Below are 144,179 nucleotides of genomic sequence, written 5' to 3' on the forward strand. Positions count from 1 at the left end.
GTAACAACAGTAAAAGTCAATACATCTGAAGTACACATTTTTAAATAAATATTTTCAATTTGTGAGTGATTGAATCTGCGTATGTAGAAGCCATGGATATAAAGAGCCAACTGAATGGGGTAGTGCTTATAGGAGCATATGAGGAAACCTCCTCAGGCATAAGAAAAACCCGTAAGAGAAGAGCAGGAGGAACAATTTCTGAAATTCAGACATTCTGGGAGCAGTTTATAGTGGAGAAGCCTGACCTATCTTGGGCATCAGGAAAAGTATTGAGGAAAGGATGAGCAAATCAGGTAGATGCGACAGGTTGCCTGGTCTCACCCAGCAAAGGTTAAAAGCAAGCCTTGATCCTGAACATATCTGTATCCTAGGACAAATGACAAAAACATTCAAGTGCAAAAAACTCAACACTCAAACATGGAATGCAAAATGTTTGGCATCCGGGGAAAATACAAATCAACAGAAAAATACGATCCATGAAGAAAAAAATCAATCAACGCGAACAGGCTCAAAAATGACACAGATGACAGAATTGCTGAACAAGGAAGCTAACATAACTACATCAAATAACTATATTCTCTAGGAGCTGGCAGAAATCAGGAGCACAATAAAAAGAGATATGAAGGCTTTTGTAAAAAAATACAAGCTTAACTTAAAATTCTAAAATTTATTCTTTTTGATAGAGTTACAGAGACAGTGAGACAGAGAGAGAGAAATCTTCTCTCCATTGAGTCAGTTTCAGTTACCTGCAAGGGCCAGCTATGGACCACGCCAAAGCCAGGGGCCAAACCATCAGTCAGATCTCCCACATGGGTGCAGGGGCCCAAATCCTTGGGCCATCTTCTGTTGCTTCTCCCAGACCATTTGCAAGGAGTTGCATTGAAAGTAGAACAGCCAGGACTGGAACCAACACTTCTATGGAAAGTCAGCATCACAGATGACCAGCTACACCATAATGCTGGCCTCTTAAAATTTTTTTGATTAACACTTAATAATGGTGCATATTTATGAAGTGTATTGTGAAATATCAGTAAATACATCCACTATATCTAACTCTAATATTTGGAGCCACCACATTCTTCTGTTTTCTTATATTAAATTTGGGGGAACTATAGTCACCCCACTGTAGAACACAGAATTTACTCTGTGATCTGACATCCGTTCTTCTCTAACTCTTCTCCGTTCTCCAAACTGAACTTTCAGTGACCTGAAAATGATACATTGGAAAATATTAAGAGCAGGTTAAACACTGTTGAAAATCAGGTTAGTGAAGAGCAATAAAGATACCCAAAATGAAACACAGAAAGACGAAATACGACAAAAATGAGCAAAGCGGAATGAACGATGGAATCATTTTAAGCAATTTAATCATTGTGGACTGGTGACCCTAAATAGAAGAGAAATAGAGCCGGACACAGAAAGAAAATGCAAGTCATGTTGAATAAAACTTTTCCCATATTTGATGAAAACTATGAAATATTTAGAAAGAAGTATGGAAATAAGGAATAAAACACCACAATTAAATTGTTTGAAATCCATGATATGATAAAAATATTTTTGAAGCTAGAAGGAGGAAATACCACATATAAAGGAGCAAAGATAACAATGATTTAAGACTTCTCTTGGGAGACAATGCAAAGCCTAATTGCATTTTTGCCGGCTGCACGCACACCTGTCCCTGAAGTAACATGTTCAAGCCCCAAAAAGGAAAAAGTCAACTAAGAACTCCCCCAGAGACTTGGAGTTTGAACACGCCAACAAATAAGCTACGTGTCAAAGAAGAGGTCACAGGGGAACAACACAAAGTATCTTGAATTCTCCAACAGGAAGATGCAACGCATCAATATCAAAGGTCGTAACATGCAGGGAAAACAATACTTAGAGCAAAATGCATAGCAATGAGGCACTTATGTTAGAAAAAATTAAAAATGAGAGGACAAAATTTCCATTTTAAGAAAACAGAAAAAGGCTAAATTTTTCATAAGAATAAGAGAAAAATAATGCTTAGTATGTAAATAAAATAAGGAATGCAACAAGTAAGAAAATTGATGAAATTCAAAAGCTGGTTCTTAGATAATATCCATATACAAATTTCTACACACATTAGTCAAAAACATTAAAGAAAGATATTTGGCCTGGCGGCGTTGCCTAGTGTCTAAAGTCCTCACCTTGAACGCACCGGGATCCCATGTGGGCACCAGTTCTAATCCCGGCAGCTCCACTTCCCATCCAGCTCCCTGCCTGTGGCCTTGAGGACAGCCCAAAGCTTTGGGACCCTGCACCCACATGGGAGACCTGGAAGAAGTTCCTAGTTCCCGGCTTCGGATCGGCGCAGTACCGGACATTGCTGTCACTTATGGAGTGATTCATCGGAAAGAAGATCTTCCTCTCTGTCTCTCCACCTCCTCTCTGTATATCTGACTTTGTAATAAAAATAAATAAATCTTTCAAAAAAAAAAGAAAGATATTAATGACCAACATTACAAATAAGAGAACGCTAACAGCAGATTCCAATATTAAAAGGAAAACAGAAGTTTGTCAATAACTTTACACCAATAAATGCGGTAACTTAAATCGCACAAACTCCCTCAAAAGGCATAAATTACCAAATCTGTCTCAAAAGGAAGTATAGAACCTGCCTATGGTTGTCTATCTATTAAAGAACTTGTATAACAATAAATCTTTCCAGAAAGGAAATCCCAGGCTCAGATGACTTCATCAGAAAATTCTACCAAATGTTTAAGGAAGAAATACCGTCTACCAATGATAGCGAAAGGAAAAACCGAGCAGTGTGGCAGGCAAAATAATAACTGCTCACAAACCTCTGATCATCCTAACCCCTGAAATTAGGGTGAAGGAGACGGAGACTTGTACACATGGTTAAATTCAGGATTCTGAGATGCAAGATGATTCTGCATTTTCTGAGTAGGCTCCATGTAGTTACAAGATAAGCGAAAGAGGAAGACAAGGGAGTTGAAATAAAGGACATATTGGCAGGGACTGTACTATTGCCTTTGAAGAGGAAAGAAGGGACCTTGGAGTGAAGGAACTGGGACAGCCTTAAGAGCTGACAAAAGCAAGAAAACTGACTCACTTCTAGAGCCTTCAGAAAGTGCTGAGCCCTGCCACGACCTTGATTTTAGCTCAGTAATATTCATTTAGACTTGTGATCTCATAAGCTATGAGATAATACATTTTTGGCATTGTAAGCCAAAAAAAATTGTGCTAATTTGTTACAATAGCAACATAAAGCCAGCAGAAAAGGAAACACTTCCAATTTATTCTGTGAGACTAGCACCTTCTTGATACCAAAATCAGGCAGTGACATTACAATAAAGATAGTTGCACACTGTAAACAAAAAAATTCTATTACTTTTAGCAGATTCAACCTAATAACAATATGAAGAGCATAATCCATCCTAACCAAATAGAATTTGTTTCAGGAAGCCTGTTTGTGTTCATACCTCATTGCTTTTCAACCTACCCCAAGTTTCTTTCATGGATCTGTCCTCCAACAACTTATTCTATGTCATCACTTGTCCCCGTGGTGTCCTTAGCTCAGAATTGTCTTCATAAAAAGTATATAAAGTACTCCCTAAGTATATAAAGTACTCCCATGAGCTCATACCTTCACTCATGTTATTCTGCTGTTATTCCGTCTTACACTCTCAATGGGGACCTCTTACTAAGCCTTCACATCTTGGAGCAGGTGTCATCTGAGGTTCTAAAAAGCTTGCTACTCTAGGCACCCCCTTCTCAGCCCTCCCCTCCACAGAACTGTACTAGTACTTTCATTATGAGACTTAACCTTTTGGCTCAGCTATCACTTTCTTCCTAGGATGTAGATTCCAACATGGCAAAACCGATGTTCAATTCTCCATCAGCTTTCCTGCTCTGGACACAGTGCCTGGCATGTGGTAAACCCATCACAAATCATACATCAACAGATACTGTAATAGGGAAAGGTTGACAGTCTCTTGAGTCACATTCTAATGTTCTGGGGGATATAAGAAACTTATCCAAAAGGAAGAAGTGACCCTCAAGGAGGACTGAAAATCTTCCCAAAACAAATGCCTCATTTCCATCTAAAGTTACATCACATGCTTAATATGCATTCAGAGTTAAGCCATATCAAAGCACTGATAAGTATGATGGCTTATTTAAGACAATAAGGAAGATGCACCTAAGCTTATTTTTCTGATGAGAAACCCGAAATTCAGAAAGGGTAAACAATTTGCCTAACATCATTGTGGGACATAATGACAGATCTGCAGGCTCTACTCCTCAAACAGTCTACACTCCAGTATTCCACTCCCCTCTTTTGAGCCTGTGCCACATCCTGCCCCTACCTGAGGACATAAAAATACGTGGCCTTTGTGCTGGATTCTATGTATCATATCTACATTCCTGAACTTCCTGCCACCTGAATGATGTCTACAACCAATACAGTGCTGGAAGATCTCCCAATCCTAAAGTGATCATCCCCTCAGCTCTCGACTTCTATGCATTGCTTTCACGTCCAGCCAAGCACTCCTTTCCTTCTCCCCAGATGCCAGTAACAGTGGAAACAAGACTGTCTGAAGATGCGGGTGACATGGACAAGCTACCAGTTCAATGAGCCTTTCCCAGGTCACATCTCAGAGATCACCTGACCCTCCATGCGGTGACTTCCACTTTGGGAAAGCTGGGCGTCATTACCCAACCCATGGTCTCAGAGAGGCCCCTTTCACTGTTGTCTGACATTTAGCTTATCATGCACATTTCTCCAGTCTTCCCACTGTGTCTTACCATGTTTGTCAGAAAACTTGTATCCATTTTGCTTAACTGCCTTCAGCTTCCCATGACCTTGGGTACAGTATAGGTGACGTCTTTTGCTTTTAGCTCTAGTTCTTACCTGGAGAACGTCCTTTACAGTCTTCCCATTCAGATCCCATCACTCTCTGTCATCTGAAAAAGGAGCTGAATTGCTTCCCATTGATCATCCACTTTTTCATTTGTTTAATGTCATATTTTAATTTCTTTCTTTTAAAACAGGAAATTGCTCAATCTCTCCAGTCCTCTGCCAAACTTCTCAGATTTACATTTTTTTTTCTAGCAATTGCCAAAGCATGTGCAGAGAGATGTTGTTCCATCAGCTGTTCCTTCATCTTGAACAACCAATAAGAACACACAATAACCTTTGTGCAATGCTTTCCAGATAATAACTTGGTCACAAAGTCGGGGCACACAGCAAAGGAGGCTGTAAGCCCCCTGAAACAGTGATAACAGCTGACATTGTGAAATCATGTCACCCGTATTATCCATCTGATGGCTCTTCCCAACTCAAGACGACCATATAAAGTAATCAGGACAGGCAGTTCCCAGCAATAACAAAGATAAGCCATCCCAATGCTAAGTGCTCCCAGGCATTTCTGTTCCTATGTTGCATTCATTTTCCCCATTCTGCCTGTAACCTGGGTGTGCTCTGGACTTCTATCTCCCTGAGAATTGCACGTGTTAGAATGCTCACCCTTTGCCCTCAGAAAGGCCACTCCCCATTCCAAGATATCTGTCATTCCAGGGGACTTACGTGTTCATAGTCTTTTCCCCTGACTCTGACTTCCTGGCACTTCTAAACTCCTGGTCTCCATTCTAACTTCTAGTTGTACCAGTGCTTCTGCCCTAGAATAGACCCATGGGGCAGCTCAACTACATTCTACACACACACACACACACATACACACACACACACACACACACACACACACACACACACGTGCGCATTAACACAAGACCTTTGCAAGAGTATACTGAAAGCTTAAAAGCACAGAGTGAGTTGTTCATATGAAAACCACTTTGAACTGGACACCAGATCTCCACATGTTGATGAGGGGATTGCCTTACCCTTTCTGGAAGGCCACCAACTTGTTTTTCTTTCCTTTATCTTCACTTTATTCTCTTCCTGTCCCCCAAGTTCATATCCATTTCCTGAGAGAATCAACTGGCAACATTTTAGCAATTCTCAAACTCCTTGTCATGAAATTCTCATCTTCTGTCCCAGACTTCAAGGTATTTGTAAGACAAAAACAGGAGGCAATCTGAAGACAGCCATGAAGATAATCTTCCAGAATCACAAATGCAAAGAAACTGAGGCACTTGCGACCTTGGCCAAGACCAGAGGACTACTAACCTGGCCAATCCTCTGGAACAAAGCCTCCAAGAAACCATCGAACGGGGAAGTTCCCAGTGGCAGGTTCTGGATCTATTTTCAGATACAGTCAGTTGTGATTTGGATATTTTAGGTAAACAGCATGGCCTTCCCCATCTAGCTCCATGGGGGGTTGTGAAATGGAATTGTGATATACAACCTGCTTTATGTGTGTCTCATGTTGCTACGGGATTATGGGTGTTGTCTCCTATTGCCTCAGGAAGTGTAAACACTAATGTTATTTTTGCCTCCACTGTGTGTGATACTTATTGAGCGATACAGATAAAATTAGTTTCTATTCCAGTAAGCACAATAGCCCCGTTGAAAGAGATTCTTGGGTTTTTACTTTCCTCTTGTTTTTTTTTTTTTTTCTTTCTTATTCTGCTTTCTTTATTACAATGTGATGTGGGCTTACTTTCCACTCAAAAATCAAAAGTTCCCAGCTTTAATAAAAAATAATTATTTATTCCAATGGTAAATGTTCACAAAGATTTCTGCCCTCCTGGTGCACTAATTTAGCCTGAATTGGGGCCCACACTAGATTTTCTAAGAAACACATCTCACAGTAAGGCTCCCAAGTAAGTCCCTGGGGAGCTCTTCCCCAGTTCCTCAAATCCTGTGCTTTGTATTCCCAGGCACTTGTTCCCAGCATCCCAACACATTTAAGTGGACCCATCCAAGAAGACGAGAACCAGGACTGAAGTGGAGATGCCAAAGCAGGTGCTAAGAGAAATGCATCCAGTCCCACAAGTACACTGCAGCATCAGGAGGGCCTGGCTGCAACACCAGAATCTTGGAGATGAAGTGAGGGATGTATCCACACAGGGCAAGAATAGGGACAAATGCAGGAGTAGTGAGAAGGTAGGTATCATGGAGCCAATGGGAGAGTAAGTCACAGGCTCCAGTCACTGTCACCAAGGTGGGATTTGAGAATCTTTCATCCACCTGGGGGAAGGGAAGGACTTTCAAAAGTAGAAGGGGGCACCATTTGTGCAAGGGTTGGGAAGGTGATTCTAACAAGTCCCAAACTCATCTGTGTACTCAACAAAGGCCTGGAAAATAACCACTATGTACCAGCCATTATTTTTAGGGCTTGAAAAACAGCAAAGAAAAAGACAAACATAGGAAGCAAACAAGAGACATTGTGGTTGAATAATCTCAGAAATGATTGGGGTTGGCATTGTAATATAGCAGATTAAGTCATTGCCTGCAATACTGCCATTTCCATTTGGGTTTGAATTCTGGCTGCCTCATATTGAGTCTAGCTCCCTGACAATGCACCTGAGAAAGCAGCAGGTGCTCGTCCCCTGCCATTCACATGGGAGACGAGGATGAAGCTCTCAGCTTCTGGCTTTGAACTGGTCCAGCCCTAGACATTGCAGCCATTAGGAAGTAAACCAGCACATGAAAGATTGCTTTTTCAAAAAAAAAAATTAAGTGATTAGTTAGTCATATAAAAAGTACTATGGAGAAGAGGCTGCAACAGCTTTAGGCATATCCCATGGTGAGCCCTAGCAGGCTCAAGGCACTTGAAATGAACCCAGTCACATTTACACCAAGCTCCAGCAAGAAGGCATGAACTGTAGGTCAGAAACTGGAGATCAGGGAGAGGGCAAATGAGGGAAAACATCACCAGAAGAGTGAGCATACACAAAGGCATTGAAGTAGAAAATGATCTCATTTGTTGCTATTGTTTGAAACTAACAGGAGTCCCAAACACACAGATTTTTAGATTTTGAACCTTGTGTTGGTGATGATGGGTGAGTAGAAACTTAATCCGATTTCAGGTGGGCTGAGCGGGAAGCTCTGCCCTCCACAGGTCTCTTGCATGAGAGGGTTGGTAACAAAAGCCTGAGGTGAGCTTAGCTGCTGTCTCTGCTTCTCCACTCACCGAGTAGTCCTCCCTCCACAGTATTCACTAGTATCATGCTGCAACCTCACCAGACGGTGAACCACTGGGGCTCATATGATCTTCGTTTTTATTGTTTGTTATACAGTTCCATAGGCTGAGGGATTTCCCTTCTTCACCCCTCTATCTTGAACTGTGAGCATCCAAAACCATGAGCAAAATAAAACTTGCTCCTTTGTAAGTAGCTTCTTAGATATTCCACAGTAGTAGTGGAAATCTGACTAATACACTTATTCAATGATGCAAACGAAGGAACATGTGCAAGAGAATAGATGAGAAGGAGCATAGTGCCAAATGAGTCAGGACAAGCCAACTGCAAGATCAGAGAGTGTCGCATCATTGACACGGACAGTGAATGAGGTCCAAAGAACCAGCAGAAACCACTAATACATTTTTTGAGAATAAGTAGCATGATCTTATTGAAGTTTTTAAAAAGTCACTTTGACTGTTACATTAAAAAAAAAATGGGTTAGGAAAGCAAAAGAAGCTATTTGGAGGGCTCAGGGGAATCAGAGCAAAGCCAGTTCTTAGCATCCAGTGTAGCAAGGAGATTCCAAGGAAGAGATAGACATTGGAATCAGAGGCAGACTCAAGCAGACCTTGGGTTTCAGGAATGAAGCTGTAGTTTGGAGCACATCTATGTTGCCTTGACACTGTCAAGGCTCTTACAGTGTAGGTGGGTCTCCTGAGCAGGACTTGGTATGTGAAACAGGATCACATAGGCGGGGGCAATGCTGAGCCTGCAGCTGAGGCACAGCAGGTGTGACAGATTTTCAGGGCTCCTGGAACGAGGCACCACAACCTAGAGGGCTTAAATAGGGAAGACTGATCCTATCATCCTTGTAAAGAATATAAGCCCAAAAATTAGGAGGCTGGCAAGCGCATGCCCATCTGAGATTCTGGGTAAAATCTTCCCTTGCTTCTTTCCACCTTCTGTTGGTTGCCACTAATTTTTTATCTTTTTTGGCTACATCAAAGCCTGCACTGTGACAGGGCATTCTCTCTGTCTTCTTACAATAGTGCCAGTTACACTGGTTTAAGGATATTACCCCAACCCCAAGATAATCTCATCTCAATTACATACATATGCAAAGATCTTATGTTTACCTAGGGTCACATCCTGAGATTTTCGATGTTAGGACATCAACATAACTTTGAGGCGCACAAAATTTCATACATAGTAGAGCTACTGAGGTGAGGATCACCAGAGCCTAATATGTCCTTTCATAAGCTACAGTTTCTCTGACCCTTAAAATTTACAAGCCTTCAAAAAGTTGTTGGAAGAAATGTATATTATGAAAGCATTATGCATGGATCTTTAAAAAACGTTTGCATCAAAATAATCCTTTAATTCTGTTGTCCATGAACTTTTCAAAGTACCCACACATGTTAGTATCACAACACTGATGCATGCAATCACAAAATATACATAATAATAACAATTTAATAGGAAAAGCTGAAAGTAATGAGAAAGGAAAATTCCATTACTTTCTTCCTCTGCTCCAGTGGAGATGACTTTGGAGACCAATGCTCGAGCTGATGAGGACTGTACAGAGGCAGAGAAAAGGGAGAAGCAGAGGACAAGGGGTGATTCTATTTTCCACATGGCACAAGGGCTGGAAAACAGCTGGTCCCAAGAAGTAGAAAGCCATGCATGCTTGCCTGCAACAGACTAAATTACTAGCTCACTATTGAGCTTCACCGGTCCTACTGGCATATGCCACTGGCTGAGCCATGAGGAAACATCAAGATAAAGCACATCCTGCCCAAGATTTGTAACTGTTTGGCAGGAACACCCAAGGGTCAAGAAGAGAAGCAAAGCAATAGTGGATGCCTAGCAGAAATGTGAATGTGGCTAAAGCAAATCTGATAAAATAATACTATCTTCTATTGAGGGTGTTTGCAAACCCGGCTTGACCTGCAAGTGGTAATCTCCCCTTCAGCTCAAACTGAGCAACTAATTTACAGTTTACTCCCTCCAGTCATGAAACAAACACAGAGGAATTAGAGGACTCCATAGCCAAGAGTTCCATCTACACTGACCTTTTAACCACTCTGGAAATTTCTGTAGGCGATGCTTGTTTAGTGCATCTTCAGCCCAGATTTCCCATGGCCTGTCACATTTAATGGGAATCGTGCTCACTATCACTGACTGAGCACCCCTTATCTACAGGGCATTCTGCTAGGAGATTGACATATCTCGTAACATACACACTGTGTTCTTAATTTATCAACAGGGAAACTCATGCCGAGGGGGATCAAAAATATACAGCTAGTCATTCACAAATTGAAACTAGAATTAGGTATGTTGGGTTCCAGCAGCTTGAGCTCTGCATGCCAACTCGCCCCTTGAGTGGACACTGAGATCTGAGAGCTCTGGGCCCAGCCTCCCTTTCTGGCCAAGCCTGGCAGCACCGAGACTTCCTGAGGCTCTCACACCCTCCCTCCAGCACGCTTCTCAGCCTTGAATGCCAAGGCCCGCTGCCTGTTCCCAGACCACATTGTGAGAAATAAAGTCTTAGAGACTGATCAGGAATGTGAAATCTCCCAGGTCCCTCTTCAAACCTACTGAATCAAAACCAGCATTTTAACAAGATCTCTAGGTAATTTATATGTGCATTGCAATTTGAAAGGCATTGCCTTAACCTGTAATACCCACTCTCTGGCTTCTCATCAGGCCGCTTTTTCCTCTTATTATCACTTGAGCACATTAAAAAAATATTAGGCACTAGGCTTAGAACTTGGGACCCGACATTAAGCACAAACTCATGACAATGTTGATAGTTCCATGAAGGAGATATGCATATAAAGTGTGTTTTTTAATATGTAGTGCTATGAACAAAATAAGAACAAGATGTAGCATCTTACATGCCTCCAAATCTCCAAGGAGCATCATAATACCAGGCACCCAGAAAGGCTCAATGATTCTTTCTGGATAAAAGCAAACGAGGAAATGTAAAGGAAGAGGAATACAAAATAATAGGAAAGGAAGAGGGAGAAATGGGGGTGAAAATAACTGCACTGAACTAATATTTAGAAAATGACAATTAAACCAGATGTGTCCATGAGTGACTCCCAGATAGAAAATCTTGAGAGCTTGCATACCCTAACATCAAGATCACTGTTGCCCTCAATCTCTTCTCAAATTCTTTGCATTGATAGCGTATTGTCATTCTTTAAGCAATTGGTCTAAAAATTGAGTTCATCCTTGACTCTTCCTTCTCCTTTCTATAAATCTATTGCCAAATTCTATTATTCTATTCATTCATGTATCAGTTGGTGTCTACCACACATGCTAAGCCGGGCCTCAGGGGTGGCAGAGGTCATTAAGAGCCAAATGTACAAGTTCTTATGAGAGTCAGAGGGTCATTAGCTTGGGATGAGACACAGGTGTAAACTTGACCCCACCACTTCCCAGTGCAACCTTGGGGCATTTCCTCTCCCTCTCTGCTACTGTAACCTTACCTCACACACATCGGTAACGGACACACGAGACACACACCACTGCCATCACAATCAACCCGGAACACGGTTGGACTTGAACATTTAACCAGAACACATAGTTTAATCAGAACAGAAAAGAGGAATGGAAGAAGGCCTACTGTATACATGCTGAGCCATCTGCTGGGGTGGAGGTCCAGGAGGATCAGAAACAGAGGGAAAAGACACTACAAAGGGAAAGTCCTCTCCTGGAGCACTTTAGCAACCTCTGGGTTTGTAGCAACCTTGATAGTGACCAGAAAACTGAAGTTTTCTCTAATAGGGAGAAACATGAACAAAATTTGCTCTGCCTGAAGTGGCAACTAAGAGTGGCAAAACTAGAGCAGGAGGAGTCCAAGATGGGTCAGCGTTTCAAGCTGGAATACACTGGTGCCACCAGGCAGAGTCAGAGTGGTGGGGAGGTCACACTAGCTGGCAGGAAGCTGTTGGCAACTCGCTGACATGGAGTAGGTGGTAGGGTTGAAAGCAGGAACTAGAAGCATCCAGTAGGCAGACGCACATGCTGACCTTGAGTCAAAAAATGCTGGGCTGGCAAAACCAACTTGGAAGACATCATGAGAAATGATCCTTAGAACCACTAGCCTGGGCCACTGGCCTGTAGGCGTTCAGGCTGGGGAGCAGAGCTCGGTAGCAGGCACCTTCCTTAAAGGGAAAAAAAACAGGCAGAAAATAGGAAACCTAGGACTGGCAGCAACAGAGACTAAAAGGAATAAAACAGTGTCAAATTCTTCAAATAAGGACTGAGAAACTTTGAGTGGCAAAGGGGCTCAGTGGAGGAGTCAGGCATACTTTGTAACAGTTTCCCCATAGCTTGACATAATCCAACCCTGTAAGTCATGACCTCTTGAAGCAGCCATCACATCTTGGACTGCAGAACTTCCGCAGAGCATCCCAAGTCCATGGCCCCTGTGCTACGGATTGGGCAGACCTTGCAGATGCTTGAACTGGAGCTGGCTTTAGAGTAGAGGCTTGATTTGACTGTGGTGTCTGGAAGGCAAGCATAGGAAGATGTCTTTGGATTACTGGTAGTTCTCTCGAGAGAAGGCCGATGATTTTAGTTGATGTGGGCCCAGTTTTGCTTTCTGGCTTACTGTATGATTGTTATTCCACACGCACTCACTCCATCACTGCCTACTTCCATCAGATACCAGATTACAAAGGCTATCTGACCATGAACTGTGAACCCCCAAACTACAAGCCAAACATTTTGCTTCACAGAAGCTCCTCTCTGGTAGTTAAAAGTAATGAAAGGCTGGCTAATACACATGGCCATCCCACATTGAGTCTCCTAGCCTGTCCTGATAGAGAAATTGCTTAGTTTGACTTTAACATTGTGGGTGGGAAAAGTTAACAAAAAAAAAAGAAGAAGAAGAAGAAGAAGACTTGCTTCCTTCATCCTGCATTCCCTGAACTTGAGGGTTCCTGTAACCCCATGACCATGCCCGCTGTGACATATATAAGTTAGACAGAAATGCATCTCCATTTTCAACAACTCAGAGGTGATTCCTCAACAATTTCTGGTAGTTTGTGCTACCCATTCTGCACACTCTTGCCAAGGTCAACTAGAAAACAGGCCCTTGTGACCCAAAGTTGCTAAAAAGCATGCTTGACAAATTGAGTAATGAGTCAATCAATAGGAAAAATCAAGTCAGTGGTGGCCCTGCTTCTGAAAGGACAGAGCAGGGGTCATGTGCTACTGAGGGAGTGGATTGTGAAGGAGGTGCTGGGGCCAGCGTCCTGGGGCCTCGGCTGCAGGGTTCGAGCTCAGTGAACTGAGGAGCTCTGTCATGCCCAAGAACATCAAAGCTTGAAGCACAAAGCAACATTTGTGCTGCACTCTTGGAATGAACTCCACTGAAGTAGCTCGCGAAGAGTGACATTGACAGTGCCAGGCACAAAATCCAAGGTCCCAGAACCGGTGCCTCCACTGATCACCCTGCAGATCCTGTATGGTGCTAAAAACAAGAGGCACCGCTTCAGAGAAAGCAGGTATGCTGGGAAACTAAGAGCAGGAGGACAGAGCACAGTGCAGACAGAATTAGCATTGAAAACATGCTTGTTCCGGGTCATGAGACAGAGCTTGGAGCAGAGGTATAGGAAATAACGTTCGCTCAGATGTCTAAGAACACGTGTAGTTATTCATTTATTGATTAGCTCCTAGGTGCCAGGCACCAGGTTGGGCAGCAGGGCACACTGGCAGAGTCCCTAAAGGAATGAACAGCCTATTGAGAGAGACAGATGTGAGCCAGCAACTGTGAAACAGTGGGATAGGAGCAAACACATGCAGTTGTGTGATGCTAAGAGATGGAAGGGAAGCTAAAACAGAAACCCAGAAGCACAGACAAGCTTTTGTTCTTCTGGGGACTTCAAGGGAGCTAGGTATGGTGGCGGAGGTCCTTGAGAAAGAGGAAGTTCCCCAGAGGTGGGAGGTGGGCAGTTTGCAAGAGACACAAACTTGACCTGACTGCTAGGCGACTAGGGTGAACTTCGCAGTTACTTAGCTAGTAGGGGACCACACCCAACACCTGGCCTGTGTGCCCGAGGACAGCTTTTCTCTCCTCTATTTATTGACATGAATGCAGTAATTCTCTTACTGCAATTAGTTTTTCTTGGCAGAGTCAGCAAAATAGAGTTCATCAGGAAAAGACATAAGGAAGAAAGAGTTTATCTGAATAGCAAATTTTTTAAAAATGGCTTTAGAAATTACTGTGGCCAGGCCCGGCGCCGTGGCCTGGTGGCTCAAGTCCTCACCTTGAATGCACCAGGATCCCATATAGGTGCTGGTTCTAGTCCCGGCAGATCCACTTCCCATCCAGCTCCCTGCTTGTGGCCTGGGAAAGCAGTCGAGGATGGCACAAAGCTTTGGGACCCTGCACCCACATAAGAGACCTGGAAAGACATTCCTGGCTCCTGGCTTTGGATCAGCGCAGCACTAGCCGTTGTGGCCACTTGGGGAGTGCTTTCTCTCTGTGTATATCTGCCTTTCCAATGAAAATAAATAAATCTTAAAAAAAAAAAAGAATTACTGTGGCCCCCTGTTTATGGAGCTATTAAGAGCAGGAGAGAATGCCTTACATTTTTCAGTTATGTTTTATGGTGGAAACTGTATGCCACAACACTGCTGATATTGAAGACTCACCTAGGTTCTCCAAACACCTTCAGAGGATGTTAAAGGGTCCAAGTGTGTGGCTAGTGAATTCCACTTTATTGGTGTTCAATTGGATATTACAGTGTCTTCCAATTTGAAAATGAAGTCTCATTAACATGATTTTCCTGTGATGAGGCCACCACAGTTCATGGGGGCTTCGCAGGGTCATCATCGCAGGATCTTTACGTCCTGAGCTGCAACCTGACAAGTGGCTCAAATGAACAAAGGTAATAACCACATCTCTTGTTGAAATGATTCTATTTTGGTCTATTCCTTGCAACCTGACATCTATTAAAGCACAAACTTGGGCCGTTTTCCCAAAATATCTTCGAGGCACTTCCAGCCTAACTTGACTGCAGCCACAGCCTCAACCTCATTTTCCCTCTGCCTCCTAAGGGCGCCTGTACTTGATTACTGAAGCCAGAGTTTCTCTAGATCTTCCCCTGCCAGCCACCCTGTTAGCAAAGTAAATCAATTTTGTCTCCTAAAGGTTCTCCCCGACACAGCCAGGCCTCTGAGCACCACAGCACTGCCCTGGCTCACAGCCACAGCATCAGTCAGCACAGTATCCTGAGACTCCGCCTCCTCTATCCTACACACACACACACACACAGAGGATTCTTTTGGAAAAGGCAAATCTACTGAAGATCCAGCAAGCAGCCCACTGCCATCTGACTGCTGGACAGTACCGCTGAAGCCCACGTCCACACACACAACACCCTGAGAAACACCTTGACTGTGAGCTTTCTCCCTCTAAACACACCACGTCCCCTGAGACCTCGATGTAGGCGTCCACCCTTCAGCCATCTTCACCCCTGTCTCCCTGAAGAGTCTCAATTAGTCCTTCAGATTCCAGTCCAAGAGTTACTATCACAGAAGATAACCCCGGATGTATACCTCTCCTCCGGGCATCCGCGGCCCTGGATGTATGCCTCCTGAAAGCGTTGCTCAACTTGCTAACAGATTTTTTTTCTCCACACTACAATGCTTGGCTCATGCTAGGCAGTGTTTGGTGAGTGAAAAAAAAAAAAAAAAACAGGTGACAGAGGGCTGTAGGACACGAGGAGACACACACACCATCCAAAGGGAAAACCACCCCCTGGTTAACTTTATATAAAGTGAATCAAGGTGTCAGAAAAGTTAAAACAAGGATGAAGAGCGCTTTTAGATCTGCACCAATTTTTAAATTACTTGTCACATCTGTCTGAGCTAAAGACTAACCCCGGCCGCCTCCTGGGGCCTACTAGTCCGAATTTCATGCACCTGGGCACTGGATTCCGCAGCCATCCTTACAGGATCACAGAGTGCTTTAAAAGAAGTCACCGCCTTTGAACATACAAGTGTAAAGAGATGCCCGGGAGAAGCAGCTGCTCAATTATTTTTCCCTGTTTGGCACATCAGATCACAGTCACCGACACTACAGTGGCCCCATCACACACAAAGGTCTGTATTTGCAGCCGCAGCTTCCATGGCACCACTGAAGCGAGGCGGGCCTTTGTTCATTCATTCATTCTCAGGCAAGGTTGGGCTGCCACTCCGGGCCACTCCCTGTGCGGAACCAAAGCCAACCCAGATCCCTGCGTGTTGGGCTTTCTCTAGAGAAGATGGATTAGCACACATGACTTGGATTATGAAGCAGATGCCACTTAATCCTGCCTGGCTCTGTCAGTGACCTCAGGCTCGCCCTGTGCCCTGCAGGCCTTGGAGAATCTCAGAAAAATCACCAAAGCTTTTTAATGACAGCTGGGCGATGGTGTTTGGGCACCAGCCGCCTTGGGGCGCAGGGATACTCAGGGCACAGCCCCCACAAGCCCATCCTGCTCCCAGTTCTCTCCCGTGTAGTGCTTTGTTCCAAAGCCCGTTTCCTAGGGACGAAAGGGTGCGGGTGTGTGAGCAGGTGGGGAGCAAAAGCTGAACTTGTCCTAGAACCAATACGTCGGCATTCTACAGACTTGGATTCTGGGAGCGCCCTCGCTAAACACAGCGCTGGGACGCCAAGAAGTCAAAGTCTGCGGAGGCGCCCACACTTCAGTCCTCCTCCTGTCACTTAGTGGCACTAGCTGTGTTCTTGGATGAGGACCACTCCCACGTCAACCCGAGCCACTCCACCGCCCCCAAGCGTGCCCGAGCCCCTGTCCGGATGCCGGCTTCTCAGCTCACTGTGGACAGCGCCGCGCCCCGCGGGGCTGCCCTGGCCGGTCCCCGGCCCCAGGCCCGGGTGCGCACCCCGTGCCCCGCCCCGGCCCCACGTGCCGGCATCACCCGGGCGCTGGCGGCCCTTTAAACACCCCCTTCCTCCTCACACACGGCCCCCCACCCCCGACCCGGACGGCAACCGGAGAGGGACAAAACTCATGGCGTACGGCCAGCTTCCTCCGCGGAGCGCGTCCGGGACAGCCCCAGCCGGCGGGGTCCTCCGGCCCCAGGTCACCGCCCCCTGGCGCCCCGCGGTTCGGGCTGCGGGCCTCGGGGAGCCCGGGCGCGGTCCGGCTGCGGGGCGGGGCCGGCGGGAGCGCGGAGCCGGCCGCCGCCGCTGCTGCCTCCGCCTGCCGCGCGGGCCGCCCGCTCGCCCGCCGCTGGGTGCGCTGCACGCGGGGGGCAGCCGCGGTGCAGAGGTTCATGCAGCGGCGGCGGCGGCGGCTGCTGCTGCTGCTGCTGCTGCGGCCGCCGCGGAGGCAGACAGACCAGGCGCTGCCGCTGCCGCTGCCGCCGCCGCCCTCCCCCGGCTCCATGCCGCCGCCGCCGCCCCCACCTCCTCCTCTTCCTCCTCCTCCTCCTCCTCCTCCTCTCCGGCGAGGGGCGGGGGGCTCCGGCCCCGGGTGGGCAGCACTCTTCGCAGCGCCGCTCCCCTCCCTGCCCTCCGCCTGGGCGCGGGAGCCGGCGAGAGCGCCCGCCGCCTCCTAGGGGCGCACGCTCCACGCGCCCTGCCCGAGCGAGGGGGCGGGCGTGGGCGGGCGGGCGTCGGGGCAGCGGCGACCCGGCGCGGCGGCCGGAGGAGGGGGCTTCCCCGGAGAATGCCCGGCGGCCACTGCTCCCTGCTCCCCGGTACGAGCTGAGCCGGACCGCGAGCGAACGAGCAAGCGGCGCGGCACGGCGCCATGCCGGCCTGACGGGCGCCCCCCGGCTGCCCGCGCGGGCCCCCGCGCTGCCCCGCGCCGCGTCGCTCCGCGCCGGCGCCGGGCGGCAGGATGGGCTGTATCCAGAGCATCACCTGCAAAGCGCGGATCCGGCGCGAGAACATCGTGGTGTATGATGTGTGCGCCACCATCGACCAGTGCCCCACGCGCATCGAGGAGACCTCGCCCATCGTCCTGCGCTACAAGACCCCCTACTTCAAAGCCTCGGCCCGCGTGGTCATGCCCCCCATCCCCCGCCACGAGACCTGGGTGGTGGGCTGGATCCAGGCGTGCAACCAGATGGAGTTCTTCAACACCTACAGCGACCTGGGCATGTAAGCTACCGGCCGCGCGGCGCCCAGTGGGGTCCCGGCCCCCCAACCCTTCTCATTCCCCTCCTCGGTCCCAGTCCTCTTTCTAAATCTCCCTCCTGACTCCCCACCCACCGCCCCCTCCCTGCGCTTTTGTTTCGGTGACAGGGCGGGTGTAGGGAGGCTCCTCGCGGAGGCATTTTTTTTTCCCACTGGTTTGCTTCTGACTTCCCAGACACGAGGGGAGAATGCTGGGGAGGAACCCGACGCCAGAGGGCTGGAGAGGTGGGGGGTCGGCGTGGCTGGGAGTTTGGGGGCGTCGTTTGATCTTTGTAGGGCTCCCCGGGAAGAGTTTGGAGGGAACCGTAACGAGGGGAGTGGCCCGCCGTGCCGGGGACACATGGGCTGTGCCGCGTGTGTCCTCTGGGGAAACCAAGAGCGATCTTGCAAGGGAAGGTTCCCGGCGTCCGAGTACGAGTTGGTGGTTCTGTCCTTGCCCCATCTCGGTTGTTGGATTCGAGCTAGCCCTGGTCCCCGGGGAGCCTGCAGGCGCTGATGTTTAGAACCGCAAGCCTGGCAGAGCCGCCTGTGCTGCGCGTCCTCGGGCCGAGGTCTGGAGCGGTGGGCGGCTGGAAGTCACCGGGCGCGTCCCTGTGGAGCAGGGATTGTTGCCCGCGTTCGCGTAGCTTCTGTCTGGCCCCGCGCGGGTTGCTACTGGCACGCTTGGAAAGGACGGATGTCTTGTCTGTCTAGGGTCTTTACTTTTCAAAACTTTCGTAATTGCGCCGCTGGAAGGGATTCCCTGTCGCCCACCGCCGAGTCCTGTCGGAGAACTAGCTGGGAGCTCTCCAACTTCCTTCAGCAGTGCCGGTTGGTGCGCGCCGCCGGGCAGCTGCGATGGAGACCTGGGTTCCTTTGCAGCTTCCTCGGCCGCCAGGGGCCGATAGCCGGCCCCGGGATCCGCAGGCTGTGGACCATCTCGGCCCAGACTTTATTTACCAAATTTTCATAACTCCCTGCCCGGTTCATTTCGGAACTAGAAGTGGCGGGCAAACTGGACTGGCTCTTGGGCCTGGGGCTTGCTCTGCCGGCTGTTACAATGTAGATCTAGAACACCTGAATTAGCCTACGGCCTATAGGGAAACCCTTTTTGTGGAAATTCAACCTCCTTTCACTTTATTAATCGAAAACTAGAGCTCCCCAGGTTCACCTATTTAATATGGATATGGGATGGGGGGAGTGCTCGTTTGAAAAGGTCAGACCATCTTTTCAGCGGGTGCTGGCAGGCTTTTTATTGGGCTCTGGGAGACATAAGTTAACACTAGTCAGAAGTGCTAAAAGGAATTTTAACAGGTCGTTTTGCTTCCTTTTCCTTCCCAAGGAATTTGCACTTTTCTCTTTAAAGCATAAAAAGCTCAGTGCTGGAGAAAGCTCCCTCCTGGTGAACCAATGGGAATCTGAGTTTCCAGTGTGCCTTTGCACACTGTGTTCTTGCCTGTCCTCGAGACAGGGAGATGTAAACCACGGGGGACATATTAGTGTGGGTGAATCACGCCGTGGGAAAGAGGACACACCCTCCCAAGAAGGGTTGTAAGCTGTTGCCGGTGCGCATGTGTGTGTAAGACCACCCTGTCTTCCCAGCCCAGGGCAGGGAAAGCCTCAGTCAGGGCACCAGCCTTGCCTCTCTTCCCGCTGACCTCTCCTTGGTGGAAGATCTCAGCTGCCTGGATGGCTGCTGGAGGCTCCTGGACAGGTGAAACTATGGCAGTGACAGTGTCACCTTTCCAAGACTGCACTGCGGGATTCTGATGCCTCTGCTCTTTGGTGACTTCGTAAATAGGAAGCAAACAAGTCTTTCTTTCTAGAAGACATGTATTACTTCTGGAGCAGTCCATCTCAGAGGCAGACAGACATGGGAGCTAAACTTCCTTGACATCTGTAAGAGAGCGTGCTCACAATGGAGCTAGCTTAAGACGGCCTGAATCGGTGCGCGTATTTGCCTGGATCATCTCCCAGCAAATTCTTACGTTTAAACTTGTGCAGTGTTTGCTTTTTTTAAAAACTCACTTTCAGGGCATAAAGGAGCTTGACTTTGGTGTTGATGCAGAGGAGGAAACATCCCACCTCAGATGTTATAAAACCTGTTCTTAGAGTTCCATGTCCAGAGTCGGCTTCCCTCTTCATGGTTGCAATAATTGCTGCGTGTTTAAGACCACTAGGAGCCCAGGTTTTATTGAGCCAATTTCCACAAGACGTTTCTGCCCTGAAAACTTGGCCAATGTCAACTTTCTAATGGAAGCTCATGTTGCATGAGCACTCGGGCCAGCTTGCATTTCTTGTGCCCGATTTTGCTAGTTCCTGGAGTGGAGGAGACATACTACAAGCTGAATTTTCACTTTGGTGTAGAATTCCATCACATGCATCATGATGTGGCAAAGGTTAAAAAGCACCTTCTCAATTTTTTTCTTTCTTTTTTTTTTTAAGACTGCATCAGAGGAAATCCACAACTTGAAAAGGGAAGAGTATCTACAAGGTTGAAAGAAAACCCAAGCTTTTGTGGTTTTGGTTTCATACATTTCCAAGAAGAGGTAGGGGGTTCTAAAAGAGCATTGAAATATTTGGTGGTTAGAGCTGCGTGTGGACTTGAGCTCAAGTGATTCAGTACCTTCCTCAGCTGACTCTGTACAAAGCAGGCTGGCAAGTACTTGAACCCACCTATATGCATTTCTCATGCGGCCCTGGCGAGTCCTGCTGGCATTAAACAGACAGTTCTCCATCTTCTTCCTTTGGCAGGGAGGGCTTCTTGGCTTGTCTCAGTCAATTTCAGCAGTAAACAGATATTTACCATGTTCCCTGGATAGTACAGGCGTCAGCAAAGTAAACAAAGAAATATGCAGGAAGCCTTACAGACCTCCATCTAGGGGATGTGGACTCAAACAGAAAACCAGGGTTCCTAGGAATGTGGGAGAAGGTTCTGAGAGAGGTAGGGGACTGGGCAGGGCTTTCTTTTCTTTCTTTTCTTTTTTTAAGATTCATTTGCTTTTATTGGAAAGTCAGATTTACAGAGAGAAGTAGAGATAGAAAAATCTTCCATCTGCTGGTTCACTCCCCAAGTAGCTGCAGTGGCTGGAGCTGAGCTGATCCAAAGCCAGAAACCAGCAACTTCCTCCAGGACTCCCACGCGGGTGCAGGGGCCCAAGGCTTTGGGCCGTCCTCGACTGCTTTCCCAAGCCACAAGTAGGGAGTTGGATGGGAAGCAGGGCCTCCAAGATTAGAACCAGCACCCATATGGGATCCCAGTGGGTGCAAGGCAAAGACTTTAGCTGCTAGGCTACTATACCAGGCCCCAGGATTTTCTTTTTTTAGAAAGATTTTTTTTTTTTATTTATTTTGAAGACAGAGTTAAAGAGAGAGGAAGAGGTGTGTATATAAAGTGGTGTGTATATAAAGAATCTGCTGGTTCGCTCTCCAAGTGACTACAATGGCTTGGGCTGGGCCAACCAAAGCCTAGAACTCTTCCCAAGTCTCCCACATGTGTGGCAGGGGCCCAGGCAGTGGGCTCATCCTCCCAGTGCCTTCCTAGGCACATTAGTGGAGAACTAGACCAGACGTGAAGCAGCCAGGACTTGAACCTACACCCATAGGGAATGCAGGTCTTGCAGGTGACAGTGGCTTAACCCTCTGAACCACAAAGCTGGGGCCGTGGGCAGGTTTTCTACAAGTGAAAGGACTCGAGCTGGACTCCACAGGGCAGACAGCATTCAGCTAGGTCGCACAAGGGGCTTATTGCCCATGGGAGAAATCATACCTGGAAGAGCTGTTTTCAAGGGGACAACGGTGGTTTGGAGGGGAGCATCCACGGAAGAGATGGGACTGAGATGTGTGGGCAGTTGGTAAAGGGTCACTTGCTCTGAGCCCACGTCTGTGGCATTCTGGAGTTGTGAGGCTGGTCAGTTCAGGAGTGATGGTGGCAGCTCTCAGCTGTGGACACTAGGGACTGCAGGGGGCTGCCCACTCCTCCCCTTCAGAAGCCAACTCCTGCCTGGCTTTCCTCCTGAGCCAAACTCATCAAGGGATTTGACTCCACCTCTTGACCTGTTCCATCCCCTCCAAGTGGCTTGCTGTTCCAGAACCACTCTTGCTAAGTTCTGTGATTTGCATGTTGCCAAGTCCAGCGGCACTTTGGGGAACTACCTCTTCTGTGGTTTTCCATGTAAGTGATCCTCTCTGTCTTGCATCGTACGCACATTTTCACGTTCATGTTCTTTTTCCAGCTCTTTCTCCATCACTATGTTACTTCAAAACATAGTGTAGCAGGACCTTTTTCTTTATTGTGTCCCCTCCCTTGCTCGTTTAGCCAGCTGCGGTGGCCGGGTGTGTCTGTGGGGTTTCTATTTGACTCACTGGCAGGCGTCTCAAAGCTGACCTCAGGCTCTCCACAATGCCACCTCCCCCCCATTCCTTGAGATAACACCTCCTCTGCCTGGGTTCCTCAAACTCTGAATAGCTGTGTGTCACCCGCGGCAGGTCCACACATGCGCAGTTCACCCCCAGACCCTGCTGATCCCACCTCCAAGGTGGGAACAGGTCAGCCAGCCACCACTTTCTTACTTCTGCTGCCACCATCTTTGGACATGACCCCATCAGCTATCCCCCTGCTGCTGTGCGGGTGTTCCTACTGGACTTGCTACCTCCATTCTTGACCTTCCTCTCTGTGTCTCAGTGACGTTAGCAAAAAAAGCAGATGCTGTTACATTTTGTTTAAAACGCTCCAAACTTTTTTCTAAGATAGATTTATTTTTATTGCAAAGTCAGATATGTATATGGAGAGGAGGAGAGACAGAGAGGAAGACTTTCCATCCGCTCCGGAGCTGCGCAGATCCAAAGTCAGGAGCCAGGAGCCTCTTCCGGGTCTCACACGCAGGTGCAGGGTCCCAAGGCATTGGGCCGTCCTCAACTGCTTTCCCAGGCCACAAGCAGGGAGCTGGAAGGGAAGTTGGGCTGCTGGGATTAGAACCAGCGCCCGTATGGGATTCTGGCGTGTTCAAGGTGAGGACTTTAGCCATTAGGCTTTCACACTGCACCCCAGCATGGTTTTTAATTGTATCCCAGCTGAAGACATCCTTGAATTGAATATCATAGATTTGATCCCTTTGCCTGTTAATTCCAAGAAAGTAGACATTGTAGCCATTTTGTTCTCTGAATAGTACCTGGCCCATAGCAGATATTCAATAAACATTTGCTACAAAGCAGGTGATTCATTTTCTCTCTCTCTCTTTTAAGATTTATTTTTATTAGAAAGATACAGAGGCAAGGAGAAACAGAGAGGAAGATCTTCCGTCCACTGATTCACTCCCCAAGTGAGCGCAACGGGCCGATACTATGCCGATCCGAAGCCAGGAGACTGGAGCCTCCTCCAGGTCCCCACACAGATGCAGGGTCCCAAAGCTTTGGGTCGTCCTCAACTGCTTTCCCAGGCCACAAGGAGGAAGCTGGATGGGAAGCAGGGCCATTGGGATTAGAACTGGGTCCATTTGGGATTTTGGCATTTGCAAGGCAAAGACTTTAGCCACTAGACTACTGCGCTCTGTGCTTGGCTCAATCCATTTTTCTAACCTCAGGTAGATCTAGCCCTCCTTAACAAATCATATCTCTTCAAAAGGGCTCCTCACATTAAACCGAAGTGGAAGCCACAGAGCTGGTGGACCATGAGCCTCTCAGTGCAATTGTGTAGAGGACCTGTGCAGTAGGTTGTGTTCTTTTGTTCTGCATTGCCCCACCTGGCAGTCTACTGGCCCAGCCTGCTGTTTGCATCTGTCATTTCCTTTGTCTCCTGGCGGTGGTCTGCATACGGGGGGTGGCATTTAACACAGCAAAGCCTCCCTCTCACTGACCTACCTGCTCTAAAGTGGTACAAGTGGAATAGAAGCCTCCTAGCACCGTTTCGTGTGCAGCACTCATGCACCCAGGATCCATGCAGGAGCTGGCTTAAAGACCTTACCAAAAGGAGCTCCTTCTCCCTAAACTGGAACTTCCCTTCTCCTGGTGAGATATATGCTGCTGCATGTGCAGTGTGGCTTTGTTGGTGGCCCTCACTGAGATGCCGCCTTTGGGTCTTCGGCTCTTAAGATCAGCCCATCTGTGCAGGGAACCTGGTAAGAGTCCAGGCCACTTGCCCGGGACCCATCTCCACTTCCCCTTATATCCCTGGCACATCAGATGGGAAAGTAGGATCCAATTCCTTTATGAGAATCCCAAGTGCCCTTGAAAGGAGATGTCCTAACCCCTTTTGCCTCTAATCTCCCCCATCTCTGCCGAGAGGAGTGGCAGAGGATTAACTGTTTTATCAGTAAAGCATTAAGCTCCCTGGAGATAAAGCACAACCCCGGAGTTGAAGGGGGCTTGGAGGGATTAGGGTAAGAGGTAGAAAGGGAGAAACAATTGGGAACTAACAAAATGCAACTCCCTGGGCACAGCCTAGGATGCTGATCTGCAGCTGTAGAGGCCTTGGGTAGATTCGGGACAGACCGCAGGAGCGTAGGACCACAGGGTGTCAGCAACGTTTCTGGAGGCAGCCAGCTCTGCAGAAGCAGGCATCATATAACAGGGCAAGAATGAAGATTGGCAGTTGATTAAAGAGATGCAAAAGCTGCTGTACTGTGGCCAAAGCCCTCTTAGCCTCGTTGATATCCTTGCTGTTAAGTCTCCCAACCATTCTGGGAGCTGGGGACTGTTATCATACCCTTTGTACCGATGAGAATGCTGAGGCCTAGGCAAGGGAGATGACTTTGCCTCCGACTACATATCTAATCAGCAGCCACCATGGGACTGTAAGCTCTGCCTTTTCACCCTGTATCCAGCCTTTCTGGACACAACCACTGCTTGACCTGCCATGAGGACAGATGAACCCTCTGTTCGGCGCTATAAGACCTGATGCCGGTGGGCTTGACTGGACACCAGGAGTGTTTCAGATTCACATTTGAAATACTTGCATAAATCTGATGAGATAGCTTGATGGCGTGACCCAAACCTGAGGGTAATTGTATCCAACGTTTTTAGTGCACCTGTGTTTTGACTGCAACTCATCACATGAGGTCAAGTCTAGAATTTTCCTCTTGTCATATCAAAAAGTTTCAGCTCTGAGAGCATTTCAGGTATTAGAGTATCTGATTGGGGGGTGCTCAGTCTGTATTTGTGACCTTGCTCTTTTCCTCAGTTTCTGGGGAAGTCAGGGGTATCCTGAGGCCCCAGATGGGTGCTTAGCCTCCTCTCCTTAGCCCCCGTGGTCCCCAGGAGGACCCAGATTCCTGATGTGTTAGCACTGCACGGGTCGCAGAAAGGGCACGCCAAGGGTGGTGGTGCTCACAGTGAGATGCAGTCCCCATGTAGGTGGGGGCCCTGTGGCCAGTTGCCTTTCATTCTCACCAGTTCAAACTGTGTGGTCTCCAAGGAAGTTACTAGAATTAGAATTGTCAGAGGCTTTGGTAGAAAGGGAGAAGCTTATGCCTGTGCTGAGTGAGATATTTATCCAGATCTCAGAATGACTGATGAGTCTGGGAGATGCTGCTTGGAATGGAAAAGCTGGGGGACATCAGCTAGTACCTGTTAGAGACTTGGTAGAGGGTCCTGTGTGTGCCACTGTGTCCTTCACTGTCCATGCATGTCCTCCTTGAAGTTGCACCTGGTGAGGCCAGTTCTCATATTGCAAGGTGCAGGGCAGCTCTGGCACTACCCCCTAGGCCTCAGAGCCAGCACTTAGCCTTGCCAGGAGTCCAGCCCATGTCCTGCGGCTACCCTAATGGGACTGCCTCACTTCCTGAGAAGGAGGCATGCTGAACTCACCCCCACAAAGTCATAGTAACAGATCTGGCTGTGCTGTTTATCTCAATTCTTTGAGTAAGTTCTCTGAGTTCTGTTATGTGAACCTCATGGGATCTCCCATGGTGAAGGCACCAGCAATTAGCTGTGAGAGGACAGGCTGACTCAAGACAGCGGGGGAGCAGGTGACAGGCGCTTGGAGAGTCCCCATCCTCACCTCTTGCCCTGGCTGGCTGATCTGGACAGCTGGTGTCAGCCCTGTGCCTCCATCCGTGGCCCGCACAACTATCAGATCCTGCACCTTGAGCTCTGGGGGTCCTCGGCTTGCCTATGAGCTCTCCAGATGTGTCTCTGGATGCCTGTTCCTTTTCTCAAGGCCCCCTCAGGCTGCCATGAGAGCTCTGTGGACACTGCTTCCTCATTAAGTTCTGGGCTACAAGCCAGATGGAAGTGCTCAGCGTGCCAGCGGAAGATCTCCCTGCAGGCTCCACCACATGGGGGCTCGAGTTGGAAGACCTGGCTTCCAGTACCAGCTGTGTGACTTTCGGCAGGTCCCTGCCCAGTGCAATATCTACTTTCCCTGTGAGTCAACAGATAATGGGACGATCCTCCCTGGGTCTTCCATGAGGAGTTGGGAACCCAGTGAGCGGAAGCAAGGGAAAGGGCCATCCACACCGCAGTGTGCTGGTGGCCAACGGCTGTGTCTGTTCCTGTGATTAGAGGGCAACTCCAGGTCCTCCTGAGAGGGACAGGGAGGTTGTGGCTGCGGTCCTGAGACTTCCCTAAGCAGAGACATGTTCAGACACCTGAGATTGTCACTGACTGGGCAGCCACATCATGTCCCACCCACCCCACCCCGCCAGCTCATTCAGGCAGAGGAGGGGGGGTGACCAGGCTCTTTCCCACTCATACTCAGAGAAGGGCCATGGAGACCCCTCCCACCCAGAAGTCTCCCTCCAGTTCTCCAAAAGGAGCCCAGTGTGAGCTCCTGATCCCGACTGTAACACCACCATTTTAGCCCCACATCCTCATGGGGACCACCTGCCCTGTCCAGAGCCCTCTCTTGGAGACTCCACTAGTTAAGCTCAGGAAAGAAGCCACCATGTGTCCAAGGCAGAGGTGCCAGGGCAGGAGGGTTGTGAGGCATCCAGCTAGGGTGGATGCTTGAAATCATTTGTGCTCCAAATCCCTTTCACTCTTTTGTTGCTTTGTAAGGGAACCTCACACAATTAATCTCACAATAATCACAAAGCATATTTAGGGCAGCAGCCATTCCAGTTGTAGATCAGCAAGCTGAGGCCCAGAATGATGAATTTATATGCTGAAGTTCATCCTGCCTGGCCATGGGAGATTCAGGCCTTGGGTCCAGGACTACCACTTCCTTCCCCAGTGTCCTGCCTTGGCCAGCACACGGCCAGTCAGCCAGGGACGAGTTGGGCACGAGAGGACATATCCTCAGAGGCATGTGTGTTAGCCATCTCTGAGTCCCTTTTGGGGGCTTTGAAGGATAGCAATTACAGCCCCAGAAAACAAGAAAAGGGAGGCAGGGGCCTCTGCATCCAACAGATGCAAAGACTCATTTAGGCTGTCAGACTAAAACAAAATACCTCAGGCCACACGCCATCCAGTACTCCCTCCGTGGGATTCCTCTGCCAGGCCAGCCTCACGAAGCCTCATCTGACTGCTACTCCTGCAGCCTGACCTTTCCCAGCTGGCCTGTGGTGGCCTGCTTAGGTCTGAGACACTCTCAGATGGCTGGCTGATGGAAAGACGTAGCTCAGAACCCTCGGGGGCATGAGTGGTGCTGGCAGGGACAGGCTTGGGCAAGGCTGGGGAAGATTAGATGCTGCTTTGCCCCTGGCAGGGTGGGACCACAGGCAAGGCTCAGAGGGGAAGGAGGAGCTTGTTAAGGAATCAGGCATGCTTGTCAGAGGCCAGGATCTTCCCCATGTGTTTCTCTGCTTAAGAACAGCCCTGCTGACCTGCCATCCAAAATGGGTATTATTATTATTAATTATTGTTTTAAGGATGTATCTATCTGAGAGGCAAAGTTACAGAGAGAAAGAGATCTTCCATCCACTGCTTTACTGCCTCTAATGGCTGCAGTGGTAAGGGTGGGCCAGGTCTCCCATGTGGGTGGCAGGAATCCAAACACTGTGCCGTTTTCTGCTCTTTTCCCGAGTGTATTAGCAGGGAGCTGGATGGAAAGTGGAGCAGCCAAGAGACAAACTGGCGCTTATGCGGTGCTGTGCTAAAATACCAGCCCCCGTGTATACATACACACATACACATATGTATCTATGCATGTGTGTGTGTGTTTAATGATTTAATTATTTGAGAATCTCCTTCGAACTTCATGAACCATCATCACATTTTTAAGGGAAGGTGAAAAAGTTGGTGCCCCACACTGAGCCTCAAATTCCTGTTAGAGAAGATCGTTTTTCAGCCTGCCTTTTGCTGGGATGCCTGCCCACCTTGGGAGATGGGGCAGGGATCTGGTTGTCATCTGACTCCCTCCAAAACCTCGAGCAACCTACTCAGCTTAAGGAGAATGACAACTCGTTGCTGAACACTTCACCAGCGCCGAGTGCATTATATGCATCGTGCCATGGCCTTCCTCGTGTGGGAGGATAAAGCTGAGTGCTGGAGAGAGGATCTCTGTGCCTATGTTTAGCCAGCTAGCCAGTCACAGAGCCACATCCAGAAACCAGATGAAGCCAATGTCAGTCACTCTTGAAGCTGTCATACTGCCACAAATGGGTTGAATGAAAAAGACCAATGAATATACAAATGAATGACTGCAGATACAGGGAGTGCCCAGGCGCTCAGGAAATTGCCTGCACATGTACGTTTGTCTTGGCTAAGGAGATATTTGGCAAGTGAAGGGTTTAGGTCAAGTGGAAAAGACCGGTATCTTCACAGACCAACTGCTGCATTCACTTAGCTGCTTAGGACCTAGTACTAATGAGACCAGGATCTTGGTGTCAGACCCTGCGCATGAGTTAGTGTGCCTGGCCCTTCCAGTTGCCTTGCAAGCGAGTGCTCATAGCAGTCTTGAGTAGGCAAGCAGCCAGAACAGTGCAAGGGGTTGGTCAGCAGAACTTTGCTGGACTGTGGGGCCCTGGGGCAGAGCTGGCAAACATCCAGCCCACCTGTCACCCATAGAAGGGGATGCCGAAGCCCAAAGGGGTGCATTGACAGAGTGATGAGAGGGACAAGCACCACTGAGATCCAGGGCCACCTGCCCCCTAGCCAGTGCCCCTCACCTCTGGGCCTCGACCCCCCTGGTTCAGTCTGTGCATTGTTGCTCCCAGCACCCCTAGCCTGTCAGCGAGAGTCCCGGTCACCAGCTCTTTCCTCATCTCAGCCACTTCACCCCTGCGTGCTGAGGGTCCACGCCTTCGGACACAGATGGCTGCCTGCCCAGGAGAGGAAGCAGCACAGAATGCAGGAAGAAACAGCAGCAGAGAGGGACTCAGAGGAGCTGAAAGGAAGTCACACAGTTGCCAGAAGCAGACACCAACCCAGTCCCTGTATCCAAACACAGCGATTAGCAAGCAAGAAAGGAAAAGGTCTCCCCAGAGACACCCATGGCAGATGTCAGGAAATGGGAGGGCTTGGCAGCCAGAGAGAGAGGAGGACAATCCCTGTCCTCCATCCTCCATGCCTCCCATCAGTCCCTGCCCCCTGGTGGGGCCCAGGTGCTAAGGGCATCCATGGGCCTTCAGGCCTCCTGCCCACTGACAGGCAAACTATCTTCATGGCTCCTGGCTGTTCCACAAGAAACAAGATCCAAGTGGTGTCAAAGATGACAGATTGTGAGGGGGCCGAGGTTCCTCCCCCCGACAGCAGGGCTCAGCTGGGAGGCCCCAGGGAGCACAGCAGATGGGGGAAGTCTGAGAGGATATCCTAGCAGCCGGAGGCCTGTGTCTCTGCTGTGGCTTTCCGTTGGGTTTTATCTGCTTTATCATCATCAATGAGGCGTCTGAGCACAGGGGTACAATCTCCTTGTGCTGTGTGGGCTTGCTGTATAAGGACTGGGGCTGGGACTGGGGGGACGGGGGGAAAGAACAGGCCCTGGCCACCCCCACAGCCTGCTGGCCTTGGTGGGCTCGAAGCTGGACTGTAGAGCAAGGACCACAGAGGGAGATGAGTCTGCACTTCCGAGCAGCTGGCATTACCACCTGTGTGGGTGACTCCTAGACTGCTGTTTTTTGCGTTTTTTTTTTTTTTTAACCACTCCTAATAGTCTCTCATGAGGAAAGCTCTGAAAATTCAGGGAAAAAATCAAGTGGCCCACTTACACAATCCTGACCCAGCCCCGGAAGAGGTCTTCTGGTCTGTATGGGCCTGTCTCTGCCTTGTCCTGTTTGCCTGTTGTGGCTCTGTGAAGTGCGACTCCTGCCTGCCATCCTCTCAGCCCGCTACCTGAACCTATGGTGTTCGTGGCCAGGCCCCCACGTGCCTTTGCTGAGATCTCCTATTTGTACCGTGTGTACGTGTCCGTCCAGTCGTCCACCTGCGTGGCTGCTGAAACTGACTCTGTCAGGGAGGTCACTCCTTGATGCTGCTGACGCCGTCCCACATGATCCGGCATAGAACTGGGATGCATCATCACACAGCCTGCGGCTCCCAGGCGGAAGTCAGCTTCCAAAGCACATCCCAAGCCCAGATCTGGACCAGAGCATCCAGCTCCTAAACATTCCTGAGCTGCTTCCCTGTATGCCTGGAAGGAATGTACTTTCCTTCTGTGCGTAAGCTCAGCTGTGATCAACGTCTGTATTCCTGGTCATTTTTATCTGCTTGATCTAGCGGGTCTTGAGAAAGTCTGTTGAAATGTCTCTCTGTGCTCTTGTGTCCGTGAATACTTCTGGAGTTCTTTCCCTTTTGGCTTTGTGCGTTGAGTGTTCCTGTTCCTCCTTCCTGACCCCAGGGGGATATTCCATCACACTCAACCCCGCATTCAAGGAGGAATTTGTAATGGAGGGTTTTTCAAAGGCATTTAGTCTATTGCAGAGTGCTTATGGCACTCTTCTGTTCCTCAATTATAGACAAAAGGAAGTTTCCGTGGTTACTTTTTCTAGTTTGAATCAGTGTCTTTCAGAATACATTATCTGGGCAGAGCTCTTTGATAAAAACAGACAGAGGTCTCCTAGCACTATAGTTAGGGCTGGGGAAGGTCTGGGGTCTAAAGCCAAGGTCAGGAAAGTTCTGCAAGTTACCCTGCAATGCACTGGGAGCGACTGACCAGGCCGTACTGTACCCACAGCAGACTCTTTCTCTGAGGTGCTGTGAGGGACTCTGTAGAGGGACTGTAGAGTGACACCCAGAGCCGAGGTCTGCCTTGACAGGCCCGAATATACTGCTGGAGAATAAAACTGCTTTTCTCAGAAGCCTCAAGGCCCCTTTAAGGCACAGCCATTGCATCTCCATGAAGCATCGGAGAGTCAGAAGTAGCTGGCTCCCGGTCTCCCCACACCTGTTTTCCGGCCTTATCCTTGAGGTCCATTTGCCCTAGCATCTGGCTTCCGGAAAGCAGGAAGCCTGTCTGCTCCCTTCTCTTCCAGATGGCTCCAAGAAGGACCAGAGGAGGGGCAGAGGGAGGGTACCAGACGGTGAAGCAGCTGCCATTTGGGAAGTACAACCAGAGGCTCTTTGGAGCACGCATGCCAGTTACCATCCTGGCGCTCAGCAGCACAACAGGGGAAGGGGTGCAGCATGGGTTTTCCCTGCACGGAGCTGCTCTGGGATGCAGAATCTTCAGGGAGATGGGGACTCCGTATACCTGGAAGCCACAGGGAAAAAAAATATGGCTGCAACTGTTTACAATAGTGCTTTTATGCATGTGACTTCTTTTGGGCCTCGCACGTGCTTCTAGAAGTGATACTGTTGTTCTCCATGTAACAGGTGAGAAAACCAAGGCTCAGTAAGCTAAGCAGTTTGTACAGGAAGGGGCCTCACATGCCATTTGATCCCAGATTGATTGCTGCATTTAGATGGCTGATGCTAGACTCAGAGAACTTAGAAACTGCGGAGAGCTTGGCAATCCTAGTCTAGCTCTTCTCTTTGAAAGATGAAAAACCAGACACAAAACAGGAGGAAGGGGGACCACCCAGGCTCTACTAAAAGTGAAGAATCCCCAAATGATGGAATCTATTTTAAAATGTACCTGCACTTCATTCAGCAGCTCAATTCAGCAAGTTTCATTTTGATGACTGCTTTTCATTTTCCTGAGAAACCCACCGTGAGAAAGGATGATGATCTGCAGGAGTGACCCAACAGCCCGTGGCCCTGGGAGAAGAGGGTCATAGTCCCCGTTGTCCACATGGCAGCTCCCTTCTTGTTTCCATTTAGTTCACTTGAGCTGCATCCCACTCATGCACCTGCCGGCCAGGTGAATCCTTTCTGAACACAGATCATTGGTTCGTCATCTAGATTACGTTTTTGGTGCTGTGTGTATTAGTTAACCACAGATCAGGGGAAAATACACAATATTTGTCTTTGGGAAGTGGCTTATTTTACTAAACGTAATGGCTTCCAGTTGCATCCATTTTGTTGCAGAAGACAAGCTTCTAACAGGCACAAGATGAGCATGAGTGTTTACACAAATTATATCTCATTTAAAGCTCATTCAAATTCATACTACAACTCTATTTTTTTTTCACATAAAGAGACCGAGGTTCTTGAGAGACCATGCAATTTACCCAAACTCACAGTACTAAAATCAAAACTCCACAGCAACATCAAAGAATTCTGCACCTGTACCATGGACCATGATCAGAGGGGCAGATGCTTTACCTGAAGGGGTATGAGAAAGCTGGGAACAACAAATACCTGGAACGTGTCAAACACAGCTATGACAGACACTCTTCCCAAACTGCAGCTGTGTCGAAGGTATTTCAGGACTTGTCTACAAACAGGAAAACACTCTGTAAAATGTATTATCATAGAATTGAGCTCTTTAAGTTACCAGCTGTCTAGGATCCTCGCAGCTCACTTCACATTCCTCTGAGGTTTCCAGAAGTGCGGGCTCTGGCCTTAGGAACTGGATGGTGGCGTTGCTAGAGCGTGGTGGTGAAGAGCATCAGAAACCACCTACCATCAAACACTCATTGCCCTTAACTTCTCTTTGAGAGGAGACAACACATTAAAAAAAGAAATGCCTCTTCAGCTTTGGTACCCAGATTCACATCCTTCCTCCCCCACTTACTTGCCATAGGACTCCCTAATTGCACCTACTTCCTAAAACTGCTGTGGTGATTAAAATGAGCTAACATTTTGAACAGGCATTTAGCTGTGGATCGCTCGAAACTAACCAGAAGACAAAGCTGGCCTAAGTCCTGCCAGGCAGGAAGCAGTGAATGCTGGTGCTCCAGGGCTGTCTTCAGTACACTGTTCCCTAACAGCCATTATCCACGTGTCTCACTTTCCCGTCCTTCCTGACTTCTCTAGGCTTGGAGTTGGAAGCTCAGCTTAATGTGTACCTGATTTGTACTCTCAGCCTCCCTCTTCTAAGTCATCTGGGTCCTTTTAAAGCCATCCCAGGTCCTCCGGATAACTTTGTATCTTTGCTCTTGACTTAGCAGAGCTCTGACCTTGGACCACCTGTGGCTCAGTTACAGGTTTTAGAACTCTCCTGAGGCTGGTAAAGAAGTCCCCGTTCCCAGAGGAGGTAGTCATTCTTAACAACTGCTTAGTCATTCTTTTGTCAAGCCTCTTATAAGCACTAGCGCTGTGATAGGCACTTGGGGGATCATGAAAGTCAATGTTGACTTGAGAAGTAAACATTTAGGAAAAAATGGCTCACACTAACCTACTGTAAACAGAAAGCTTTGTGATCTCAGATACAATAAAACCCTGAATGGAGAAGATAGAAATTGGCCCTTGGAGTCAAGAGCCTGTGCAGCAGAGCAAAGGTGGCAGTAACTGGTGGGCATCAATCTATCGAACCAATGGCCTAAACCATCCCCTGAATTGTCCTCAGGGAAAATTCTGGGCTTTCTGAGCCATGCTAATAACAAGCATCCTTCATGCAGGTAGTAGAAACAGAGCACTTAGATTCACAACAGCTTCTTTGCTTCCCTCAATAGCCTGGGGAAGAAGGCACAGAAGGTGGCATCTCTGTTTTGCAAAACAGCAGCTGAGACTCTGAGAAATCATGGATCTAGTTTAAGGCAAAAAAAAAAAAAAAAGCTCATTAAATGAGAAAAGGAACTTAGTCATTACCCACTCTTTGTCCGCTTCGCCATACTACCAGTCTTCGGTTCTGAGTGTGACCGTAGCTTTGTGTTCAGCCAACCAACCAAAAGTGTTAAGTCCCCTTCATTTGGAGAGCAGAGATGGATGGGCTCCATTGGTGCCAAAAATGTGTCCAGCTTCAGCATGTCTTTGATAATGTACAGATCCAAGACAGAATGTTCTGCTGACAAAGTGTTGTGGCCCATCCTGGAATCATAAAGCAGCTGGAAGGGAATTTGAGAAAACATCTGACTCATTGCATCCACTCCAGGCTGCTGAAGGTCCTCCACCCTCTGTTCCATGTGCCCAGTCTTTATGCCCTCTGAAAGTCCAGGCAGAGCATTGATGCCGTGATGACATCGGTACCAACTTCCGGGATTCCCTGCCAATAAAGCTGTCAGGTGCAGCCTGGAGAGGTTGACTTCAGATAGCAGAGGTTGACAGGTAGAAGTACACCCCAAATATAAAGCCATGCCTGAGTAACATATGGGAAAAGCGCCTGTGACTTACAGAGATGAACCTGGCAGAAGCCATTCTGAGGCAGGGGTAGTGGCTTCTTGGCTCCTGTCTCTTTCACGTGGCATGACCAGATGGATCTGACCCAGCCTGAGAGCACGTGTCCTCTCCCTTGTGGCATAGTTTGAGATCCAGGGAAATGGGCGACTACTGTGTGCCTTTAAAGTGAGAGCTGGTGGGTGTCATTGACTGCCCCCCTACTCCTGTCCTGCGCGTGTTTCAGAGAAGCCTTTGGCCATGGAGTGATCAGAGGGGAGGGTCCCTTAGGATATCACAGAGAAATTTCTGGGCAATGATGAGGTGCTGCAATGGAGAGAGGGGGCTGTTCCAGGTCTCTCCTTCCCTCCTGGGCTCTATACCTTTGATGTATGTGCCCCTCACAGCTGAAGATTTTGCCCTAGGAAAAGTTAGTTTATACCTTGCTCCTTAAGAAGATAGCTGAGGCTGGGAGATAAATGACCACTCACTCCAAGTCTGTCAAGAGCCAGCAGAAGATGAATGGGGATCTTTCTCTGCTCCCCTTCCCACCCATACCATTAGTCTCTCATTCTTCCAGATCCTTCATGGGAACAGCCAGCCTCCTCCACCCCATCCCTACCACCGCCTTCAGAGGGAGGCAGGTTGCAGAAGAGCTAAGCCTTTAAACCATACTTAATGTTCATGAACCTTCCTTGTATAAAGCATTTTAAGGGATCCTGTGATTCTGAATTTAAATCTGTCTCATTTCCCAAAAATGTGTTGCCATCTGTTGATTTTCCTTCCTATGACACCCGCATCAAGACCATTCATAAGGGGGATGAGACCCGTTCTGAGCCCCCTCCCTTATTCACATCTCTTTCCCATCCAAATTCCTGAACATCGTCTGTGAAAATGCAGCGTGCACATACATACACGCACACCCTTCCTCACACGGTCAAGCAATTTCAGGTGTCAATACTTGATTCCTGAATAACCAGAAGTGGGCATCCGTTTAATCCCGTTAACCCTCAGGAAGCCTGATTGTGGAGCCATTTCTGGGGGCACAAGATTTCTTTGGTACCTTTCACCTTCTGTACTGGCTGCCTTGGTATTCTCAATATAATTGCCCTTCTTTACTTCTATCAGAGTTAGTTGGCAAGTTGTCTCTTGAGTCTTTCAAGCATGCTTGCTCTCGTTCTCTCTCTCTCGCTCGCACGCGTGTGTGCACGCACACACACACTCACGCTCTGAGGGCTCTAGCGTTGGAGACAGACTAAACAAGATGTGTGCAGAGTGGTCAATACATGGCCTGATGTGGTCAGGGCTCAGTACTTATAACTTTTTAAAGATTTATCTGTTCATTTGAAAGGGATAGTGCCTGGGGATGGTGTGGAAAGACAGGCAAATCTTCTGTCTGCTGGTTCATACCCTAAATGGTCTCAACAATTAGGACTGGGCCAGGCTGAAGCTAGGAACAGGACGCCCCATCTGGGTCTCCTAGTTGATTGTCAGGGGCCCAAGCACTACTGCTTTTTCAGGCAGTTAGCAGGGAGCTGGATCAGGAGTGGAGCAGCCAGGACTCAGACATGGGATGTCAGTGTTGCAAGCAGCAACCTGACACACTATAACACACCAGCCCAGGGTAGCTTTTATGCTCTTGCACTATCAACCAAACACTGCCAGACCCACCAGGGCTCATGTATTATGTGTATTGGAATCCTGCAGCTTGTCTTACCAGCTGGCACAGGGCAAGAGCATGGTTCCTTCCTGGTGAACCCTTGAGGCCATCCATCTTTCTAGACCTCAGTGGAACTTAATCCACTTCTTTCTTTCTTTTTTTTTTTTTTAAGGTTTATTTATTTATTGGAAAGTCAGATATACAGAGAGGGGGAGAGACAGAGAGAAAGATCTTCCGTCCGATGATTCACTCCCCAAGTGAGCGCAACGGCCGATGCTATGCCGAGCCGAAGCCAGGATCCAGGAACTTCTTCCAGGTATCCCACATGGGTGCAGGGTCCCAAGGCTTTGGGCCGTCCTCAGCTGCTTTCCCAGGCCACAAGCAGGGAGCTGGCTGGGAAGCAGAGCTGCTGAGATTAGAACCGGCGCCCATATGGGATCCCGGTGTGTTCAAGGCGAGGACTTTAGCCGCTAGGCCATACCGCCGGGCCCAATCCACTCCTTTCCATAAGAAGTGGATCTAGTGGCCACTACAGTGAAATACCGGGCTAATCCTCCACCAGCCCATGTCAGCTTCCCTTTTGGGTGCCAGTGCGTGTCCCAGCTACTATACTTCTTGATCCAGCTCTCTGCTTATGACCTGGGAAAGCAGCAGAGAAGAGACTAAGTCCTTGAGCCCCTATACCACCCATGTGGGAGACATGGAAGAGGCTCCTGGCTCCCATCTTTGGACTTACCTCACCTTTCCATGGCAGCCATTTGGGGAGTGAACCACCACATAAAAGATCTCTCTCTCTCTCTCTTCCTCTCTCCTCTTTTTGTCTGTGTGTGTGTGTGTGTGTGTGTGTGTGTGTGTGTATGTGTGTGCAACTCTTTCCAAGTAAAATAAATCTTAAAGAAAAAAAAAAAAAAAGGAAATGGGTCTAGAGTGCTTTTATTTGCTACAGTTGTGGGATCAGAGAGTTCGAAGACCTGGTTCTGACTTTGGGGAGCTTACATTGTGGTTGAAATAAAAATTCTGTACACAAATCTCAGGTAATTATCAGGATTCCTCAAATTACTATCCATTTCAATCCTCACATAAAAATCATCTCCCTCTTTCCCAGCTAGACTCCGGATCACATGGGGGTAGCGGGTGGGAGGAGGGACAAGGTGCCAAACACCTAAATAGGTGCTGGCTTCTCCGGGGACTTTAGGACTTGGCTGCTACTCCACATCCCAGCCTCACTGATGCAGTCTTCCCAGGCCTGGGCAGTAGAGGTCACACAGGAGGCCCAGCCATTTGGGGGAGTCCAGACTGGGAACTGATTTTGGAGGCAGAGGCCCAGGCTACCACAGATGCAGCCGGGACCCTAGGACCTCCGTTAAGTGCATGCTAATCTCCCCCTGCCCCTACCAATTCTGTGTCATGCTGCCATGTCCCCTAGTAACTTACCTGGGTATATATCTCCCATGTATATACCCTTCTGTGCAGGCATGCCTGGGGTCAGAGCAGGGCTAGCTGGCACTGTGCTAGCTTGATGGTTGAACTGGACTCAGGGTGGGGAAACCCAGGACCTCACATCTCAAAATGGCCAGCTCTGCCAGGATATGCAGAGAGCACCACAGGTTTACAGGGCCAGCCCCGGGCCTGGTATGCCCAGCTTTGCCTGTCAGTGCACATAGGAAAACACCCAAAATGTCTTACACTGTGCATTAGGCACAAACCAGCACTTCAGCACTTTGCTGTGCTGTAACATGGGGGACAAGCCTGCTTGCCCTGCAGAGTTTTTATGCACATCCTGCATCGATTAGTTCAACAAACATTTGTTGGGGGGCTTGTCACAGGCCCAGCTCTCAGCACGTAGTCAACACTGAATTATGAAGCTTTGAGGAAAAATCTGTCTCAAACACAACTGTGAAAAATATACAGGGAGAAATATCCCACCCTTTTCTTGGAGCTGTTTGATAGACTATGCTGTTTGGAGACTATGAAGAATCTTGTGCATTAACTGGAGTAAAAGCCACAGAAATGCCTGTGTCTCCAGACTCCTGGCATGCTTACCCCACCCGTGCCTCATCCCCTTGTGATGTAATTGTATCTCCCCCATTGGAGACCAAGCAGGCAGAGAACAGATGTCTGTGTCTTACATGTGTTATCTCCAGAACCCAACACAGCCTCCTGGCCCTAGGAGGCCATAGGTTCATCTACATTGGCCCACAGTTGGCAAGAACCTTTTGTGAGCACCCCACATGCTCACTTACCTGATGGTGTCAGTGGAGCATTGCAGGTGCGCCAAATGGATACCATACACTGTCTGAGTATGCCATGCTACTCCAGCTCCATTGCCCTTGCTTACAGAGGCCTTGGTGTCCAGAGACCAACTTGCAGTCACAACTCTGCCACTGGCCGGTCCAGCAGAGGGCTGGATTTCTCCAAACTAAAGCGCTCCTTCTGGAAAATGGATACGTTCATGGTTGTGACACCCACCCACCTCCCAGGGCATCTCAGAGTAACAGGATTATAAGAAACTTTTTCGTGAACGTCTAGTCACTTCTCCATAGTACAGACGAGTGGTAGCCCAGAGACCAGAGCACATATCCATCCTCTTAATTAATAGATTTCTTTGTTGAGTTTTACCACCAGGTATTTTCTTAAAGTACCTTAACAAGCCATCCTAGTGACCCACTGCTTTACCACCTGTTACACAAAGGGAAACTGAAGCATGACGTATTAACAATTCATCATCAGCAACCTAACATGACACTGAGGCTTCCTGTAGGTGCAGTTTTCCTTGAACAGAGATGGTGGTGTCTCTCTCCCTCTGGCTCAGCTTAGAAGTTGAGTTTCAGATTTCTTGGTTCCCCTTTATAACCTTTGCTGAAGGTCCAAAGCTTCATAATGCTACTGTTTCACTTCCCAGAGTCATGTTCTAGCCCCAGCTGTGTCCAATTTGCATATTCACTGTTGCCATCCAGTCCACATCCTCTGGACAGCAATCAAGCTGGGCTGGCATTCTCCTCTGATTGTGGTCCCATTGTTTCCAGCAACTCAAACCCTTTTCTCCCGATTGTGCTGTGAGAAAGTCTACAAATATGACCTACACATTTAAAGGTTTGCAGGGATGGGAAGGCATCACTGCTGCTCCTAGAATGTCCAGATCACTGTTACAAACACTGTCTTCTGCCTTGGAGCTTACTTCTGCCAAAGGGTGTTGGAAGCACAGGTGCTCTCAACTCTTCCCTGCTCAATTGCAGCCGTCTTTCAAGGGGTCTACACTCCCTCCTCATTCTGCATCCTGTATCCTTCCTCTGGCTTCTGCCTAGTCTCGTTGGCTAGTATCATTAGTATCTCTAGTATCGTTGGCTGCTGCCTAGTCTCCCTTCCAGAGGAGTCCAGTCTTCTTTCTCCACCCTTAGAGCAGCACGCCCCAATTTGGCCTTTCATAAGAAAGTGACACCAACAGTGGGACCTCATGAAGCTCTTGAGCTCTGGTCGCTGGATCATATCGTGCTGTGTGGTTCTGGTGGTTCACAGACCTGGCTGAGAGTGTCTGCAGGAAGAGCCACCTTTGGGATTTGCTAGTCTAGTTCAGGTCAGCTCTGCAGTCTTCTCTGCCAGCTGCATACCAGACAATCTGCCAGAGTTCAAGCTCAAGACCGTAGAAAAGCCAGGCATATATCATCTTGTTGGTCTTCAAATGCTGCCTCCTCCAGGAAGCCTTCTTCATCTCCCAGAAGCTGTTTCCTTAAATGTTCTTATCTCCAAGACCAGAATGCAGAAAGGAATTTTAGGGTGCCTGGTTTCTGCTTTGTGATTGTGAAACCCGTTCAGGGAGCGCCACTGTAAACAAGTGCAATTACTAATTCATTCCACAAGTATCTACTTGAGGGATTGCATTGTTCCAGCGAGTAGTGGTGCAGTAGTGGGCAAAGCAGAACAAAGTCCTTATCCTCATGGAGTTTCCATTCTAGTGGACAGACACAATCAAAAGATTAAATGAAACCAATGAATAAATTCTCAAGTGGGTTTTCAGTGAGTTCACTGTGTTCAGTAATACTTTGTATTCAATAGTACTTTTAGTCTAGCTGGAATCTGTTGCTAGTGGCTTGTTAGACAAAATGGATTTGTTATTCATTTTAGCTCTGCAATCTGTGCACCTTAGCCTAATTGACGTCAGTGATGTCTTCTGATACCTCAAATGCAAAACTTGGCCCCAGACTGTGGTAGCTCTCATTCTGCAAAGAAAGCGATGTAGATGCAGTGGGCTGTTTCTATGAAAGGCACCCACAACAGTAACTTACAGTGCGTTTGGGGGTCGGGGAGAGGGTGCCTTTTCTTGCAATCACTGTATTATTGAAACTAAAGAAGGAAGACCACAGGATAGGCAGCTTCTTGAAAGCCCAAAGACAGTGAGCCAGAGGGAAGAGAAGAGGAAGATGAGGGGCACCAAGGTGGTGAAGATGAAGCCTTTAGTGACGAGGGGACAGAGAAGGAAACTGACCAATGGGGAAACTCTCACCCTGGGACCCAGGAAACCTCGTCTGTCTACCCACCACATCCAGCTGCTGCTAACCCCTTTTCTGAGGAGAGAGGAGTTTTGGTTGCAATATCCCAGGTTCCAGTCCCAAGGCCACACTCATTGACTAGGTCTGAAATGTCCTTGAGAGCAGAAAGGAGGAAGATGAAAGAGCTAAGAGAATACAAGCCTTGACTCATCAAGAGAGTCCACCTACATGCGCGTGTGCACACACACACACACACACACACACACACACACGCGTGTTGTGGGAAGCACGCTTGGGGCCAGCTGCTCCAGGGGGTAGGGTCTGCTGCTGCCTTGTTAGCCTTGATTTCCTCTCAAGCTCTTGCACATGGGCTGTAGAGAAGATATCTGTAGGTATGGGACAGGTGGAAATAAATCAGAGTCTCGAGTCTTAGACTTCTGTAATAGGACTGCTTATTCTTGTCACATTGATAATATTATGGAGCAATCACAAGAATATGAACTTGGAAGCTCTAGGTTCTGGCATTCTTTCCTTTTTAAAAAAATACTTAATTGAAAGAGGTAGAGATCCTTCATCCTCCAGTTCACTCAGTGCAGGGGCCTAAGCACGTGGGCCGCCTTCTGTCACTTTCTCCAGATGCATTAGCAGGGAGCAGGATTGGAAGTGAAGCAGCCATGGGACTTGAACCAGTGCCCATAGGAGATGCCAGCATTGCAAGCAGTGACTTAATCCCACTGTGCCACATTGCTGGCCTGGTTCTGGAATTCTGGCATCTCATTTGAGTTGTCAGTGATTCTGTGGGATGGATAAGCAGGAATTATTCCCTCTAATGGAATAGAGGAATTGAGTCACATGGGGCTCATTTATCCATTCTCATGCAGCTGTAACTGCTGCTGGCTATCAGTAGCACAACATAGTAACAAAAGTATCGGCCTTGTTAGATAAGAGTCATGGAACCAAATTTCAACTCCTGTGCTGTTCCTCTGTGGGACCTCAAATGCATTTGTTTTCTGATACTTAATTTTACTATATATAAAATAAATAGGATGGACTAACAAAATAGGACAATAGGTGACATCTGTTTCCCCATTAAGCCATCTTGTGCTTGTGGAAGACATAGCTAATGGATCATAGCACACTGTCCTGCTGAGCTTGATGCAGCCAGGGAATCAGTCAAGTGCTCCCAGGAGCCAGCAGCCACTGCTGGAAATCAGAACACAGGAAACACAATTACTGTGTGCCCCTCAACTAATCTCCAAGTTCATTGTAGACATCAGAAACTCCCTTCCAGCCTCTTGCTCTTTCCACTGGGTCATCTTGTGAGATTACTGTTCTGTAGAATGAGGAGACAGGAGAAAGGAGGTCTAGGTGCTGGCCCTTTTCATGTCCACTGTGAGCTCAGTTCCTTGTGTGTGGATAGAGTGCAAACACCTGCCTCTGGTGGGAGCTCAGACCCGGAATGGAGGAGAGCAGGCACTTTGCTAAAGTGTAAGGTGTCGTCCAGTGCAATCCCGCAGAAGATGTCGGTGTGTGCTCACTCTGGGCTGCACACTGTACTCTCCCCAAGAACCTGAGCATCCACTCCCTTTGCTCCACACATCTCAGTCCTCTTCCCTGTGAGGAACTGAGCAGGAAAGCTGAGTACCTACGCTGCAGTCAAGCTGCTTCGCGGCCTCTGTGCTTCATCAGAGCCAGATAGCCGAGGGTTTCTGTATTATCTACATGTTACCTGCCATAAGCTCTTTGCTTTTCCTCCCAAGGCATCTTCCTGTTCCTCTTTTACCTACTTATATCCTCTTTGGCTCCTTTGTTGTTTGCTCTTGCTTACCCATCAAGTTAGGATGCTGCAGAGAGAAAGCAAGGGTCCGCAGAGTACAGCAACACTGCACAGAGTCGGCAGGCATGCCTGGAGATGGCTATCCGATTCCCCCGTGTCATTGATCTGCTCACAGGAGCCGGCGCACAGCTAGAAGTCAGCCTCTCCAGCCCTCACACCCTGTCCCTGCAGGCTCAAGCTCTCCGATCCCAGGCTCTGTGAAGATTAACGTGTCGTCTTTAAAGCGCTTGGCACTTCTTGGGAAAGGACATGCTGTGAATCCAGGCATTGCTGAAAGACTGAACTCTTATTAAATCTCTGACACCCTACATGGACCAAAATCCTTACAGTCTTGTTCCGTTACATCCTCGGCATCCTTTGCTCATTCCCGGCTGGTCCCCTGGGCAAGCAAATTACTGGCAGGGTTTGCTTAAGCAACTCTACTTAGTCTTACTGTACTTAGAGTGCGAGTGAGTGGCAAGTCTTTCATAGGGAGGCTCAAGAAGAGGCCTGCCTCATCTCCACAATCCTCTGGCTCCATTTTGAGCATCCAGAAGCCCCCAGAGATTCCCCAGGTCCTGCAAGACTAGATCTCTTCTTTATATATTAAACACCAAACTTTCAGAAAATAGATGTGGTCTATGCTGGCTGAAATGCCTTGGATTGTTCAGTGCGTTTGAACTGCCTTTGCAGAATGCACATGGGATGTGCCTGTTCAGAGGAAAGAAAACTCCCTTAGGCCTTCATCTCCGTTCCCTATTTGACAAAGTCATGGTGTTGAGTCGGACGCCCTGTGCCCGTGGCCACGTTGGGTGCGGTGAGAGTCAGAGCTTGGACACTGTGATGCAAACTGCCTCATCAGAGGTTCTTGTCTCTGGCTGGGCTCTTCCCCATTTCTTTGCTGCTCCGCCGCATAAGGAGACCCCGGCAGTGCCATCTGTCTGTCTGCCCTTTCTTTGAATCTTCACGGAAGATATCTCTCGCTTTTGGACCGAGCAGACAAACAGCAGAAGCCTACACCTTATGGTGCATGAAGCAGACAGGGGCTGTCCGTGCTTTCATTGAAAGGTCTGATCTGGAAATATGCACATCAGGCTGTGTCAGTCCACTTCAGCATGATGGCTGCTGGCAGCACGTCTCCTTGCCCTCCATCCTGCAGTTGGGCATCCATTCTCAGGGCGGGCACCTCTTGTCCCAGGAGGAATGGCTTCCAGTTTCCAGCTTGGAAAACAAGCCTGTGTTTTCAGCCTCTCTGTGCTGTCACACTTTATAGTTGATATAATCCTATCCCTTTTTCTTGCTTTTTGTAATTCCTTTTTTTTCTGGGGTAGATATAATCTCTGTCCATAGAGGCATCTAAAAATATATTCCTACTGGAGTAGGTCCCTGCTGGAAGTCATCTTGGAAAGTCAGCTGCTGCAGGTGAACCCCACTTCTTCAAGGAACTTGTAGAAATTTAAAAGTGGCCCAATTAATGTGTTTGCATAGTACTATACCTGTTTTCATTGCAGGTTTAATTAGCTTCTTTAAAAATAATTCTTCGGGTAAAAGATGTTAATGGCTTCTCATCCCACCCTGCTGAGCAGAGTCAGAGAACTTGATAGCTTCAGGCCAAATAAAAGGAAACAGTACTTTACACTGTGGGTAGTAAATGCATGAAAATCCTCACTGAGAAACAGTATGGGCTGAAATTAAAAATAGATGCCAGGAGCGAACTTTTGGAGAAAGTCATGAATGACAGATATAAATTGGGTTGTTAAAGGGACATTAGGAGACACTTCCTAAAGGTTTAAAGTCAGCACTGTGGCTGAGTGCCCCGTATTGTTCTGTGACATGTCATGGCGCCTCCTTCAGGGACAGAGAGCAGGGTAATGACTGCTGCTCTGACCTACTGAGCTAGTTTTTAAGTTCTCATGCTCCACTCTTTAAACAGTAATCAGTTCAACCTCTTTTTTTTTTTTTTTAATTGTCTGGTCTCTTAAACGGTGACTTCTACAGAAGTGTCTGAAATGATTTGGCAAACTAGAGCGTGTTCAGCCCCGTTTGAATTCTGAGCTCTGGGGCTGCCTCTTCAGCTGCCTGATTGCTTGGCCGAAGCCATCACCGCCCCTCACTTGTGGGAGTTCTTTCTCACGGGAAAGAGTGCAAGCTGAATTCTCTACCCCACTCCCTCCAAGGAACCACTGCTGATACAATTCTGTGAATCAAATAATACATGATATATGCATATTTATTCCAGAAGTCATTAGGTGAAAACAGTTTTAGGGGCCAGCCTGTAGCATAGCAAGTAAAGCTGTTGTCTGTGGTGCCAACGTGTCATGTCAGCACTGGTTCATGTCCTGCTGCCCCACTTCCTGTCCTTCTCCTGCATATACACCTAGGAAAAGCAGTGGAGGATGACCCACATGTTTGGGCCCCTGCCACCCATGTCGGAGACCTAGATAAAGTTCCTGGCTTCGAACTGGCCCACTGCTGGCCACTGTAGTCATTTGGAGAATGAATCAGCAGATGAAAGATACCTTTCTGTGTCTCGGTCTCTCACACTCTCACTGTCTCTGTAACTCTAGCTTTCAAATAAATGAATAAGTCTTTTAAACAAGAAAATGGAATAGTAGGCTGAGGGGCCTTGCTTTGTGTTATTGTCGAGAAGGGATAAAGTAATCCATTTCCTTCTCCCTGAAGGGAGAGAATGAGCATTGTAAGGCAGCATGGGGAAACCTCGCACTTCCTTCCTCGGCCTGGACAGAAGCAGAAGAGCAAAGAGAGAGTGGCCGTGGGAATTAGGCAGTGCTGGGCTTGGGTGTGGCTTGACCCCAACTGGTTCCATGGAGAGGAGACCCTGCAGCCACTGGGCTTGCAGTGACAATGGAAGGAGACTAATGGTGGGCATAAAGTGCCTTGTCCGTTTCCTGGTCCAGGTTTCATGTGCAACAGATCCCATGCTTAGAGAAGGCAGACAGATGTCCCAAAGCAGCACAGTTTAGCACGGTGAGCTCAGACAAGGAGAAGCCAGTGGGAACAGCAGCCTGGGAAAGGTCACAGGCTGCAGCCGGAAAAGCCCACAGCTGTGTAAAGGCCTGTTCTAATTAAATAGGCATTGACTTTGCATTGGAATGCATTCCCAACCACTAGAGGATTCCACCTTATACCCGTGGTTCCTTTTATCTGTCAGATGGCTCAACTCTGCAGATGAGTATTATTTGAAATGTTGTTTAAACATTTTAACAAATCATGGGCAATCATTGCCCATGTGTAGAATGGGCGGAATGACCCCCCATGTGACGCAGACACAGAGTGTGGTTGAATTTCTGTCACTGCCATCTCCTGGCCGAGTAGGTAAATTGAAGGGGCTTTGTTTGTTTTAACAAGAGGTTGACTATATAGGTCCATCTTTGAGAAAATGTGGCTAGAAATGGAAAATGATACAAGCGCAACAAACATCCTATCTGTCCTGTGGGTTCTCCTGGCAGCTCTTGAGGAGGACCCAAGGAGGTGCTGCCAGGCAGCTGCTGGGTTAGGGCTCCCAGCTGGGAAAGGCTCAGCCCTCATTCCCCAGCCAGACAGCAAGGGGAGGAGCCCTGGGTTCCACCCTCCCACAAAAACCTGTTTCTTTTGGCTTTCTAAGAGTCAGCAGTCTCAGCTACAGTTCCCCCAACTAAATTTGTGGCATTGCTGGTGATCTTCATCCGACCCCAGAGAACATTTCTGTATCCTAGAAGACATTAAAAGCACAGAGAACAGCCCTAACAACTGCCTTTTGGCATTCATCATGATTCACAACTGGTCTTGGGAAGTTACCTTATAAAGTCATTTCATCACACGGGTGAACTAGGCTTAAAGTCCAAATCACTGTGTGTCTTACAGTCGTTTGGGACGGGAAGTAGCAAGGCTGACCTCAGTGATTCCTGTAATTGATGGAATGTACTTTTGTATTGGTTCCCCCACAGAACCTGAGTAGAGAAAAGTAGCTGATGAACTTGGTGACGTGGTCCTAACATGAGAATCTCTTTCTAATTAGGTGGAATGGTGTGGTAAGGGAGAACAACAACGAAGTGTAGATTTCCCTGTTAGAGGCCTGGAGGGAGTCTCCTGCATTGCTCCATGCAGTGGTGCAAGATCTTGATAATGTATAAACGCCATCTGAACTGTGGCTGTCATTCATCAACCACTCTGCTGTATATACACCCTGTTTTTGTCCTTAAATGTCTCGTTCGATCTTCAAGAATTACCAGTAAAACCAAAGAAGTATTATCCTGGGGTAACAGTCCTGTCTGTGACACTAGCATAATGTATGGGTGTCAGTTAGTGTTCTAGCTGCTCTGCTTTCGATCCAGCTCCCTGCTACTGACTTGGGAAGAGCAGCACAAGATAATCCAAGTGTTTGGGCCCCTGGATCAACTTGGAAGACTCAGACGAAGCTTCTGCCTCTTGCCTTTGGCTTGGCCGGACCCGGCCCTGACCATTGGAGCCATCTAGGTAGTGAAGGATGCAAGATCTCTCTCTCTCTCTGTCTTTCTGTTTTTCAAATACATAAATAATTTTTTTTAAAAAAAATAAAGTATTAAAGCATTTTACAGATAAGTAAACTGCAACATAAATGAAAATGACTTGCCGAAGGCCATGTTGTTGAGTAATAGTGCCAAATTTAGAGCTCAGCATTCAATGTGTCATATTCTTCACTCTGAATATTGGCGGAGAACAGGTTTAGAATCACCGTTTATAATGAGGAGAAAACAAAAAGCCTACAACTTCTTTCAGTTATGAGAGTTGCTTAATTCCCCTTACACAACATCAATAATGGGCAAACAGTGAATGCGTCCTATTCATTTTAGTTAAGTCTTATTTCTTAAAGATGAGCAGTATATGCCATCTTCATAGCCTGTTGTTCTTCCCATGAGGAAATCTGCTCACAAATTTTGAGTGTAGGGGTGTGCCAATAGGCAAGCTTTATGGCCTGCCTTCCTTTGGCCTCTGATGGAAGTAAGTGGCCCTCCAAGGAAATGCATGGGCCTTGCTGTCATGTAGTTACAAACCTGCATTCAGCTGAACATTTCTTGCCCTATGGGGCAGGGCTTCCCAAGTCGCCTGGGCTACTCCGCACTATGCTGCTGCTGGGGTCTCGGGCTGAGGAGCTGCAGTTAGCACGTGATGTCATGTTGCATTTTCTTCCATAAGACACAACAGGACCAATTAGGAGCTTCTTCACCAGGCTTTGGAGCTTATCCAGTCCCTAGATACCAGATAGCCCCAACACTAACCCTCTAACCCTAACCCTCATGAGACCCAACTTGGTCCAGTGTTACTCTCTCCATGAATCCCAGTTTGGCTCCTCCCAAGTCTCCCCCAAGATGAGACTTCTCACAGATCCCTGTGGCTACCCTGCAAATACAGGAGAGAGCTCTCTCATACACACACCTCTCCCCCCCTCCCCCCGAGGTCTCTTTCCATCCCACTCCTCTCCCATTGGAGTTGCACAACTTGCACAACGTGGGTCCAAATGCTCACAGAAGGTGGCCTTGGTGGTTATTAGGCACTGCCTGGCTGCTGGCATGTAACCACTTTGCTCTCTTGTGTCAAGCAACTCGGTAGCCAAGGCTTGGTGTCAGATTTCCTAGTCTGGAATTCTCATCAAGAGGATATCTACTCTCCTTGGGTGGCTTCCCAGACTCGTCACGGCTCTGTGAGCCAGAAAAGCTAGCCTTGCTGTTGTTGGTTCTCAGCAGATTCACTGTTAGAGAAGATAGCCGTCATTGCTTCTCGGCCTTTTGACTGAGATCAAATGTAGAGAAGGTAGCCATCCATTGCTGAGTACCCCTTCTTCCCACAAGCCCTTCCTGACATAAACTAGTACCATTACTTCAACTTCGGAGCGGTCCTGCCTGGGCACTGGAATGGGATTTGGCTGCCTTCTGAGCTTTTGGAATTGCCTCCCACTCTCTTAATTTGGTAGGGCTGATCAGTAGAACAAAATAGGACATCTGTGCCCACAGTTTTGGGATCACCTTGACATCTACCAAGCTTAATGAAAACAGCATATTTTGATCTCGTGCGTCCTACTTCCTACCATAATGTCTGGCTACGCAGACCTGTGAGAAAGAATGCAGGTATAGGAATCAGGAACTGGGGCTTAGACCTATTTTTGTCATTTAGTAGCTGGTATCCTCTTTATACCTCAAGTCAAGCATAAGGTTCATAACGCTTATGAACCTTTCTCATTCGGGATTCTTAAACAGCAGCGCTGATGGTGCTGAGGATAGGGTAGTGCTGTACTGTGCTCTGTAGGACATGTAGCAGCATTCCTGGTTTCTGACCACTCAGGGCCAGGAGCATCTCTCTCCCAGCTGTGACCACCAGAAATGTCCACAGCTCTGGCCAGGAGTCCCACGGGGAGTGAAAGTGCTCCCAAGTAAGAACCACTGCAATAATGCATAGGATTATCAGGATGTGTTAGATAGCTGTAGAAATATGACAGTGCTTCAACAAGTTTATGGAAAGTAAAACTGGAAGTGTTTCTTTGGGTGCAAATGTGTTTTGAAGTCAGTGGAGGAATTTCTCAGAGCTCACACCTCCTGTAATGTTTTTTGCAGACGACCCTACCTCTGGGCCACGTGGTTGTCTTTAGCGTCTTCGGTGTTGGGTTTGTCTGCACTGCAAGGAAGCAGCATGTGCTCAGCCACTTCCCTCAGGCCCCAGCAGCCCCTTGCTGTTGTCTGTGCTTTACTCTGTAATTCAAAGACCTTTTTCTTAGCATATTCAGTGTCTCCTGTGTATGAAGTGCAGAACCACAAAGGTGAGTAGGAGTTCTTGTTTCTGTTGACGTTAAATTCTCTAGGAGAAGAACACCAAAGCACGGAATGACAGAGCTGCAGAGTATGCATACCTAAGAGTAGCAAGAGGTCATTGGGGAGCAGAGAGGAAATCTTGGAGGAGATAACGTATGCCTGCAGATTGAGTGGGATCTCCATGAGCGAAGATGGGGCACCTTGCTCTGTTGGAGTGAAAACGGAAGGAGCAGAGTGGTCCCAAGTGCACGTAGGATGGGTGAGAGGGCAGCCGAAGGGGAAGCCCAGTGGGCAGCTTGTAAAGATTCATACAGTGTCCTTCATGGGCTCAGCAGCAGGGAGCCAGGGCTGGTTCCTGGGCAAGGGAGTGGCATGGTCAGTGCTGTGCTGAAGAGGGTTGTGTGGCAGCCCTGTCTGGAGTGGATGTGAGTGAGACAAGGCCGGTTTCTAATGGTGAGACATCTGAGCAAAGACTTAACTGTGGGAGAGGAGGAGAAGAAGGAGTGAAGGACTGGGCGGTGAACAGGGACCAAGACTCTGAACCCAGATCCCTGAGGAGAGTATTTCCTTTAACAGAACAGGAGACGAGAAGAGGAACATGGTGCATTGGAGAAGGGCCAGGGGAAAATAGTCAAATTGAGGGTTTCCCAAATTCTTCCACACCCATGCCTGGAATGGTCTCCCACACTTCCTGTGGGAAAAAACGAGTGAGTGTTAGCTCAGTGCTTTGTTTTTTTCCATGGAGATGTAGCTTATCCAGTCCAATTATTTTCTGGGCTATTTTGGGGAGCCCCCACCGCCTACCAAAAAAAAAAAAAAAGATATTCAGTGAAAAGGAGAAAAAAGCAAAATACATTTCAGCCTGGGGCCCTGGTTCCTGTGCAGAGCTCCTTTTGTATGAGCCCAACAACTCGAATGTAAGTTAACAGCAGGGGCAAAATTGCATGGGGAGCGTGTGCCATATGCCCTTTTTCCCTAATCACCTCACAGTGCTGCGGTTGCTTTAAGTCTATGGCTGCTTTAAGTCTATGGTTGCTTTAAGTCTATGGCTTCTCCCCCAACCACTCCACCAGCTCCACAGGGGCTGGAGCTCTGGGCCGTGACAGCTGGGCTTCTGCAGCTCATCCACCTAGACAGGCCGACAAAGCCTGGACACTGGGGTGCCCAGCAAGACCCTCGTTCGTGTCCTGGCAAAAGGCTTCTGTCCCGACCGACACCTTCGTCACATCCATGTCTTGTCCACTCTGGGGGCAATCTAACTTTGGGCTATTTTTCCTCCCACTTGCCTTGCCTCCGCTTCCCCCACCCTTTTCATTATCTCATTCCAGCACTTGATGCCACTATGATGTTGAGATTCTTAAATGCATCTAAGAAGGGACAATCAAAGCAATGGCTCCCAGGACGCCCATCCATCTTCCCCGACAGACATACTTAGCCATTAATATTTATCTGCTAACCAGGAGGAGGAATGCTCTATATGTCACGAAGAAGGCTGTCCTGCCTCAGTCCCGTTAGTCCTGGGGGAACGTGGGAGGAGGTGTCCGTGGACCAGCCCATGGATGTTGACAGTGGCTCCTGCTGTGACTCTTCTCCCCTCAATGGCTTCTGTGTGGGCAGCTTGTCACAGTTAATTGGGCTCTTTCACTCACATCAGCCCATTCAGTTGTCACAGTGGACAGGAGCACAAGTATTAAGTCCCCACTTCACACTGGATGGAGGTGCCAAGAGGGGCATGACTCAGTGTCCATTCAAGGACAGGCCCCAGTCATCTGATGGCCATGCAGACACTGTCCACCTGCTGCCTGCTGCCTAGGCCCTTTGTGCCTCTGCCCTCTCTAGTTGCCAGCTCCCCTGCTCTCTTTCACTGCTTGCTGGAGCCTGCATAGCATGAGGAATAAATCAAGGAGAAATAAAATGAATGAAATGAGCAAAACAAATGAGTGAAGAATAAATACATGAGGAACAAGTGAATGAATTAATGGAAGAATTAGTAAATTGGAAATAAAAGCAGATGAAATACAAAGAAGAAAAATGCATCTTCTGCTGTCAGGCTAATTTGGATACAAGTTTATTTTTGTTGGCTTAGCTGCTGTTTCTGTTTCTGCATTTCCTTTAGTTCCTCTGCCCTGAGCGTTTACTCCTACAATAAAGCTTATATTGTTGAGCCCAATTCCATAGGCTCCTGTTTTATCAAATAACAAAATGCCTTGTCTGATTGCATGGCTCTGTGTTTATGCTGCTTATTGCTAAAGCAATCACAGGTTCAGGCCACTGTAATTCTGTATGGATCCTTTGCCATCCGGTAGACGAGGGCTGTCGCACATGAGTTCTGCTCTGGGGGCTGTGTTCAGCCCTCTGTGGACAGCTGTATGTTCTCTGTCCTCCCTAGCCCTCCACAGTGGCAGTTGCACAAACTTGTGAACTAAATTTAGATTTCAAACTTGAAAAGGTTCTTCCTTACCAACATCCGTTCTAACTGGCAATAAAATATTTTTAAGTTAAATTGAAAATCTTGTCTTTATTTGGGAGAGAGAGAGGCAGAGAGCACTGCTGTTCACTGAATCACTCCCCAGGGCTCACAGCTGCCGGAGTAGGGTGCAGCTGAAGCTGGGAGCCAGGACACATGCAGAGAAACCCAGGTCTCCCACGTGAGGGGAATGGACCCCACGATGTGAGCGATCACCTGGTGCCTCACATTAGCAAGAGGCCAGGTTGAAGTAGCACTAGGACTAAGAGCCAGGCACGTTATAGGATGCAGGAATTCCACAGAGTACCTTAACTGCAGTGTCAAACTTCCACAGATTCTACTGATACCATCATTAATAATACTCATAGCTGTTGACTGAGCATCTAATATGTGCCTGACACTTCAAACAGAGCCGTAAGTATATACAATTGGCCCCCGCAGAGAAATAAGATGAAGAACCTCTGGAGTACCAGGTCTTGAGTACCCAGGAGAAAAGTGGACTCACCATGGAAGGGGGCTACAGAGAGGTGGGAGGAACCTCATAGTCCCAGGTTCCAGGGAGTGACTCAGGTGCCTGCTGTCCAATGTACCAACTGGTGGTGAATGGAGTGGGGTGAGGACTGTCAGTATACACCCTGACTTTGCCTGGAGCAGGAGTGAGCTTGGAAATGGATTACCAGTGCCTGGAGCTGCTAACAGCTGGGGAGGGAGATAAGCGAAGTAAGTCAGCCTGTTGAGAGCCCTTGTGTGTGTATCATTTTGTTTCATCTGTACACCCTGTAAGGGAGGATCTTTGCATGGAGATTGGCATTGAGCATTCAGAATGACTGTGTCATGTGCCATCCGACAGGAGAGAGGGCAACCTGAGCTAAATCCCCTCCAGCTTGGACATTTCTGAGCGTCAGTCCCATCTGGCCTGATTTGTTTGGTACAAGAGGTACTTCCTGGTTTGCCAAGGGTTTAGGAGGGTATAATGCATGAGGGTGCCTGAGTGAGCTCTGGACTGAGACCACAGGGGTCCATTTCCAGCTCCAGTACTTACAGATTGTGTCACCTAGATCAGCACAGGCAGCCTTTCTCTGCCTCAGTCGCCTCATCTATAAAGCGGACTGTGGATAGTACTCACATTATGACCTACGTCATGAAATAAGGCTACAGACTATGGCCATACATAATATCTCCCTTCATGCCCCCACTCTTACTCCTTCCGCCCCAGCCTCTCCCAGCCCTTAGCATTCCCTGAGCTTCCAGAATGTTCTTCCCACAAATAATCACATCACCAATTCCCCCACTGCCATCAAACATTTAGTCAAGTACCATTTCCATGCAGCCTGCCTGGACCATTCGACCATTCCCCAGTGCTCCCAGTTTCTCACCCACTCTATTGTGCCGTCTGTGGTATGTCCCCCTAACATGCTAATTTACCTTGCACCTTCTCACCTGGTTGTTGTGTTTATTGCTTCCTGTCTGTATACAAGTCAGAAAGCCTTGTGTTACTACTGGTATGTCCCATAGCCAGCAAAGAGCCTGGCGTGTACACGTGTGTGCAGGTGCTCAGTCCTGGCTGTCAAAAGCATTAGCACAGAGCTGTGAAGATGGGATGAGATGGTGTTTTTTAATAGTGTAATGCAGTGCTTGATTCTTAGGAGGAAGGACTCCGCGAACAGCTTTCATTTCTGGCTTTGATGTTTACTGTTACTTGTAGTGCAGTTTCATGTCTCACCAGCAGGGGACAGCCGTGTTGGCAGACTGGTCTGTGGTTTAAGTCTCCCTGTTGCCTTTGGACTTCCTCACGGAGACAAACAAGTGCTTTGGTTGAGCTGTGGGGTCCACTGAGGCAGATTGCTAGGTGACCCTTGATGAGCCTCTGAAGAAACTGCATCAGGAAGCATCCAGTGCCTTCCTTAAGGGAAGTGGAGCCAAATGGAAGAGTTCCACAGGTCAAGGAGAAAATTGCACTAGCAATGCCTCCTCCCACCACATTGCCCTTACCAAGGCAGTGCTGAAGCTGTGGGGTAGCAAGTAAGGCTGCCACCTGAGGTGCCAGCATTCCATATGGGCACCAGTTCATGTCCTGGCTGCTTCACTTCCAATCCAGCTTTCTGTTAATAGCCTAGACGAAGCATTAAAGGGTGACCCACATACCTGAGCCACTGAATTCACATGGAATACAGGGAAGAAGATCCTGGCTCCTGGCTTCAACCTGTCCCAGCCCTGGCCATTGTGGCCATCTGGGGAGTGAACCAGCAGATAGAAGATTTAGCTCGTTCTCTCTCCCTCCCTCTTTTCCATCTCTCCCTCATCCTCCCTCTCTATATACATAAATCTTTTTTAAAAATACAGAGCACCTGAAATTATGAGAGCTCCGTGCAGAAGCCCCCATTCCTCGCCATCAACAATGCAGAAGAAGTGTAATGTGCTTATGTGGAGAGGGGCTGGAGAGAGAACACATGATGGAATGAGAAACACACATTTCACAGAGGTGGCTTGGTGGTCTGAGTCTGGTCGGCTGTTTCAGGACCCACAGGACACAGCCAGCTTGGGACTGGGCCCCTCTGACCTCACTCCTTCCATAGCTCCCCTGAAATTAACTCTCAGGGACCCCAGGGGTCTCTCTTTCCCTGTGCCACCCAGCCACCGTTCAGTCCTGACCCTGGCTTGTGAGTGGCTCAGTCAGCATCAGGAGTGCCAGGCTGGTTGTCATGGGGTCTGAGGGCTCAAAGCCCTTAAGGTAGACTGAGGCCTTTGCGCTTATTAGAGAGCATCCTCTGAGCCTCACTTCTCAAATTTCCTCTTGGTTCTTGCGACTTCCTAGTTATGTGATCTTGTGCAGGTTACATCAATATCTGTGCCTCAGTGTCCTTGCTTCATAAGATGTGGGATAATAATAGTTCCTGCTTTACAGGGTTGTTGTAAGGAGCAAGAAAATTAAAATGTGCCAAGTGCATAGAGAAGTGTCTGGCTAATAGTGCGTGTTTTTATTATTATTGTGCCTATTGTCCTGTAGTAACTACAATAGAGACATAGGGATGTGCTGGGAGCCCCAAAAGAGACACCTGCTGTATCCTAAGAGCCTTGGACAGGATTTCTAGAAGAGGCAGCAATGAACTAGATCTCAAACAATGACTGGGTACCACCCAGGCAGAGAGGCCACAGATGTTCCAAGAAAAGCATGACGAGAGTCACCAGCGAGAGGTGGAGGCACGAGACAGGCTGGTGTGTGCTGGCAGCTGTCAGGAGACTGGCGTTGCCATGGTGTGAGGTCCACGTGGAGCACTGCGAGTGGTGAGGCTGGAGCTGGGTCAGACCCCGGGGGCCTGGAGTCTTCAACAGCTCGGCCTGTTTAGCTCAGAATCCCACTGTCCTTCCTGCTTTGGATTCCCAGGGCCTGGGGATAATCGTATTCCCCGAGCCCCACAGCCACAATGATTGCAGCTTGGCGTAGGACCCAAGCTGACCGATTATCATGTGCCTGGGATTTCTGCTGACCTAATGGGAGAATCCTTCCTGACCCTGTTGCCAGAGTGGGGAGACAGAGTGTTGAGCCTCTAAGGCCACCTCCTCACCCTGTGGTGAGTCCCCAGCCCTGGCCTCTAAGATCCCAGGAATCACCCAGATTTCTGTACTTGCTGCTGAGCTTCTCTGATATTAAGACAACAAATCCTTTTTTAAAACGTATTCTTCTTCGAGCTGGTTTCTGATGTGTTCAAAATTAAAAGACCTGATGATTAAGGAGCTTGGGCTTCGTCCTCTGAGGAGTTACTGGAGAGTGCCGAATTGCGGTTGGCTGTGCAATGGCAAGGAGGCACCCCACAGCATCACCATGGAGGATGAATTAGAGAAAAGAGGTTGGCGACAGGACACTAGTTAGGGAATGTTTTTTCTTGTCTAGGAGAGCAGTGGCAAGGGCCTGACCTGAGGAAATTGAAGTAGAGAGGAGAGAGACTGATCTGAGAAACGCAGAGGCAGTTATCCAAGGCACGGCCCACAGCAGGTGGAGCCCGGGGCTGCCTCAGTCGTGTCTGCCCATGCGGAAGCGCCCACACCAGCTGTAGGTGGTCTGGATATGGCCTTAGAGGTCAGGGTCCATCAGAGGCCACCAAAGCCTTGTCAGTGTTCCACTGCCAGCAGGCTCTGTTCCCCACCCATCTGCTTCCCTGGGATTTTTTGAGGGGTGTTGTCTGGTGCCCAACCTTCCTTTGAATGGTCCCCGGTCAGAGGTAGATCCTGCCTCAGCTGTGGCTGCACCTCCTTCCTGGAGCTGTCAACGTCCCTCCCTCCCCCCACATCACTCCCACACCTAAGGGTCTACCAATAGCTGCAAACAACCGCTTCCTCAGGAGCCCAAAGAAAACCTGAGGGTGGCCGGTCCTGTGGCATAGAGGTTAAACCACAGCCTCTAATGTTGGTATCCCATATAGGTGCCAGTTCAAGTACCGGCTGCTCCAACCCTACCTGTTGCCACCATCTAGGGAGTGAAATGGTGGATGGAAGGCTTCTCTCTCTCTAACTCTGCCTTTCAAATTAATAAAATATTTCAAAATAAAATCTGAGGACAGAGGTTACTGGGAGAAGGGAGAAGCAGCTGGAAATAGCCTAAGAAAGGACAAAACTTTAAGGGCAAATTAAAAAAAAAAAAACTCATTTGTTTATTTACTTGTTTGAAGGGCAGAGCATCTGCTGCTTCACTCAGCAGATGACGACAGCTTAGCCAGACCAGGAGTGAAGCATTCCATCCAGGTCTCCCACATGGGTGGCAGGGTCCCAAGCACCTTGGCCATTATCTGCTGCCTTTCCAGGGTACACATTAACAGGAACCTGGATCAGAAGCAGAACTGGGAATGGAACCAGCACTGCCGTATGAGATGCCAGTGTTGTAAGTGACAGCTTAAACTCGCTGCACCACAACACCAACTCCTAAAAGCACATTTTTTATATGCCAGCAACTTTGTGTATGTTATTTCATTTAATTTTCACAGTAACCTTTTCTTGAATGTCTACATTTTCATGTTATAGGTAAGAAAGCCAAGATCCAGCAGGACCAAATGATAAACCACACTACACAATTCACAACTGCTAAGGCAGGGTGAGGATTTGAACCCATGTCTCTGCTGATTCACACAACGCTTTCCCTCCCACCTGTGGACAGATTGCTCTAAACCATTTATGAGTGTGTTTCAGCAGATCTCTATTTTGACATGTAAGTGGGATTTTCTCATATTGGGTAATAAACTTGGCCAATGTATAGATATCAAGCTGGCAGTGTTTTTCTTGACATTCATTGTCTGGGTTGGGGTAGGGATGGGTTGGGTTGGGTTTTCTAGAAAATAGAGATGAGGCACAGTTGCTCTCTTATCTTTGATAACTACTTCTCTGAATTCAAGGTCAACCACCACCCCAGCTCATGTTCTGGCATGGGAGAGGGGTGTTCCATTTCTCTTACTTCAGGAACATCTGTGCCCTGGGCCAAGCAGCCTTGCCCTCACTATTAGCCATGAGGTCAAGCCAGCAGTGCCCCCGCGAATGATCCCATCTATCCTAGCGGAAGCAATATGGAAAGGCGGGGGAGGGAATCCAGCTCCTGACTCATCCACTTTCTGAAATGCTGCTTCAGCAACACACAGATGTGGGAATTAGCCTGTGATTCAGCAAAGCAGTGAGTGAGATGGGGATATGACCAACAGTTTTTCCAAACACTTGTGAATATAGGCCAGGAGTATACAGAGGGCACTGAAACAGCAGATGACTGGTTATAATCTTCAAGGCTGGGCTCTGCAAGGCTGCAGCAAAGCCATTATGTATCCCAAAGTGTGCCCTACCATGAGTGGAGGGAACATGATATAGTCCATAGGAGTGAGGACCCATAGTCAGACACACTAGTTCCATCACCATGACCTTGGTCAGTCACTTACCTGCTATGCTCTATGTCCCAAGCGTCTCACCTAGAAAGTGATCTATCTTCTAAGTTGTCATGGAAATGGCATAGGTGAGCACATGCAAGATGTTAAGGACAGCTGAGCATTTGTGCAGGCTCTAATTCTAGCATTGTTGTTGTTGGGGTGCTCAGTGCATGTTAGCAAAGATAATTTTTCTTGGACCATTGTCCTGAGCTCTAGCTCACAGGGCTTTTCTCTGGCCCTTTCTAGTGTCTTTCCCCACAGGGTTTGGGTTTTGAAGGGCCAAAAATATCCCCATATCTCCTTGATCACTCGGAAGTGGAAGCTGTTCCCTGCTTCAACAGCTCCCAGCTTTCAGGGCCCCTGGGAACCTTTTCTCTGGGTTTGCCTACCTGGAGTGAATCCCAATACCTTGTGTGACCCCTCAAGGTGAGGATGTGCACAGAGGCTGGTCCTGTGACCCTTAGTCCTTCACACTGTGTGACCCAGAGTGTGCAGCCCTTTGTGGTCCCTCCTGACACAGAGCCCTGTGGAGTCTGAGAATTTGAAATTTGATTCTGTTCTTCTGGATTTGAAGTTGTTGAGGTAGAAGAATCTCACATATTTGATTTGATCACAGATGCCTTAATCTGTTACTTTTAAATATTTATTCATACCGTAGGTTAGCTTTTATTTTAAGATTTTTAACTAGGAAAGCAGATTTTATGGAAAGAAAGATCTTCCATCTGCTGGTTCACTCCCCAAATGGCCACAGTGGTGGCAACAGCCAGAGCTGAGCCAGTCAGAAACCAGGAACCAAGAGCCTCCTCTAGGTCTCCCATATAAGTATAGGGTTGCAAGGACTTGGGCCATCCTGCTTTCCCAAGCCATAAACAGGGAGCTGGATTGGAAGTGGACCAGCTGGGATATGAACCAGGGGCCATGTGGGATGCTGGCACTACAGGGTGGAAGATTAGCTTGTCAAACCAAGGCATCAGCCTCTGCTTGGCTTTTTAACATTCTTTCCTCAGATGTGTGAAGTTTAAACATGGGTCTTGTAATAATATCGGGGGTGAAATGTGAGATCACGAAAGCCTGTTCTGGGGATGTGCCTTTGGTGAAGATACTACTTAGGGTGCCGCATCTCCTATCACAGTGTCTGGGCTTGGGTACCACCTCTGCTTCCGACTCCAGCTTGCCTACGTTGTGCACCCTGAGAGACAGCAGAGAGTAGTTCAAGTAGTTGGGTCCCTCGCCACCCACATGGTAGACTCAGATTGATCTGTGGACTACTCCTTGCTTCATCCTGGTCCAACCCTTGCTGTTATAGTCAGCGGGAAATATATACCAACAGAGGGCAAGTCTACTGTGTCTGACTCTCGGATAAAATGAATATGATGCTTTAAAAAGGAGGTCCTGGGTCCAGCACCCGACACTGACTGCGTGATGCTGTGCTGATTTGCACACTCGCCTCCTCCTTGCGCTCACCACGGCCAAGCAGCTGGAAAGAGAAAGTGCTGGACACTGGTGTCAAGGGCAAGGCCAGTGGCATCTGCAGACAGGGCCAAGGTTCTGGAGTCAAGTGGACCCTCCTGCCTTGAGCAACTGCTTATCCATGCTTGTGTTCCTGAAAAAGCTCCAAGTTTTGATCCTCCTACCTCACTCCACCTTCTGTTGGGTTCCTGCAGTCTATAGCCTCCCTAGCAGCAGCCCTCAGGGTGCCTTCCTTAGGACTCAAGTGAGCACGGTTGCCTTACCAACCATGATCAGCCTCAACAATTCCCATTACCATCAACAGTGGTATTTTCTCACAAATGAGGCCTGTTCTTCTCTCAGTTCTCTCTCCTGCCTACCCACATGTTCCCAAATAACCTTCAGTTTGATCATGCTCTTATGACTGGCATGTAATGTGATGGACACCACACAGATGAATGAATATGCATTTAATGCCTTTTTGCATCACTAGCTTGCTGTATGCCTTTAGACCAGTTACTTTACTTCTCTGAGTTGTGGGTGCTATATGTGCAAAAAGAGAATAATTCTGACTTTATGGCTGTGTGTTGATGTAAAGTAGAGGTGAGGAATGCTCAGTAAATCTGTAGCAGGCTATAAAAATGAATTAAAAGATAGAGTTACAGAGAATGAGAGAGACAGAGAGATGGGTCTTCTTTCCTCTGGTTCACTCCCTAAATGACGACAGCCTTTGTTTGGTCACACCAAAGCTAGGAGCCAGGAGCTTCTTCCCAGTCTCCCACATAGGTGCAAGAGCCAAGCACTTGCGCCATCTTCCTCTGCTTTCCCAGACACATTAACAGGGAGCTGGATTGGAAGTGGAATAACCTGGACTCAAGTGCCTATATGCGATGCCAGCTTCGCAGGCAGCACTATACCACAATGCCAGCCGCAATAGGCTGATTTTTGAGTTGATAATTTTGCGTGACCATATTTATATTTATTTAGATCAGCCGTGGGCCCCTTGGCAGAAAATAGATCCTTCACTCCTGATCAGGAAGAAAGTACACACAAAACCCCTAGCATAGACAGCTCCTCGATAAATGGTAAAACAGGGGCCTTATTTGTCCTTAATCTCAGCACCATAACCCAGTGCCTCACACAGTCCGTTTTGATTTTCACATTGAAGTGGCAAGGAGCTGGGTCTGTGGGGAGGGATGGACTGGATCCACAGGTCCAAGCAATGAGGGAGCCCTGACCACACCCCAGCTGGAGCTGCATTTGTTGAATCCTCTCCTTTGTCTTTTTCTCCCTTGCCTGCAAAATGTCATCCTTGAAATTCAAGCAGGGCAGGAGCCCTGTGAGCCTAGGGAACTGCACACATGTGATGCAGCCTTGGCAAGGCTGGGGTAGGGGGTCTCACATGGCCACTTACGACACGTGTCCTTTATTCCCTTGACCACTTAGTGAGTCTACTGATGTGCTTGAATCACCTGCATAAATATTCATTCCCTCCCTGGCTAGGAAAGATGCACATCACAAGTGGGAATGTGGAAACCGTAATGGATTATCAATGGCAAGGAGGAGGCAAACAGCTCTCGTAGGGGGCAGCTCGGAGAAGGGTTCAACTGGAGGCTCAGCTTTCAATTTATAGCCTCCTGAGCAAATGGAGACCATTCGAATGCTTCCTTTCTTGCTCAGGCAGATCTCACACAGGAAGCAGAAGCCAGACCTGGCCTTCAGATTGGTTGCTGGCTCTTTTAAATATGATCATGGTTGGGTGGGGCTTCCTTTTCTGTCTCCTCTGGATTCTCTTAGCTCAAAGGAGGTAAAAACCAGCTACTGGTATTGTGCTGGTTGTAGCAGATACCACTGAAGGCGCTGAAGGCAACTGTGTTTGCTAAAATTGTATTAACCCATCAGGGCTGCTTGGAGTAATTTCCCTGGAAAGCTGTGAAAAGGGTTCTCAAGTTGAACTGGAGACAGCTGTAAATGTGTCCTTTTGTTGGATAACAGAAGGTGAATGCTAATGCTGAGAGCGACCTGGGGAGCCAAATGCTGTTCTTAGCTTCAAAGCTCCTAGAAGCTGGCTCCACCTTTTAAGCCCTCTGCCCACCTGGAGTGGCAGCTTGGTCAGTTTCCATTTTGTACAGTCAGAACTCAAAAGGGTAAGGTTTGGCTCCTGGCCAGCAGTGGGGGATGACTCCTGGGTCAACCAGTTCACATCTGTGCCACTGGCCCTGTACCTGTAGAATGACAGTGTGACAACCCATGAACAGGTGTTCAGTAGAACAGCCAGGGAGGGGACATCATGAGCTAAGGCAAAAATACACATGTCGTAAGTGTCACACGTCACGATTGTCTCTACTCCATTACCAACTGGCTCACCGAAAGGGAATCATGTGAGTCTGTCTGCCTCAGTTTTCTTCTCTATAAAAGGAAGGATTAGATCAAAGGATGGCAAAAATATCCTCTACAAGGTCAGAGAATAAATATTTTAGGCTTCATGAGCCATGCAATCTTTGTCATCATTATTCAGCCCGACCATTGCTGTTCAGAAACAAAGGAAACTGTAAATGGCTGGATGTGACTATGTGTCAATAAAACTTTATTTATAAAAACAGGCAACACACCGTAGCATACCACCACGCCTGCATTAGATGATTGATAACATTCTGATGATACAATTATGTTTTATCTTGTGAAAGCGTAGAGCCTGCTAGAATAGGGCTTGGCGCAATAGCCTAGTGGCTTAAGTCCTAGCTTTGCATCCATCAGAATCCCATATGGGTACCAGTTTGTGTCCCAGCTGCTCCACTTCCTATTCAGATCCCTGCGTGTGGCCTAGGAAAGCAATAGAGGATGGCCCAAAGCCTTGGGACCCTGCACCTGCGTGGAAAAACCTGGAAGAAGTTCCTGACTCCTGGCTTTGGATGGGCTCAGCCCTGGCCACTGGAGCCACTTGGGGAGTGAACCAGCAGACAGAAGATCATTTTCTCTATAGTTCCTTCTCTCTATAAATCTTTCCAATAAAAAAATAAACCTTTAAAAACAAACCTACTAGAATAGAAAAGCATTTGTTCTTTTACCTGCCGTGTGCTTAACAGAAGTAATATATTAGCTGTCTTAGTATAAACTTAAAAAGTTCTTAGAGTTGGAAGCTACCAGAACTTCAAGGAATCTCACAGCTTATAGGTTCCCACCACCTCCTCCATGCAGGATCTTGTGCGGGTTCCTTGCTCCTGGTCTTCTATGACATCTCTGGAGATGCCCACTTCCCCCCAGGCTTCCTCTCTGCCTGCTGTTCTTGATGCAAGCGGTCTTCTCTTCCTTTTGGCTGTCCCTGCCCCAGTGGTATTAGTTGTGCATATACCCTCTTCCTGCCTTCTCTTTCTATCTTGTCCCCGTGGATGGAGCTGTAGCTCACCGTTCAAGTATAGGTTGGCCTCAAAGGACTGTTTTGGGCTACCTTATTCCCTGTGTTAACTGAAATGATTAGCGTCTGTTTGGAAAATCAAAGCTGAATTCAGCTAGTCAAACTGAGAACTTAAACCTGGAAACAACTAGTTGAATGAATGCCTCAGCTGGATGCTTTGCCATCCTGAATTTGGTTGTAGGTTTTAGGCTTTGCTTACAAGTTGAGGACATGCATGCTTTGCATCAGATTTAAACCTGCAGATTTATGGAGGCTATCAAACACACTGACAATCAGAGAATGACATTGGAAATTGAAGAACCCTGGTAATAGCTAACAGACTTGATTGCTGATCACGGAGGTGCGTTACAGTCCCTCTCACTCCCACATGCCATGTTCTCTGTATGCAGGAGAGGTAAACAATGGGCTCGTTAATCACTCTTTCTACACAGCCTTCTCAAGGCACAGCAGATGCTTTCTTGCTCATGGCTGAGATCTTCTGGGTCATGTAGAGGTTCGTTCTAAGGTCCTGTTATCCAGAAACTGGGTACCGGGCATCTTTACAGCACAGACAGCATGCCAGCTAATGTAGGCTGCTGCAGGATTGAAATCTACACTTCAGACTCAAACCTGGGATACCTGTGGACCCAGCACCCCTCCGCTACAGTTGCCTCCCATTGGGCTTGCAAACCACTGCCCAGGCTTGTAGGGCAGGCAGTCCTGCAGGATTCTATTGCAGCTGCACTCCCGACTCTGTTGATCTGTTTGGTTCAACTTATGTGCACTTCATGTACACAAAGAAGGGGCACCATCTATGACAAATTTTTACTTAAGTGCACTCTTCCCAGCTCAAACATCCAGTGTCTTATACCTACCGGTATGCCCACAGTCAAGCCATTTCTGCCATGAACAGTACAACCGACTACATTGTCAACAGAGATCTGTGCCTGTGAAAGACCGCATCCAAAGGAAGAGAAATGCCATTAAGACTGCAATAAAATGGAGACCCCAGGAGCTGTACTTCTCAGTGAGTAAAAGAAACATACTGTTATTGTGCTAGCCCAGTAGAGAAACAGCAGCTTGTGCCAAAGATGTGGGGGTACCAAAGCTGCAGTTGGCTGACTAGGAAAGTAAAGGTGCCATTCGGGGGTCAGTTCATCTACTGTTGTGTTTACGGAGCACCAACAGCAGCCAGCACACTTCACAAGAGGCAGAATACAAAATCAGAAGAGAATCCCACCCAGGGAGTGAGGAGTTTCCTAAACCTTGGAGGAGAGAGAAACCATGGGAAGACAGGAACGAAGGCCAAAGTCAAGGGGTGCAGAGATTGCAAGACTGCTGATAGGGTGCTATGATTGGGGGAAAGGATGTGGAAACCCTGATGGGCAGGGCCTCCAGGCTGCCTGCTCTAATGCTCTCATGTTACAGATGCTTGTGGGACAAGGGATGCTCCCAGTCATCACGCACAAGTTTGGAGTCTGTCCAGTGCATTTGCCTGAGTCAGAAGCAGGCCTTTCGGCCAAGGACAATGAGCTTCCTGTAGGAGAGCTCCAACTGTAGAAGTAACACCAGGAGATGATGGGTGGAGTTGGGGAAAGGGGGACCTTCTGCTTCCCGAAAGGCCTACAGATGGCACTTCATTCTAACTTCACTGTTGGGGGCACTTTGGCTTTAAACTATGACCTTGCCATCCTGCTGATGGAAATTTACTCCCAAAATATGCCTTCTTTACAGACCTGGCCCAATCATTTCTTTCTCTGGCTGAGTGCTGCTGCTAAAGAAAAACGTAGATGTGGGCATAGCCCAGCCTCACAGATGTGGGAATAGCATTGCCCTCTAGGGTGTAGACAAATAGTAGTACAGGGAGTCCAAACCCCTGGGAACCAAGGCCCACCTTTTGTCAGGGGCCTGGAGAACAGAGGCTTGGTCCTCTCTCATGTTCTAGTTGACTCCAAAGCAATCAGGAGTCAGCACACAGCACACAGTGAGCAATTCTAGTTAATCACTGGAACAAATGTCACAAGGAGAAGATCTCCAGCAGCTCCACTAAGAGCTGTGATATGCATGGAGGCTGCAGGAGCCAGACCTTAGCTCATCAGAGACCTGTTCTGCTCAGTAGGCAGAGATGCTAGGAACCTGCAGCGCCTGTGTGCACTTGCGCACACACACCCTCTGGTACACAGGAAGAGAAGACAGTGCACTGAGATAGGAGCAGGTTTCCTAGTAGGCAGAGCACTTTTCACACCTTTGACTTTGTTTGCTCTCTACAGACTAAGGATTATGGTTTCTCTTTTATGCACAAAGAAGTTGCAGCTCAGGAAGATCAAAGGATTTGACTGAGAGGGAAGGAGGGCAGAATTGGGTGCAGAACCTACCTGACCCTTGGCTCATTGCACAGCTTCTCCTGCCAATTCAGGGCTATTTCTCTGGCAGCCCTTTCCTGAGCCCTTGACCCATCCAAGGACAGTTACTGCAGTGTCCTGAACTCGTCTGCTTTGTCATCCCTTCCAAGGGGGTAGGGGTTGTTACTTTGTGTTCTCAGATTCTCAGACCTGCCTGACATAGAGAGGCATCCTTCCAGTTTGGCTGCCACGTCCCAAAGACCCACTGTTCCCTTGACCTCACCTCCACCCATCTTCCCTATCCTGACCTCAGGTGCACAAAGCACTTTCCCACCTCAAGGCCTTTGCCTTGGTGTCCCCCTCTACCTAAAAAGGCTGCCTCCAGGTGCCAGGTGGCTCTGCCCCCCACTTCATTTGGGTATTGCTCACTGTGGCAGTTATGGCTGTGTCCTCAGAGACCCCAGCACTGCACCTCAGCTTAGAAAGCAGTCCCATCTCTCATCACCTGTGTTATTTGATGACTGTTGCCCCCTGCGCTGCTGGCATATGCCCTCTCCGAGGGCAGGAGCTTTGTTTAGCTCCCTATTGTGACCCCAGAACTTACAAGGCACTCAGTAAACATTTATTTGGCACATTGACAAATCATTCATTCCATCTCAAGTTGAGGCACCAGAAAATCCATCTTGAGAGGATAGTAGTACCATAAGTCCTCCTGAGTGTCTCACTGCTCATCGCAAACCTGAATTTGAGGGTGGCCAATTCTGTGCTAGCAAATGGAGAAGTTACTCTATGAGATAAGACCATTCGCCTGGCAGACAGGAGTCCGACATGGTCTGTCTTGTAACCATGTCTTCTGAGTATTGGGAGAAGAAGCTTTTAAAAGCTAAGTGGTACCATCGTCTCTTTTCAACCGAAAGACCCTCATGGTCTCTTCCTGGGTGGGTTTCAAGTCTTCCCCTCCCCATTCCCTCTGGTACCCAGAGCAGCAAAGGGTGAAGACAGCTATCTCCCCTCCATTCCCGTCTGCTGTGTTGCAGAACGGACCACGGTTTTCCACCAAGTCCTGCTGGAAATCTCCTGGCTGGAACCCTTCCCAGACACCCAATTTTCTTGCTTGAAGGTGCATTTCTTCTTTTCTCCTTGAAAATTAATACAAGAGAATTTGGCTCTCTCGTAAAACCTAACCAGGTGGGAAGTGTAGAGTGCTCAACATTCACACAGAACTTTGTACGTGTCACTTCCCCCCCCCCCAAAGCGATAGATCTAGAACAACTTCTGTTAATGCCAATTCTGAAAGATCCCAACTGCTTTATATAGAAACTGGTGAATGAATGAGCTGCCACTGGGTTTTAGCCCAAGCTCTATCTTTTAAGAACCTTGACCTAGAGTGCCCTCTCTCCTGCAGCCTCAGTCTTCCCAACCTCTAAGTTGGCTTTAGACCATGTGCTGCCCAGGTTTATTTCAAGACTTCAGTTAGGTGGTATGTGATTATTATTATTATGGGTAATAAAAACATGTTTTATCAACATGCATCATATTTCCCAAAGGTGCCCAACACAGGGGAGGCCTTTGATAAAATGTTAAAAGGATAAGTGGTATTCTTTGAATCATTTTGGGCCCATAAAGAATTTTTACACTTAACAGATGCCTTTAGGTTTTCACATTCTAACAGGGTAGGCATTGCGAAGCGTTCTGGTGAGCTGCCTCCCTCTGGCCTATGTGACCTTCTGTGGGTTCTGGCACTTCCTGCTGATGTGTCTGCCTCCCACAAGACAGAGCTGAGTAAAGGCCATGTGGTTCCACAGCTGCAACCATCTGCATGCAGGTCCTACTTGCTTGACTCACTCAGTAGCCCCTTCTCTACCAGGAAATGCAGATTGGTTTGCTCTGTTGAAAGCTGAAGGTGTTTGGCACAGAGAAGGCCAACTCCAATGAGAAAGGCCCTGGGCTGGTGCCTCTCAGAATGGTGACAAGCATTGCTTCAGTCCAGACAGCTGGAGAAAGCAGTGTGACACCTGTGTTTGTTGCTTCCCACTAATTGGGGTGTCATTCTTCAGTTTAGCAGATTACTCTTTCAAAATGCAGGTGCACTTTGGGGGCAAATCCTAATGTTCATTCATACCCTGGTGTAAAAAATTATATATATTTAACCGGTGATGACTCTAAAGCTTTTATGTGTGTTCTTTCATCACATATCCAATTTCATCTTCGTAACACCATGTAGTTGTGGTGAGCCCTGTAATCCAGGTGAGGAGACTAATGCCAGAGCTCAGGTGACAAGCACAGTGCTGAGAGTAAGAGAGATGGGCCCTGCAGACCATGTGTGTTACCAGACCACACTGTCTCCTAGCAAGTCTATAGTAGCCAGGATCCAACTGGAAGAGGGGTGTTGACCCGAGGGCCTGTGGAAGGAGAGCCCTGCCCAAGGGTTTGTCCAGAGGCTTGGTGCAAGTAGGCTCACTGCTCTGCCAACCACCGTCTCACCCCCACTTCCCACCTCCTTGACCAGGACAGATGTGCAGGATCTGGAAGACATCTTCAGATTGAATGGCCACCAGACTGAGCACAGCTTGGCCCCGTTTACTATAGTATTCCTGTATTTTAATTTTTATGAAATTTTTAATAAAAATGTTAATTGAAAAAAAAATCCCTCTAACATAGTCAGCTTAACTACACTTTAAGTGAATTTCCCAACAATACAGACATTAGAGTCTGATTGGATTCATGACCCAGTTCTAGCATCTAGCAGAGAAAGGACTTTGGATAGATTACGTCATCACATGTCTGAGTCCTCCATGTATGAAATGGGGGTGACCCTAAGGGTACTTCATGGGGTTGCTGTAAGGCTGAAATAAGAGACGTTGCAGACTGTGTAGCATGCAGGAGGTGGGCCCAGGTGGGCCAGGTGGGCCCGGCCTCATTGCCATGGTGCCATCCATTCTTGTGTGGAGAGCAGGATCTTGGACAGAGCCCACCTCCTGGAGTGACTGCACCAGTATGTCCTAGCCCCTCCGTGAATAGTGTAGACAGCAGCAGCCAGAATGGGAAGTCTTGGGTCAGGCTGTGACATCCAGGCCATCCAAGAACTCACTTCTGCCTCATCTGGGGCAGCACCACCAGGACCTTTTCTTCTCAGCCTTCAGGGACAGATTCCCAGGAAACTGCCCTCCAGGCTCCTGATCTAAAATTCCTGTTGAATGCTTTTTAATACATGGGATGGAGTACAGTAAAGGCCGGAAGAAGAGCACCCTGCCTGGGGCTCAAACCATTATCCTCCCTCAACCTTAGTCTTGTGCCTGTCTAAGCAGAGACCCAGCAGTTAGAATGGAAATATGGTGAGTGAATAGGAGATTTGGGCCCTGGGAAATCTGAGCTGCCCCTGGAAGAAGACTGCATTGCTGCTGCAGAAATGCACCTGAGAGCTAAGACTGGGGTAGCAGTGCCACGGGAGTCTGGCTGCATGTAGGGGGCAAAACTGCAGTGAGATAATAAGGGAGGCCATGGCACTGAGTTCTGTCTTGCTGTTAACAAAGTCTTTGGGTGCCTGGGCCATGCAGTGTACTGAACTCCATTTATATTCTCTTTGGTAAAATCACCATGACCTGGATCGACATTTAACCACAGAGCAATAGAGAATAGAAAACCACTGGTGACAAAGCAGCCTCTTAGAAGCCGGGACATCTGTTCGATGGCTGGTTATGTTTTAAATATTGCAGGGAATTAGATAATGTTCAACATTTGCCAAGTGGGTATTACATACCAGGGGTTATGAACTGTGATGACCTCTGCTCAGTGGGTGCCCTCAGAAACTCCGTGCAGGTGACAGGGCCCATAATACCTAACATTTTACTGTGGTGAAGATGTGTTCTTTGAGCTTGGGAGTCTGACTGTTCTACCCATGTCAAGTGACTCAGAAGAAGTGATACTACCAGTTACTTGTAGCGAAAGCAAGAGACCTATTCCATGTCCAGAACAGACCACGGGGGCAGCAGGGACACTGTGCATGGTGCTCAGTGGAGATCATTACTGCAGACAGTTCTCTGAACCTGGGTAACTGGAGATATCCAGCATTTTCTTGCACATGGTAAAATAATGCCTATTAAACCTCTCAACTTGGGCCCGGCAAGGTGGTTCAGTGGTCAAATCCTCACCTTGGGTGCACCAGGATCCTACATGAGTGTCAGTTGTAATCCCGACTGCTCCACTTCCTTCCAGCTCCCTGCTTGTGGCTTGGCAAAGCAGTCGAGGATAACCTAAAACCTTGGGACCTTGCACCTACGTAGGAGACCTGAGAGAGGCTCCTGGTTCCTGGCTTCAAATGGGCTCGGTTCCAGCTGTTGGCAGCCCCTTGGGGAATGAACCAGCAGATGATCTTTCTGTCCTTCATTCTCTCCGTAAATCTGACTTTCCAATCAAAATAAATATATCTTTTTTTTTTAAAGATTTATTTTTATTATTTTTTCATTGGAAAGGCGGATATACAGAGAGGAGAGACAGAGAGGAAGATCTTCCGTCCGATGATTCACTCCCCAAGTGAGCGCAACGGGCCGATACTATGCCGATCCGAAGCCAGGAGCCTCTTCTGGGTCTCCCACACGGGTGCAGGTTCCCAAAGCTTTGGGCCATCCTCGACTGCTTTCCCAGGCCACAGGCAGGGAGCTGGAAGGGAAGCGGGACTGCCGGGATTAGAACCGGCGCCCATATGGGATCCCGGGCGTGCAAGGTGAGGACCTTTAACCACTTGCGCCACCGCGCCGGGCCCAATAAATATATCTTTTAAAAAATTTCTCTCATCTTGATAGCTAAGTTGTTCAAGCAGAGACCACTGTCAGGGATGCAGAGAGCAATTATGAAACCCAGTATGTGAAGCCCTACTCCGTGTCCCTGTTATGGAGGGGCCCCTATTTCTAGCAAGCCAGGTGAATTCGGGGTTCCCTCAATGCAGAATGTAGCAGATATATGGGTCCTGAAACACAGCCTAGCTGTTTGACCTGGGGAAGATGAACAAAGAAGGGCCAGGTCTGGGCTAACATTTTGTGGGTCAGTCAGCAGCCCAGTACGGTGGCCCCCTCAACTTCACACTTTCTTCCATCCTCTGAGTCTCCTAAAGGTGACCAATCCTGCCGGTTGTTCTGTCCATCACTATTGCTGCATCCTTCCTCGTATCTGTCCAGCTGAAGCGTTTCTGCTCTCCCTCTCACTGTTCACAGTTTTAGGATACAGGACTTCCAAGAGCTTTATTCCTTGTTGCCACCTCCGTGCTCATGTCTGTAACTCACAGCCTGACCCAAGACTGCTGCATCCCTTTCTCGCCCTACCTGCTTCCTCGCAGGCCCAGAGGAGCTCAGTGTCCCAGGGCTCTCAGCTTTCAGAAGCTGAGTCTCAGAACTGGGGGCTGTGAGCTCTGTGTGTTTTCCCTGAGTGACTCAGCTCAAAGCTGGCTGGCACCAGAAGCTGCTGTTGCATGCCCAGCCACCACCCAGGGTGCATTTCTGATACAGTCACTGCTTCAGTGTCAGGAAGGGGTGGTGAAATGAACCATGAGCAGGGCTTCAGGTGGCAGCACGTGGGAGCGGAAGCCAGAGCCTGCTCACCAACTGCATGGGATGGGGGTCGGGGGCCAGGAAGATAATGTGTAATGTCCACAGCAGCGTCTCTCACTGCCTCGCTCTTCAAAGATGCCCAGCTGTTCAGCGTGAGCATCTGAAGTCAGGCTTCAGGACACCCAGGGGAATGATAGGGTCAGAGCCAGCAGTAAATCCCTGCTCTTGTTCTTTTGAAGACAGCCCTTCATCTTTGTGGAGCCTGGGACTCCAGGCCAGTTTCCCCAGCAACTAGCTGGCTTCCTGGGTCAGAGGTCAGATGGTTTGGGGTGCAAGCACACCTGCTGTGGTGGGTCTTCAGGGAGGAAGGCCAGCTGTGTGGGGAGAAGATGGCGAGTACACTGGAGCAGGCAACTCTCTGACTTCAGGACAGTCAGGAATATTTCTACCCTACTTCACAGATGAAGAAACTGGGGTATTTGGCAGTCAAGGGACTTGATCTGGACCATGTGACTAGGAGACTGTGGCACCAAGAACTCAATCTATCATGGAACAAGTTTTCCTTTTCAAAGCACCACCATCCCAAGGTTGTGCGCTTCAAGATACGTTTCTCAGAAAAAAGGTGGATGGGCAGTGACCTACGTGTGGGATCATGGGCAGCCCGTCTCTGGCAGTGACTCCTGGATGGCCACAAGGACTATGAGACCCGAAGGAAAGTGGAAAGCCCAGCTTAGGTTCTTGTTCTTCCCAGCAGCCAGAACAACTGGGGAGGAATATCTGCTGAGAGTAGCACAAGTTCCTGGGCCGACTGGCAGTTTGAGTTTCTTAGAGACAGGCAATATGTTGGTACCAGATGTCATTTTAAGTGAAAAACCTATGGTTATGTTACTTAGATGATCTTCTTTATTTACTCTAACCCGTAATCCAGGAGTCATTCTAGATTGAGTGTGGGCCGTTGAGCATTCCTGGGAAAACCACAGTTCCATATTTTTAGATGTTCCCATTTCCAGCTGGGGAATTAACATGTGTGCCCGCAGCTTCCTGCATTCACTACGCGTCTCTGTGTTGGTTCTGTCCCTGATGTGCAGGAGCCTACACCTTGTCCCCCCCACCCTCCAACCCCACCCCCCACCACCCCACCACCCCACCACCCCACCCCGCTGCAAGGGGCGTCACCCCTTCCCGCACAGTTCCCGATGTGCTCAGTGACTCTGGTCCCTGGGGTCTGCTCCCTGGGAGGTGTCACCAAATGTATTACTCAAACTATTCCTTGCTGTTTTCCTCTTGTCCCCGTCTCAGCAGGGCCATTGAGAGGGGACCGTGGGGAGGTCTGGGCTCCCTGCAGGCTCACAAGACTCGGGTCAAGATGTGGGAATGGGCATCGTGTGCCAGGGCTGTGCCTAGAAACCACCATAGTGCTCAGTGAGAACAATGCTGCTGCACCTCTTCCTCCTCCTTCCCTGGGAGCTGGCTCCAGCTGTGCCTCCCAGACCAGGCTGTTCCTTCCACTTGCTCAGCTTCTGCAGCAGCCTGTGCTACAGCCGATCCTGTTCCTGGACCCTGGTGGTGTTCAGTGCCCTTCCTGCTCCCTCTGCCGTCTTTTTCCTATCCAGCCAGCTCTGTTCCTGGCACTTTCCATCTCCCCCAGGACACCTCCCTGACTTCCTGAGTCCTCCCGGGACTGGCTGGCTATTATCCCCAACCCCTAACTCGGCCCTCTGGCCTCCACCATCAGTAGGGCTGCAATGTTGTGTAGTATTCGCCCTACTTGAAGGAAGGAAAGTTGCCTGTGCAACAGCTCTGGGGAGCAACAGGAAATGCAGCTATCCTGAAGGGGCCTCCTAGGCCCCCATTGCAGGTGCAGGCAGCACACTTACTCCTGCAGGGCCCTGCTAGGGAGGTCAGGGGAGACAAAGTTGACCACATCCTTGAGAAAGGCAGGAGCATCCCAAGTGTCAGCTCAATTGCTTGCCAACTGAATCACTTCAGCTCCCTGAACCTGTTTTCTTAATACAGAAGCTCCTTAGCTTATGATGGGGTTGTATCCAAATAAACCCATGGTTGGATGCAAAGTTTCCAAAGCGGAAAGCGCATTGAACACACCTGGCCTGCTTGTCATCACAGCTTAACTCAGCCTACGTTCAACATGCTCAGACACTTAGATTAACCTTCATTTGGGCAAAATCATCCAACATAAAACCTGTTCTATAATGATAGTCCTGTATGTCTCATATAACCAGTTGAGCACCTCTTCCCAAAACACAATGCACACACACTGTCAAGGTACAGGAACAAGACTGCAAGTACAGCTTCTGCTTCAGAAGTATTCAGAAAGTCAAAAATTATGGCAGACTGAACCACCAAAGCCAAAAACAACTGTACGCATCTAAGCCATGTGCAGAAGGGTTGTTCTGGGAACTAAATGGAGAAATATGTCTAAAATGCCGCACACCCATGACATTGGATAGACATGTAAATGCCAGCAGCTGGTATGTTGTTGTGACTCTTGTCACTCTGTCTTGTCACTCCCTGTCATGGCTCAGCCCCACTTAGCCATCTGGGCCTCTCCGGGCTGCATCCAGAGTCTGTGATCATTTGGGTTCATAGGAGCATCCATACAGAATAACTCATTGCAGAACTGAGACACAGTTCTGTAGGGCACCCTTGCTTGATTAGTCTTCCAAGGAAAGTGTGGAAACCTAGAAATTGAGGAACATCTGCCCCCACAGAACAGAACAGGACAGCATGAAATTCACAGGCTCATTCCAGGAGGAGGCAGCATGGCCAAGGTCACTTCTGGGACCACCTTGACTGGAAAATGCCCACACTATCATCAGAATGGAGGTGTCAGCATTGTGTGTGCACATTCCGCTGGAGAACCCACCACGTCCTAGAGATGGATTCCTGCAAGGAGCACAGGTTGCTGCTTGCCTGTGTATCTACCCCCATGGCAGGGGAATGGTCTCCTTCTGTCCCTTCCTCTAGGCTGCAACATCCTGCTCCCTGGAGACCCTCTTGAAACGCGTTATTCCATCTCTTCTGGTTCCTCCCCCTGCTTGCCCTGATTTTCCAATTCTTGGCTACAGCTTCAGCACATTCCTCAGTACAGTCTGCCACATGGCTTCTGCTCAGGGCTCCAGTCAGCACTTTGTACTTGAGTTCAGCCCTGCAGCCCCCACCTCCTGCAGCTCCTCCCAATGCTGCACCTCTGACTACACGCTACACAGACTCAGCACACTCATCCACATACACGCACGCATCCACCTGGCCCCATCCTGCCTGTCTCCCTTTCTTGCTGTCCCTGCCCATTCCTGCAACCACCATGCAGTCACTGATGCTGGGATTATGCAGTGCCCTCTCACAGCAATGCTGCCCTCTCAACACATTGAAGAACAGTTGACATCTTTCCTTTAAAAAAAATTTTTTTAATGCCTGCATTACTCCCTGGGCCCAGTCTACACCTGCTAATTTTGTTGCTTTCTTTAAAAACATAATGAAAACCCTGCTCATGTGACCTGCTTCTCTGCCATTCACAGGCCCCAAGAGGCCTCTGCTGATCAAAACTCTTGTTCTGCAAAGAATTGCTGACACACTTTCCTGAGTTTCTCCTTTGTTAATTTGGCACACAATTCATCTAATAGAACCTTGCATGTGGTAAGAAAGATGTCTTGTGGGGAAGAAGGATTTAAGATGGGGGACTTGTGAGCTCTGGGTCACAGAGAGCCAGGTATGTAAAGGCATTCGACCCAGAGAGGAAAAGAAGGGGATATTTCATGGGTTCCTTATTTCTTGATGAGGATAGTGAAAAGAACAGGGGGTTGAAATAGCTGCTTGAAAATTAGAATTTAACTTCTAATTTTAGACCTAAATTTAAGATCTAAAAAAACCCCTCTAATTTAGATCTAAAAATTTGCATATTTTTCCTGTGCTTTATACCCATCATTTGCACCTAGAATTAAGACAGAGTAGCCATGTCTTTCTATCGCCTTTCTGCCTGATAACCCATCGTGGGCCATTTCTCACATGCCCTACCTTAAGAACACACATGGAAAGAAGGCTATAGACACGATATTTTTAAAGGAAGAGAAGAACAAGAAATGGATGGATACTTATTTATGTATAGATTACATAAGGATTTCTTCATCCGTCCAGAATGCTTCTCTGTGTAGCTTCTTCAAGGAATAGCCACACAGGGTCTTTGCCTCTTTGCACATCCTTGACTGTACCGGTGAAGTTACAAATGAACTTTGAAGAGCATAGAGTTGAGGCTCAGAGACACCCAGATTAAACTACAGCCCAGCCACTTTGTGGGATGCTAGACTGCTGGAACCCAGTGTGTTTGCCTATATAATGCAGATGGGACAACCATTCCTCTTCCCCCCTGCTAAGTAGCATGAATAGGAGGACTATCAAGCCGCAAAGTTCCTTCATCCATCAAAAAAATGAGGATTAGAGTATGAACCTGTCACTCCCACTGTGTTACACCCAAATAATTACATAGGGTGTCACTACTTTTAAGCAAATGTGTTAGCGATGTTGTGCCCAAACTTATAGACATGCTGAATTTGCAGCATTCCCTCCAAGGAGCCCCTGCCTTGAGTCCTCAAGGTCAGGCCTGGAGTTCTGGGTGGACAAGGTCAACCTGGAGCTTCGAGCAACAGGAGACCACAGGCATCCCTGGACGACAAGTGCAGGCTTAGGGAGTTGTGAGGTGTGACTGGAGTTCAAGAAGAGGGGCCTCCTTGAGAGAAAAAGGTAGGGCAGGACTAACAGAGACTGTGAGCAGGTGGGAGGGATATGGAACACTGGCTACCTGGAAGGGCCTGTGAACAGGCAGCTGGTGGGAGGAAGCAATTGGACATGGCAGACAAGGTGGAGGGGCCAGGTTGCACCTACAACGGCCAACCTGGGATCCCTTTCTTTCCCACAATACGGCTTGCCTCCATCAGCATAGACAATCAACATCAACAATAGCTCAGTCATTCATTATTTCTCTCATGTTTACCAAGTATATTACGGCAGTTTGGACTGTTTTCTCCGTGAGAGTGAAGTTCTGAAACATTCCTTGAAAAGGAGGCTTTGGGTTCGGGCCTTGGGTTTTGGGGCAAAAGCAGCTCCCGACAGTGTGGCGGCTGTGGGGATGCCCCTGCCGGGCCAGACCCAATGCTGGGGACTCAGGCCAAAGCCACTGCCAAAAGGCAGTGACCGAGTCCTTGGCTTTGGGCAGCCAGTGCATCAAGTGGTGCCAGCTTTGCCTGCTGGCCACCTGGTAGCAAACTCTGGGGTTTTTAGGATATGGAATTGCTGCATAGGGACACACATGAATTAGATCAGTGTTAATGTAGGTGAGAGATGAATTCAAGGTGATTCTCAGTTATGGGGTCATGAAACTATTGGGCAAATGTGGGGACTGAGACCTGATGGTTTGGAGGGGAATATCCATAAGATCTATTTGGGCCAGACTGATTCACCATCCCAATTAGCAATCGTGAGATGGGCTGTTAGCATAGAGCATCACTGACTGCCTCATACCAGTCCACACCAAAGCTGTGGATGAGGGCCTGTCTGACAAGGCTAGGTACCAATACTTAACTGGGTGGTGGAATAGTGGACTAATCACACTTGGCAGGTCAAGACACTAACCAGCACATGAGAGAACTTGGTCCAGGGGTAGACTCTGGGGGTAGGAGGGATATTGTGGGCCCCACCCTGTGGAATTACAAGGCCCACAGGTTAGCTCGCAAGCTGAGGTGGCAATGGGATGAGTTAGGTGTGACCATGGCACCTGCCATCACTTACAGGTAAAGGAGCAAATAGCAGTCTGGGCAGGTCAAGGCAGCAGCACCCGAAGGTGCATCCTAAAATAGGATGTGGGGTGGGCTGGGCTGCAACTGGAAAGGTGTGGACCGGGCAGAGCCAAGCAAACCTCAACTCACAGGAAAGAATAGAAACCAGTATGGAGTACATGTCATGAAGAATTAGGCTCTTATACCAACTGGTCTGCATAAGCCAGGGATACTAGGCCACAGCATCGAAGGCAAAGGTTGAGACAGAGGGGAATCTTAGCCTATTGGGTCAGAGCAACCATTGGCATGCATGTAATCTAGGGCTGGGAATAGACTCAGTTTAGGAGCTGTGAGAGTATACCCTTGCTGGATTGAGGTCTCCACAGGAGAGTGTGTGGGACCGGAGTGGGGGCTGCATTCTGGTCTGGATATGGCTGCAATCTCCCTTGGCACAAGTGTGAACTGGAGCTGGGCACACCAAGCTGGGTTAGATGCCAGCATCATCTGCTGCTCTGGAGAACCTGGATAGATACAGGACGGACTAGGCTGGGTCTCTGTTCTTGCTGAGCCATGTGTGAGCAGTGTCTGGGCATGGTTAAGCCTTGGCTGGGCTAAAACATCCAAAACCAAGAACTGGAATGGATTGAAGGCCAGTAAGGAGGGCTGTCCCATGGAACCACCAGTATGCACAAGATCTGGCATTAGGAAGAGGTTCTGATGGAGGAGCTTGGGAAACTCCTCTGGCAGGACACAGTCCCTACAGATGAGTGCAAAAACCACAATAGGGAGCAACCAGACCAGGCCAGAGGAACATGCACACTGGCATACGTTTGGCATAGGCTGAACCCATTCACATCACCTGCTGGTAAATCCAAGCACCAGATCGAGTGTGGGTCTGGCCATGTTCAGTAATGACACAAGCCAGTGCACATTACAAGATGCCAAGGTGGGGTGAGCCGTACCAGATGTGGTTGCAGCGCCCGAACAGCACACGTGGGAACCAGGCTGGGGAGGAGCAGAGCTGGCAGGGGAAATGTGAGCTCCCCTGCTGGACAACCACTCCCACTGAAGAGCGTGAGTTGGGATGGGGGCAGACCAGACCAGGCAAGGCTACAACACCAGTGGGCCTCAGGTGAGCTAGATCAGGGAAGGGCCAGGCTGGGCTGACTGTTCCAACTAGTGCAAGCAAAAGTCAGAGTCGGTGAGGTTTGGGCTTTACCTCAGCATCAGCTGGCAGATGTTGTCACTGGGAGCTTAATCTGTCAAATTAAACTCCAGAACCACGTGGAGAGTGCAGAATCCAGAAGTTGGGGTGGCCTAGTAGGGAGCTAGTGGGCACCTCCCTCTTGGGTTACCACTCCCACTGGAGAGCATGAAAACCAGGACAGGGACAGGGGTGACTAGACAGAAAGGCATCCGCCAGTATGTGTGTGGGCTGGATAGTAGGATTGGTTGGTTGAACTAGGCTTCAATGCCCATTGACATATATGAGAGCTAAATGGGATGTGGGACAGACTGAACAAGTCTGCGGTACATACTGGCAAGCATGGGAACCAGGGTAGGGGGCAGGCTTGGTGGGGGTTATAGGGTGTCACCCCAACTAGGCTGCAGCTCCCACTGGTTTGCGTGAGGGCCAAGTACGAATTGACAGGATCAGGCTGGACTACAACACCCATCGGTTCACAAGGAAGACAGGGCTGGAGACAGAACTGACCCAGCAATTGAAATGACCGGCATGTGCATAAGCTGATTGGGGTGATGGACTGTGCTGGACCCTGTATTGGCAAACACACACATGAATCAGGTCTGGGATTGCCTCAGATGAAATTTCTTTGGAGATCCCTCCAACTGAACTGCTGATCCCAGAACCCCAGGCATGAAGAGACTGTGTCAGCCAGTGGATTCTGAATAGATGCATCGCGATTGGAATGGTGAGATTGGCAGCAATTCAGAACTGTTGAACTATCAAAACTGCTTGAGCAGGACCCTCAGAGCGCGCCTTGCATCAGGGACCTGGGATGGGTGGGAGGCTGGGTGGGGCTTTTCCTTTGTTTCTCCCCGACCCCAGATACAAATATATGTATATATATTAGTGTGGAAACAATGGCATTACCCACTTTCCTGTAGCTCTTGACCTTTTGTACCCTAAGCAACTAAGTAAAATTATTAAATAAATAAATAAACAAAAAAGAAAAGGAGACTGGATGTTTTGTGCTTACCACTGAGTTTCCTGGTTCTCCTGTTCTTGTGTCCCATTGAGAAGCAGGGGAGAGTGAGAGAATGTGATGAATGGTGCAAGTAGGTCCAGGACTTGTCTTAATCACTTCCCAACTGTGGCACCTCGAGAAAGCCATCTAGACTTCCTGCATTTTGATCTCCTTGTCTGTATGGTAGAAGATGACAGAGGTCCATTGTGTGAAGATCCAATGAGAAATGGAAAGTACTGATTGAAACGTGGTTAGAGTTACTTTCCTATTCGTTCAAAGCATCTCCATGATGGTGGCAGGTGGTGCAACCCATAGAGACTACACATATAATGCCACCCACCACCTCTTTGCCCAGACATGGGCACTTTCAGAAGGAAGGCCATCACCTGCCTTGCAAATTGATTGTCCCTCATGATGGCCCAACTGTATGTTCAAGTGACGTGGAAGCCACTACTTCTGCTATGCCCAGGACACCTTGTGAGGCCATTGCTCATGCTGCTTCCTTCTCTGCTCATTCTGTATCCAGCACTGAGCTCAACATTCAGGCAGCCTGCCCTCTCCAACCTCCGATCTCCTTATGTAAAGTGAAGGTAATGTTAGGACCAGCCTCTCCGGGCTATTGTGAGTGCTCCTCAGTTAATAAGTGTTGTGCCCAAACTATGAACAGCACCTGCATGACTGTGAGTTTTCATGATTGTCACCACCATCCTTCTCTTTTCAGCTGACCTAACCTGGTGTCTTTGCTGCAACCCTCTAGTGACGTCGTGTCTCTATCTCCATATTCACATTTTGTACTAATATTATCTGCCTTTATATCTGTTCTCCCCAAATAACATGGATACTCCCAAAGGTGGGACCGTGTCTTCTGAGTCTTGGTGTCCTCTTTGCCCGGGACAGCACCAAGCACATGGTAGATGATCAAGAAGTCACTGCACTGATGTGAGACACACTGATTTTGACGGGGACTATCTTCTTTCCAGTGGGGTTAAACTGTAGCCTTAGAAGGAAGGAGTTAGTAACCTGGGATCTTGGATGGAGATCCGATTGTCCTGTTGCCATTGGAGAAGCAGCTTCCTCCCTTGACCCTTGCTGACTTTGAGCTGGTTCAGCCAAGTCTTCCATCAGATCAAGTGCTAAGCCTCAATGAGGCACTGTCCTGCCTGTCCAGAGGCTGGACAGGTTCTTGTATCAGTGAATGGCCCTGATTGTTTCAGCCTGGAAGATGCCAAGTGATTCCCTGCGACTGTGGGCACAGGAGCCCCTAGGAGTAGTCATACAGGGTAGAGGCCCCTAAGAGCAGTCATGGAAGGTAGAGCTTTCTGATTCCTGCTGGTTCTAATGTCACCTGCACCAGAATTCCAGGTCCGAGGGTGGACAGTGAGAGAAGAATTGCAGGCCTGTGGAAGTGCCTGGGGTGTTAGATGTGACCTGGGTATGGTCTCAGGACCTCACTCCTATTGTCAGAAGACCACTTCTGTGGGAGGCAGTTATGTGACCCTTAGTTCTCCCCTGCCTCCGCTGTGCCATCTCTGCCAAGAGGAAGAAGCGTCCCGGTGCGGCTGGGGACAGTAGGAGCCTGGTTTCAGTGACATCATCAGCCGCAGGGCTCCGAATCAAGGAAAAGCTGTAGCTGTGCTTAACAGAGTCCATTCTTCCCTGGAGGCAGCTCTTGCGTACCTGCAGGCCAGGGCCACCCTTTGACAGTTCTGCTACAGACCCTTCTCCTGCTTTCTGGACCCTTTCTCTGCTCCCAGATCCTCTACACAACTCCATCAGTGGAGCACCCTGCCCGCTTTCTAGAAGTCTTGAATGAAGTCATCCATGGCTATTCCTCTGAGGTCTTCAGTTCAAAGCAGTCCACTCCTGGGGCTGCCTCTTGGACCTTTCTGGTCTCTCCTCAGGCCTTTTGCTTTCCTCTTGCCCACCCCACCATGATGCTCTCAGGTTGTCACTGCCCCTGCTGTGGCCCCTCCCCTCACTTCATGTTATGTGCTTCCTACCTGCAGGCTGTGGCTCGTCCTCAGGTTCCAGCAGGAATCAGAGCATGTTCCTCCTCATGGAGGGACAGACACTAAAACATGGGCAGCCTCCCATGCAGTCCATGATTTACATGGAGCTGGTGGGGTGGTTGGAGGCCAGATTGTGTAAGGTGTGAGAACAAGTTAGGACCTTGGATGTATTCTGCCAGTAAAGGGAAGCCTTTGTGAGTGTTGTACCATGGGACGGGGACAGGACCATCCCAGCACAAACCCCACTCCAGATTAACCCAGTGGCTGAGTACCATGGGACCAATTCCCACAGCCCTGCAGAAGTCAGGAGGGCTGGGACAGTCAGGAAGCTGTGCCCTGGGGCCCAGGCATAACTAGGTGCCACTCTGTGAAGCCTGGAAAATGGTAGTGGGTGTAATGCAGCTAATGACAGAACAGCAAGTGGAGCTGGGGAGTCTGACACCTGAGCCTGTGTTCCCCTGGTGCAGAAAGAAGCAGTAACAGACACAGGTGCTGTCTCCACTACCTCTCATTCTCCCTTACCTGTGGTCCTATGCCTGCCAGCAGCCAGGTCATAATCATCTTTGTGATTTCACAAATTTAACTGTCAGTCGACAAACAAAGCAGGTGGAAAGGGAAGATAAATAAAGCAACTTAAAAATGGAATGCATGGCACGGTAGCATAGGAGTCTGTCCTGGGTTCCAGACCCAGCTCTGCCAATCACAAGCAGGGGGAGTACAGAGCTGGCAGTACCCCCTCCTAGGGACCCAATGAGTCAGCCCACGGAAAGCACCTTGGATGGTGCCTGGGGGAAGCAGGACTTTCTGTCCTTGAGTGGTTACATTTGGCTGCAGAACGGGTTGCTTAGCTGAGCAACCCATGGCTTGCTCTTGATGCCATCTTGGGCATCGTTTAAGGCCTCTGTGTCTCTGTTTTCTCACATGCAGAATGGGGGTATGTTAGAGTCATCGCTTGTTAGTGGCATTGCAGACTGAATGAGACCAACACCTGTGACAGCTGAGGGGACGCACTCCACCTGGACAAGTTGTGTGTGGCTACATTGTGGGGAGAGGAAATTTTGAGGATCTAGAAATTCTGCCATCTCTCTGCCTTGTTCCTAGCCTCTAACCATACATGCAGTCTGGCCCTGCTTCCGCACACTACAGCCAAGTCGGGACTTGTCTAGTTAGACATTTCTGTGGTCCTATCCACAGGGCACACACTCCACTGCCAGCACCCTTGTGTCTCATGCCTCCAACTCTCCCAGCTCAGCTGTTGCTCTCACTGCCCACATCTGCCCTACTCAGCATGCAGTGAAGTGGCACGCAAAGTACGTAAAAACAACCAACCCTGATGTGAAAAGTCTGTCGCTAGACCACCTCACCTCTGTCTTTCTGGTTTTTTTTTTTATGTCTGCCTCATCTGTTTCCCACTTCCACAGCTTTCCCTTCCTTCTGTGGACACAATTTGGTGGGAACTGGGAAGCCTCTCCCTTTTTTCCACCCTCACATGCACTATCCATAACCAGTGAAAGAAATGGGGGACCAGCAGAGCTTTGTCCTGCTCTATCATGCCTATCCAACCAAAGGGCCACCTGTGAGCCAACTGGTGCTCTGGACACAGAGAGGCAGAATGGGGTGAAGAAGCTGTGGCAGCCTGTGGTTCTGACCAAAGGGCAGCCAGCTCTGCGACCTCCTCACTTAGTAACATTGTCGGGTGATCGGCCTGAGCCCCTGCTCCCTTATGTGAAGAGAAAGGAAGGACACAGTGTCCTACTTTGAGGTTGCCAAATCAGGCACTTAGTAGGATGCTTGGCCAGGAGTGATGTCCTGCAGATGTCAGCTGCTTTTCTCGGCAGTAGCATAGCAAAGTCAACAGTTGCTGGCTCTGGCAGGTCCAGCCTCTGTCTATCATGATCATGTCAGTCTTGTCACTCCAGTAGTTTTCTTCTGTGGCTCCCCTGACCACAGACAGCTCTCTGACTTTGCCCTTATTTTCTGGTTGCTTGGGTTTCTGACCCTCCAGACTGCTGAAGCCCAGGAGCCTCCACCCAACCTCTTGCATCAATCCCCCTGACACCCACAGTACTCAGTAGTCACTTCTAAACCTCGCCTTTGGCTTTTAGCCCGGATCCGGGGTCTATCAGGGCTTGCCCTGGCCCATCAGCCTTTCTGCCTGTACTCAAGGTGCGTCTCCCAGAACTGCTCCTTTGGTGCAGCTGGGCTCTGCAAGCACTTCTACAGGGCTGGATGGTGAAGTGGGTGTGCCTGGGTGGTGGGCAGCACCTGGAAGTCAGTGAGGCCCACACAGCTTGGTTTAAACAAGATGACAGTGGACATGCCCTGGTCTCAGTCACTGCTCACTGTGGGCAGGGAGGCTGCAGAATGGCAGGAATGTTGCCTTAAGGCCAGGGGGGCTGCTGGTGGCCAGCAGGGCTGCTTCCATCTGGTGCCCTGCTCCAGTCCGTTTGTGCATTCTGCCAATGGATAGCTCGTGACTCCCAATTCATCTTGCAGGTTTAACTACTTTGTCCTTATCAACTCCTCATTGACCTTTTAGATTTGTTCTCCTTCATGATTTCCAAGTCAAGTAGGTTGAGATCATAGCAACTGCTGTCAGTTTACCCCAAGGTGGCATCCTCTAGGGGTCCACCAGAGGATTCTGCAGCACAAACCCATTTGGGTAACACAGGGAAACAAGAAGCATGTCCTCCAAGTCAGTGACAAAGCACAAGGGAAAAAAAGAAAAGAAAGAGGTCACTGTACACAGTGCCAAGACCTTTCGTGTTGCAGGCACTGCAGGATTTTTGACTGCAAAGGGAGGCCTGGCTTTGGGACTGGGATGCTGGTCAGGTGCAGCCTGGAGGGATGCTTTCTCATTACCCGACACGCAGGTCAGAAGTCTGAAAGCCAGAAAAGCAGAGCACCCAGCCGGGCCAAGAGCTGCAGCAGGTCCCCAGGTGCAGGCCATTCAGAGAACAATCAAATGGAGCCAGAAGCCTACAGAGAAGGAATGGGATCTGAAACCCACAGAAGCTGCCTGAGACCCCCGTGGCCTCCGACCCCTGGGAGAAACACCTGTAGGGTCCTGGATTCTGTAAAGGGAAGCTCCTACCCTGGGAATAATCACTATATTTTTCACTTCTGAAGTTGTTAATGCCTTCTCTCTGTAGCCAAGATGTTGCCATCATCAGCACAAGGACCCAGATCATCAGTCCAAGAATCAAGTAGACATAGCATCTTCGTGAGATTGTCTGTTTCAACAGTCAACTCTTTGAACCAGTTTCTAAGGAGTCTGATGGTAGGGGAACTTGCATTGAAAATGTTGGCCCCCAGAGTCACCCAGAAGGCATGAAAGAGAGACCTTTGGCCAAGCAGATAGTTTCTAGAGCAGAAAGAGTGTTTAGGCTAAGAACTCTTCCCCCATGAAATTGTAGGTGGAGTGTGTGTGTTCTAGGTTCCCTGTTACCCATGAAGTATAGCACAATGAGAACCAAGTCAGTGCTCAGAAAAATCTTAGGACAAAAACATGCAGCAGCTGTGTGTCTCTCCTGGGTGTTGTGGCTGCATCCTTTCTCTCTAGCAGTGTCCACATTATGTACATAAGGTGTGGCCATCTGTTCTTCTGTTTCTTTATCAAGATGAAAAATATCCATAGTCCTGTAATCCTAGAATACCACTTTTCACATTTTGATATATCCATCTAATATTATCTTTTCTCAATGTCCACTATGGTTATACATGGAACAGCACAATTCCAAAAGAAGGAAAAAAAAAAACTTCATCCCTTTCCCCTCTTCTGCCCACCACTTGTGTGACTTCAAGGGATGGAAGTAGCAGATGCAATCAGCCACCATGGGCTGGACTTCATGCTGGTCCCTCATGCTCCCCAGCATCACCACCTGTCCCCTCCAGCCTCTCCCAGCTTGGCCAGGGTTGCCTCGCATGCTGACTGTCAGAAAGAAGGCCCTCAGAAGCCTCAGGGAGATTCATCCTAATGACCTGCAGTTCATCTCTTCAGCCCTCCCTCTGTCTAGTGTTTCCACCTTCATTGCCCATTTGCAGCAATCTCACCTCACCAGCCAGCCTGCTGGCTCCTCAGTTACTGCCTCTGCTCATGGTAGCACCTGCTCTGGGCTCCTTTGGAGTTGCCGTGCAGCCTGGCCTCACGATGCGCACAGTCTAGCGAGAACATGTCAGTATGGGTCAAGCTGATGCAACATGCTAGAATGCCTACAGTAGGTCCCTGATGGGAGGTGACTGAACTACAAGTTGAAGATGAAATGGAGCCAAGCATTCCAAAAGCTAAGACAGAGCCGGTTGAAGGGAACTGCAAGTCCAAAGACCTGGGGGTGGGAAGGAGCTTGTCACATTCTAGGACAAGAAAAGTCCGTGTCGTGGGAATAGTGTACCAGAAAGTGACGGAGACAGGACAGGAGAAGCAGCAGGCCAGATATGTCATGTGGATGCTACTGGTGCTGTGAGAGATGTTACAGGGTTTTCAGAGCAGTGACTCAATGTCCAGCTCATGTTTGGAAAAATCCAATTTTGTGGCTATGGAGGAAGGGACCTGGTAAGAAAAGTGTTGCATGGTCCAAGGGAGAGAGGAAATGGCTTGGAGCAGGGTGGTGGCCAGAGTTGGAGAGGGCACCAATCCCAGCCACATAGGAGATGGAGTAGAGAGATGTGTTGGTGAGGATTACAGGGCAGGGATCCTGCCACTCAACCTGCATCTCCTTTGAGGTCTTCCTCCAGAGCTTGTTCCCCTGGGCACCTCCCTGCTCTCCGCCTCAAACCCCTGGTTACACACAAAACACATAAGAGCAGCGTGCTTCTCTCTTGCGAGGGCTATGAACCCCTGGAGGATGGAGATCGGACTCTGCCTTGACTGGCAGGCTCTTGTACTTCATCAGAATCCAACAGTGCTCACTGCCTGGTGATAGGCAGTACCCTGGGCAGCGACACAGCCTGGGCCTGCACACGCACACTGCAGGCACAAAGACGCACACATCCTGCTTCCCCAGCCCTAGCCAGTGAGGAAAAGAGCCTTGCTCAGCATCCTCAGACCTGAGCCAGACAACTGGTCCCCAGCCGGAACCTCAGGGTGTACAACGGAAGTGAGTCAGCAGAGACCTCTGAGAACCCAGTGGGCATGAGCTGAACTGACCACACTGAGGCAAAAGAAGTTCAGTCTCAACAGAACGTGAAGAGAGTAACGAAAAATCCTCGATGTAAACGTAGAGCCACTCCTGACACCGAGGACTCGTGTAATGCTGGAAATGCTGTTTTCTGCCATGGGAAAAGGGGGCCTACCGTATGCCAAGACGTAAAGGATGTGGTCAGAGGGGGAGGCCGCAGAGGAAGGGTGGGAGGGCAGTGTTTTACAGGCTCCTTGGAAGCTGACATAAACAGTGCAAAATGGGGAAGAGCCTAATTTTAAAACTCTGTAATCATGATATGAGCCCTCTGGGAATTAGGGTGCAGACCAGGGCCAGGGCCGGGACCTGGTGTCTTAGAGGCTGCCCAGACACAATGGGCTTCCTGTCTCCACCAGGTGACCTGGGGCTTTGACCTTTCGCCTCTCCTGCCCTCTCCCAGCCTAGAGAGCCCCTGCTTGCCCTCCAACTTCCTCCACTGCCCTCTCCCAGCCTAGACCTGCCCCTGCTTGTTCCAAGTCCTCTTCTTCCTGCCCCTCCCTGTCATAGGCTGTCTCCAGCTCCACTCCTGGAGGGAGTTCAGGAAGGAAGGAGGCTACAAAGTCACAGCCGTGATAATGGTACCATGTGGCCTTCCTGGATGTGGATGGAAGAGCCAGGATTCTCAGTGTGCAACCCTTTAACCCATGGCAGTTCCTCAGGTGCAAACCATGAAGGTGAAGAGAGAAGGGAGAGGCCTGGTCCCTCCCCCACTAAATGCACTGAAGTTAACACAGCACGCAACATTCCTCTAAAGAGCAGGCTCAGCACCGTGGTTAGACCACAGGCTCTTCCTTCCGGAAGCCATGGGTCAGCCCAGGATATTATTGGAGCAGATACCCAGACTTGGCACGGAGTAGGTTTTTGGTGTGTGCCCGTATTCGCTGTCAGATTGGCGGCATGAGGGGGCACAAGGTGATATGTAGACCTGTGGAGAACTGTACAATAGTGGTTCCATAAAGTTCCACCATTTTAACCACTGGTGTGGCCGTAGCCATATATATCAGCTAAGATAACCCAAGACTATTATTACTTTTCATAGCTTTATGGCCATGAGATCAGTAGCAGGGAGGCCACACAAGAAAGCCTGTGATTTAAGATCAGATCTGATTTACCAGTCAGTTCTGCCCTTCACTAGCTGTTTGACCTTGAGCAGGTTCCTTCTCACATAATTGGAAAGTGAATGATACCACCTCATACAGTTGACATACAAAATGGATATGATTCCGTTTGTGGAAGTAATTTATCAATGTTAAGACTTGGTGGCTGGGGACCAGCACCTACTGGCTAAGCCTCCAACTAAAATGCCAGCATCCCGTATGGGCACCAGTTTATGTCTCAGCTGCTCCAGTTTCTGATCCAGCTCCCTGCTCATGGCCTGGGAAAGCAGTGGAGGATGGCCCAAAGACTTGGGACCCTGCATCCACGTGGCAAACCCAGAAAAAGTTCCAGGCTCCCAACTTCGGTTTGGCTCAACTCCACCACTGCAGCCATTTTGGGGAGAGAACCAGCAGATGAAAGATCTCTCTCTCTCTCTTTCTCTGGCTCTGAGTAAAAATTACATTTAGCAAGATAAAAATAAAATAACCTCCAGATGCAGACTGTCCAGGGTCTCAGCTGTTCATACAGCTCTCCCACCTGGAGCCCATCCCTAATAAGCAAGGCTCAAGTACCACTTTTTCTGCATGTTTTAAAGCTGTAAGTCAAAGTAAAGGAGCGCTGAACCAATTGACTTCTGTTCTCCTGCCTGGGCAAATAGATGCATAACAACCTGAAGGTTGGGTTGAGTTTTGAATTCTTGAACTCCTTGAAGTTGTGTACCAGAATAGAGCAGCAGAGGAACTGCTAACCCTCAGTCTGGGACCTACTGGCTCCTCTTTCCACCAGTTGCTCTGTTCCATGCTGAGAGGCACCGCCACACATGTGTTTGTGTGAACACTTCACACATGGCCTCAGCTCTCTGCATACCCCAGTCATTCTCACATATTGCACTGCACTGTCCTTGGGCATGCAAGCTGGGAAAAAAGGCCCACATGGACCCTGCAGGAGTGCGTGTAGGGCTGGAAAGACTGAGATCCCAGAGTATGGTTGGGTGGGAATGGCACCTCCTCAGAGCCCCACTGCTTCCTTGTCCAATATGGAAGGTCATGGTCAAAAGAGAGCCGAGTGGCTGCTTTGCTTGACTGAGTGCCCAGGAAGTTCTCCAGCGGTAAAGCTCCACCCATGTGTGATTTCCCCCAACTTCCATCCCACACTGCATCAGAGGACTAGTGTCACTCGAGCCCCTGCATACCAGCCCATGCCTTGCCTCCAAAAATGCTGCTGGGGCGGAAGCAATGGCATAGCAAGTTAGTCCTCCACCTGTGGTGCCAGCATTCCATATAATAGTGCCAATTCAGTTCCCAGGTGCTCCACTTCTAATCAAACTCCCCATTTATGGCCTGGGAAAGAGGTGGGCAGTGGCTGAAGTCCTTGGAACCCTACACCCACGTGGGAGACCCAGAAGTAGCTCCTGGCTTCCCAGCTTCTCAGCTCTGGCTATTGCAGCCATCTGGGCAGTGAGCCAGCAGATCTCTCATATCTATCTCTCTTTCTGTCTCTCTGTCTCTCTCTCTCTCTGACTTTGAGGTAATATTAGAAAACATTTTAAGAGAAAATAAGAAAGGAATGCTGCTTCCAGCCTCCCCGACTCCTGCAAGACTTCAGTGACTGCAGGGGTACAGGGAAGGGAACAAGGGCAGGGAGGGGTGACAGGAAGGCTGCTCTCAAGAGATACTATTTGCTGTTCGTGGGCACTAGGGGGACCTGGCTGGGCCTGGAAGGAGCCTGGACATTAACTCAGAGACTGCTTATTTGCATGGAATTGATAACAGGAGCTTATTTGGTGGAGATTGGCCTGTTTCTTCTATATATGAGATGCAGAGAGCATGAAGGTTGCAATAATCGATGTTTTGCTTATTAGACCCATTGGCAAGTCCATTAACTGTGAGCTTTTGGTCAATGGCTGATTGGAAGGGAATCACTGTTTGTCACAGTGAGAGGAGAGTTGTAGGAGAAGGCAATGCATGGGATGTAAGTGACATTGACATTGTGTGTTATAGTTCACATAGTGTGTGCTCATTTATCAGGACTTGATTCTTGTAATAGCTCTGAGGTGTAGGAGGTTATTTTTCTGCCCATTTTCCACATGAGGAATTTGAGGCTGACGGGAGCGACCAGCATTAGGCCAATAAGCTCTTGAATTGGAGCAGATGCCTGGGTGTCCAAAGGATACTGCTTTTTCCTCTGTCCATTGCACTGGAGACTTCCAAGAAGAAGGACTGAGACCAGAACCTCAGAGGAATTCTTCCCTCCTGTGTGTCACAGTAGAAAAGACAGGATTGTCATCTGAGAGATCTGGCTTCAAATCCTAACACTTCTACTTTCCATCTGCATGAACCTGGACAATGGGCACAGAGCTTCTTTGCCTGGTTAGAGGCCAGAGGACAACAGTTACAATTCTTGCCATGAATGTGAAAGCCCTGCACGTGGAAGGGATCATGGCTGCTGCTGTCATTCCTTCCCTGCCCCCCACTTCTCTGTTACCTGCCAACACGCAAGCTTAAAGATCACTGTATACCATCCAATGCACTAAGTACTCCTCATGTGTTATCTCATTGAGACTCACACCAACTTAGATCGAGTATGTTCTGTTACCACCTGTTTTATGGAGGAGGAAAGTGGCTCACAGGGGCAAGCAAGTTGGCTAAGTTCACACAGCCAGAAGTGGTAGCTCTGGTTCAGTCTGGCTCCAGAAATCCCGGAACGTTCAGCACTCTCACTGGATTGGCACTATGTTCTCTCTTGCTTCATTCCTTACCCAGCTTCTTCAAGGCAGCACCTGAATTCACTGTGCTTGCTCCTTCCCTCCGTGACCCCTTACAGAAAGACCTCCACTGCTCTATTTTCACTGCTGCCTCAATAGTTAACAGATCTCCTGCTTTCCTTAACCCAGTCCTCTTCGATTGCTGTGGCTTTCGACGCTGTTGACTCCATGAGCTTCTCTTGCCTGGGAAGCTACTCCCTCTTTCCTGGCGGTTCCTCTGCCTTCCAGATTCTTCTTGGTCTCTGCCATGACCATCCTAAAATCCCTGCCATCACAAGCTGTATCAACTGAAACTCTCTGCGCAGATGGCTACCCACATATACATCCCCAGCCCTGACTTCTAAGCTCCACACCGACTGTGCAGCCAGCAACACACAGTGGTCGTGTCTGCTCAACTGGACAGAAGCAGCAGGTGTCCAAACTGAAGTTCATGATATCCTACTCCTAGCTTCAAATCAACTTGATATTTATTTAGCAAATAATCTCAAACTTCTCCATGTGCCACACATTGTGATAAATATTCTGGAGGTATAGCAGTGAATAAAATATTAGAAAACACTGCCTTATTTGGGTTTTGGGAGTGAGATAAAAGTAAGCTGATCCTTAGAATTGTAAGTTATGTGATATATTAGAAGGTGCTGTGGAAAAAGAAAAATGGTGGTAAAGGCCCAGCTTGGTAGCCTAGCAGTCAAAGTCCTCAACTTGCTTGCACCAGGATCCCATATGGGTGCCAGTTCTAATCCTGGCAGCCCTGTTTCCCATCCAAGCCCCTGCTTGTAGCCTGGGAAAGCAGTCAAGGATGACCCAAAGCCTTGGGACCCTCCACCCACATGGGTGACCTGGAAGAAGCTCCGGGATCCTAGCTTCCACTTGGGGAGTGAATCAGTGGATGGAAGATCTTCCTCTCTATCTCTCCTCCTTTCTCTCTTCTCTCTTTCTTTCTCTCTCTCTCTCTCTATATATATATATACACACACACAGAGAGACCTTACAATAAAGTTTTTTTTATAAAGAAAAAAATGGTGAGGGGTTAGGGAATGCTGGGGTAATAAGTAGCACTTTTACATGTGGTTGTAAAGAAAACTTGCACTGGCTCAAGGAACAGCAGACACAAAGGGCGCACACCTTTCAAGGAGGGCCACTCCAGGTACAGTGCATGGTCAATGCGAAGGCCCTGGTAGGGGAGTGCTTGGCATGCTCCGTGACTACCGTATAGAACAGAATCCCAGGCTAGTGGAAGAGAAAAGGAAATGAGATCCAAGAGAACTTGGAGAAATTGCGTGAGACTACACAGATGATGTTGACAGCTTCGAGTTTTCCTGAGTGGTTTAAGGGGCATGAAAACATTTTGAGCATCGAAGTGACATGGTTTTATATAAGCCAAACAAGATCCACATAGCTGTTATGTTAACAATAGACTGGGGGCCCGGTGCGATGGGGCAGTGGTTAAGGTCCTCACCTTGCACCCCCGGGATCCCATATGGGCGCTGGTTCTAATCCTGGCACCTCCACCTCCCATCCAGTTCCCTGCCTGTGGCCTGGGAAAGCAGTCGAGGACAGTCCACAACTTTCCCAACTCTCCCGCGTGGGAGACCTGGAAGAGGCTCCTGGCTTCGGATCGGCATAGCATCGGCTGTTGCGCTCACTTGGGGAGTGAGTCATCGGACGGAAGATCTTCCTCTCTGTCTCTCCTCTCTGTATATCTGCCTTTCCAATAAAAATAAAATAAATCTTAAAAAAAAAAAAACAATAGACTGGGGAGTGATGGATGGCCTGGATTCCCACCGCCATATCAGAGTACTTGGATTTGAATTTCAGTTCCACTCCTGATTATGGCTCTATGCTATGCACACCCTGGGAGTTAGTAGCTGGTAAACCAACTACTTGGGTCCCTGCCACACGTATGTGGGGGTTGAGTTCCCAGATCCTAGCTTTGTCCTAGTCCAGCTTCAACTGTGACTGGCATTTCGGGAGAAAGGCAGTGAATATGAGCTCTCTTTCTGTATCACTGTAATGAATAAGATGTATGTTTTGAGTAATAGACTTGGGCAGCAGAGCCAGAAACATTAGCAAAGAGATCCACTTAGGGGACTGTTGCAGTAATCCAGGCAAGACAGTTTTTGCTGGGAAAAGGGGAGGTTGTTGGAAGGAGCTGAATTGTAATATCTGATGGCATCAGTAGGATTTGCAGTAGGGAGAGTGGTCAAGAGTGACTCTTGAATTTTTGGCAGATGGAGAGTTGAGTATCTGTACCTGCTGGAGCACGTCAGACTGAAGATACCAGTTTGGATAGTCAGGATAAAAATTGCAGCTAAGACCATGAGATCAGATGAGACTACCAAGGAAATGTGAATAGGTAGGAAAGAGGACATTAGACTGAACCTGGTGCCTTTCAGGATAGAATGAGCAAAGAACACTGAGAAAGAGATAAACAGAGAAATGGGAGTAATAGCCATGAGTCAGGTGCAAGGAACCCAGTACTGGGCAAAAGAAACAAAGACAAATGTGTCTCCTCCTCACTGTCTCTAAAAGAAGCGGTTGTAAGCTTGGCACCCTGAAATACCGAGCCGGCCATGGGGGTAGACTGTCAGTAACCATGAGACACACTTGGTCATGGGAAGACAGGCTGTTACCTCTGTGAATGATTACGCACGCACACACACCACCCCCAGTCAGCCATGCTTGGTCCTTCGAAGTGACTGCTGTATTATCTCCTGTTTAGTTGGATACCAACCCTCACGGTCTGTCTTTGTAGGATCTCCTCTGTGCCTCTGCCTCTGCATTTCTTCACTACCACCCCACCCCAGCCTAGTGAAGATTGCCTCGAGGGCTTCAGTAGTTCCTAAACATCTGTGTTCCCTCCCTTTGCTGTTGACTGCCTGCTCACATCACTAGCTTTCTGGCACGAATGTGTCCTGAGCACAAGCCCCACTACTTAAGCATGAAGCCCTAAGCCCATGAGGAACGCACCCACAAACAGCTGCCTGCCTGCCCAATCAGATTTGTCTCCCTCTTCCCAATCTCTGCCCTCCCAGGGAAACTTGCTTCTCCTTTCTGGAACCACCACGTTCATGCTGCATGTCATGTGATGAAACCCTCCACCTGGAGGTGCCTATCTTTATTCCCCCAAATTCATCTCTCATCACAGAGCTTCCCCTCTGCCACAGCCTGCAGAGATGTCTGGGTCTCTAAACTTTGCATTGCTTGGTCTGTGCCAACCATTTATAAAAAGATTTATTTCTCTATCTGAAAGGTCACAATAGCCAAGGTTAGGCCGGGAACCAGCAGCTTCTTCCAGGTCTCACACATAGGTTCAGGGACCCAAGAACTCGGACATCTCCTGCTGCTTTCCTGTGCAGATTAGCAGGGAGCCGGATCCAAAGTAGAGCACCCAGGACTCAAATCAGCACCATGTGGGATGCTGACACCGCAGGCAATAGCTTACCGCGTTGAGCCACAGCAATAGCCCAGTCCACTCGTTTTTCTGTATAGATATTTGGTGACCTGATAATGTACATGTATACTCATTAACCTGCACAGGATGTGGGGTTTTTCAACATGTGTTTATTTATTTGAAAGGCAGACTTACAAAGTTGGACGAGAGAGCAGGGGAGATTCACTCCTCAAAGGGGTTGCAATGCCCAGGAGCCAGGAACACCATCCAGGTCTCCCACATGGGTGGCAGAAGCCCACATACTTGAGCCATCTTCTGCAGCTTTTCCAAGGAGCATAGCAGAGAGCTAGCTAGGAAGAAAAGCAGCCAGTTCTCCTAACCTGCAGCACCACAACCCTGTCCCCTGCCCCAATTCAGATGTTTTTAAATGTGGCATATTCCTTTCCCCTTTAAGGATAAATAAATTTCAGTACAAGACCCAGTGCTGTATGTTCATAATAGAATCTAAAGGGATAGTAAGTGTTCTCGTTTTTCCTTTTTTTTTCTTTTTTTTTTTTAGATTTGTTTATTTTTATTGGAAAGTCAGATATACAGAGAGGAGGAGAGACAGAGAGGAAGATCTTCCATCCGTTGATTCACTCCCCAAGCGGCTGCTACAGACAAAGCTAAGCTGATCAGGAGCCAGGAGCTTTTTCCAGGTCTTCTGTTGGGAAGAAGGTCCCAAGACTTTGGGCCATCCTCCACTGCCTTCCCAGGCCACAAACATGGAGCTGGATGGGAAGCGTGGCTGCCAGAATTAGAATCAGCGCCCATATGGGATCCCAGCGCATGCAAGTTGAGGACTTTGGCTGCTAGGCTACCAAGCTGGGCCTAAGTGTTCACTTTTTTAAAAAATAAATAAATATATAAAGCATAAATGTGATAAAACCGTTTTCTTAAACAGTTTCTGCCATACTCCAGGTGCATAAGCAGGAAAATGTTTCCAGTAGTTTTTCCTTTAATAAAGGTTTTTTTAAGTTCCCCCTGTATACCAGAAATGTACTAAACAGTAATGCCAAAAGAAGTCACAGTCCAAGCCGCCAAGGACATTATTATCTAGTAGGAAAGACAGGCATATAAACACACAGCTATAGTATGATCTGGCACCTGCGGATTGGGTATATCCATGGTTACTGGAAGAGAAGGTTTGCTGGAGGAGGTGGTAGATGAGTCGTCAGTAGGAGAAGGAACAGCGTGGGCTGAGGGCACAGCAGAAGCAGAAGGCCAGAGGTGAGAAACAGTGAGGTATTTAACAGGAAGGCCAGGTCACACTGAGCCACATGAGTCCTGGTAAACAAACTAGATTTTATCATGTGGGTGATGCCTATAACATCCGTGTTGCAGGGCCTTGTAAGGGTTTTGTGGATAGCAAGTCCTTGATCAGCTTTGCAGAAATGGATACTTGTGTAGCCTAAAAGGTGCATTGGAGAAATGGGCCCAGCGCAATGGCTTAGGGGCTTAATCCTCATCTTGCAAGTGCCAGGATCCTATATGGGCACCAGTTCCTGTCCTGGCTGCTCCAGTTCCCATCCAACTCCCTACTGGTGGCCTGGGAAAGCAGAAGAGGATAGCCCAAAAGCCTTGGGACCCTGCGCCCATGTGGGAGACCTGGAAGAAGCTCCTGACTTCTGGCTTCAGATTGGCTCAACCTTGGCCATTGTGGCCACTTGGGAGGTGAACCGGCAGATGGAAGGTCTTTCTTTCTGCCTCTCCTCTGTGTAAATATGATCTGCCTTTCTAATAAAAATAAATAATTATTTCTTAAAAGGATGGATTTGAGAGGGATCAAGAGAAACAGTTACTGGTCATCACAATGGACCAGGTAGGAGAAGCTGAGAGCTGGGGAGCAAAGGAGGCAGTGCAAGTAGGATGAAGGAAAAGAGATGAAGGCACACTTCGCAGGATGGCAGAATCCAGGGATGAAGTCTAGGTAAGGGAGTGGGAAAAGCCAGAAAAAAAAGCCCTTACCACTGAGGAAAATGAACAGTGGAAGATGGGGTACGCAGCGGCCACTTCCCCCCAGTGTATGGGAGCAGTGAGTACTGTGTGGGCCACATGATCTTAAAGTGCCTCCCTTATTCAAAGTCATCCCCTTTGCAGATCACCAAATGGCTCCAGTGGAGCTCTCATTCTTGGTACTTTTCAGAGACTTCTCTGAAACCCATTATCCAAGCCATTTTATCAGCCCCATAAGCCAGTCATGCATTTTATCGACATAACTTCTTTTGCAAAAAGAAAGAAAAGCTACTGCCTTGGGGTGCACATTAGTGTCTATTTCTTTATAAAAAGAATAAAATTAATGATGTTTTCACATAGAAGGATACTCTTCACTAGGGATTAGTCATAATTACTTTGGGCTATTTCTAAAATCCAATATGGTTCTTGGATCCCTGGGACTGCAGACAAGAACATGGCTTGGACCCAAGAGATTTCCAGCAGAGCCTCTCCAAAGTTACAAAAAAAGTAAATGATTGTAATGTTGGACCCCCTGCTCCACGTGGCCAATGACTACACCCAGCCAGCTGCCTTTGTTCTGATGTGATGGCTAAGACACCTGTTGGATTTCTCCATTTCAATTAATCCTCCAGGAAAGTGGTCTCTTTCTTGTCTCCTGAGACAAAAGCATTTTCTCTGTTTTTCAGAATGCCTTGGACCACGCTAAGTTTTGCAGTGTTCCTCTTAATGCTGAGCTCAAGTCTCTGCTCAGATGGTGCTGGGCAGGACTGAAAAATAAACATTAAATCTGGGCAAAATCACTAAAGTGACCAGAGTAGTAGCCAATTCCAAAAGAAAAAGTGTTGTAGCAGAAAGAAAAATAAAAACACTAGAAACCAAATTCCCCAAGCAGCATGCCACAGCTGGTACAGGGCACTGCTGGGAATACCTGTCCTGCAATTCCACAGAGAAATCCAAACTCCAATATGAGGGGTCACCCAGAATGGAAAACACCATCGACACAAGATGGAAAATAAGTGAATAATTGTCTTGCCTCTTTAACTGGGGCCTTTTGCTGCCCCAGTGTGGCCATTTCATGAACCCAGCAAGCAGACTGGGCCTCCCTCCAAGCTCAGACTCCAGTGTGATAACATCCTACTCCAATAACACTCCCTTTTGCATTGGAAGAAATGACTGTTTGGTGCAGCTGCTGATACAATGGAATGTGCTCTGACTTTCTGCATTAGGTAGGACAATTCCTGTTAGTTTCTGTCAACTGTGATACACTACAATTCTTTGCAGCAATTGTCAAGGGCATGGAGGTAAAAGACTCTTGTAGCTATGAGCTCACTTCCTCCCAGGCAGCCTCACTCTCCCTCTCCCCTGCAGGCTGGGGCTGACTGCCACGGCATGGAGAGTATGGTGCAGCTACCTTTTAGACCATCGTATAAAGCCCTTCTGTAACATCAGAGGAGGAAGAAGTGTTTATTAAACAAGTCACTACCTCTGAGCTGATGGATGAAGCAGTCTTCTTTCTTTCTTTTATTATTAAATTCTTATGCATTATTACCAAGCATCCTTCCTGCTTCCAGCAGTGGAAATAGGAAGCTGCATCATCAAGCTGTACCGGCTAACCTTCTGCCCCCAGTTCCCCATGGCTGCTCTGGAATTAGCCGGCTTCTTGATCAGCCTGAGTCCACTCCACTCTGACTCCCTTCTCCATCACCATGTGAAGGGCACTTTGGGAGGCAGCACACGTGCTAGGCTGGTCAAAAACATCACACCTGTAATCAGACAACTCCAGCTCTACCTCATACATACAGTCTTTAGGACCCCTGGCATGCACTTTAACATCTTTAGGCCTACAACTCCTCATGTGGAAAATGGAAATAAGCATTGATTTCTCTTGTGGGATGCTTTGAAACAACATAAAGTACTTGAACAGAAGCTGGAATAGAGAGAGTTCGGTAGTAGAAGCCATGATTACAAGCAGCAATCTATGGCAGGTGGAGAGACCTGAGCTCAGAAGGAAGCATGAGTCCTCCCTCCTGTAAAAGGTCAGGGGGCAGACACGGGGAGGTGGCTGGTGCCCAGAGTGGCACCCTTTGTCAAACTAAGTAGTTCAGCTTCCTTCAAGGCCGGCTTTGAAGCCAGCAGGAAAACAGCATGTAAGAGACCATGCTTGTCAACTCTCACATTCAGATGGCTTTCAGAAGATAACTGTTAGAGTCTTTTCTCCCTCTATGTTTTGTTAAGTACTAGGTTGGCAAGTGGCTAGGATCTAAACAAACTCTTTATTCATTGGAAATTCTGCTTCTGTGATTTTCTAAGAAATTTGTGTAACCTTGAACTTGCCCTCTTTTGTTCTTTCCACCTGAGGCATTCATTTGGGTGCATTAAATTTTAGCTTTTGTATCTTCCTTAACAAATGACACACCCAGAAATTAGCTCTTGTAATCAAAAAACCTCCAGAACGCTGGTTCCAACTGGTTTTGCTGTTTGTGGTCTCACAACTGCCTCTTGGAGCCTCCTGCTTTCAGTTGGGTCAGCTATGGTTTTATTTAACTTGTTTGAGCATTGCATTTTTGTTTTTGTTTTGATATATTTCATTTAATCCCAAAACATCACAGCATAGAACTTTTTTTTACCTGAATTCCCCCTCTGCACTGCCCATTTCTCCCCAAGTTGACTGTGTGTTCCTAAGTGGTGGGTACCTTCCCAGTATTTGAAAATGCATTCAGTCTCTTCTTTGCTTGTGCTTTACCAGGTCAAGCTGGGAACTGCCTGACTTGAGGGAAGGACGAGTGAAAGCCATCAGTGACTCAGATGGGGTGAGCTACCCTTGGTATGGGAACACCACAGAAACTGTGACCCTGGCCGGCCCCACCAATAAGATCTCCAGGTTCTCCGTCAGCATGAATGACAACTTCTACCCAAGTGTGACATGGGCAGTGCCCGTGAGTGACAGCAATGTGCCACTGCTCACAAGAATCAAGAGGGACCAAAGTTTCACTACCTGGCTGGTGGCCATGAACACCACAACAAAGGAGAAGATCATTCTGCAGACCATCAAGTGGAGGATGAGGGTGGACATTGAGGTGGACCCTCTTCAGCTCTTGGGACAACGGGCCCGCCTGGTGGGCAGGACTCAGCAGGAGCAGCCCCGGATCCTGAGCCGGATGGAACCCATCCCCCCTAATGCACTAGTGAAGCCCAATGCCAACGATGCCCAGGTCCTCATGTGGAGGCCCAAGCGGGGGCCACCTCTGGTTGTGATCCCTCCTAAGTAGAAGTGGACTGGCCTAACTGTGTGTGGAGCACATGCTGCTGAGACACGCAGTGAGGTTGCCAGGAGTGGCAGGAGCCAAACTGAGTTTCTGAGCCAAAGCAGACCTCCCGGTTTGCCAGCCTTTGCAGCACCTGTGAAGAGTAGGGCTGCTCCTTGGGTGGTAGAACCATAATCCTTAGGAAAAGTCCCTTCCTTTTTGGAATAAAGGAATCACTGATTTGACAGACTTGCTGTGATTACCATGCAAGTAGCCATATTTTGGAGCTGACCAAGATGATTCTTTTATCTGAACTATTGACCATTTCTTTCCTGTAAGATGCAGGGGATGGAAACGAAACTAAACAGTGCCTGTGGCAAATGCTGCTTCCCAACCAATTAGAAGTGGGAGTGAAAACATCCACACCAGGTGTTTGTAAGATGGTCCTGTGCTTCATCTGGAGGGTACTGGGGAAATGGGTGGCATTCAAGCCAGGTGGTAAAATGGGCAGTGGGAAGAGGGAAGGGTAAGTTGTCATTACAGGTTAAGACTTGTGTGTTTGTTAGTTGACCATCAGATGGTCAACAAAGCGGCATTTAGCCAACTGAAGAATTGGTGTCTGTGCCATTTCAAGAGGGTCAGCCTTCTGAGAACTGTCCAAGGTGCTGATGCGACCAAATCAATGGACATACTCATTGGTTCCTTCTGCTCACCTCTTCCCCCAAAAGATTACTTATTCAAAATATTTTGATCACAGTATTTTGATACTATACTGTTATTCACAGTGCTTTTATTTGGGCTGATCATGTTTTTAGTGAATTTCCAACTTGCAACTTTTATTCACAAGAGTAAAACTTTTGTATACAGCTGTTTATTCTATTCCCATCACTAGCCCTAAATTTACAAAACAGTCGATAAACCATCAATCCATGTGGTTGTTTCAAAAGCATTTCAAAAATAAGGGCAGTACTTTTATTCCACATTATTTATAGTTTCCGAATGATTTGAACATATAAAATGCACATATACACACGCATGCTTACACACAGACCAGGATGCATACAGCATCATTCCTAGCGCATTTGCCAGCAGTGCCTGTGTATTTGCCCATGGTCTTCATGCATATACACTACATACACTGAATATCCGTATATTTTTTTATCATAGCTCTGTTTCAAAGAAGCTCAATTTTAAGAGCTTGAACATTTGTAGGAAAGAGATTCATAAGGCTTAACTTCAGAACACTTTAATGAAAATCTAAGCTGCTCACATTGAGCAGGCCTGCATTGCTGAGACTCAAGCAATAAAACTGAAAGGCCATGTTTCCCTTAGTTTGACCAATATAAAAATTTCCAGAAAGTTTCCAGTATTTACAGTGAGAATTTTCCCAGCTCTTCCAACTTAAATACACCTTTAAAAACAGAGAAATTTTCCTTTCTCTCCATAGTGCAAATTATGACATACACATACACATATGTGTGTATATATATGTATTTTGTTTTCCTTGTTCAGCTCCTATTCCATGCAGACTAATCATAAAGTATAACAGTGTCATCCTAGATTCAGTGATGAGATGGTATAAGCCTAATTTCAAAAATGGGGAAACTGAGGTTCAAAGCTAGCCTAATGGTTAGCCACCAAGATAGATCTTCTACCAGAAGTTGGAGACGAATAATGACAAACAGGAGCCTGTTTATTACTTGATTTAAGCAGTCATTTAGTTTAATTTCCTTCAGTCTCTAGTCCTAGGAGATGACACTTATTAAAATGAGCATGTTAACAGATCCACTCCAAATTTTGTCATGTAACCTGGCACCCCAACCATCTGCTATTCTGAAAGATCAGTTATTGACAGTGGGTTATTTATAGCAGCACGCTGATGGCATGCCAGGGATGCGCAGGAGACCTGGAGACATTCCATTTAGCAATAGTTCAGCTGTTCCGTTGGATTCCTCTGTCCCTTCCCATGCTTTCTTGGTGTGTGCAAGGAGTTGCTCCAAACAGCTCCACAGGTGAGGTGTAAAGCTGTCTTGTTTTGCTCAGCTCTGGAACCACCAGTGTTTTGCTCAGGTTGCCATCATCATGAGAATCAGTTGCCATCGTCATGAGATTTCTAGGACGTGGTGCTGATTCTGTAACCTAATGTGTATAGTCCCACTGGAAAAAAAATCTGGTTTTAAAAATCCACAATTGTAACAAATAACAGATTGGTAATGAGGAAGAAAATATATTTTAAAATTCTGGTCAAGGCTGTCTGCTTTCAAGTTTTCCTAGCCCAATCAGATAAACTGTGACATATACAATCATATTTACACATAACTTTTCAAGGGCATATCTGTATAAAGCAAGGTGCAGCTCACTTTGTTAGATGTGTTGCACTTTTTAGAGTTTATAAAGAAATTGCCAACAATGATATTTTGCTGAGAAATTAAATAATGAAAAACAATAAGAATGCATGGGCAAGTGCTCATGAAAGTTAAAAGCACTGTGCAGATATGATTATGCCCTCATCATTTTTGCCACTGATAATATTGTGCACGCCACAGTTGACTTGAATCCTGAAGTCAGCCTGCCAGAACACTTTATTGCCCTGTAGCAAATTATTTTAAGATTATCATGGTTTTACAAGGAAATGACATCTTTTCCTTCTGTGATGTGTGGATCGTTACTTTTCAGCTTAGTCAGGATATTGCCAAATGAAAGGCTCTCTTCCAGAGGAGAATTTACCTTGAAACCACTGCTAGCATCCCCTCCATCCTGCCACCCCAGCCTGACCCCAGGTGCCATCAGTTTAAAGGGTAGAAATTTTGTGTGTGCAAGAGCATTTCATCTGTTCATGGGTTCTTAAATGAAGTCAATTTTTAAGATCTCTTGGTCTGTAGACTTAAATTGAAAGCCCACTAAAATGGAATCATCAGTCCACATTCATGAAGCTACTCAGCAGCCCACCAAGAGAGGGTGTTGGTCTTCCAGATAGAATGTCTCCCAGCACAGTCTCACTTCCTTGACACCCATGCCTTTCCTAGAGTCCAACCCAAACATTGTCATCATTTCTGAAACATTCACCAAAAACTAGACAGTCGGATTTGTCCTCTAAAGAAGAGAAAATCTTGTTGCTATTATGTTAGAAAAAAAATTTTCAGAATCCCTTTCAGCGTGACAGGTGTTCAAGATCTGGGCTCTTTTAGGTGCATTTCACATTCCCAAGGCAGATCCATGACCCAGAGCACACAGGAAAATTGAAGTCCCCTTTTCACCTCCTACTCCATAGACCTTTCATGGCTCCCTCCCCTGGTGCTAGGGATGCTCTCCTAGGTCAAAAGTCAAATTACGAGCTGCAGTTCTATGATTTGTACAGTGTTTCATAAAAGACTACCACAAGCATTTTCTCATCTCCCATGCATTATGGTGAAGAAGACAATAGTGTTTTTACTATTATCCCCACTTCACCGGTAGTAAATTAAAACCAAAGAGGTTAAGGGACATATCCAGAGACATACAAATAACATCCAGAGACAGGATTCAGACTGTCCTTGTGGCTCCTGATTTCACACTCTCCCACTGAACAGTGCTGTCTCGGCTTTTTCCTGCCTGGGGAGCACTGAAAGAGATCAGAAAGGAGAGAATACAATCGCCACCATGCAGTCACATAGTCCTTCCCCAGCTACCAAGTGGATACACTGAAAAATATGAAAATGAACACTTTTTCTTAGGCGGAGAATCTTGTAATCCCCAGGGAGCCTGGCCCAGGAAAATGCCTGTCAAGGCCCACACTGTGGGTGAACTGGCTGTCACTCGGCAGCTCTTAGCACAGTGCTGGTAATTAGTGAAATAGGAAATCTGCTCTCTGAATCCCTTAAACACCCCAAGTACAAAAGGAGAGGAACGCCTGCATCCTGCAGCTGAATATCCAGCTGAGCAAGGCCCTGCAGCCCCACTTTCCCTCCCCATGGTGGGAGCAGCCTGTGTCGTGGAGGTGGCAGAAACAATGGCTTTCCCAACCCCTACTGGCACAGCAAGCATCCTTGTTAGGACTGAGGGCACCGTTCAGCCTTGCCAGAGCTGGCTCCCAACTGAGTTGCAAAGAGATGTAAACATGCACACACACATCGACCACACTCACACAGTCTTCAAGCTGAAAAGAAAATTAATCAAAAACCCATTGAACGCCTGAACTCTGTAATTAAGCCTAAATGATTCTCAGATAGAAGGGAGCTGAGTGAGCATGCTCAGTGCACATAGATATTTTTACCCTGGAGTCTTATTGCTATTCATCTCTTTTGAGATCTTGAGTACATCTGGCTCCTGAAGCCCTGGTGGGATATCTGGCCACAGAAGACCTGCAGGAGATTTGGCAGCTTGGTGGCCAGAGCTTAGCCAAGATTACAGGTCATTTCCAGGCTATTCCCAAGGAAAGGCATCTGGGAAGATGGAGTGACCCGAGTCAGCCACACACCCTTCCATGGCAGACCCCATCACCAGCCTCAGTCTTCTTGAACAGATGGATTTCACTTTTCTTTGTGTAGAATAATCATAATGATACTGAGCAACCTGTTCAAGATAGGAGGCCTTAGTTTGGGCCTAATCTTTCTGTCATTGCTATTATCAATAACTCCCATTTGTATGTTACAGTTTATATAGCACAGATTCAGCTATCCTGTCTTCAGTAGTTCTGGAAGATTGGCCAATTTTAGATGAGAAACTTGAAGCTGATATCAAGTGTCCTACCCAAATTCACACTAATTTGGTGGTTCTTGAGGCTCTGTCTTATAGACTGCATGCTTTTACTCCTTTGTCAGACCATCTTGCTCCCTCCTCTGCTTGTGCATCCCTTGCTCCACCCCATGCAGGGCTGACTGGAGGAGGGAGCCCAATCAAGGCTACTAATTCATCCCTGAATGTCACTGATAGGGTAAGCCCTGCTGGTGGGTCCTGGTTCAGCTGGGTTCAACGTCTGTACCTTCAGGTAACTTCTCTAGCATCCCACCCTGGATGGGAGTGCTGCCTGGATGCTCTGAAGTAGGAGGCCAGAGCCTGGGACCTCACAGCATGCCTTGAGACCCTCTGGATCCAACTGACAAGCCGCACTGATGGAGAAATGGCTTCACTCTCCTGGGCATCATTTTCCATCCATGTCAGCTAAGACCCTAACAACCATAACAAACATCACAATAGTCAGGAGCACCTATGCAGATGATGTCTGACAAAGCTCAAAAATGTCTAGAGTGCTATCTGATACACTGTACTTTCCTCAGTAGAACCACAGGGCCTGGGGCTAGCTGCAAGCTCTCAGGATTCATCTGTTTGGAAATGTGAAATTATCTCAGGGAAACCCACTTTTCCTGCCAGGTGAGTCCTGGCCTCTGTAGAGGGTGGAAGTTCTGTGGGTAAACCTCCTCCAACCCCAGGGCACTATTGTCACAGGAGACTTGCATAGTCCTACAAGAAGCAGCTCTGGGAAAAATCTGTAGCTGTAATTCCAAGAGACCTTTAAAAGGAAGGATGCTGACTGTTAGGTCCAGGGAACCCCAGCCATCCCAGCCTTGATTTGCCTCATTTAAACTGACCAGCCATGAATAGCATTTTCCTTTCATAGGTTCAGGCAAGAGAAACAAATGAAAATACACATACATACACACACATGAATTTTTCTATTTGAGAGTTTTATGTTTTATCCTACACAGTTTCTGGTATCCCAGAGCTTGCCTGGATCCCCATCATTTGAAGGTGGCTTTGTAGATCTGGTCTTGTGGGTGCGCTGGTATTCTGCACTTCCCATGCTGTCAACACCCACTGGTGCCCTGTTTGATTATGGTCCCTCTTTGTCTACCTGCCCCATTTTCCATGTTCCACACAGATCCGCCATTCAGTTTGCCTCAGGGCTGCTTTGCAGATCCCTCCTGTCTTTATGCTGCCTGACCCCTCAAATGGTGCCTGTCTCCCAGCAGAGCCCAGCCACAGGCCCTAAAAACCTAATCAGTCATTCTTGCTGGGACAAATGGGACACCAGGCCATCCCAGGATCCTCTCCCCCGCCTCCAGGCTCACATTTGTCCTCAGCTAACCCAGAAAAAGTGGGTTGATCCCTAAGCCAGCTGAATACTGGGTCAGAAATGCCTGGGAGAGGGGAAATGGACATTAGAATGACAGCTGTGAGAGAAAGCATGGAGACACAGAGCATGACTCAGCACCACACAGAGCTCACTGGGAATTAAGAAGGGCACCAGCGGCACTACAAAGTATTAGAGTTGTGAGATCACTGATTTGGGGGCTGGTGTCAGGCTGGTGGAAAGGTAATATTCCTGGGAGCAGAGAGAAACAGGAAGGTGGGTAAGTGGCTGCTTTGAGCCAGGCCTGGGCCAGGGCGCAGACCTAGCGAAGGCACTCCTGTTGAAGTCCCCCTGGTCATGTGCTCGCACACTCCTGTGAGAGCAAACCTTCCCAGGAATTGGACAGCTGCCTGGGTTTTATCCCTGGCCCTGCTTCATGCCCATCACTGATTTGTGGCCTTCTTTCTTCTTCTTCTTCATTCCTTCCTTCCTCCTCCTCCTTTTTCTTAGATTTGTTTTTATTTGAAAGGCAGAGTTACAGAGAGAGGAGACAGAGAGATTTTTCTTCAACTGGTTTACTCCCACAATGGCTACAGTGGCCAGACCTGGGCCAGTGCAAAGCCAGGAACTTTTCCCAGGTCCCACACATGGGTGAAGGGGCCCAAGAACTTCTCCTCCACTGTATTCCCAGGCCATTCCCAATGAAATGAAATGTATTTCATTCTCAGGAAATGAAACCTCCAGGACTCAAAATGACATCCATATGGGATGCTGATGCTACAGATGGAGGCTTAGGATGCTATACCATAACACCAGAGCCTCGTGGCTTTCTTTATAAGACAAGGAGAGCAGGGAGTGTATTGTGAGGTCTTCCTGAACACTGATCCTTCGAGCAAGTGTTCCTACATGTCTAGATGCACACAGTCCCACCATCAGGCACATGATGCTTAGAGGTAGCACTGGAAATCACTTATTTCTAGCCTCAGGACCACACATGGCAGGGAAACCTAGAAGTTTAAACCATGGCCCCTTAGTCCTCTCCACCCAGGGAATCAGCCCATCTGCGTGTGAGGGCACTGGCCTGGTCCCTTTCTGACCCTGGGTTCTGTCCAGGAGGGTGGGAAAGGTGACAGGGAGCCACACAGAGACACTCAGAGGCCCGGGGATGAAAGAAAGAGCTGGTTGTCTCTCCATCTGCTCTCCTCCCTTCCTCTACCCCCAACCCCCATCATGTGCCTCACACCAATTAGAATATTCTTCACAACTGTGATCCAATGAAATGTTAATTGGGAAAATATGAGGAAAGATAATACATGCACTTCAGGCCGAGAACTATTTCATTAAACTGAACTTCGAAAACAAGACAACCAATTAAATTACTTCCCACTTCACTCATGTACCAGAGACTGTGGAAAGCCATTACTTAAGAAAGAAAGAAAGGACTCTTCCTATGCATATCAGATGGACAGAGAGGTCAAGGTCATCCCACCGAGGTCTTTCTGTGTACCTGTGTGCATGTGTACACGCATGTTCACACACCGGAGAAGACTAAAGACTCATCTGCCTCACCTAGAGAGAATTTCATGGATCTTCTGACATAGCAACAAAATAACCTGCTCCCAAGAGCTGCTCACAAAATCAAAGGAACATGCTCTTATGGGGGACACATTCATTAGAAGAGAAATGGGGCATTTGTTGTGAAAGAATAAACAGCTTTAAACTCAGCTGGACTCCAGACTTCTGCAGCCCAAACAAGGTTTTGTCTTTCTTCATCGGTACAGAAGCAGACATTTCTAAGCACAATCTCTGTATCAGATGCCATGTCCATTGGCACAGGGCGACCCTGAGAGCTGATTCCTTTTTGCAGGTCTCAGTGTAAGCCTCCTGTGCGCCCTTCACTTTTCCTGTGAAATCAGAAGGCAGCCTCTTCTCAAGGTCATTTACCCCCTCAAGGTCTTTAGCTTCCTGAGAGCATGTGAGCAGAGAGCTCGGAGCTTCTTGCCTTGCCTTAGAGAAAAAGGGCAGACAGAATTTATCCTTGCTATTAAAGTACTTTCTGTACAAAAAAAAAATATGCTAACACAGACACCTGTGTTATAGAGTAAGTGTAATTAGATTCATAGAACGTAATGATGTAATAATGAATATCATCATCATTTAAGGCAGGTGTTATGATGACGTCATCTTGGCACACAGACATCTCTCCAGGATGGCCCTGAGCAGCAGACAGACTCAGGCTGTCTCCAAGCCTCTGTATACGAATGCTCACCTTGTCCACACTCCCTTGCTGGCCCCTGCTGTCTCTGTGTTTCTGTGCCATACAAGGTATCAAGGGTTGGCAGAGCCTAGCAGTCAGTGCCTCTGCCTTGCAGAAAGAGAAACTGACATTTACTGAAACCAAAGAGCATCACTGCTCTTCCAGAGCACAGAGAGAACAAATAGACATTAGCTAGAATTTTCTAAACTATGAAGTCCTAGTCTGTAGGCATGAGTAGCATGGTGCTGTTGGCTAACTTCACAATTGGAATGAATTACTTGACCACCCAAACAAGAATTTGGGATTGTTTTTCTTTCTGAGACTGAAATCGTGCATAAAACCTGAAAAGGCAGGAGAGTTAACTAATTTGTATTTATAGAAAATATGTGCTTTTATAGCAGTACATCCCTGTCAGCAAACTCAGTACAACAAAAATCCAGAGATAACAAAAAATGATCAGATAAGAATGAACAGCATTCCCAGTGCTTACCTTCACATCATAGTAACTGCCTTCTTGCACTCAAAGCTATCCTTTAGTTACTTTGAAAATTCAGTTCACCCACTTCTTAGGACCAAAGATAGCACATAAAACAATTTATAGAAGTACTGACATACAAAAAAATTAATGGCAACAAGTTTGCTTCTTTAAGAAAAGAAACTGAGTGCCAGTATTCAGGTGGAATACTATAGATGCATGTTCAAAAATTTTAACACAAGTGGAGTGCCAACTTTAGAGCTCCAATGAGTCAGCAATTCCAGAAAACCTCTTTCCACTTTCATTGACATGCTAAAAAATAATGCCACGTCATCTGGAATGCCAGCCCACTTCTTTATATCCTCCTATGCTTTGGTAATGAGTTACACATATAATTCACTTAGAGTCCTTATCACTTTCTTTAACCTTTAACTTTTTAAATCTTTCTAACTGTATGAAAGTTCTAGAAACTCTCTCTAGAGGCATGCAAGTGAAAATAGGTACCCAAAGTTTTTCACAAAATTTCAGTCATCAACCCTTTGACATCTACCTACTTGGCCCTTATTTTGAGCATTGCTTTGTAAGGAATGACATTTCTTTTGGTCACTGTCTTAATGCCCACTTGTTTTACGTGTTTTCATGTCCACATACAGGTCTCCTGATAGGACAAGGCAAGCCCAGCAAGCAGAACCACATGGCAGAGACTAAGGAGGAGGAATTGAGCAATGGCTGGTGGCTCCAGAAGCTGAAGGCCTGGACAGCTGGTTTCCCATTCAAATGAATGCCATCCTGCCTGTCTCCTTGATGCCCTCCCTTCCCATGACCAGAACCCTCCCCACCCGACCGTGTGCCACAGGCACTTAGAGACTGGCTGGGCCAGCTGGCTCAGAAGGAGCTATGCTGCATTGGGGGTTGTGCCTGTAGAGTTTTGTGTCCTGAGAAATTGAGTCCAGATCTCAAGTCCATCTCTGACCCTCCAAGTGGCTGTGGAGCTGCCCAGTCTGAACTTTAAATACTCAAACCCTGCCTTCCCTCCCTATACACTTTTGGAGTGTAGAACTGAAGGCATGTATGTGTCCCTTCCTTCTCTCTTCTCCACATGGGTGGCCAGTGTTAACCCTCTCTTGAGGTGTCGTGAAGTTCTCCAAGGCTAAAGCCATCTCCCGTTTCCCTTCATGGCCAGGCTGGGTGCTTCCAGATGACAAATGACAAAACATGCATCATCAGGGGAAGTGGGTGAAGGAAGAATCATCCCAAGGGGACAAAAAGTGGTATGCATTGCTTTATTTATTGGTTATTTATTATCTTGCCTATGGGTTTATTTATTTATGAAATATTTATTTATTATCCAGTAGAAACCCCACCTCCACACTTGAAGCATTAGCCCCAAAATTGTTCTCCTTGAGAGCACAGAGAATAATCCCTCTTTGAAGTCTCAGAAAAGAGGTGGGGGGAAGCTCTCCCTGTGCACAGCACCTCCACTCCAGCCAGATTTTCAACCAGAAGTGAGACTAGAAACCACCAGCTTGTGAGGCTGCAAAGCCACACAAACAACAGAGGCCTCCTGACATGACAGAAATGGTCAGTGTCCTCACCTACCCGCCCCTGGTCCAGTGCTCAAGTCTTGCTCACTCTCTGACTGCTTGGGTGAGGACCAGCCAGCAGCTCCAGCCTGACCATTCTAGGACTCAACTTGTCGTTCTGCTCTGGAACAGTATTCCTAATACCAGTTGTGGATGGGCCCTTTGAGGGTTCAAAAAAAATCTATATCCAGGCCTGGTCCCCTCATGGTAGCAGAATCTGTAAGGGCAGAGCCTGGTCATTGGTGAGTTTTGGAACTGTCCAAATGATTCTGATGTCAAAATAGGGTTGAGAAGAACCTTTGTGTCCTCTCTGCTTCACCCTCCCCTCCATCCAGCTCTTCCTTCTTGGGTCCCCACACTTCCTCTGGAGCCTTTTTCCATTCCTCCAGCCCTTCCTTCTACACTGCACCCTCCTCCCCCTCCCCACACTCACAAGGTTTAACCAATCTAGCAAATCCCTGGGAAGGGGCCAGGTTCTAGGAGTCCTACCCTTCTAGAAGCAGAGACCCAGCTCCTTCCAACTTCTCTCTCCACCTACATCTTCCCTCCACCTAACTCTACTCCCCCATCATCTAAACTCCCTAAGTTTCTAGGGTACTTTGTTGACATCCCTGTCTCCAAGTTCCAAACTTGATAGTAGTGTCCACGGAAGTCTTCATAACCCAATGTGTGGTCACATCTGCAGAGTCACCTGATTTAACTAATTGCTACTAGTGATGGAGGAAAGGGTCATACTTTTCTCAAACCAATCCTTCCTCTAGAAACCCAGCCATTGTGCATCTAAGCCCTGTGTGGCTGGGACAGACATCTCCCACTTCACATATATGGGATCTCTGAGCCTGAGTATGAGTGTGTGTGTGAGAGTGTGTGCACGCATGCAGTTACTGTTGACACACCATCTGGTTCTACACAGACGCCAGGTCTCACTTTACACAGTCTTACGTTTTACATGGAAACTACTGAGAACTTGTCAGGGCCTCTCATTCAGTGGACTTTGCACTGAGCTCTTGAGCCCCGGTGAACTCCACGTGAGGCAGAGCTGCAGACTGTCGCGTTACACAGTGGTGGTCAGACACAGACTGGCCTGGGGAACCTGAGATGCTGGAAGAGCTCATTCTGCTAGCCCATCTCCTTCATCTAAACAATTTCCTGCCCGTGTGTGATTTCACACACACACACACACACACACACACACACACACACACACACACACACTTCCTCTGGAGTCCTCTTCCCATTCCCACAAACACACACAAAAAAACCACCTTTGCCCTTGTAGCATACCACATGCCCAAGTCCTCTTTCTCCATGTGTTAAACGTGCCTGCCCCATGTCGCATCTCTCAGGGTCCTCCTCTCTGATAGGTGATAGTTAAGTCGGTGGGTGCTGAAGAGTTGAGTGTTGCCCTTCCTGGGTGACAACTACATTTTCACAGGGGCTATAGATAATGCCTTAATCTGAAGGAGTGGCTGAGAGGGTGGGAATTTCAGGCACAGGTGGGCCAGCTAGGGAGATGATTGTTTTTTATGAGGAGGGCATTTTGGAGCCCTGCCCCCCACACCAACCCAAACCACACCTCTCTCTCAGATCAGTCCTTCCTATGTGCAGAAGCACAGACAAGCACATTTGCCTGAGCGTACACAGCCCATCATTCTGAGACACCTCCCTCTCGTTGGCTGTATCTTTAAAAGTAAATAAACAAATAAGAACCAGCAAAATTAATTGAAATCTTATTGGGAAAGGTAGCCTATTTTGTCACTGGCCGCCAGCCCTCTATCTGGCCCACCTTAACCCTATAACCCTGTCCCATTTCCCTTTGGCACTTTCTCCTTCCTGCTATTCTGTGTGTGTGTGTGATCTCTGCCCCTCCTCCCCTCCCACCAAGACAGTTCCTTCCTTTGCTGTTTTTCCCTTGGAGTTGTGCTGTCTGTCCGTGTTGTCAAGGATAGAGAGCAGACTAAGAGGATGAGTATGTGCGCATCGCTTCAAAGGAAGAGAAACCCAGTATTCTGCTACAGTTTGGAGAGAAACCCAATGAAGGAAGAGACGAAAGCTGGCTCTGCAGAGTGCCTTACAAATGACTTTCATTAGGAAATTCTGAATTGTCAGTCTTTGGATGTTACATAAACTCGAACAGATGTTGCATTTTACTTCTCTGGGATTAAAAAAAAAGTTAAATACAGTATGTATTCAACAACAAAAGATGTTTCGTTTTTAATTTGGTCTTGAGTGATGCAGTGCATGGTGGGTTGGTTTGGTTGTTTTTTATAAGATAGCAGTGTGGGGGGTGGTGGTTGCTTTCAGATGTATTTATGTATGAGAAAGGTAGAGCTACAGAGAAAGAGAACCCTGCTATCTTCTGGCTCACTCTTCAAATGATTGCAACAATCAGTTCTGGGCCAGGGTGAAGCCGAGAGCTCGCAACCCCATCCAGGCCTCCCTCCATCCAATCTGCATGGGTGGCAGGGCCCAGGTACTTAGGCCATCTTCCACTTCCTTCCCAGTCAATGAGAAGCCGAATAGCCAGGACTCAAACTGCGATGTCAGCATCACAGTGGCTTAACCTACTGCACCACAACATTGGACAGGGAATACATGGTTTTTCCAAAACCTGAGGGAGGCCGTGAGTGTAAGCAAGCTCAGGAACACACAGAGAGGGAAGATCCGTGAATCCCATCCATGCGGGAATGGTCTGGTAGGTCAGGCAGGATGTTGCAGGCAGTTTGGCACAGAACACAAATCTAAGATGAGACCATTGCACAGACCGCTAGTAATAAACAGGAGAGCCTAGGGTTTCTCCTGCAATAAATCATTGTTGGTTTTGGCCTGCTTGCTGACTCACAGAAATCCTCCAGATTGTGCCCCCTAGGGTGGGAGGACAGATGCGTTCCCCAGGGACTCTTAAAGGACACTCGTCCCATTCTTAAGGGTCCAGTCTTGTGAAATAATCCCTTCCCAGAGCCATGCCTCCCAATACCCTTACCTTGGAGCTTAGGATTTTAACATGCGAATTTTGGTGGCAACACAAACGTTTAGGATCTGACCAATTGGAGTTACTAGGAAAATCTGAGTTCCTAAAGGCAGCTAAGTTTCTGAGATGTTACCTTCTCTCCCTGAGACTCACATGTGTGAGTGGCCAGACCTCACCTAGGCAGAAGTCAGTGTGTAGGATTCAGAGGGGGTGTCTTGACACATCCTTGAATTCTGGGAACTCTCTGAAGGTGAGGAGGAAGTGAGGATTCCTGGCTCTGTCGGCCTCAGCCTGTCAGAGCCCTTTCTCCCTCTCCCACATCCTGCACTTGTCTCTGCCTGGCCAGTCTGGAAGGTCGAGCTCCTAAGTGCTTAGTGTCATCCAAGTTGCAGCTGTTCGTTCTCTACAGAGTCTTTTATTCAAATCTAGCATGGCTGTTTTCCACCAAAAATGTAGCCCTTCTGTGGTGTCAGCAGTTTTTAAATAGCAGAAAATCACGAATTCACATTAATATTCTCTCTCTCTCTCTCTCTCTCTCTCTCTCTCTCTCTCTCTCTCTCTCACACACACACACACACACACACACACTCCATTCAAAAATGAGAGTAAGTAGGAGGTGTTTTGGTGCAGTGGGTTGATTCTCTGCTTGCATCATCTGCATCCCATATAAGAGTGTTGGTTCAAGGTTGACTGTTCTACTTCTGCTCTGGATTCTTATTATCTATCCTGAGAGGCAATGGGTAGTAGTTCAAGTGCATAGGCCGAACCCATGTGAAAGATGGAGTTCCCAGGGTCCTGGCTTTGGCTTGGGCCAGCCATGGATATTGGAGATATTTGAGGAGTGAGGCAAGAAAACTCTGTCTTTCTCTGCCGGAGGCCAGCTCCAGGTGAGTTTGGAACTTGAGAAGGGTGCGTGGCATAGGCGTACAGAGGAAAGAAATGGACCACTATGATTTCATGATCATAATGGACAATGCAAGAAAGCTGTCCCCTTTCAGAGCAGTCACAAGCTCTGGCACAGACTTCTTATTCATGATCAAGTGGGTGAATCCAAGGATAATTTTGCTGCTCATCCCACATGTTAAAGCAGGATGTTTGTCAATTTCCAAGCTCACACTGATAGTAAAAACCATTGGCAGTGGCAAGCAATGCCTAAATAGATTACAAAATTCTCAGTGGGGTTGGGGTGGTCGGGTGTCCACACGAAAGGAAGTTGAACTTCCTCAGGTGTTTGCAGAGACATGCACCAAGCCTTGCCACGCAGCGGAAAGTTCCTTGCAGCCTTGCTTGCAGGGGAGAAGTTCTCCACACACCTTCGTGTCCTCCACACCCACTGCACAGCCCCAGCATCTCCTTATCTCTTTCTCTCTCTCTCCATTTCTCTCCCTCTCTCTCTATTTCTCTCTTTCTGTCTGTCTCTCTTTCTCGCCCTCTCCCTCTTCCTTCCCCCTCTGCATCTCCCGCTCTGTAAATGAACGTAAATAGACAGCAAAAGAGCAAGAAAGACACACAGGTACTCAACTAAGGGATGATCCGTTTTTCCACTTCTGGAGAAAATATTTGAAAAAAGAACCCTGCCATGCATGTCATGGTGGGAGCAGATGCACTTTAAAACACACATACTGATAACCTCAGATGCTTCCTACCCCACAGAGCCAATCAAGTGACACATGCCTGACTGTTGCAACCAACGGAATCTGCCCGCATAAGGACATTGTGCATCTTTTCTCAGTTCATTCATTTTCAGGAAGAACGAGCTCACAAATGCATGCTGCAGCCCGTGTGTGTAAAGGCAGCTCAAATGTCTGAATGAGGTTGGGTGAACATAGTGACAGCTAAGGCAAACAGAAAATATAAGTGACATATCTTTCTCACTTAAAAAACTGTAAAGTTTCGTGTTAAACTCTGTAATGATTTGGAAAATGGAGCATGTGTTTGGCTTTTAAGAAACCAAACTGTCATATAGATTTTTAAGAAAAGACACTGGGAAGCAAAAGATTGAACAGCCAAACAAAACCATGTAGTCATTGTTACCTACATTGTGAAATGCAGTAGCCCATTTAGTAAACTTGAACTACAAAGACAGTAATATTTACTTTTTCAAGCTTGTTATCTAAACCTTCTCATATTTGTAGAAAACACAGCAATACCTTACCTTTTTAAAATTTTCTGTATTGGAAAGGCTACAGAGGAAGACAGCAAGAGAGATCTTCCATCCTCTGGTTCACTCCCCAAATAGCCTCAGCAGCCAGGACTGGACCAGGCCAATGCAAGGAGCCAGGAGCTTCTTCCAGGTCTCCCACATGGGTGCAGGGCCCCAAGCACTCGGACCATCTTCTGCTGCTTTCCCAGGCACATTAGCAGGGACCTGGATTAGAAGGTAAACAGCCAGGACATAAACCAGCACCCATATGGGATACTGGCACTGCAAACGATATCTGAGCCTGTTACACCACAATGCTAACCCCATTAATCCCTTCTTAAGATTTCCCAAGTGCAGTGCTCCTGATTTCTCAAATACTCTGAGTCTTCAACTCAGTCCAAAGAGTCAAAGCACTGAACAGAAAGGACAGAATACTACCTGCTGCTGCCTTCCATGAGCTTAGGGCAGATAGATGATAGTTCTCTGCTGCTAGGATGCCCATGGCACAGGCTGTCAGCTTGCTCCAGCTGTGGGCCTCATGCTATGCCTGAACACTGTTCTGAAAGCACAATACCAAGAAAGCTGCGGAGTTTACTCAGTACAATAGCCTCACCCCCAAGTCAGTGAGCTCCCCACTTTTCCTGGGCTCTGAGCCCCCGATGAGTATCTCCACTTCAAAGAATGGAAAAGAGAAGCTGAACCGTTATTCCTTGTCTGGTAGAAAATCCCAGGTTACCTCTGTCGATTAATCAACTTCCTGTAGGCCTCTCATACCCTTCTTTTCCCTGCATAGTTAAAGGAGACCACTGGAGTCATTAGCAGAACAGACTTATTATCTCAGGAAATGCTTATTAAGTGACTGTCTTGGGCCCAGCTATTGTACATGCTAGGAATTTCCAGGCAAATCAAAGAGACACAAATCCATCCCTTGTGAAATTTCCATTCTACTGGGAGGAGAGACAAATGACATAAGTAAGGAACTTATGTGTGGTAGACAGTGCAAAGTACTAAAAGACAGGAAGAAAGGTATAGAATGGAAGAATCAAAAGGGCTGTCTGGTTGCTTCCAGGTGGTTTTATGTCTAGACTACAAATAAAAGTAACTGTCAATTGCATTTAATACTAATTTTTAAAAAGATTTATTTTTATTAGAAAGGCAGATTTACACAGAGAGGGGGAAACAAAGATCTTCCATCCGCAAATTCACTCCCACAGTGGCCGTGATGGCTGGAGCTGAGGCAATCCGAAGTCAGGAGCCAGGAGCTTCTTCCAGGTCTCCCATGTGGGTGCAGGGTCCCTAGACCTTGGGCTGTCCTCCACCGCCTTCCCAGGCCACAAGCAGGGAGCTGGATGGGAAGTGGAGCAGCTGAGACATGAACTAGTGCCCATATGGGATTCAGGCACATGCAAGGCAAGGATTTAGCTACTGAACCATCATGCAGAACCCCTAATATTAATACTAATACTAGTCATATTGGCCTCCTCAGGGACCCTCTTTAGTATCTGCCTTCATGGTCATCCTTATCCACTGAAGACTTCTGACTTCAACTTCATATATTCCAAAGAAAATCAACTCTATTGTCTTTTTTTTAATTGTTAATAACATTGTATTATGTGATACAGTTTTATAGGTGCTTGGATTTCCCCCACTCCTCCCACAACCCTCCCCGCATGGTGCATAACCACCGTTCAAGTTCAGTTGAGATTCCTTCATTGCAAGCACATACCCAGCATTGAGTCCAGCATCTTATTGTCTTACAGTGACCCACAGAGACTTCTTTTGTTGTAACTGTAAAAGACGAGGTGGTTTTGCCAAGGCCACATGCCTGTTAGGTATCACAGCAAAGAACCCCCTATGGCTCATTTGAGTCCAATATATAATATTCTCAATACACCTGTAAAGAACACAGAACATGAAGCCAGAAGATTTAAACTGAGATCTGGTATTACCTCTATCTAGTAGGTGCACAAAACCTTGGCAAGATGCCCAAAAACATTAGATAAAAGCAGATGAGAAATTACATTATACATCATAAGCCTCTGTGCAAAGTGGGAGGCTTCGGGGTAACTCTGCAGGCTGTCTCAAAACTCCACTTATCTACTATGATTCATTAAGTATATAAATTCAATTAAAAGGATTTATTTTATAACATGTTGCACACAACTCCCAAAGCAACTTAACATGAGTCGGAAAAATTAAAACAGTATATATTTTCTGTCTGTAAACTAATTATTTGATCCAAATGTTTTCAAAGCAAGGTGTTCTTACCACACACATGAATAATCACACTAAATGGACTGAAGAGGCATGGAGGCGTGGCCCTTGTCTTGAGCCCCAGGGCCCTCCATGTGTGCAGGGAAGAGTTTCCACGTGCAAAAGACAGGGAATATGCTATCTTGTACCAGGCGTTATTCTGCCTTGTTATTCCAGTCATTGGAGAATGCCCACCAGTCAGCACAGAGTGGCATGTTGGCCTGCAAGGCAGCTGGTGCTCAGTGTATAGTCCATAGAAAGAAACCTTAGAAAAATAAAGCACAGCTATACACAGCTGCTAGCACCAGCTACTCTCATCACCCTGGGACCAGCATGGAAGACTTCAGAATGACAGGGACAGATGAGGAGCCCTCTCATCCATCACCCCAAACTTGAGGGATGTTTAAAAGTGACCTTTCTATGCCTCTAAGGCTCCATCAAGATCCCCGGGGAAGTGAATCAAAACCACCCAGAAGGCGGTCAACTCAGGTTCCAAAAGAAGAAAATTGGTGAGTCCTATTTTTCAGGGAGAGGAATTGAGAATGAATGAAGATAGATCAAAAAAGACCAGAAAGGATAGGGCAGATACTGAAAAGTCAAGAAGCTTGCATATGAAACTGAGCCATAAAATAACTTTTTAAAAATAAATTTTTACTCAGATTATAGTTTGCACGGCAAGAATGCAGATCTCTAAACCTGATCAAGGCATGAAGCAAGCTACACCAAATCTATGTTCAAGTTGTGGTAATTGTCTCAGTCTGACAGCCAACTCCAACAGCCAGCAAGTGTGGAAATTGTTGACTCCAGTGAGAGTACCTATGTTAAGAGTCAAGGAAGCCAATCACTGAAGAAAGCAGAGAGAAACAGGCTCCAATGGATGCTGTCCATTTCTTTTCTTAAGGTTCTAGTAGAGTGTGGAAATATCATCTGATAGAAAATTACATGTTTTCTCTCTTCTTAACACCTCTCTCCCACCCGGAGTACCGGAGTCCTGGGCAAAAACAAACTCAGCAGTTTAGTTTCCCTGGGCAATTCTGAGTTGACCATGGCTCACACTGGATTTTAAGACATTCAAATAATGCCCGGTATGGTTGCCTAGTGTCTAAAGTCCTCACCTTGCATGCTTAGGGATCTCACATGGGCGCCAGTTCTAATCCCGGCAGCCCCACTTCCCAATCAGCTGCCTGCTTGTGACCTTGTGATCTTCACTGTCTCTCCTCTCTGTACATCTGACTTTCCAACAAAAATAAATAAATCTTTACATTTCCTTTTAAAAAAAAAAAGTCATTCAAATGATGGCTTAAAAGGACCCCCAAACATTACATTCAAGGGAGCCTACCTCCTGAAGGAGCAGTGACTGTCAATGGAAAGCAAGAGAATTTGAGATGGCTACAACCAACCACATTTCAAGATTGTCGAGAGGTGACCTGGAGTCTGATGCTCTTGAGTATTTAATGCTACATGGATAGCTCCTCAAAGTCAAATCAATACCTACCATGAGGTTGCCATCCATTTGTGACAACAATTTATGAGAGAAGTGTCAGGGTTCATCTCCCCAACAGTTAAGGTTCCCTGACTTCCACCCTCCTTTCTTTCTCAGATTTAGAGATTTCACTTGTAACAACGTCATGTCATCTGAGCTAGTTTCCATTGGCTCAGCCTTCTGACCTGCCCAGCTCAGTGATGGAGAAGCTGCCAACACAAGGAACATGCCCTGAGAGCTGGCTTAACTTTGGGCCATCTAGGGTTTCACCCTTCATGTCAGGTGGGAAATGGGCAGGGAAAGCTCCAACATACTTCCTATAGATCTGTGCCTCCCCTGCTCACTTCCCATTGACACTGTGAGTTCCAACACAAGAACCTAAACCAAAGCAGAAATCTCAGAACCTTGGTACATGGCAGAACTGGCAGGCCCCTTGGGACAACAGCGAATCGCTTATTTTCAAATCCACAGGAAAAACTACCTCAGAAACAGAAGTGCCCCTGTAAATCATTTATGGGATGAGAGACCTCCACTGTTTACCCTTCACAAACACCACCAAAATGCCTTGGAGAACTGGCCTGCACCTGCTTGATCAAGACTGTGTCTCCCAGCCCTTTCCCAAGCTGCCTTCCAGCTGAAGGCTTCTAAAAGTCGGAGGTTTCCTCTACCTCAGGTACAAAGGATTCTGTACGGGGGATCTTTCAGAATATCATGGAGCCTGGTGGAGGCCCCACAAAGACTGAGACACCTCCCATCCCTAGCCTAGAGAAATTGCCCTCACCTGGACCCATTCTGAGAAGGTTGCCATTAATCCCTGCTGGATTCCATGGCATCTTCCTCTCCAGTCTTTCCCTTCATGATTTGCCCCTGTTTGCCCTGCTATCACACAGTCATCATCTCCTTTAAAGATAGGAAAGGGATGAAGATCAGCTTCTTTCCAAAGTGATGTGCATTGAGTGTACTGGGGAGTCCTGGGTAACTCTGAGGCTAGACAGCTCAGGATCCCAGGTTAAACAGAACCAAAGCTCATGGAAGACCCCAGCTCTGTTCTGCTCTTTACCCACTGGTGAGTTCAGGGTACAGAATCCAGGGTCAGTGAACAAGGAAATCTTTGCACCTCAGTTTTCAAGTTGCCAAGTTATAAACAAAAATGCAGCCTGCTATGAGACAACCCTTACAAAATGGTGACTGGATGTTCCAGGCATCCACAGAAGCTTGCTCTGCATGGAACAAAGCAAAGACACCAAGACACTGCTTTCAAGTGCCAAGTCCATGAGAATACCTATAATTGAAGTCTGAAAGGGGCACCTGAGAGATCTAAGGGAGCCTTAGTGTCAATGGTACATGACCTTGGAAATTGAGGGGTTTGAGCCACACCCACCAGATGCCAAAGGCAGGCCTCGTTACCACCCCTCATTCCCATTAACCAACATTCAGAAATGTCTGTTTCCTTGTTATGTATTCAGTTGATGTAGGGTGCACCTGCTTTGTGCTGGGCACTGTTCTAGGTGCAGGCGACTCAGCAAGGAACAAAACAGACAACACTCTGTCTTCAGGAGCTTGCATATTAGTTGGAGACTGGGGAGGGCGAGATAATAGTATCAGTCAGTAAAATCCATGCCATGTTAGTGAGACATGCTCTAAAGGAAACTAAAGCAGCCCATGAGCACTTGGATAGATTCAAGGTTAAAGGAGGGATGGTGCACTGAGAAGGTGGCATCAGAACAGACTTACAACAAAGGCGTGAGACAGGCAGATCCATGTATGAGGGGCTCATCAGTGTCAGCAGAGAGAATCAGCTTCTAACTGGAGAGTACAATCAAGAGGGTATATTCAGAGTTAGAGCAGGGATGTGGTTCTCACTGGAAACAGTTCATCAGTCAGTCTGGGAGACTACACTGTCCTTCCATCGTTAGGATCATGGCCCTATCACAGCATATTGGCATCTGATTGATGCAGGCCTCTGCAACCTCCACTTGATTCTGTAGATTTGAGTCTGTAAGAGAAAGAAGAAACAACTTATGCCAGGTCCTGAGTCTGGACTAATCTCCGTGTGACCGAAGGACTGCAGAGGTCCAATGTGGCTGGAGTGGAACAACCCTTATCTGTAAGACACAGCTCACTGAGCTGAAATGACACTGCCCACTGGCTCAGAAGTGAGGATGTGCCAGCTGGGCAGACAATTTCCGTCTTGAAAATGCTTCAGATCAGTAATACTTAGGGAGTAAATTGAGAATTCTTGTTGGAGAAAGGTGGGGAACAACCAGAGTAGGGAAAAGACCATGGCCAGCAGGACAGAACTGACTTGCTGTGAATACGCTGTGTTGTGCTGTTCATGCCTCCGCCCAGCTCACCCTCTGCAGGTGCTTCTTCCTTCCTTTCCCCAACTCACAACCTCCAAGCCCAGCCATTCCATTCATGCACACAAATCTCTGGGCTCACACAACTAGCTGTGCAGTTTGTCGGTGCCTTGAGGTCAGAACAAGGCTATACCCATGACCTCAGAACAAACTGAGTGAATGAAAATGAGTTTCAAGAACCTGTGCTTTACGGCAGATGTTGTAACCATGCAAGAGAACATAAACTAAAGCACATTAGTTCCCCTCTGGGATTACCATCCTTTCCTCCTAAATCTGTGGGCTCCCAGACAAACCTGGTATTTCAGATCCCTGAAATACTTGCCCTGTCCATTCCCTCGACCCACCCATGTCCAAAAATTAAGATTTCTGTAGTTGAAGAGGATCTCCCAGATCTGGAACAAACTGAACACAGCCCAGCTTCTTGCCTTCCCTGAGAACTGAGCAGGAACCACATGGCTGGGCCTCCAACCAGGATGGGCTATTGGGGTAGGTGTGGGGATCCTATCACAGGTACAGGTGCCCATGGTAGCAATCTACATCATTGCCCTTTTTAAAAGATGTATTTATTTTTATTAGAAAGGTAGGTTTGCAGAGAGGAGAGAAGGAGAGACAGAGATAAAGCTCTTATATTCGCTGATTCACTCTCCAAGTGGCCACAATGGCCAGAGCTGAGCTGATCCAAAGCCAGGAGCTTGGAGCTTCTTCTGGGGCTCCTTCATGGGTGCAGGGTCCCAAGGGTTTGGGCCATTCTTGACTGTTTTCCCAGACCACAAGGAGGGAGCTGGATGAGAAGCAGGGCCTCCAGGAGATGAACCAGCATCCATATGGGGATCCCAGCACGTGCAAGGCACAGACTTCAGCCACAAGGCGATCATGCCAGGGCCCATCATTGCCCTTTTTAGAGAGGAAAATTTCCTTGGCTTTTGCTAGAGTGAGATTTCAGCTGTGCCACTTGCTACTTGTAGAATCCAGGGCCTTGCTATCCGATGCACCTGTCACAAAAGGCTGTTCTGCAGGAGCCAATTACCCGCATAAGTCACACTTCAGTGAGAAGAGGCAGTGGTGCAGGTGCAGCTACAGCCGCCCTAGCCCCATGCCTACTCTGATGTGGCGTTTGTCTTTCAGCTCCTGTCTCTCAGCCATCACACAGAAGCCAGCAGGGCAGATGCATTTGTCTAGGACACCAGGGTGTGGGGGAAAAAATCCATTGTGGAACAAATGTGGAGAGTGTTTATTTATTTGTTAGACACTTCAAAAAATGTTTTCTGTAAAACTGGCTCTCGGGCAGGAGAAGAAGCTGCATAGAAACTTTCGGAGGCTGAGCTGAAGAAAACACAAGACGGGCCTATGAGACTGTCCCAGGCAGCCTTTCATACAGGCGGACCAAACCATGGTCTTCTGAAGAAGGAGCTTAGGAGCTCGAAGTATGGGAAAGAAGAAGACATTTTATTCCTGTATTTGAATTTTGAGATATGTTATATAGTTTCCTTAAAGAATTTTTAAAGATTTATGTATTTTTTGAAAGGCAGAATCAGAAGAGGGTGGAGAAATAGAGAGAGAAAGAGAGAGAGAGAGAGAATATTCCACGTGCTGGTTTACTCTCCAAGTGGCAGCAACAGCTAGGTTTGGGTCAGTCCGATGCCAGGAGTTAGGAACTCCATCCCAATCTTCCACATAGAGTGGCATGGATCAAAACACTTGGTCCATCTTCTGCTACCTTTCTAGAAATGTTAGTAAGAGAGCTAGATTGGAAGAGGAATGGCAGCCAGAACTCAAGCCAGCACTCTAAAATAGAATGCCATTGTTGTAGCTTAATCCACTGCTCCACAACACCAACCAGTTTACAAAAATCTTAGCTCATCATATTAAACATCTCTAAGCTTTCCAATATTTGATATTGAAATTCCTGTCATTCCCATGGTGAGAACCATAGCTAATTCCTATGCGTCACCTGCTTCAACAGCCTTCATCTTCATGACAACCCACAAAGCAACAGAATGACCATTAATTTTGCTGGTACAAAACCTAAGGCTTACTGACATTGGCTCACCACAAGGGACATGGTTGGTAAATGATACTATCCCTAAAATTTAGGTCATGTCTGTATGAAGCCTGCGTCAGCCCACATTCCCAACTCCCATGTAGGTCTTAAACCAACAGGATCCAACCAGATTTGAGAGAAGGTCTCACAGAAAGGATGTACTAGGTTTGACTGGGCAGTGTGGAGATAAAATGGAACCATCCTCTCCTTCCGTGGCCTACAATAACATTTCCCATTTTCCCACCTGTCATATCCTTTCTAGGGCTTTTGCTTTCCCATGTATCTCAGTAACACCTCATTTTCTCTGCAGTCTCCCAGTGTCTCTGTGAGCTAGAAGGTGAAAACATCTCTTTTTTTGCCTCCACACAGGCTATAGCCCTTGAACTACACACCCTTAAGAGTGTCATTTACATCACAGTCATTGGGGGCCATGTATTGTGTGACCATTTTCTGACAGTTAGCAGTTGCAAGTTGGAATAGGTGCTGCCAATCCCAACAGGACAGAATCCATGCTTTCCTGACCACACTACTGCCTTGTCTGCCCCATGTCATCCTCTCCTATCACCCCCATCAAATAACCTCTCTCTACAGCTTGGCTAAAACTTAGTTTTGAGCTCCCTATACCAGGAGATATTGCCCAAGGCTCTAGACAGGACTTCTTAGCCAATCAAATGGGAAAAGAGGATTGGATCATGTTAATGGGAGGAAGGAGAGTTTTTCAAAATACAACTGGGATTCCTTCCCTAAGTTTCCTGTTGGGTCTCAGGAGGAGATGAGCCAGACTTATGCATTTAAAACACTCCCCCAACCAGGGCCAACATTATGGTATATTGGGTTGGACTGCCACCTGTAATGCCAACATCCCATATGAGCACTGGCTCAAGTTCCGCCTGCCCCACTTCCAATCTATCTCACTTAATGACCTAGGAAAGCAGCAGAGGGTGGTCCAAGTGTTTTGGCTACTGCACCCATACAAGAGACCTAGAAGTAATTCACTTTAAACTCCTGATTTCAAATGGGTCCAGCCCCAGTCATTGCCACTGTTTGGGGAATGAACCAGTGAATGGAAGATCTCTCCTCTCTCTCTTTCAAATAAATAAAATAATTCTAAAAAAGAAAATTTCCCTAGACACTGATGTCCTGCTGTTGCTGTCAAAAAGCCACTCACTGGCTTCCAAGCTCCACCACACCTTAGCCCTACCCCAACTCACAGCCCAGACACCTACATAGCTCACCCTTTGGGTTAAGGCATCAGACATAAACACTGTTCTGGAAACAGGGATACTCCCATATCTGCATTTCACTCAAGTTAATGAACTCTGACCCAGCTCTGAGCAGGACATCTGGAAAGGTCATCTCATTCAGTCTTCGTGGTGCATGCTTCCTTAGCCCAGTCTTACAGAAAGGGAGACATATAAGTATCTCCCCCAGTGCTCCTAGCATTCCTTCCGATAATCCCCTGCCCCTGTTAGGCTCATTTCTGCACCTCCAGATTTCCTGAGGTCTCCATGAGACCTGTCCAGGCCATTCTTCATCCCCACAACTCTACTCGGCCTCTCCCACAATACTCATACACTCTAACACCAGAGAGTTTGCCTGCTGTGTTTGTGTCATTCTGTATTCCAGCCTCACCCCCAAAAGCATGGGTATTCCTTCCAGAAGATTTCGTTTGTTTAAGATTCATTATTTATTTATTTATTTGAAGGCAGAGGGACAGAGAAAGGCAGAAAGAGAAAAAAAATTAGAGATTTTCTGGGCCCAGCGCGATGGTGCAGTGGTTAAGGTCCTCGCCTTGCACGCCCGGGATCCCATATGGGCACCAGTTCTAATCCTGGCGGCCCCACTTCCCATCCAGCTCCCTGCCTGTGGCCCGGGAAAGCAGTCGAGGATGGCCCAAGGCTTTGGGACCCTGCACCCGTGTGGGATACCCAGAAGAAGTTCCTGGATCCTGGCTTCGGATTGGCATAGCATGGGCCGTTGCGCTCACTTGGGGAGTGAATCATCAGAGGGAAGATCTTCCTCTCTGTCTCTCCTCTCTGTATATCTGCCTTTCCAATAAAAATAAAAAATAAATCTTTTTAAAAAATTAGAGATTTTCCATCCAATTATTTACTCCCCAAATGCCAGCAATAGCCTGGGCTAGGATGAGCTGAAGTGCAAGGATTCCACCCAGGCATCCCCCCCCACAGGTGGCAGGAATCCAGGCCATCTTCCACCATCTCTTTGGTGCGTCAAGCAGGAGACTAGATTAGAAAGAGAAGCTGGACTCAATCCGTTATGTCTCAAGTGGCAGCCCAATCGACTGCACCACAATCGTGCACTGAGTATTCCCAAAACAGAACCTGAGGCCCACAGTGGATTCTCAGCACAATAGGGGAATGAATGAGAATGTGGCTACATGCTTACCCAGATGCATGCAGCTGGAAGGGTTGGACATAAACCAAACAAAATAGACTTCAGCTCTTGCCCATGCTATGCCATCCATCTCAAAGCAGCACAGGTTTACTCTAGAAACCTCAAATAAGGAGGTATTTACAATAATGAGGCACAAGCATGAGAACCAAAATTGGAACCAGAAATTTCTCAAGGGCCAAGTCAGCTCTGGGACTGCCTACTTGACCTCTCTCCTGGGTGCCTTGGTATTTCCTCTCCACGAACGTTTCTTTTTCCCTTCAGGCACCTGAGCTCTTCTCTCTGCTGCTTCACAGCTGCTCCTCTACCGTTTCGCTCTGTCCAGGGAGCATGTGGCCTATCGGGTTCCCCTCCTCTGGCCTCCTCATCACCTTTGTCCATCAGCACCCACATCTAAGAACTACCTGCTGTCTGTGTTGTCCTGTCCGTTGACTAGGAGAGGCCTAAGTGGTCAGGGCATGTCAGTGACAGCAGGCCAACAAATAGTGGCTGTTGCTCCCACCTGCTGGGGGTCAAACAGGTAATAAGCTGCAGGAGCTTATGGTTACCTAGACTCCAGTGACTTTTAAGAAGATTTTTCAGGAGAAAACGCAGATTCCAGACAGATTGAGAGAATTCAGGTGCCGAATGGGGAAAGAGGTGTAACACAGTTGTTGTCTCTTGGCCCCGTTTACCCTTCAGAGCCCTTCTTGCATTCCAGAGTCTTGGAAAGACCCTGGGTCAACCTGTGGAACAACGCCAGAGTCCGTTCCAAGTCCTGCTGGTGCTCTCTACCTTGAACATGTACATGATAAGACCTGTCCCGGAACAATGGCACAAACACACAGATAAAGAGAGCACTGCACTAGATGGGGCTCCCAGCACAGGGCATTCAAGCCTCACTATGTAAACATCAATTACACAAGATCCCCAAAACCTCCTTCCTTCCCAGCAGGACCTCAGGGAACTCATCCAGTCTTCTGACCCCACAGATCTCTCCCAATGTCTTCACTTGCTTCTCTCAGACCCCTGGCTCTTCTCAGCAGCATTCTTGGGAACCACAGGGACAGCCAGAGTTACCAACAATGATTCAGCCAAGTTCAGAAGGGATACAGGCCCACCTGTTATAATTTCCCAAAACACTGATGTCTTCCCCTCCTTCTTTTCCTCGTTATCCTTATATAACCTTTTATCCCTATTTTTTTTTTTCAACACATTTGGGACATAATCTAAGACCTAGGTCAAATATAGTTGTAGGATCCTGATGTTAGTGGAGTTGACTGGAATAGAAGTTCTGGCCTCCTTGAAGAAGAATTTCCAGGATGAGACAGTAGCAATGAGTGTGGTAGCAAATGAGGGAATCCACCTGTCAGAATGGATGGGCAACTCCTCAGCAGGAATGGAGAGGGTACATACACCCAGTCTACATTCAGCCTGGGGTTTATATGTTCTGGGATTCAATGTCTCTTGCTGTTTCTCCCCTGCCCCTCCTTCTGGACAAAGAGCTTTCAAAGTGTAAAATTCTCCCAGGTTTTTCTCACGCAATGTTAACAGACTAGGTAGCCCCATTGACTCTCCCAAGAAGTCTAGGAAGGTAGGAGGACACCTACAAATTGACCAAGACATGGAAAGGACATTGATGGGAGATCCTGGGCTGCTTCCACGGCACACTTCTAAAGCTGTACGCTCTTGTCTTTTCCCTTTGGCCTCTTTTCACACACACAGGCTAGTGTCTGCTTCCCGACACTCACATGTCCCACTTCAAAACTGCACTGCGCTCCCACAATCATTTGGAGTCCTAAGACAGATTCAATTCCCTAGCATCTCAGGGTTGGAATTCTCAGTCCAACAAGGACAACTCTGACCAGAATCAGCAAGACACATACAGCCAGTGCCTTGAACTTTAATTCTCAATGTCCCTTTACCTGTGCAACTTTGGTTTTGTAGAGTGCTTATTTTTTACAGTTATTTTTAATGAAGAAAGGCATGGAATTACTCTGCCCCAATCTATACGTTTCCCGGTCCCTGTGCGAACAGCAGCTCACATCAGGCAGCCGTGTGGCTCAGCCTATAAACAGTTTCCAGCAGCAACTCAGGCCTTCAGACTCCCCTGGTTAATACAGAACCCAGCCTCCCTCTGCAGTGCTCCTTCATTAGCCACTTTCTAGAAATGCTCTTTCCAGGGCCTATTGCCCTCTTTCTCATACAAAGCCCTCAGGGCAGGAAGCCTCTGTTTCGAAGGGGCAGGTGTCTCTTGGGCATTGCCGTGCCACAGGCTTTGAGAGATTATTATTTACAATACTTTAATGTCTGCTTTCCTTTCCTTGTTCTTTAAGAAGCAATAAAATGGGAGACACTCTATGCAGCTGCTCCAGATACTCACCTGACTGCAAACAATGGCCCCTGGTGACTTTGTTTCCACCCTCCCTGTGGGCCCAGGGAGGGTTTTCCCTACATCCCTGTAATTATACCTCCCATTCAGAAGGGATCTGAAGCCACCCCTTGGAACTGTGCAAAACAAGGCTGTGTATTTATGTGTTAGCAAGCCAGCAGGGGCAAACCCACTGACCTAATAGGGTCAGAGGGCTCAAGCACATGAATTAATCTGGGAGTCTGCCTCAGGGCAGGGGCAGGGAATCCATCAATAAAACATCAAAGCCCAGTGCCATTAGAAGAGGCAAAGCTAGATATTTTATTCATGACTGTATTTTGAAGGGGCTTGCTCATGACTCACCAATTATTCATGAGCTTCTATTTTTAAATGTAAATTACATGAGTGTTTAAAGAGGCAGAAGTCCCACCCTCTAACCCCTAGCCCTCACTCTCACCCACTCTCATAGCACTCTACTATTTTTTCGTTATTTGGGAGGATGACTGTCCAAGCACTTCAGGCAGAGTCTGACCCTGCAGTGCAGTCTCCTCTCCTGACCAAGCAGAAGGCAGACAAGCACTGGCCTCCAGGACCTTTCTTGGTACTCTTTTTGTGTCAACACCTGCTGGTCACCCAGAACAGGGGCTGTGACTGCAACAGGAGCCTCAGCAGGTACCTCCTACAGTGTTGGTAAAAAGGACCCTCAGTACACCTGCTCCAGAGCCTCCCAGGACACTTGCACCTGGCTCTTTCTCTGATTTTCTGAACCAGAATTTCTAAAGTGAGTCCAAGGATTTTCATTTCAGGTAAGTTCCCCCAAACGCTTCTTATACAGAGCACCATGTAAGGAGCACTGAGCTCCTCCAGTGGTTTTCCAAGTTTGTGCGTGCCAGTGTTAGTAAACGAATGGCTGGAATACAGATCATTGGGGTTCAGCTTGTGATCCAGGAGGTCTGGGATGGGACCTGGAAATCTGCATTTCCACCAAGTGCCCTGATGATGCTGATAATGCTGGTGAGAGGGCAGTGCAAGGAAACAAAAGCAAGACAGAGAGCAGACAATAGACAAACCCCCACCAGAGCAGGTTTGCTCCAAACAGAATAAACCTGGGGGGCTAACTGACAGCGTGCACACAAGGCAAACACATGGCAGGAAGCCCAGCCTTCTGGCACATGGGGATGGGGCGGAGGTGGGGGAATAAGATAGGAAAGGAGGGACCTATATTGTTTCTAACAAGCTAAGGGGCCAGAAGATGGGAGTGCAATGGACAGAGCTACGCTGATTTGTACAAGCTTTTCAAACTTGGTGGGTCTTTCTCTTTGCCAGTTGATTATTTGGGAAAGAATGTAGAGAGTGGAGGGCTGAGAAAGAATGCAGAGGCTACAAAGTCCCTCCAGGACCTGGATCTGCTTTCAGGCAAGGAGCTCAAATGGTCTGAGGTGTATGTCCTTGCTGTGTCAGGAGTCCACTATGAGAACCAAAAATCCAGCCTCTTATTCTCCAAAAATGACTCTCACAGCCTCTCTTGAACAAACGCTGTACATCTGGGTAAGGGACTGACTGCTGCCGCCCGTCCTTCCCAAAAGCCTTTCCCACTTGAGCGTGTGGCTAGGGCTGTCTGGCAGTGTCATCATTTAAATGTCCTGATAGCAGGAAGAAACATTTGCAAAGCCCTTCTCTTCACTGTCTCATCCCACAGTTTTCCACATGTACCACATGTGTTGCTACACCTGCTTTAGAATGGCCTGCCCACCCTGCTTCACCCAATATACCCTGAGTCCTCACCTCCCCCACATCCACCAGGAGCACCAACACACAGAAACCCTGTCCCTCAAGAACCAAAAGTAGGAGGAACTAGTACAAATAGATACTATTATCTGGGTAATAATGGTATAGACAAGCATCCTCAGAGGGACAGCAAACTCAGCTTGGATTGACTGGGGGAGCCTTAAGGAGAGGCAATATGAGATTGAGCCTTGAGCCAGGTAGGCAGTCAACCTGTTCAGACATGAAGGGAAGGGAAGCTCAGCCTAAGCAAAGGAACAAGGAACAATATTGGTGGGTGCTGGGCTCCAGAGCAAGGGAGGAGCTCTGCAGATCCTGCTCTGTAGCAGCAGCAACTCCACAATTTCAGTGACCCATCCAGCCTTGGGGGAGGGCAAGGTAGGAACTGCAGGTGAAGAGACATTTCTTTCTTTTGTGAACTGGGCCAAAAAAGGGAAGACTATGAAGCCTTGAGCCTGGAACACTTCCTACAATTAGACCTTGAGCAACAGCCTCCAGAAGAGCATTGCTCTAGTGGGCAGAGTGGGTGGGGAGCTGTTTAGGTTTTCAGTAGAGGCCTTTCAGTGGCCTTGAGGGGGCTATGGGGCACGGAGCAGCCTTCAGGAGAGTCCTGTGGACCCATTAGCACGATGGGCTCCTTCCATCCTGAATTCCATGTCCAAATTCAACCTATTCTTAAGGCCCAGCTGAAATATATCCTTTCTCAAGAAGACTTCTCCACCTCCTTATTAAAAGTAAACGTCCCCTCCCATCCTATGTATTCTTCTAGCATTCTTCTGTGCCTTCCTGAAAGCACACACAGCCTTCTTATAGAAGTACTTGTCTTTTTGTCTCCAGACCAGATTCATTTTTCAGGTGTACCACATCTTTGCATTACCCAGCACATAGTAGGGCTCCAACAGTGTTGATTAAATGAGGGAACTCATTAAATAATGAATTGAATGAGATTATTTCCCATTGTGACCTCATTCCCAGGAAGCAAGCTGGCTGTCAAGTGGCGGGGTTGAATACTTACGAAGTGTTCACTCTTCTTACTGGTGTTACTCATAGATAAGCAGTCTGAATAAGGAATGGGGCCCTTGCTGAAACTCCCACAGTCCAAAACCCTGAAAGAGTGATTCAAAGCCATCCATCCAGGGTCCCTGGTACTGAACCCTCTGACAAGGGCCTGCAGAGCCCCAGATCCATCAGAGGCTGACAGCTCTCCTTGCACATGCTCAGCAGATAATTAGCTTATATGCACAGGGGACTGGCACTTTGGGAAAATAATTATAACAGGTCAAGGGCTCAGCCAAAGCAAAATCAAAATGAAATCATATGGACTGCTGAGGTCAGGGAAGAGATGTGCTTGTCTTTGAAATCCCATCAAAGTAATTAGGAAAGGAAGGCGGTGGAAGAGGGGGAGGAGGAAGTAGGAGGGATGAGAGAAAAAGCAAAGTCAGATCCTGCCCCTGATGAAATTGGAAAGATCTGGGTGGCTGCAGACCAACCTGCCTGCTAGCGTTCCATCTCTGTCTTCTCACGCATCAGAGGCTAGGGTATGCAGGCTTCACCCACGCTGTGTGTCATCTTGAAGCTTCACACACACACAGAGACACACACAGTCACTCACTCCAGCCCCTCTCCTCCTTGAAGCTGGATTTCAAAGAAAAAAAGATTAAAATTACAACGTTCTGCCACAGAACTGCTGAGAACGAAAGACTGCTTTAATTATGTACTCACAAAATCAAACAAGTAGTAAGCTGGGATTGGACACCCAAGTGTGAGCCAGGCTCAGAAGCATGTGTTAAAAACATTAGGATGAGGGGCCAATATGGTGACATAGCAGGTTACTCTTCCTGCAACACCTGCACCCATTTGGGCACCCATTAAGAGTCCTGGCTACTTCATTTCATGTCCAGCTCCGTGCTAATGTGCCTGGGAAACTAACAGAGGATGGCCCTAAGTGTCCCCCCATGGGAGACCCACAAGAACCTCCTGGCTCCAGGCTTTAAACTGGTCCAGCTCTGACCAAGACAGTCATTTGGAGGGTGAATTAGTCAATGGAAAAACCTCTCTGTCATTTTCCTTCTCTCTGTAATTCTGGCTTTCAGATAAAACAACAGGCACAAAAATGACGTTCGTTCTAACCAGCAGCTTAGATTTCTCCCTTGACTGAGGAGATTATGAATGCACGTGAGACCATCCCAGAAACCGGACAGAAAGCACTGGATATTCCATGTCCATTTGTCTCTCCCAGTGTGAGCAGAACATGGGGAGGTGGCCTGCTTTATTGTCACCATAGCCAACTCCAGAAAACATCAGCGATGAAATACTCCTCCCTACTGCAACAGATGGCTGTACCTCACCCTTCCTCATGGATCACTGCTGCTGAGACCAAGACGGTCAACAAGGAAGCCACACAGGTGAGAATGGTTTGGAAGGTCCTCTCCCCTGTAGAGGGCTTGTGTAGCAGGGTTTGAATCACAAGTACAGTGAAAGGATCCGGGTCAAGGTCCATTTCCCTGTGTCTCAGGTGAAGGAGTGATTTGTAAGACAAAGATTTTTAACTGGCAGTCTATTCAGGAGTCCTGGGCAGAGGAGCCTGCTGATTGGGCTCCCTGGACAGTGCAAAGAGAAGCCAGTGGGCTCCAGGCAAATCCTCAGTGGGCCCTGGGGCACAGGAGAGATTGTTGCAAGAGAAGAGCGTGATGTAGAGACCTTTGATTGGGGTCTTTAGGGCACTGAAAAGAGAAGGGAAAGCACTTGCAAGAAATAGAAAATAGAACAAACAACAGTGTGGAATCCACAGAGCAAGCAGCAACAATGGAATGTCTGTATCTATCCTGGAGAACATAGTTCCTAAATATATTCTCTCTCTCTCTCTCCTCTCTGATCTTCCCTCTGATCTTCTCTCTCCACCTAATCTTCCCTATCTCCCTCTGTCTCTTCCCCTTCCTTCCCTATCTCCCTCTCTCCCTCCTTCTTTCCCCTTCTCACTAGCAGCACCACATCTCAGCAGGGGGACCTGGCACCAAGGAATTGAAGGGCTGTCAGGAGGCAGCTCCAGAAGTAGAATTAGACTCTGTGGGTAGAAATTACAGGGAGGCAGATTTCAATACATTAGGCTGATATTTTCTTGCCGTTAGAGATGTCCCAGGGTCGTCTACACTGTTGGAGGGGTTCTGAGTACCCAGCCACTGCACCAAATCTGATTTACTGAAGAAGTGCAAAATGGGGACATTTAGCAATGTGCATGGCCCTTAAGGACCATGGCAATATAAATGACAGTGCCCTGGGACGCACATTGTCTGTTAGCCCACCAGAACCCAGCTAGTGCACCATGGAGGGAGGCCTGAGAGCTATATGCTCTGTCGCTTATTAATAGTCTGTCAAAAGAACACCGGCCTGAGGAACAGAAGACCTAAGTTCTGTTGTTAAACCTGACCCTGATAGTACAGCCCTGGGCTGTAGCTTCTCAGACCTTACCTTTCCTTCGGTGAAGACGGTGATTCAGAGAAATACTCAGACTCCCTCCAGCTCCAAGCAACACTCTTCTTCTCATGCTTTATTGAGAAAATCGAAGCAACCAGATGAGAGTTATGTTACCTTCCCACCTGATGTCTCTGACCTTTGCAACAGTGGGAAAGCGCCTCTGCTGCTGTCTGACGTCAGCTTCCCTGCTGCGCTCTGGCCCTTGTTCAACTAGCATGCTGGGCCCTGAGATTATCCTCCCACGCCCCTCATCAGCAGCCCGCCCCTCCCCAATGGGTCATTCCAATCAGCACACACACAAACACACACCCAATGGAAACAATGAACATTATGTGCATCATTGTTGGATCCAGATGTTAGCAAACCAACCCCAAGCATTGACTTAGGCGTGGTGGTTGGGATGCTACTTGCATTCTTCACATCCTACATCTGGGTGCTTAGGTCAAGGTCAGGCTCTGCTCCAAAATGCAGCATCCTGCTAATGTGCACCTTGGGAAGTGACAGATCATGCCTCATGTGCTTGGGTCCGTGCCACCCACATAGGAGACCTGAATTGAGGTCTTGGTCCTGGTGTCTACTCGTCCCCAACCCAAATACTTGTTATATTTGGAAACCAAACCAGCCACTGAGATATCTCTCTCTCTTGATCTCTCTCTCTCGCGCACGCGCACGCTCTCAAATATTACAATCAGGGGACAGTCATTTGGTGAAGTATTTAAGACTTCATTTTAACACTTTGATACGTATCTCATATCAAAGAGCCTGCAATCAATTCCCTGCTCCACTTCCTATCCAAATTCCTGCTCATATGCACTGTGGGAGGCAACAGATAATGGCCCAAGGTCCTCCTGGCTCCTGACCTGTTTTGGCCTGGCTCGGACCCAGTTGTTGAGGGCATTTGAAGTAAATCATGATATTCAGCAAACTCACTGAACGGTTTTTAGTCATTGAAGTTTTCTCTCCTGTTGCTCTGCCTTTTAATTAAATAAAACCTCTGACTAAATACCTGATAATATTGAGAACTCTGACTAAATGCCTGATAATATTGAGGCTTTGGGGAAAAGGAAGAGGCTTGTCATTGTGGTGCAGTGGGTGAAGCTGCCACCTGCTAAAGTAATATCTCATATGAGCATTGGCTTAAGTCCCAGATGCACCTCTTCTGATACAACTCCCTTCTAATATGCCTGGAAAAACAGAGTTAAATGGCCCAAATCATTGGGCCCCTGCCACCTATTGTAACAGACCTGGATGGAATTCCAGACTCTTGCTTCAGCTTGGTCCAGCCTCAGGCATTGTGGCCATTTTTAAAATTAGGTGAATTAATACTATTATGATGTTTAAAATATATTCCAGAGAGCAAAAGGAATAGGTGAGCTTGTGAATGAAACAAGCTCATGTATGTACTGACAGGTGCTGGCCCTGGGGGAGAGGTACATGGAGCTAAATTGTATGACAAGTTGACCATCCCTAATTGGAAAAACCTGAAATCTGAAATGCTCTGAAATATGGAACTTTAACCAACAACACGACACCAAAAGTGCAAAACCTACACTGTGAATCTTTGTTTAATGCACAAAATCATTTAAATTACTGTATAAAGTGTCTGAGGTTGTGAGTGTATAAGGTATATATAAAACATAAGCAATCTGGTATCTAAATACCAGAACATGTCATTTTTGTGTTCAAATGTCTGCTGAATGAATGAATGACTGGATGTAAGCTGCTCATTCGTGTTCACCTATGTGAGTGGTTGTGGCTACAAGCATGATGATGATTCCATGTCAGTCATCCTTTGAGTCAAGTGTGAATGCCCCAGTGCCCAACAGAAGCCTGCATGCTTCTCTAGTCCCTGGCAGGTATGGGCCAAGATGCAGTGTGAGTAAAGAACTTGGGCAAAGAGGGGCACCGTAGGGGTGGATGTCTCCATAAGATGACACTTAGTATTTCTGCTTTCTCTCAATCACAGAGTATCATTCTATTATCACAGAATAAATAGGATCATAATCTATTACTCATGAGCTGATTTCTTAAACTGTTGGCATGTATCACTTCTCTGACTTCTATAAATCATTTCTTCTCCATCACTGAAAAGTCAACTTGGATATTGGTATCCACATTCCTTCTCTGTCTCTCCATAGTTTCTCCTCCCTTCCAGATCAGACGCTGGGAAGACTGTAATCCTCCTCCTTCTGATAAAGTTAGAATTCTTAGAGCCCATCCAGGAGTTGGCAGAAACCCAATCTGTGGGCATCTGAACCCACTGGCAACTCCCGGTGCCACGATCCTGGCAAATGGCAAGAATTAGCACTCTCAGGCACACACTGAACAGAATTGATTGGTTAACAGAAGGTGGGAAGGGCTGGGGAAATGCGAAGTTTAATTTCCTTCTCTGGCTCCCTGCCAGCTGGGTATGACAGCAGCTGCTAATATATTTCTAACAGCCAGTTTCATATGATGCTTGTAATGCAAAAGCTGGATTTTTGTCAAACCCTAGGAAGTTAAAATAGTGAATTGTGAATGCCTGGAGCTGGCAGAGTCCTGATGGGCATGTTCATGGACTTTGACCTGGCTGGCCCAGCTGAGAACAGCTAACTCCTCACCACCCCTGGCCCGAGGTCCCCCTGGCCCCAGGAGTGCTGTGTTAGATTGTCTGCCAACAGCAACACGTCACTGTGGCTACCACATGTTTCAAGTCAGGCAGAAAACTCGTAGGGATTTAAGGGGTAGAAAACATCAAGAAGGTTCAGACACAAATCAGCAACAAAGCAATCAAAGCTACAATAAACAGTGGCTCATGTGTGTCCCTCTGACCTACTCCTGGCACATCCATGATGCCTCTCCACAGTGAGAAGTGGTCAAGCCTGGGCTTAAGACCTGGCTTTGTTTGACTGAGACCATGACCAACACAGTGTCCTTGTACCTATGATACCTCCTGACCAAGGAGCTGCAGGAAGAACACCCCAGGCTCCCTTGACTCCACAGGGGAAAAACTTGTGGCAAGCAGAGCTGGGCTCAGCTCCTTGGGAAAAACCATGCCAGGTTCCTGAGAAGACAAAAGCTGTGATTTAAAAGGACATAAATAGAGATTTACGGCACTTGTGGGATCAAGAGTTCTGTTGACATTGATAGAAAATTATATTCTCCTACCTTCCACTTCCCTTTTCAAGATTTATTTACTTATTAATTTAAAAGGTAGAGCCAAAAAGAGGGAGTCAGAGACAGAGATCTTCATCTTCGGGCTTACTCATCAATGGATGCGACAGCCAGGTCTAGAACAAGCCAAAGACCTGATTGGTTCCCACATTAGTGGACAGAGAACCAAGTACTCAGATCATCTCTTGAGTCTATCCCAGGAGCATTAGCAGAGAGCTTGACTAAAAGTAGAATGAACAGGAATAGAACCAGGCAAATTCTATGTGGGGTATTGATGTCACAAGCTTCAGCTTAACGTTTGTGCCTCTTCTGGAATCATCTCCTTGTGGCTCCACACTTGAGTCTTCAACTGTGACTCTGGGCTCTCAGGCAAGCATCTCTAAATGTGAGTGTGCGCAGCATGCTGGGCCTACATTGCTCCGGGGATCTGGTTTATTGCTTCCAACAGATTCTCCAAAGAGGATGTGTCCCATTAAAGGTCACAAATCACCAAATCCATAAGGTAGGAATGGGTCCAACAGCAAACAGGACCAATGCTTTGGCAGGGCTACCCAAGTACAGAGTTATGTTGCTAATCTTAGACATGGAGGATAAACAAATTAGAAGGAGGTCCCAGGTCTTCAGTGCGTTTGTAATTTATCAAAACTTCTTCTCACAAGAAGCTCCAGGATTTGTTTCCTCAGCCTGTTCATTACAAAGGCTGCTGAATTCACATTTGCATTGCAAATAGTGCTTTTTGTTGACATTTCTTTGAGTCTTGAAGGGCCCATAATATTTTTCCAGTTTGGGTGGCGTAGTGGCTCCCATCCAGAAACCACAAAATTTTCATATACACAAAATGTAACAGATGCTCAATAACTATAATTTGAACAAGTGAATGGATGAATGAATGAATTTGTAGATTTCCAACCCTACAGTAGCAATACACATTAGCTGTCTTCAAGTGATTACAGAGTTAAAAAGTTTTGCTTCTTTTAGACTATATGCTAAATATGCATGATTTATTTATTCATTCAACAAATGTTTGCTCAGCAGTTCTTTAATTCCTATGTCATATTTAATTTTGCATCTACCTTACCCTCATGCATAGAAAATGCTCAATATATTTTTGTTGGGTGACGATAGGGGTGATAGTCTTTCTTTTTCTTTCTATTTTCTTCTTCAGAGCCAAAGAGACAGAGCCCTCACCCTCTGGTTCTCTTTTTAAATGCCTATGCCTGGCTTGCTGGGCCCAGATGAAGGGAAACTCAATCAGGTTTTGCTGTTGATGGCAGGAGCACAACCTCTTATGCCATCACTTGCTGCCTTCTGGGGTGCACATTAGCAAGAGATTGGAATCAAGAGCTGGAACCAAACATTCCCGGCATTCCAGTGTTGGATGCAGACATCTCAACCAGCATCTTCAACACTAGACCAAAGGCTTGCTCCTGGATGCCATTTGTTTTCTTAAGAGAATATGAAATACAACAAGCTGAGAATTTGATCCTGCGTTGGAAATAAAAAGAGGCAACCATGGCATAGAGACTTGGAAAGTTGTAGCAGTTCATTCATATATGAATGAAACGGCTAGGATACAAAGCTGAATCCAGCTTCCACAGGATGATGAGTCATCTCTCAAAGCCTTATTAGTTGAAGACGAAAGCACTGGGAGGTGATCCAGCATGACTAAAAGAGGTGAGAGGGCTCGGACAAGTCTTGCAGGTTTGGAACTGTTCCCTAAGGCAATGATGTTTAACTGAGCTTAAGGATATGGAAGACTGAGAGTCAAAGAGAGGAAGCACAGCTGGAAGAGTGATGGGACACCTCCAGGAAAACCCAACCTCAGACCTGAGACATCCGCCATCCACAGCTGCTCGGACCAAAACCAGACAGTTAAATGTCAACTAAGCTTTCCTAAGTTCTGTTGACCCAGGAATCATTGAGAAGCAGCTGGAGAGCACAAAGCAGGACTGGAAGCTGAAGGGAAGAACCAATTTGGTCCAAAAGAAGCTCAATAAGAGGAGAGTGGTGAGAGACCACGAGGAGGTAAGGTCAGAATCCACAGAGCCCATTTGCAGTGTCCTGGGTGAGGGCCTGCTATTTTTTTCTAGGTTCTTGCCTTTTACCTAGTGAGGCATGCTAGGTACAGGCACAAACACAGCTTATCAAATGTTAATGTTCATTTAAAAAGATGAGGAAATCACATACACACACACACACACACGCACCATGCTCAGAGACAGAGTGGGCTAGGAAGGAAAAGTGTGGGAGAGAAGTGCTTTCTGCCTGCCTTATCTGCATCTGCAGAGAACAAGCCCCTCCTTGGCATGGTCTGTTAAAAGAAATGAAAGACACCTGCTACATCACATACACACTCCCTCCCCGGTCCCTGATAAGGGGATGTAGTCCCTGGGAAGCAGCCATTTGACCGGTAAGTGAGAGGACAGCATCACATGGGGCAGGAGGGAAGACCGTGGTTCCCAATTTGCAACCCTGAACTGGCTACCTACCTATCCCATATCACTTTGGTCTATGTAAGGGAAGAGTGGAGACTGTGGGGGATTAAGCAGGGAGGCGAGGACACTCACACTTGCCTTTCTACTTTTGAGATACCGCTGTGGCAACAGATTCTCACCAGTGTTGTGGTCTTAGGCAGCTTGTTCAGGGTCACAAGCTCAGAAGCCACACATTCCCCACCCGCATATTCCTTTCTGCCCACCTATGATATTCACGCATCATCTGAGAAGAACCTGAGAGGAGGTGATACTGCATTATTGCTTAACCATTCCCCAAGCAAGCCCCCACAAAGGCTCATGACAGGGAGGAGCTCACTCTCTTGGTTGCGTGCCTCCATCGCTCTTGCACTCTGAGTCTTGGCCTTCCGAGTACCTGCTTGCTTTCAGGCTTCCTGCGGACAGACCTGAGGACTGGTAGCCCCTGAACATGGCCCCTTGTATATCTGCATTCTGTCCCCTCTGTTCATTGCTTGGGCCAGTCAATAAAGATGCAAATGCTAAGATGCTTCTAATTTGTACTTTCAAGAGTTCCCAGAGAGAGGAGAGGTGATGCCTAGCAGTAATGGAATGTGGACAGAAAAGCTAGGGAAAGGTGAATGTCTACAGCTTTGTAAGCGTATCCAGGCTGTTCACTGCATGTCTCTTAGGATAATTTATATTGCTGGGGAAACTGGAGCATAGGTCTCCAGTTTAATGGGTGGACTTCATGGTAATGACCATTGATTCCTCTCGGGGTTTTGATTCGAACTGCATTGTCAGGTAGACTTGTCATTTGCTCATTTCTAGTGGGCTCTGTTTTCACCAAGTGTGGTTAATGAAGACTCCTTAATGCATTTTAGTCTTGTCTGGCATGATCTCTCTCACACCCTATAGCAACCACAATGCCCTTTGCGTGGCTGAGCAGTGACAATGACCCAGGTTGAGGGTTCGCAAATCTGCAGGAGTACATGAATTCAGAAAATATTTAGGAGACAGACTTCAAAGATGTTTGGAACATTTATTGGGCTTCTATTTTGTGCTAATCATGGACTGTCTTACTTAATTCTCCTACCTGCCCTCTTAGATTATTTCTGTTTTTATGTATATTTTGAAAGAAGCTGAGATATCCGGTGAAGTATATTCCTGTGGTTCCACCCTGCCCACCCCCTGCCCCAGCTTGCAATGAAATGACAGAGCTGAACTCTAGGCCAAATACTAAAGCTCCAGTCCTCTCACCCTTTCCTCTTAATCATCCTGTCATATTATTTAGGTTTCTGGCTTGGGCAATGGAGTGAAGGATGGTGCCATTTACTGAGCTAGAACACAGAGGAGGATTTGCGAATTTAGGTGGGAAGAAATTTGTGAGCTCTAAGTTCAACATGCTGGTGGGAGGGATTTTTCATACAAAAGGAGCAGTGAGTTGCCCAGGGATGGGGAGGCTGATTTGGTGGGAGACACATTGGACCACAGAAATCTGCAAGTCATTAGCAAAGATCTGCTCATCCCACCTCACAGACTGCCTCCCTGAATTTGGGTGCCGACTCTGAACTCAAAGCAAAAAGCAAGTGGCAAGACATCAGCAGTAATGAGCTTGACTAGGTCAAGGCTCTTGGAGCTGAGACCCTATCTCGGGTCACCCCCACGCACCTCTGCTCCCAGGTCCTGTGCCAGAGCCCCTCCAAGGACAGGCCATCAGGTCCCAGGCCTGGAAACCCTGCCTTCACAAGCCGCCCCAGCACCACTTCACGCCTGTGTCTCAGCAGCTGCTTCAACACTGATGAACTCCTCCTTAAGAAAGTCACGTCTCCATGTTGCCTGCCAAAATGGTAACAGACAAATAATGCTCTGTGTCATTAACACACGCCCGTCTATTTAAAAACCGCAGAGAAGTACACAGATGAGCTCTGGAGTTAGCTCAGCGGTGGGAATTGTTGCTTGACTAATTATAAACAGCATTCTCAGAACTCCAGGAAATGCTAGGGGTAGGCTGGGGGTGGGAGGTGTAGTATAAGCCCCCTTCTGCCTGAAGATCCAGAAATCACTGTTTGAATACACCAAAACAATTCCTAGGACGTCAGAGGCGACATGATGATATGGTCTAGGTTAGGGCTCATCACTTTCCTTATCACTTGATTTCCTAGGTTCTTGCCTCTTACTTAAGCTTTTTAAGCCAACATTAAGAAAGTGATAAAGTTCATTCAAAAGGTGAGAATTACAGGTACAAATGGGCCATGTTCAGGGAGAAAGGGCCAGGAAGGGAAAGTGTGAGGGGGAGAGAGAAGTTGCTAGCTCTTGTCCTCCGAGTCCGACTGTAGGGGAGGAGAGCGAGCTCCTCAGCAGGGGTTTCTAAGAAGCTTCAAAAGGGAGTGATCACACAACATCCCCTCTGCCCCTCCAGGTCCCAGGTAATGATAGGTAAGCATCATTTGATTGGCAGGTGGGCAGAAAGGATTGTGTAGGCAACGGAGATGTGACTTCCAAACTAGCTGCCTGCCTAAATCCATATCAAGGATATGCTAGCATAATGGTGAAACCAACAGTGGCACGTCATCCTTGGCACACTTGGGTCAGTCAGTGCCCCGGCGGTCCTCATCTCCTAGTGTTTGTGTCCCAGTTCCCTCCCCTGGGGAATCAGAATTGGTCCTAGGTGGCCAACAAAATGTGGTAGAAGTGAGTATGTGAATTTCAAGGACGGAATACCAATGGTTTTGCAGATCCTACCTTTGCCTCTTGAATGGCTCATTCTTGGAAAATCCAGCTACCATGTTGTAGGGACACTCAAACTGCCCTTTGGGGAAACCTGTGGCCAGGGTTTGAGATCCCCACCAATCAATAGGCAGCATCAATTAGCCTGCCATGTGAGACTACCTGATCAGAGGCTGCCACTCCCAGCAGCCACACCCAACCAGCCAAGTGCTTCCAAACCCCCTAACCCACAGTAACTGTTGGAAGTAATAAGGAATCATGATTATTTCAAGCCACTGCATTGTGGTGTGAATTGTTGTGTGAGCTAATAAAGTTCATGGAAGATAAGAGTCCCATAGGAAAGGAAATTATATTAACTGAACGCTCACTATGCTCCACCCACGTATTTATCTCACTTCATCCCCACCACATCTCTAGCAGGTAGATATTAGGACTGTTTTACAGATGAGAAAGCCAAGGCAGCAAACATAAAAGATTTGCAAAGCCTGCCCAGCCGCACAGCTAGGAAGTACAGAGCCAGGGTTTGCCTCTTGACCTGCCTCCCTTTGAGTTTGCATCTCTGGTGCTTGCCTGCAGATATGTGGAGAGCTCCCTGGCCCGCAGAGAAAGACTCTCCACCATATGTGTCCTTTTCCGTGGTACTTTATTCTTCCCCTAATCCGCGCAAACTTCACAATATATATACACTTCGTGACCCAATCGGCGTAAAGGTCAATCCAGCATGATGCAGAGCGCACCAATCATAATACAGATCACGTGCCATGCACGCGGTGAGCATGCGCTAGGAACCAATCAGGATGAAGTTCCTGGTTCCGCTAGGCTCCTCCTCGTGACCCTGGCACACAGCCAAGGCGCCATCTTTAGAGCTGGGCAGCCAAAGCTCCCAACACAGATATGCAGCTCAAGACCCTGGTTCTGCCTCTGTCACTCACTAACCCAGTGATTTGGGGAAATGGTTCACTCTCCTTAGGTTCATTTTCTGTCCTGGGAAATGGTACAGGGACAGGGGCTTGGAAGCTTGGAGTTCTTGGCCACTAAGGGTCTCAGCTGTATATTCTTTCTTTGACCTGTGGCTCCATCTTATTACCGACAACATCAACCATCCTTCTCTTGACTTCACCCTGGCTCTCACTGTTCCCCCATCTCTCACAGAATTGGCTCCAATTGTAGTCAGAGAGTCTTCAGTCAGCCTTAAGAAACCTTTGGAAGTACTGGGAAATTTCTGTTGCCAGGAAAACCTAAGAAACTTTCTGTACACCCTGTATGATGATCAAATTGGGCTGTTTAGCATATCCATCACTTCAAAGATTCATCACTTTTTTGTGATGAGAGCATTCAGTATCTTCTTTTCTACCTGTTTTGAAATACCAGGCTACTTCAAAACATTGATGAGAAGTGTAAGTAAAAGATAAGTTCAGGGGTCGGCACTGTGGTTCCAGTGCAGTGCAGGCATTACATACAGGACCTAGTTCAAATCCCACCTGCTCCACTTCCAATCCATCTCCCTTTTTATGGCCTGGGAAAGCAGAGAAGAATGGCTCAAGTTCTTGGGCCCCAGCATCCACGTGGGAGACCTGGAGGAAGCTCTAGCTCCTGCCATTGGATCAGCTCAGTTCTGGCCATGTGGCCATTTGGGGAATAAACCGACACACAGAGAAATTCTCTTTCTGTCTTTCCTTCTCTCTGTAATTTTTCTTTGCAAATAAAAAAATAAATTTGTTTGATAAAGATAAGTTTGTTTCAATGCAAATAAAATTTGAAATGACTTCTTTATAATATATATTCTCCTAAAATTGCTGAAGACCCTTCATATGCATGGGTTTTCTTTTGTTCCAAAATAACTTTATCTTCCAATTCTACCTTTTATCAACTTTTAGAAGTATCCTCAAACATATACAGTATTGATGATGATCATCAGCTTAGTATAGACATGTACTGAAACATCACACTATCACACAAAAATATGTATAATTATTGCATGTCAATTAAAATATTACAAAAAAATTTTTAAAGGGATGTTTCTGGGGCTGGTGGCCTGGCTTAGCAGGGTAATCCTCCAACTGTGGTGCCAGCTTTCCCATTTCAGGTCCTAGCTGCTCCACTTTCTATCTAGCTCCCTGCTTATGGCCTGGGAAAACAGCAAAGGATGGCTGAAAGCTTTGAGCCTCTGTATCCACATGGGAGACCAGGAAAAATGTCATGGCTCCTGGCTTCAGATCGTCTCAGCTCTGGCTGTTGTGATCATTTGGTGAGTCACAAGAGGGAAACTCTATCTATGTCTCTTTTCTTCTCTCTGTTACTCATTCAAGTAAAAATAAATAAATCTTAAAAAAAAAAAAAAGGAGGAAGCTTCCTTCCCTGGTGCCTCTTCAAAATCACGTTACTGTCTTTCTAAGAGCTTTTAGCTAAGCTGAGAAAGTTATAAGGAAATGAAGCTAATTCTGAAAGAAACAGAGTGGTAAGCTTTTGATAATGACTCTTGCAGATGGTAAAGGTCTCCAAGAGACTTTGAAGAATGAGTAAGCAAATAGCACTGAGTTTTTCCTGTGTCAAGTGCCAATAAACCGGGTGACAGTGAGCAAGTTATTTAATCATTTTGAGACTCAGTCTCTGTATCTGAAATAGTAATGAAGTCAAAATGATCAACACAGACATGCACATGGAACCTTCAACAGAAGATCTGGAAGATAGAACTTGTTTAAAAATGGTGTTAGTCACTCTTCCATGAAAGATTACATTGATTCAACAAAGATAAAAAACACTTCACTGGCATCATCAACAGCTCAAGTGCAGGTTCATTTTCCTCCTGTGAACTCCTGGAAAGTACTGACACCTGTGAAAGAGAAGCCTGAAGGTAGACTCAACCACCGTGGCCCACCAGCAGCCCAGCTATTTTTTCTCTTAAAGAGGAAGAGACACTCCTCCTACACACACACACACGAGTTGGGTGGAAAAGAGAGACGTTCCACCTGCTGATTCACACCCAAAGGCTTGCAGCAACCAGTGTTGGCCATGTCCAAGGCCACCAACCAGGAGCCTCCTCTACGTCTCCTACAAGGTCACCATGAGTGCAGGGGTCCAGGGACTTAAGGGTCTTCCACAAGTGCATTATCAGGGAATTAGGTTGAAAACAGAGCAGCCAGAACTCAAACCAGTGCCCAAACGGGATGCCAGCACCACAGATAGAGGCTTAACCTCTTATGCCACATCGCCGGCCCCTGGAGTTCAGTCTTGCATCAGCCCTTTCCTATTAGCATGATCCTATACCATACACAAAACCTTGCCACTTGCATTCTTTCATTTAATTTATCCTCACACTCAGCCACATTTTTCAGGTGAGAATGAGACAGAGATGTTTAGTTCAACATTTACTAAGTCTCTATAACCTATTGGGTCATTTGTCGGATGGGAGAGGAGACAGTCACAGGGATTGCACGTCCAGGGTCTTGGATCTGGTGAGTAACAGGGCTGGAAGTTGAGATCTACCCTTAGCCTCTTGATCCTGGGTCAAGCTGTGGCCTGGAGGCTGGGCCTGCAGAACCAACCCCAGTGGCATGGGTGGGGGGAAGGCACATGGCTGTCACAACTGGATATGCACATGTCACTCTTCAACCCACAATCTCTGTTTTACAAAGTTCCATCTTACACCATTTAAGTGAAATTGATTTTAAAGGAGAAGATTTATTCTTTCCTTCTCCCACCCACCCCTCACCCCGCCCTTTTTTTTTTTTTTTTTGCTCATAACAGTAATGAGGTACCTAGAAAGAGCAATGACAATATTCTAAAAGAAAAACAAAGAAAGTCCCACGTGTGACCATTAGAGTCCTTGTGAAGTTCTGAATGAGAAAGCTTTCTGCTTTCTGTTGTCAATACTTTCAGAGCCTGGACTTTTTTGTGCCAGGGCCTCCAATTTCTCTATAAAGAATAATTTGGGAAAATAAAACCTAGGACTTGTCGGGCCCGGCGCGGTGGCGC

The 144,179-nt window shown here is 47.7% G+C and overlaps 1 protein-coding gene across 1 annotated transcript; it reads left to right on the plus strand.

Annotated features, from left to right (window-relative positions):
* The first annotated feature begins 17,797 nt into the window (after positions 1-17,797).
* Positions 17,798-98,479, plus strand: FAM78B (family with sequence similarity 78 member B). The gene is made up of 2 exons (XM_041003391.1): positions 17,798-18,196; positions 97,737-98,479. Exons 1-2 carry the CDS (start codon positions 17,934-17,936, stop codon positions 98,257-98,259), a joined length of 786 nt encoding a protein of 261 aa, XP_040859325.1. The 5' UTR covers positions 17,798-17,933; the 3' UTR covers positions 98,260-98,479.
* The last annotated feature ends 45,700 nt before the right edge of the window (positions 98,480-144,179 follow it).

Source organism: Ochotona curzoniae, unplaced genomic scaffold (genome assembly GCF_017591425.1).
Source record: "Ochotona curzoniae isolate NIBS_2020 unplaced genomic scaffold, NIBS_Ocur_1.0 scaffold_2683, whole genome shotgun sequence".
NCBI classification, from domain to species: Eukaryota; Metazoa; Chordata; class Mammalia; order Lagomorpha; family Ochotonidae; genus Ochotona; species Ochotona curzoniae.

Coding starts and splice junctions, on each gene's coding strand:
- FAM78B (XM_041003391.1), top strand. CDS start 17,934: ATGGGCTGTATCCAGAGCATCACCTGCAAAGCGCGGATCCGGCGCGAG. Junction 18,197..97,736: donor ACCTACAGCGACCTGGGCAT/GTAAGCTACCGG, acceptor GTGCTTTACCAG/GTCAAGCTGGGAACTGCCTG.